Source organism: Eubalaena glacialis, chromosome 9 (assembly GCF_028564815.1).
Source record: "Eubalaena glacialis isolate mEubGla1 chromosome 9, mEubGla1.1.hap2.+ XY, whole genome shotgun sequence".
Lineage (NCBI taxonomy): Eukaryota > Metazoa > Chordata > Mammalia > Artiodactyla > Balaenidae > Eubalaena > Eubalaena glacialis.
Window position 1 is genome coordinate 103,946,056 of NC_083724.1, and position 144,179 is coordinate 104,090,234.

The following is a 144,179-nucleotide window of genomic DNA, read 5'->3' on the forward strand; positions in this document are numbered from 1 at the left end:
AGAAGCCAGCGTCCTGGGGCAGTAAGCAGGCTGGTTGTGAAACTCCTAGGGCTGTCTCCTCACAGAAGCAGCAGGGCTGGCTCTGGATCCAGTCCAGTTTCCCGGGATGTGCAGAGACGCAGCTCAGCTGGGCTGTCCCCGCGGGGCTGTGGGCGGTGGGCTGCAGCTCGAGGACACATTGGAACAAAGCGTCCCACTGCTCCAGCACCTGGACATCTGGGCCCAGCAGAAAGCCCAGGAAGATGGAGTAGGTAGTGGAGGCCGACTGCCATTTTCCGTGTCAGAGGATGGCCAGGACTAACTCTGAGTTCATGCGCTGGTAGACAGCACACACACATACACACATCTACAGACAGACACACAGAGACACATCCACAGACATACAGACACACACAGATACCTATAGACACACACAACATACATACATTAATATACATTACACAGATACATACATAGGCACACATGCACAAATATGCACGGACACACATGGACACACCCAGACACATACTTATATATACACACAGACACGCACATATACAGACATACACATAGACATATACACATAGGTAGATACACAAACACACACACAGATGCACAGACACACAGACACACACAGCAGTGGAAATTTCTCCTTTGGCTCTTCAAATACAGAAATATACCAACTATTCACTTTGGCCAAGCAAACTCCTGTGCAATGTTAGGAGCTGGTGAACGACATGGTCAGTTGGGGTTCTGCCTTTCATCCCATCCTCTTCATCCCCTGGTAGAGGCACTAATGAGCAAACCCAGCCAAGCTGTCCAGTAGGAGGGATGCGGAGCAACAAAGCGCTGGGAAAAAGTCCAGCCAGCCAGGGGTGTTGGCTGACCCGCTAGGTGCACACTCAGCACCGTCCCTGCTGCTCTGGTCCAGGCTCAGGAAGGAACAGAATGCAACTCCTGCTGCACAGGACTTACAGCCAAACGTCCATAAAACACACACCTCCAGTTGGATGGTACATCGTGTTACAGGGACTGTGAGAGCTGAGGGAATGTGAGGGAGTGGGCGCTTGGCAGTGGAAGGAAGGGAAGATTTATGGGGAAAGAGGCGTGGGCCGACTTCTCCGTCTGGAAGAGCTCAGGCCAGAGAGTGAGGCCAGGGCGGGCAGACAGGCGCCCTCGCTGGGCAGACGTGAAGGGTGGTGCCGGGCCAAGGACCCTGAAGACATATGGGGTCACATGAACAGGTTCCTGTGATGCAGGCATTCTGTGCATTTTAAATGTGCTTTCTGGATCTCTGATAGGAAACCAGTCAACTGAGGTTTCCGTAAGAATTCAACCGCGGACTGTTCTGCTGAGCGGAACGCAGCCTGTAAATCCTCATGCGAGTAGATGGTACAGGCCGTGAGGGTTATGGGGAGGCGACAGCTTGCAGCTGGGAGACGGGACGAGAGGGTCCTGATTCTAATGCACAGCAGAGTTGATCCACTCTGCTGGGTCAACAGCGTGTGGAGCTGGAAAGCTGCTGTTGGCTGAAAAGGACTGGCCCCGGGCAGGAGTGAGTCCCTCACCCAGGTGCTCACAGCTCTTGGTGGAATTTGAAGCCCACTTGCAGGGAAATGCAAAGTGTAGGGTGAGTCCGCTCAGCCCACCTTCAGAATGAAATGCAAAGTGACCTCAAGAAGGGGAAATCTTGTTTTTCTAACACAGCTGAACTTCCAGAAGGGTCACTAACCACGTGAAAGGGGGAAACCACATGTGGGGGGCAGTGGCAGCCATCAATTTTGACTTTTAAAATGCCTTTGAGCTATCCACATGCTGAAGATGGTTGCAGAAAATGACTTCCCCTGATGGTGCTTCTGTCTGTGTGGTTAGGGACTTGCCTTAGAGGATAAAGGGCCAAGCTAAGGGTTAAGGGGATGAGTGAGGGATGAGGGAATGGGTCTTATTTAATCGTTCTCTCTGTGGTTGGAAAGAGAAGGCACACAATAAAATCTCCAAGTCCAGGCATTTAAAATCAGCAACAAGTGTATATTGACAAACCCACTCCGTGAAGGCCATTCTACTCCTGTGGGAGTGGGTGATGTAGGTCAGGCAGCATCTATGCCATAGCAGCAGGCTCTGTGCTGGGCCTGAGGTCTAGAGAATCACTCTGGACCATCCAAGGGTGCCAGGCCCGAGCCTGGCCCTGGGTTATAGCAGGGACCCCCAGGCACAAGGCACCCCCCAGCCTTGGGGTCCACGTGGATGGAGAGGTCCTTGGCCTTCCATCCTGGGAAGCCTGGGCAAGTGAGGATCATGTGGCGGCTGCCCTTGCTCTTACAGGTCCACCTTTGGAACTTGGTTCCAGAGTCGCTCCTGGGGGCTGAGGACCACTTGGACTCCTTGTGCAGGGCCCAGCTCTGTAGATGCCTGGGAGGCAAAGTTTGAGGAGTCTCCACCCACTGCCATCAAAGCCTGCCCTTCCTTCTCCAGCACATTCCTCCACCTGTGCGTAAGTTCTAAGTCTAACCTCACCCTCTCATGCTGCAGAAACATGTGATAAGGCATGACGCACTGGTTGGAATAGAAAAGCTTACTTCCCAAGCTGAATCTCCCCATGCACGGACTGGAACTTTCCCTGGAGGGGCTGTGGTGAGAGGGTTGGGACTCAGCTCCCAAGCGGGTCGCTTGAAGTTTTTCACGGTGATGTGCCCAAGTGTAGGGGAAATTGGAGGACAAAACACATTTATCTGGGGTCTAAATCCCTGCCCTCTGTGTAGTGTTATCCATAGGCCAGTTGTCAGTTAACTAAAAGGAGGTAAGAGAATATGTAGAAATACATCTCTTTTCTCCAACCTAGAAGAATCACCTGTCACTCTTGACATTTCTCAAATATTTTGGGGGTGTGTCAAGGAGGTGGTTCATCCTTGGCTTCTCTCCATGTCTGGGAATCTAGAAAAGACAGCTCAGTCCTGCAATGTGACTTCCTCCACTCACTGAGGCTCTGTGACCCGGGCAGAGTGGAGAGAGCATCAGACAAGCAGTTATGAGGTCCACGGGCTCAATACACACCCATTTTGGGGGCTTAGTTGCTTTCCCTGTAAAACAGGGTGGATTAGACCTGGGATCCTTTGTGTTACCCCCTTAGAACCTACATCCAAACCATGTTGACTACGTAGTAAATCTATTGTTTTTAGATTTGTTTTAATCAAAGGCCTGGACTATTCGAACCCGAATTAAGGAACCCGAGTCTTTCTGATGTCTAGTTGGCCTTCTCCAGGAATACGTGGTATGTCCTTCAGTTCCCAAGGCCTCTAGATTGCAGATGAACAAGCCTGGATGAGGGGCCCTTCCAGCTCAAACTTTCGGCATCCCGGCTCAAAATGAGCCCACCTCGAGTTCAGGCCAGCAGGAATGAACATGCAGCAGGCAGATCTTTAACAAGAGGACATAAGAAACCTTTCCAGTTCCCTTTCAGCCCTCAATACATAACGGCAAAGATTAGAAATTGCTTCCCTGAATTGAGTAGCCAGATGCCAACCACTTACTCTGAAAATAAATCACTTACTACATCTTTTTACCTGCCGAAATGTGATTTCCAATACTGCATCCACTTGGCAAATTTCAGGCTTTTGTGAAAATAGGTGGAACCTAAATCACTGTCTCCAAGACTGGCGAGCTATTGCCCAGGTGTCATGCTGCCACCTAGTGGACGCTTGGGGAGCAGCCACATGCGGTGCCCGTCCTGCAGCAGAGGGCTCCCTTGTGTCAGCCATGCCCGTGGAAGGGGCCCAGCGAGCCTGCTGCCTTCCTGCCAAGGTCAGGCCACACTGCCTATGTTGACTCGATGGGATGGTCATCCCTCCTGTCTTTCCCTTCTTTTCCTCCCCTCCCATCTCTTAAAAGAGGTTCAACCCAATGAAATGAATCCTCCGTGGAGGCAGCTCCTGCAGCAGAGGGCCAGGTTTTTACTTGGAGAGGACCCTGCCGACTCTTAGAAATTACCCTGGGCATGGCCCTGGCACAGGTGGACTCAACCTTAGCAGGTCGGGGGCTGTTAGATTCCGGAGGACAGGGCCCCTCCCCATCAGGGCTTCAGGAATAAGTCTCACCTAGGGATCGTCATTCTGCCCTGGTCCCCCTAGTTCATTAGGTCACTATAACAGGGTGCCTAGGGGCCCAGCACGAACTGACCAAGTTGTCACTTGGTGGCTTCACAGGGGCCCACACATGTGCCAGGTTGGCGCCCCCCGAACATGAACTGCACAGAGCTGCCATCCCACACCTGGAGGGACCAGGAGCTGGTGTCTGTGGACCTTGTCAGACAGCTTGAGAAACAGGCTGACAGGCCTGTGGGCCCCAGGCGTTGTGAGCTCTGGGTGGCAGAAACCAGGGTCCCACACCTGGTTCCCCGCCTGCCCCCAGTGTCTCATCAGCTCCTCCCCAGGAAGCCCCATATGCAGGTGTGATGATCATTACCGGTTTAACAGCTAAAGCAGTGCCAGGGAGAAGGTGGTTTTCTCCAGGGCTCCCTGGGAGGGGCACTGGGAACTGGAGTCTGGTCCACCTCCACAGGCCACAAGCAGGTTATGGGGAAAATCATCCCAAGTTCCAGGCTCCTGCTTCCGCATTGGTCCTTCCCTAGGATGCTGGGATTTACTTTTACTAGAACAAAATACTACCTGGGGCGTTTCCCCAGGTATTGGCTCTGGGCCTTCTTTGGGCTATAGAAAACCTTCTGCTGGCCTTTTCATCTTCTCTCTTCTCTAGTTCTTTCTCTCTCTCTCTCTCTCTCACACACACACACACACACACACACACACACCCCTGGCTGAGTCCCAGATTTTGAAAATCCCCACATATAAACCTGTCTCTCAGCCCTCCCAGGGTTTCTCTGTCCCTCTGAGGAAGGATGACAATGGGTGGCAGGGTGACATTTGTCTTTGACCTCCAAAGCCCTTGAGCTGTTTCCTTGGGAGGGGTCTGGAGAGCAGAGGGGACTCCACCCTGGGGCCCTGCAGGGTGGGGTTAAAACTGATGACCTTGGGATGACCAAGGCCTCCTAGGGTCAGAGGGCAAAGCCAAAACACAGTGGTTGGACCGCGCACAATCCCCCCCAGATCTGGCTGGACAAATCCACACGGAGAGGCCCTGATGACAGCCAGGGAGCCATCCGTGGCTGTCCATCCTCTCATTGTTGTCTTGTCCATGTGGGCGGGAACCTCGGGAAATCTCTTCCAGTGCCTTTACCTGCCTGCTCCCCACCGGACGGCCTGTGCCCGACACTGACAGGTGAACACAGCGGCTGTTAGACATCAACCACCAATGTCTGGGCACTTTCTCCAGGTGAGCCTGGCCTCCTCCAGTGCTCCCAGAGGCTCAGTGTCTCCCTGTGGATGATGTCACACCTGTGCCTGGTCCGGTCTGTGAAAAGCCTGCAGGGCCGTGCAGGGTGGGGCGAACCCAGGGAGCAGGGAAAGGAATACTGGACTCTAGCAGATTCTAGCAGAGCCCCCTTTTGTCCAGGTGACTTCTGACATCTGCCTCCCCTCTACTGCTGCGCCCACTGTCCTGGCTGGCCAGAGTCAGGGTGACTGCTGGGTCCAGAGAAAGAACCCATGGCCATGAAGGCGGGGAGTCTCTAGGTTGTTAAACACAGCCGTTCAGAGATCAAAGTCAGGTGCCTCAGCCGGCCCCCAGTTCTCTGGCTGACCTGGAAACAGGGGCCCGGGGCTGTCTCAGAGGATGGGGGCCGGGGTGCCCTGGCAGGCTGTTGGGCTCATGGGTTAGTGAGGGCCTTCTTTACACAAATGCAATCACATCTGGTGTTGGCTGAATCACAGATTCTCCGAATGAGAGTACTCCTCTAAGGTCAGCATTTCTGAGCCTACAGGCCACCATGGGAAACAGAGGAGTGGACACACAGGCACACGGTGATCGCACCTGGTTTTTCCCGGGACGCCCCAGTGACTCCCAGGGCCCTGTGCTCTTGCTGGGATGATGTGGCCAAAGCCTGGTCCGTGCAGGTGGGGAAGCTGAGGGGACAGAGAGGAAGAGATCCTCAGGGCAGGAACAGCCAGTCCTGGCCGGGCCGCCTGCCCACAGCTGCCCCCGTTTACACAGCACTGTGTCCTCAGCCCGCACTCAGGTGAGCAGGGGACACGAGGTGAGCAGGACCCAGTGAGCATGGTGCTCCCCGCCTGCCCGTGACCCTCACCCCGACCCCTGCAGGCTTGCGGACTCTCTGGGGACAGAGTCCTTTCTTCTCCTGCCTCAGGCCTCGGGAAGCTGCCAAGTGCTGGAGGGATCAGGAGGGGATGGGCCAGGTGCCCTCACTGACAAGCAGTGGAGTCCAGGGGACAGTCTGGCCACAGCTGCCAGTATCTAAAGTGCACATGTCTACAGACTGCCAACAGACACATGAAAGAATGTTCAACATCATTAACCATTAGAGAAATGCAAATCAAAACTACAATGAGATATCATCTCACACTGGTCAGAAGGGTCATCATCAAAAAATCTACAAACAATAAATGCTGGAGAGGGTGTGGAGAAAAGGGAACCCTCTTGCACCATTGGTGGGAATGTAAATTGATACAGCCACTATAGAGAACAGTATGGGCGTTCCTTAAAAAACTAAAAATAGAACTACCATACGACCCAGCAATCCCACTACTGGGCATATACCCTGAGAAAACTATAATTCAAAAAGAGTCATGCACCAAAATGTTCATTGCAGCTCTATTTACAATAGCCAGGACATGGAAGCAACCTAAGTATCCATCAACAGATGAATGGATAAAGAAGATGTGGCACATATGTACACTGGAATATTACTTAGCCATAAAAAGGAACGAAACTGAGTTGTTTGTAGTGAGGTGGATGGACTTAGAGACTGTCATACAGAGTGAAGTAAGTCAGAAAGAGAAAAACAAATACCGTATGCTAACACATATATATGGAATCTTAAAAAAAAAAAAAAAAGATCATGAAGAACCTAGGGGCAAGATGGGCATAAAGATGCAGACCTACTAGAGAATGGACTTGAGGATACGGGGAGGGGGAAGGGTAAGCTGGGACAAAGTGAGAGAGTGGCATGGACATATATACACTACCAAACGTAAAATAGCTAGCTAGTGGGAAGCAGCCGCACAACACAGGGAGATCAGCTCAGTGCTTTGTGACCACCTAGAGGGGTGGGATAGGGAGGGTGGGAGGGAGGGAGATGCAAGAGGGAAGAGATATGGGGACATATGTATATGTATAACTGATTCACTTTGTTGTAAAGCAGAAACTAACACACCATTGTAAAGCAATTATACTCCAATAAAGATGTTAAAAAAAATAAAATAAAATAAAGTGCACATGTCGGGACTTCCCTGGTGGCATAGTGGTTAAGAATCCACCTGCTAATGCGGGAAACATAGGTTCGAGCGCTGGTCCAGGAAGATCCCACATGCCGTGGAGCAACTAAGCCTGTGCGCCACAACTACTGAGCCTGCGCTCTAGAGCCTGTGAACCGCAACTACTGAGCCCACCTGCCACAACTACTGAAGCCCGCACGCCTAGAGCCTGTGCTCTGCAACAAGAGAAGCCACCGCAATGAGAAGCCTGCACACTGCAACGAAGAGTGGCCCCGGCTCGCCGCAACTGGAGAAAGCCCGTGCGCAGCAACGAAGACCCAACACAGCCAAAAATAAATAAATAAATAAATTTATTTAAAAAAATAAATTAAAAAATAAAGTACACATGTCCTCTGGCCCCCAGCAGTCCACATTCACCACAACACAGGACACACAGGAGTGGAGTAACAAGGGCACTGGGTTCTTTGGAAAGAGCCTGAAGGCAGGTGGTCCTCTGGAAAGCTGACTCTGAGGGAGCGTTGGGGCAAGCGTTTATCAACGAGGGTGCAGGGTCCATCCATCAGCAGTGGACAAAGGAAGGGGCACAGAAGCTTTTCCATGGGGGCTCCAGGGCTCACATGACCCAACAGAGCTGTCCCAGGTGGGCCAAAACCGCCAGACCTGCACAGACCTGGACAACCCATCTGGTTGGAGACCCACCCGCAGCCTCCCTCAGGAGGCCTGCCTATGCCATGAAGCTGCGAGGCGCTTAATCTCCCCACTGGATGAAGTCAGGTCCCTGGGAACCTGAGATACTCCTTCAGGCCCTGGGTTTCCCTCTGGGACAGCTTCTGGCTCAGTCTTGGGAGCTCATCCCAGTGGCCCTAACTTATGACCAGAGGCGGGTCATGGTACAGCTGAAGATGCTCAGGATGGGACCCTCATCCTCTTCTTCCCAGGATGGGGGATGCACTTCAGTGACTTGTTCACATGACTAGATGTTCTAGTAAAAGGGAGGCATTTTGACTGCAGTGCATGAGACCATGGTCTCCCTTCTGGACCTTCCCAGTGTATTCACATTTGTCTATTCTTACAAAGGGGTCCCAGACTGGACGAGATTCAGGCTCTGGAGATGCTTCCACTCCCCCTGCCCCCCTGAACACCCAGGGAGTGTCTTCCTCCCAAAGGCTGCACATCAGACTCACCCAGGGGCCTTTAAACATTGCCAACACCCAGGCCACAGCCCAGACCCAAGGAAACCAGCATCACATTCCTCTGCAGGCAAGTCTGAAGGACAGCAAATCAAGTACCAGAACCCAGACTCCCTGTTACTCCGATGGGGCCACATCAGCCTCACCCAGGAGCTGAAAGGAATATAGGCCCCACCGTAGACCCACTGAGTCAGAATCTGCTTTTCAACCAGATCTGCAAAATCCGTGAGCACAGGAGGAAGTGAGAAGGCAACTGGGAGCCACTTGGCCCTCTCCTGGGTCTCCCTGGCACTAGCCTCCGCTGCCACTGAGAGAAGGGGCACCTGGCAGAGGAGGCAGGGCCACGGGAGCCCGGATTTCCCTGCTGACACTTGTATTCATTTCCTGCAGCTGCCGTAACAAAGCACCACAGACTGGGCGGCTTAAACAACAGAAATGTATTGCCTCACAGTCCTGGAGGCTGGAAGTCCAAGATCAAATGATTGATTGGCAGGGCTGGTTCCTTCCGAGATTGTGAGGGAAGGATCTGGTCCAGGCCTCTCTCCTGGGCCTGTAAATGACTGTCTTCAGGTTCATACGGTGGTCTCCCTCTGTACATGTCTCTCTGTCCAAATTTCCCCTTTTTATAAGGACAAAGTCATTCTGGATTAGGGCCCACCGTCGTGACCTCCTCTTACCTAAATCATGTGCAAAGACCCCGTCTCTGAGTCAGTTCACACTAGCAGGTACTCGGCTAGGACTTCAACATCATATTGGGGACACAACTCAACCACACTTTTTCCAGAGTGTCTCAGGGTGAGGCTGGCACAGCAGTCCCCTCCTGATGGGTTGGAGCTGCCCACCGTCAAGGGAAACGTAACGAGTCCCTCAGAAGGCGGCAAGCTGACTTCAGCTGCCCCTGCCATCTTCAGAAAGCATCCTCACCAACTCACAGCACGGCCTCAGGGTCCAGCTCTGAAGGAACCATCGAGTTGGTCAGCTAGAATCTCTCCGAGCTGGGAGTGAGGCTCTGGTTGGACCCCAGTGGGGACCCAGCCATTTCCAGTCTCTTGAGATGAGCCAGTGAACAGAATGACATAGAGTCCATCTGCACAGTGTTAGGGGCTGTGTCATGTGCCCCAAATTCTAAAATCCTAACGAAGGGGAAATATAGACTCAAAGACAGGCACTCACAGAAGGACGACCATGTGAGGACATGGAGAAAACAGCTGTCTGCAAGCCAAGGAGAGAGGCCTCAGGAGAAACCAGCCCTGCCCACACCTTGATCTTGAACTTCCAGCCCCCAGGATTGTGAACCGATAAATGTCTGTTGTTTAAGCCACCCTGTGTGTGGAGTTTTGTTGCAGCAGCCCTGGGACACTGCTGCACACAGGGATGTTGACCGGGGGAGGACTTGGTTCTGCTGGCCTAAGGGAAAGGTTGGTCACAGGAAAGAGCATGTAAAATGTGGTCTTGGGGGCGGGACCTGATGGCCACACCCAGCTGCAGACATACACACAGGTGTGCAGACAGGTGTGGCAGGCAGTCTGAAGAACACAATTTGGTTTTTGTTCCGTGAGACATGGGCCGGGAGCAGCCCCACTGAGCCTTGGTCTCTGCATGGACTCCAGGGCAGGCTGCCCTGAATGCCCATCAGCATCCCTGGCCAGGGATTGCAAAGTCTGTTGGGGTCACATGTGAGACCCTAGGACGCTCAGCAATAAGACGGGGTGTTCACAGATGCCGGGAGCCAGGGACATTACCATTCTCTCTATGAATCTGGCCTTAGTTTCATCCACAGGTGGTGTGAACTGGCGAAAAGGAGGATGGAGAATGTGGGGGCCAGGAGGGGCCCTTCTCAGAACCTGATGATGTCCTGATGGGGCTGAGCTCCAGGGGGCCCAGCTTGGGGGTGTAGAGGGGGTAGTAAGGATCCAGGCAGAACCCACAGTAGAGTGTGGCCCTAGCAGGTGACTTCTCTCCTCTTTTTTGGCACTACTCGTCCACCTCCTCTCACACCACCTACACCCAGTTTCTCCCCTCCCTCCCTCCCTCCCTCCTCCATTCTCTCTCTTGCTATCTCACTCTCTTGTTCTCTCTCTCCCAACACCCAACTTCTCTCTATCGCATTGGCTGTTGGCAGAGATGGAGTCACCATGCAGCTATCTATAATTTGTATAATCCTCAGGGCCTGGGGTTTGCATGGGCTCCTTCCAAGATCCTTGGAGAGGACCTAGCAAGGTAGTTATGTTTTTTAAATAAAATTTCCCCAAGTAAGAAATTTGATCTGCAGTCTCTCAAGACAGCTGTCTCTTTCCCCTCCATGTTCCTGGGTAGCACTGGAATAGCCATGGGCACTGTTAAAATTCTGGGAAAGAAAAGCCAAGTTAAGGATGCAGAGAGCCTGGGCCCCCTGCAGCAGAGTAGCTTGGTTCCCTGCGTCTTCCATGCGTACTTAGGTCACCGCCAGCCTTCCAGGCAGCCAAGGCCACCACCCATTCTACTGAGCATGTGGTTTGAGACGGGAAGGTCACAGGTGATAGGATAGTGTCCTGTTTGCTAGCACTGGATTGGGGGGGGACTTGCAGGAGGAACATGGTGGCCATGTGCAGGGCTGGAAGCGTGTCTGAGAAAGCCTCCTCATGGTGGGAGGAGGGGAGGTCCTTACTGTGAGGCGAATCCCCCTGGCAGCCACACGCCCTGCACAGCGAGACTTATACAATCATTCATATGATTGCACCGTGCTTTTGTTTTTTCTTTTTGATGGGAATTAATGGAATTTACCAGAATTCCTATTTTCTTGGATCAAACCTGTAGCCATCCTACACTCAGTATGCAGAACTGCACATTTTATATCTCCCAGCACTTTGGACCAAATCTTAGCACACCTGGACCAGAGCCGCCTCTGGTGGTTCCGATGAAATCTCTTTCTTAAAGTCATCTCCACAACCCTGCGTGTGAGCTTCAGACTCCACAAGCCTGAATCTGCCCTGGCCTCCGGGATACACATAAAAGGTATTCGGTTCCCCTGTTCCAGGGCTTCAGGGATGTGGACCTCCACCGGGATGTTTGTAAGGGAATGGCTTCAAGCTGAAATTACCGTGGATTTTGCTCATTGCTGGGCATCCTGCAAGTCATCTGGGGACACAGGTGCTGAGGCTCGTGCATTCGAGGCTGAGATCTCCCAGATTCTTCTCCTGAGCGACGCCTGACCCTCACAGGTTCCTCTGAGTCACCTTGAGCTGACAACAGCTCCTGATGCCTTCTCAGATCCCCCAAACCCCATCCCCCTATTTGTCAGACTCTGCCAGCAGAGAGAGAGTGAAGGAGGCAGCTCAGTTCCCAGGCTGTTCCCCAATTTGCTGACCAACACCGACAGGCTGTTCCCTGTTCTTCCATGAAAAGTTGGAACCCACTTCACAGAAAAGTGATGAAGTTTAACAGGGAAAACCACGAAGTCAGATTTCTACCAGCCAAGAGAATTTTAGATCTTCACTGGGCCACTTTGGGATTGCAGGGGCCTCTTAGAGGACTGTCCTGGCAGGTGTTCAGTGACCCATTGTAGAAAACATCGGTCCACGCTGTTTGGCTTCATTGGAGAAACCCAACCTACTGGAACTCAGGTGAGGCTCTGACCTTAACTTCCTGTCCCAGGACCCCAAATGGTTCCAAGTCCCCTAAGTCAGAGCCCTGATAAAGAGGAGCACCAGTGATGGGCCACACAACGGGAATGGATTGTACTTTTAAATACCGTCAATGCCTTGACCTCCCTGGTCCCCACTTCAGATGAATGCAGCCGTGCTCTGGGAACGCAGCCCGGACATGAGCCTTTTTAAGGCTCCAGCTGATTCTACTGTGCAGTCAGTCCTGGGAACCAGTGGTATTAGACAAAGACATCTGGGTTGGCCACTTTCCAGGTGCTCTTTTCTGAGTCAGGGACTTTTCATTTGTAAAATAAGGAGTTAATAATCACAGCTATCTCAAAAGTTGGTTGTTTTTATTTTTAATTTTTATATCAGTCCTTTATTAAAGAGAGTTAGAAAGAAACTAGGTCTGGCAACCAAGGAGTGAGGTACTGGCCAGAAAGGTGGGGCAGGCTCAGGCCCTGGGGATTCAAGGGCAGACTGATGGGCTGGGAGGGACCAAGGATACCAGGTGTTGGCAGCAGCTGAGGAGGTGCCCAAGGGTGAGCTTTCAGGTACTGGGGTGGGGGGGGGGTTGGGTGATCAGCTGGCTCCGCAGGGGGTCCAGGATAGACTGGGCGGGGCTGGAATCTCCCTAGATCTTCCAGTGGTCCTGATACTGCGAGGTGTCTTCCATGTCCACCTCACTGACCTCTCCATCATCGGGTGACTCATTGTAGTCATTCGTCTCATCCAGGCCCTGCACGTCCTCATCACCCTCTGAGTCCTCTTCACCATCCTCATCCTCATCTTCATCTCCCGCTTCCTCATCATCAGAGTGCCAGGCCTGATGCTGCCGTTCCTGCCGCTGCAGCCCTGTCTGCTCCACACAGGGTCGATCCAGATTAAACCACAATGTCTCAGTCACACAGAGGAAGAGTGAGGGGAACAAGGTGCGCATGGCTCCTAGACGGGGTTTGAGTCCTTACTAGCTGTTTGACCTTGGCCGAGTCACTTAACCTCTCTGAGCCTCAGTGTCCTCATTGCACCGGGAGGTGGCAGCTGGCGGCGACCCAGAAGCACTTCACTTTCAAAAGCTGGTTTTTAGACTTAAAATAGAAAATATATCTGAAAAGGCTTTGCCAGCTGTATTATGCAAATGCAACTTCTATTACAGAGGGCTCAAAAATGACACTGCACATACCTAGTCTACCAAAGCAGGCTAAACCGTTTGTGTGCCTGAGCAATGCTCTGGGCATTCACACATTGTTTGAGTTTTTTACTATAAAGACCTTTGCATGCTGGTCTGCTCAGTGGTCAGAGGTGCAACCCATGGGCTGCTGCAGGGCATCATAGAGACATTCATTTCTCTGACCCATGAGTGCTCACTGGGTGCTCTGCAAAAGTTGAGAATGGGGAGAGAGGAAGACTATGACCCCCACAGACTCTAATTCCACCCTCAAGTGATGTGGATAGTAATCTAACTTTGTTTTCTCTCCTGATGAAGCCTCCAAGGATCACCAGTGGCCTGAGGCTTCACCCGTGGCCCAGGGAGTATCCCCGCCCTGTTGGCCATGCAGGGAGTTGTCTTTGGGAAAACCTGGGCCGTGGCTGGCTTGGTTCCTCGGGGCAGGAGGACAGGGAGTTGCAGCAAAAGTCCAAGTTCCACTGAAGAAGTACCTGCGGGTCCAGAAAGGATGCCCCCTGATCTCGGTGGACCCGATTCTCGCCTGACTTGGGGCTTCCCAGCACCCACCCCACCCTCTCACCGCAGAGCAGGGGGTCAATCTCTGCGCAGTGCAGGGAAAGCAGACCTTTCCTCGTGCACTGAAATACTTGGCTCTTTCGAAGACGTCAGTAACAGTGCGTCAGGCCCCAGGTCCATGCAGGTAAGCGGGGGAAACCGGTTCTACACACTGAGAACTGAAGTGGGAAAAGCAGTTCAAGCTGGTTAATAAGAGAAAGTTATTTTCATGTTGAGCAGAGTATTAAAAGTACAGGAAGTTCTGGAAAAAAGAATAGACACAAGACACCTGTCTGACAGAGTCACACACACTCACACATACACACAAAGAATCCCTGGGGAAACATTACAAAAGAATACAGGTCCCATGAGCCAACTGTGGACCCTGTGTTTCCAAATGATAACATACAGAAGTAGGAATTAGGAATAGAACTAACTCTCTGGCACTTTAGCCAGCAAGTTCTCATCGCAGAACGTTCAGGAAAGGATGTCGTACTGACTTTAAGAGAAGAGTGTCCCAGAATGAACAAATGTCTGAAAGTTTTGATTGCAGAGTAAAGTCGATTGACGTGGCTCTCTGTTCCATGCTATGCTTTACCTGGGCAGCCCTTTTCTTTGGAGAGATCTCCTGCACTCAGTTCTGTCCATCTCAGGACAGAACTCATCTCTGAGTCAAGGAGAGTCTGCTCGGGTCCTAGTGTCCTGATACCCGCTGTGTGTTTAGGTCACTTTTTTTCTGTCTGGTTTTCCCGCCATGTTCATAATCACGTGAGGTACAAAGTGCTGGTAAGTGGGATTGGCTTCATCAAGCATCCTCTTTTCTTTCTTCTTCAGGGTTGAATGCTGACAGAAGTAAGAAGAGGTGGAGAGGGATGGGGCAGGCTGGGGGCTTATCAGGCAGCTCGTGCGCCTCAATTCTGACAGGTGCTGGGGGTGGCAGCACGCTGCAGTGTAAGGTTGCTCACCTGTGCACCCTGGCAGGCAGAAAGCTCCCTGGCATCCCTGGGAACACATCCAGTGTCCAGAGGTCCTGCTCTCCCAGGTGCCTTCAGTATGAGAGGAGACACTTCTCTGGACGTTCTCCAAGCATCTCCAGGTGCATCATGAAATCGAAAACTCGCTTCCTGCACAGCAGATGCAGATGACTGGCCTACTTCTGTGAAAATCCCTTTCTTTCTGGAACAACCCACCTGAGAAGGACTCAAATTCAACAAAATGGTTTTCTTTTTTTTTTAACATCTTTATTGGAGTATAATTGCTTTACAATGGTGTGTTAGTTTCTGCTGTATAACAATGTGAATCAGCTATACATATACATATATCCCCATATCCCTTCCCTGTTGCATCTCGCGCCCACCCTCGCTAACCCACCCCTCTAGGTGGTCACAATGCACCGAGCTGATCTCCCCATGTGATGTAGCTGCTTCCCACTAGCTATCTATTTTACATTTGGTAGTGTATATATGTCAATGCTACTTTCTCACTTTGTCCCAGCTTACACTTGCCCTTCCCCTAGACCTCAATTCCATTCTCTACGCCTTCGTCTTTACTCCTGTACTGCCCCTAGGTTCATCAGCACCACTTGTTTTTTTTTTTTTTTTTTTTTAGATTCCATATATATGAGTTAGGATACGGTATCTGTTTTTCTCTTTCTGACTTACTTCACTCTGTATGACAGACTCTAGGTGCATCCACCTCTCTACAAATAACTCAATTTTGTTTCCTTTTATGGCTGAGTAATATTCCATTGTATATATATACCACATCTTCTTTAACCATTCATCTGTCGATGGACACTTAGGTTGCTTCCATGTCCTGGCTATTGTAAATAGAGCTTCAGTGAATATTGCGGTTCATGACTCTTTTTGAATTATGGTTTTCTCAGGGTATATGCCCAGTAGTGGGATTGCTGGCTCATATGGTAGTTCTACTTTTAGTTTTTTAAGGAACCTCCATACTGTTTTCCGTAGTGGCTGTATCAATTTACATTCCCACCAACAGTGCAAGAGGGTTCCCTTTTCTCCACACCCTCTCCAGCATTTATTGTTTGTAGATTTTTTGATGATGGCCATTCTGACCAGTGTGAGGTGATACCTCATTGTAGTTTTGATTTGCATTTCTCTAATGATTAGTGATATTGAGAATCCTTTCATGTGTGTGTTGGCAATCTGTATATCTTCTTTGGAGAAATGTCTATTTAGATCTTCTGCCCATTTTTGGATTGGGTTGTTTGTTTTTTTGATATTGAGCTGCATGAGCTGCTTGTATATTTTGGAGATTAATCCTTTGTCAGTTGCTTCGTTTGCAAATATTTTCTCCCATTCTGAGGGTTGTCTTTTGTCTTGTTTATGGTTTCCTTTGCTGTGCAAAGCTCTTAGTTTTCATTAGGTCCCATTTGCTTATTTTTGTTTCTATTTCCATTTCTCTAGGAGGTGGGTCAAAAAGGATCTTGCTGTGATTTATGTCAAAGAGTGTTCTTCCTATGTTTTCCTCTATGAGTTTTATAGTGTCTGGCCTTACATTTAGGTCTTTAATCCATTTTGAGTTTGTTTTTGTTATTATGTTAGGGAGTGTTCTAATTTCATTCTTTTACATGTAGCTGTCCAGTTTTCCCAGCACCACTTATTGAAGAACCTGTCTTTTATCCATTGTATATTCTTGCCTCCTTTATCAAAGATAATGTGACCATAGGTGTGTGGGTTTATCTCTGGGCTTTCTATCCTGTTCCATTGATCTATATTTATGTTTTTGTGCCAGTACTATATTGTCTTGATTACTGTAGCTTTGTAGTATAGTCCAAAGACAGGGAACCTGATTTCTCCCACTCTGTTTTTGTTTCTCAAGATTGCTTTGGCTATAAGGGGTCTTTTGTGTTTCCATACAAATTGTGAAATTTTTTGTTCTAGTTCTGTGAAAAATGCCATTGGTAGTTTGATAGGGATTGCATTGAATCTGTAGATTGCTTTGGGTAGTATAGTCATTTTCACAATGTTGATTCTTCCAATCCAAGAACATGGTATATCTCTCCATCTGTTTGTATCATCTTTAATTTCTTTCATCAGTGTCTTATAGTTTTCTGCATACAGGTCTTTTGTCTCCTTAGGTAAGTTTATTCCTAGGTATTTTCTTTTTGCTGCAATGGTAAATGGGAGTGTTTCCTTAATTTCTCTTTCAGATTTTTCATCATTAGTGTATAGGAATGCAAGAGATTTCTGTGCATTAATTTTGTATCCTGCTACTTTACCAAATTCATTGATTAGCTCTAGTAGTTTTCTGGTAGCATCTTTAGGATTCTCTATGTATAGTATCATGTCATCTGTAACAGTGACAGCTTTACTTCTTCTTTTCAAATTTGGATTCCTTTTATTTCTTTTTCTTCTCTGATTGCTGTGGCTAAAACTTCCAAAATTATGTTGAATAATAGCGGTGAGAGTGGGAATCCTTGTCTTGTTCCTGATTTTAGAGGAAATGGTTTCAGTTTTTCACCACTGAGAATCATGTTGGCTGTGGGTTTGTCATATATGGCCTTTATTATGTTGAGGTGAGTTCCCTCTATGCCTACTTTCTGGAGGGTTTTTATCATAAATGGGTGTTGAATTTTGTCGAAAGGTTTTTCTGCACCTATTGAGATGTTCATATGGTTTTTATTCTTCAATTTGTTAGTATGGTGTATCACATTGATTGATTTGCATATATTGAAGAATCCTAGCATTCCTGAGATAAACCCCGCTTGTTCATGGTGTATGATCCTTTTAATGTGTTGTTGGATTCTGTTTGCTAGTATTTTCTTGAGGATTTTTGCATGTATGTTCATCAGTGATATTGACCTGTAGTTTTCTTTTTTTGTGACATCTTTGTCTGGTTTTGATATCACAGTGATGGTGGCCTTGTAGAATGAGTTTGGGAGTGTTCCTCCCTCTGCTCTATTTTGGAGGAGTTTGAGAAGGATTGGTGTTAGCTCTTCTCTAAATGTTTGATAGAATTCGCCTATGAAGCCATCTGGTCCTGGGCTTTTGTTTGTTGGAAAATTTTAATTACATTTTCAATTTCAGTGCTTGTGATTGGTCTGTTCATATTTTCTATTTCTTCCTAGTTCAGTCTCAGAAGGTTGTGCTTTTCTAAGAATTTGTCCATTTTTTCCAGGTTGTTCATTTTATTGGCATATAGTTGCTTGTAATAATCCCTCATGATTCTTTGTATTTCTGCAGTGTCAGTTGTTACTTCTCCTTTTTCATTTCTAATTCTATTTACTTGAGTAAAAAAAGTACTTGAGTCTTCTCCCTTTTTTTCTTGATGAGTCTGGCAGTGGTTTATTAATTTTGTTATCTTCTCAAAGAACCAGCTTTTAGTTTCATTGATCTTTGAGATCATTTCCTTCATTTCTTTCTCATTTATTTCTGATCTGATCTTTATGATTTCTTTCCTTCTGCTAAGTTTGGGTTTTTTTGTTCTTCTTTCTCTAATTGCTTTAGGTGTAAGGTTAGGTTGTTTATTTGAGATTTTTCTTCTTTCTTGAGGTAGGATTGTATTGCTGTAAACTTTACTCTTAGAACTGCTTTTGTTGTATCCCATAGGTTTTCACTCATCGTGTTTTCATTGTCATTTGTTTCTAGGTATTTTTGATTTCCTCTTTGATTTTTCAGTGATTTCTTAGTTATTTAGTAGCGTATTGTTTAGACTCCATGTGTTTGTATTTTTTACAGTTTTTTTTCCTGTTATTGATATCTAGTCTCATAGCATTGTGATCGGAAAAGATACTTGATACGATTGCAATTTTCTTAAATTTACCAAGGCTTGATTTGTGACCCAAGATATGATCTAACCTGGAGAATGTTCCATGAGCACTTGAGAAGAAAGTGTATTCTGTTGTTTTTGGATGGAATGCCCTATGAATATCAATTTCAATTAAGTCCATCTTGTTTAATGTGTCATTTAAGACTTGTGTTTCCTTATTTATTTTCATTTTGGTTGATCTGTCCATTTGTGAAAGTGGGGTGCTAAAGTCCCCTACTATGATTGCGTTACTGTCGATTTCCCCTTTTATGGCTGTTAGCATTTGCGTTATGTATCGAGTGCTCCTATGTTGGGTGCATAAATATTACAGTTGTTATATCTTCTTGGATTGATCCCTTGATCATTATGTAGTGTCCTTCTTTATCTCTTTAATAGTGTTTATTTTAACGTCTATTTTGTCTGATATGAGAATTGCTACTCCAGCTTTCTTTTGATTTCCATTTGCATGGAATATCTTTTTCCATCCCCTCACTTTCAGTTTGTATGTGTCCCTAGGTCTGAAGTGGGTCTCTTGTAGACAGCATATATACAGGTCTTGTTTTTGTATCCATTCAGCCAGTCTATGTCTTTTGGTTGGAACATTTAATCCATTTACATTTAAGGTAATTACCAATGTGTATGTTCCTATTACCCTTTTCTTAATTGTTTTGGGTTTTTTAGATCTTTTCCTTTTCTTGTGTTTCCTGCCTAGAGAAGTTCCTTTAGCATTTGTTGTAAAGCCGGTTTGATGGTGCTGAATTCTCTTAAGTTTTGCTTGTCTGTAAAGGTTTTAATTTCTCCATTGAATCTGAATGAGATCCTTGCTGGGTGAAGTAATTTTGGTTGTAGGTTTTTCATTTTAATTGCTTTAAATATGTCCTGCCACTCCTTTCTGGCTTGCAGAGTTTCTGCTGAAAGATCAACTGTTAACCTTATGCGGATTCTCTTGTATGTTATTTGTTGCTTTTCGCTTGCTGCTTTTAATATTTTTTCTTTGTATTTAATTTTTGATAGTTTGATTAATATGTGTCTTTGCATGTTTCTCCTTGGATTTATCCAGTATGGGACTCTCTGTGCTTCCTGGACTTGAGTGACTATTTCCTTTCCCATGTTAGGAAAGTTTTCAACTATAATCTCTTCAATATTTTCTCAGACCCTTTCTTTTTCTCTTCTTTTTCTGGGACCCCTATAGTTTGAATGTTGGTGTGTTTAATGTTGTCCTAGAGGTCTCTGAGACTGTCTTCAATTCTTTTCATTCTTTTTTCTTTATTCTGCTCCCTGGCAGTTATTTCCACTATTTTATCTTCCAGGTGTCTTATCCGTCCTTCTTCCTCACTTATTCTACTGTTGATTCCTTCTAGAGAATTTTTAATTTCATTTATTGTGTTGTTCATCACTGTTTGTTTGCTCTTTAGTTCTTCTAAGTCCTTGTTAAATGTTTCTTGTATTTTATCCATTCTATTTCCGAGATTTTGGATCACTTTACTATCATTACTCTGAATTCTTTTTCAGGTAGACTGCCTATTTCCTCTTCATTTCTTTGGTCTAGTGGGTTTTTACCTTGCTCCTTCATCTGCTGCATATTTCTCTGTCTTCCCATTTTGCTTAACTTACTGTGTTTAGGGTCTTATTTTCGCAGGCTGCAGGTTTGTAGTTCCCGTTGTTTTTGATGTCTGCCCGCAGTGGTTAAGGTTGGTTCATGGCTTGTGTAGTCTTCCTGGTGGAGGGGACTGGTGCCTGTGTTCTGGTGGGTGGGGCTCGATCTTGTCTTTCTGGTGGGCAGGGCTGCATCTGGTGGTGTGTTTTGCGGTGTCTGTGAACTTATTATGATTTTAGGCAGCCTCTCTGCTACTGTGTGGGGTTGTGTTCCTGTCTTGCTAGTTGTTTGGCATGGGGCATTCAACACTGGAGCTTGCTGGCCGTTGGGTGGAGCTGGGCCTTAGCATTGGGATCGAGATCTCTGGGAGAGCTGTTGCCAATTGATATTACATGGGGCTGGGAGGTCTCTGGTGTCCAGTGTCCTGAACTCGGCTCTCCCACCTCAGAAGCTTAGGCTTGATACCAGGCTGGGCCGCCAATACCCTGTCTGCCACATGGCCAGGTATGTGGGGATTTTCTTGCCTTTTGGGATGTCTGAGGTCTTCTGCCAGCATTCAGTAGGTGTTCTGTAGGAGTTGTTCCACATGTAGATGTATTTTTGATATATTTGTGGGAGGAAGGTGATCTCCACATGTTACTCCTCCACCATCTTGAAGGTCCCCCAAATGGTTTTCTTTTTTTTTTTTCCCAAATGGTTTTCTTGATTAATGATCTTTCCTACCTTTCCTTTCCTGTTCATTGCCTGTGAAGCTGAGGCATCACCTCTTCCCCCGTGTTGGGGGAGGAGGGACTCAGAGCAGCTATTCACAAGCTGTGGGTATTAACAGTGCTGTCTTCCAAAGAGCTTTGACATCCTTGGTGGTTTATAGAAATTCATGGTGTCATTTCATACACACTATGGAGAATAAACAGTACTAGACACTGGCTCTTTACTTTTATGAATGAGAAATAGTTGTTTGTGAACAACATACAATTTCCACTCACTGTTCCACAGTTGAATGGTCATCATGGAAAACTGAGTCATTTGAAGACCTCAAAGCCTGCAAAGGCATAAAGTCTCATGAATCAAGACTTGGGTAAAATAACGCCTCGCTGAGAAAATAGCTCCTGGAAATGTCCTCAGCTGAGTAACATGTGGGCTGAGAGCATCACTTGGTTAGCTAATGCCCCATAAGGGGGCAGCGCCCAGCTGGTGAGATCATGAGTTTAAACAGGCACAGGACGGGTTGAATCATCTCAGGACGTGCTGGGCGTCCAGGTGGATTCTTGCTGGATTTGGTGGTGGTGGCTCTGGAAATGTGTACTTTCTTAATGTAGGTTAATTTTGTAAAACTACAAAATAATAAATAAGTGGTCTTAAAAAGAGCTCTATGTGATGAAACATCAAGTTATGTGCCCTGGGCCCTCCTTCTGTATCAAAATGCTATCATTTTATTTCTTTTTCTTGGAAGGAAAGATTGATTATATGTGTCCCAGTGTTGTGTGTGTGTGTGTGTGTGTGAGAGAGAGAGAGAGAGAGAGAGAGAGAAGGAAAGAGAGAGAGGGAACATTATGTATAAATAACCCACATTTGAGAACAGGACAAGGCTGGTTTTTCAGCTAATAAGAACAGGGTAACTGTTTCCTTGGCTGATTTCAGGGACAGAATTACATTCACACAAGTGCACAGTATCCCACTGTAGAGACCCCTCCCTCCTGCGTGGTAAGTCTGGCATTTCCTAAAGTGTGTGAGGAACACCCGCTCGGCCTTGCTAGTAGGCATTGAGCACAATAGTGCTTCTGTGGTCAAAGAAGCCGGGAAAATGATGAGCTAGAAAAAATGTGTGAAAAGGTCTTTGTTGCACTTTATTCCTTGAACTTTGGGCTAATGGGGCACCAGAGTCCTTACGTGGGAATGCACTCAGTCGTGTTATTTGATCAGGGAACTGCTGGGTGCACAGCACAGCTCTGTCTTCCAGACTCACATTCGCGGGAAGACACCTGTGAGCTATTTCGCCAGTTTTTCTTTGGATGGACGGCAGGGAGAAGGAAAAGGTGTAGGGCCTGGGGGCCTGATTGTGCTTTGCCTCTGCTGGGCTCCCAATACCTGAGAAAGGCCATGATTCAGGAGGACTTGCTTTCCCTGAAGCAGGGACAAATTCCACCCTGAGGCCACAAGCCAGTGTCCAGAAGGAAGCAACTGCTGCATAAAGTGGGAAATGCCAGCATCGTTTGTCCGGAACTAGAATCTCTTTCTGACTCTTTCAAATAATTTTCATTTTTCTGAAAATCAGCTTTATGTTTCAGAAGCTGGGAACCACTGATAACTCTTGGCCTTAGGTGTTCTACAAATTGGTGGGCAGTTCAGGGTCACACAATGAGTTGTCACTTCCATGTATCAGGTGGTCAATGGATATGTTTCTTTATAGCAATGTCATTCATAGGACCCCCCATATGGGGGGTTAGTTTTCAGACTCCTCGGTTTGGCCTGTGTGGGTGGGATGGAAAAACACATTCTCTCCCTCCAGTCAACAACACCAGAATGGGCCAATTTCAATGAAATGGAACTCTTGAGGGGACAAGAAGTCACCCAAGCTTACAGGAAGTCAGCTGTTCTCTGCCACCCCCCTTTCCTTCGGGCCCCAGCAGCTCTCATCTTAACTGCAGCTCGGGACAGACAAGGTCTAATGGGTGCTTTTACTAAAAAGAGAAAGCGTTTATTGACTGGTTCTGAAGTCCCCTCCTCCCCTTGGAAAAACAAGGGCAGGTCTTAAAATCTCTCTCTGCCCGAGCTCACTTCGGTGACAAAGCCATCTCACATCCCTGCTTCCAAGGATCACAAACATGTGATTACCTGGGTTCTGCGCCCTCCCTGGGGATGAAGAAGTCACTTCCTGAGCTGGCACACAGTGCCACCTGCTGGCCTGCAGAATCCCCATCGACCAGGTCGCCCATTGCTCTTGGGGGCACAGGCTGTGGTGCCCGCTGGCACTTTTAGAACATGGCTCCTGGCCTCTGTGGCCGGCACTTACACGTGTCATCGTAGGTCAGTGGGTAACCCTCAGCTGCAGTTATGCACATCAGGAGGTTGAGTTTGTATGACTCGCCCAAGGTCAGTGCTGGAGACCACCTGTTGTGCCCTGCTTCCGGGGAAACCAGCCAAAGGGCTTTTTGGCAGTCATCCCCATTCTGGGGCCCTCCTGGTCTCAGGGCCCACCAATGGAGTGTGAGGCCAGCCAACCCAGGTCTCCTCCAAACCTCTGCCCGCCAGGAGCCAGAGGACCTCTAGTGGGGCTGGGAGGGAGGCTGATGGCCAGGAGAAACTCTGGTACTTGACCCAGGCCCAGAGCAGGTAGAAGAGAGATGACTAGATCCACTAGCATGTATTCTGAGGCAGGATGTCTGCCCCACAGTGGCATTGAAGTGGTCATTTGGAATAAGGTTCAGTGTGCATGTGTGCTTATTGCAGTGTGTGTATGTGCATGGTGTGTGTGTGTATGCGATGTCCATGCATGTGTGTAACCTCCTTTAAAACAGGGGATGGGGGCTCTGGATATCTTTCCTTGACACCCCCAATGTTCCCTAAGCTATCTGTACAGAGAAAGAGAAAGTTCACAAGCCACAGTGCTGCTCTGGCCTCTTTTGGGATTTCTGTCTTGTAAGCCCGCCTCCCATTAGTGAACGATGTGAGCTGTGAGGCTTTCGCTGGGCAGATCCCCTGCCCGTGAACAGAGGATCATGGCGGGCCAGGGCCCTCCTTGACAGGCCTTTTCCTTCTGAGCATGGCAGAAGCTTCCAGATCTGCTCCGACCAGCCTGCATATATCCATCTTTTTAGGATGTGGCTGGGGACTTACCATTTTTTAAAATACATGTTGCACATTTGACAATGCTGTTTGACACAGTGTATTTGACAGTATAACCTATCATACTTTAATCACATCCATGAAAATCATCATAAAGCTCATTTAAAAGTTTTATTAAAAATCACAGTTGAAAAAAAGTCCAGTGACAAAAGATTGCTCTTCTGAAATGAGTGGAGAATATGATGCCCGGATTAACAGGTCGAGTGTGCTCTTTGGGAGTCTGGGGGCCTGACAAACTGGCGGTCACCCCTGCATGTGAAAACCCAGGTGGGGTTGTAGTCATTGGGCTGGGGTAAATGTGAAGTCACCATGCAAAGGACAAAGGTAAGGCTGGTACCAGCAAGTGCAGGGGAAGGACACGCTCAAACGAAAAGCACTTGTAATTATTTTAACCACAGAATGAACTATGTTTCTGTTACAAAAACCTTTGGTCCCACTGAGGTGACAAAGTGTTTGTGGTATCAGCAGACAATTGGTACTGGCCAGGGCCGTGTGTCTGATGTGCTGTCCTTTTGTTCCTGCTAAACATGGACCAAAAGGTGAAGGCACATGGAGCGAGCCCAGACCCAGGTAAAGACGTGGTTAGACCCATCAGAAGGGCAGCATGCATGTGAAAGCCCAGCCCTGCAGTAAGCCCTAAGCTTCCAAATTTTGCTCATTTACATCATAAATCCTTCCACAAAGGTGCCTTTCCCTATGTGCCTTCCTCTGTGACCCCAGGGAAAAGAACAGTTATCCCTAACGCAGGACACGATTTTCACTAGACGAGACTTGGGCGAGCGGCCACAGTGAAAATTCTACACACAGGCCTCTTTCCACTAGGGGGAGAAGCGGAGGACAGAGCAGAGGGGAGTGCTGGCTGCCTCCTGGGCAGGGCATCTCTTGCCCACTCACATTCTAGATGTTCTTCATCCCCAGACTCCTGGGAAGGGTGTTGAGCTGCTAGACAGTGTGGAAAATCCTACTGGAAAGAAGACAAGAGCTCTACATGTTTATGACATGCATGCCCTCTACTCCTGTAAGTGTGTGGCCTTGCTACAGACACACTTTGGGGGTAGAAGAAGGACCCTGGGAGTTCAGCAGTGTGTATGGATGGTCTCTTTCTCAGATGCCATTACTGCTTTATCCAGCCCTTTCTGTGATGATTCTACAAACAACCTGACCACAGAGATTGTGTCACTCATCTTTATAATCTCAGGGACTCTAAATGTGCATTGCCATTGTTTTGAGTATCTGCTCAGCACACAGGGATCCTTTCTTTAACACTATGATTAAACCACCATGTGGCAAAAAAGCATGGGTGGCTTCTGAAAGTTTCTTAACACAAATTCTACCAGTGGACTCATGTCTTCTGCTGGCTAAGCTGGGGTGCCGACTGCTGCCTTTCTCCGTGTCTGGCTCCCCTGTCATCAGTGGGGCCTCCTCTCTGGCCATAGGCTGGATGTACACTTTAAAATGTCTTAGGTACCTCTGAAGACAAGATGGTCTGAGTTTATGTGTCTCGACTGACCTAAGAAGGATGGCTACAGCAAATCTGATATCAATGGGCTGATGATCTGCATGAGATCAAACATTAGCCAAGGATTAACTAAGACTCAGGGACTAGAAAAAATTTCTTGGGTCTTGTATCTTCAACCCAAAGTCACACTCAATGAGGTTTACTTGTGGAGAGGGTCAGGATCTATGGCTTTATTGTGAATTAATACTTGCCTTAGAAACTCCTCTTTAGATGGCCTTGACCACCAGGTTGTCCCGCACTACGAATACAGAAAAAGTCAGGGAATTCTGGCTGCAGCCCCTCTCTAGGGGAGAGCAAGCTTGGACCACACTAAGCAGACGACAGCCCGCTGTACCCTGCTGTCTGTCCTAGGTCAGACCTGAACCTGAGATGACAGACATCCTCTTCCCTACTGGGTCTCCACGAAGAACTTTATCAGTCTCCAGTCAAGTACAGTCTTCAGAGAGGCTTTTGGGGGGAAAGTAAGCCAAGCCAATTCATTCCAACAGGCTCCATTTTTCATATAGATGTGAGTCTTCTGCCTCAGAACACATAGAGCAAAAGCAGTATCCAGACTTTTTATGTTCCCTTAACTGGGCTACAGGCTTAGAAACGGCAGTGGTCCAGCCTGATTTTTTTAAGCCCCAAAGCACTTTTATCGGGGAACGTTTTTCAGTGGCAGGGCTCAATCTTGGGACCTGTAGAAGCCATGTTCTGGAGGCAGTCAAATCTCTTCTCCTCTCCCTTCCTTCCCTCCACAGCAGGCATCACAAGCGAAGGGCACCCTCTGGCCACTGAAAATGCAGCCGAAATGGGCAAGAGGATTCAGCACCGCATGGTGATGCTGGGTATTCAAGTGCAGCCCAGGAGCCCGAGAACTGAAAAGACAGAAAGAAATTTGGAAACAAATCCTGCAAATAACCTGCCACTCAGACAAGAAACACACACGAATCCATGGGACCCTTGGTCCTGGTGTCCGTCTGTCTTCCCACCGCTCCTCTGGGATGGGTTGCTTTGTGGAGGGCGTGTTCCAGGACAGACTTTGGGGAACGACAGTCACTGGAACGTTCCACCTGAGCTGGCTCTCCCGGGCGGAGGACGATGGAGACTCAAAATCAAAGCACTGGAATAGTCTCCCCTCGACTGCTCATTTGGCCAAAGGCAGCCACAGACGGGCGTGGGAGCCGTTAGTTAACGACATCGTAGTAGTAATTGCGCAGCCGCAGTTCCACTGCTACAAATCCGGGCCTGTTCTCCACGCTGCAAAGGGAAAAGAGGCATTATCGTTTGTTATCAATGCTTGTGAAAAAGTGCTGGTCATAGCAGGGGCCTTTGCAGGCCAAGTGGTAGTGGAGTGGCCGTGCCCCGCTTCCTCATGAGCCTGCGGTCACACTGCATCCCTGCTCTAAGTGTGGCTGACCAGAGCCTCTGGGGAATACAGTATTAGGCCCACCCCAGACCTAACGAACCCAGTCTGCATTCAACAAGGTCTCCAAGTGACTCCTGTCCACCTTAAAGATGGGAAAGTTTTGTTCTCAAAGTCAGGATCTTTTAACCGCAGGTTCAGAGACTGTCTCCTTATGACCTAGCAAAACAGAACGTGTCTGAAAATACTTAGTTGGTCAGTGTGCTGCAGATATATATTTAACGTTTGACTCAATCTTTTTTTAAAAAAAATGTGGACACAATTTAAACTTCCCCTCCCCACACTCCAATCAGATGGCTCTGGATTTTCTGAAAAGATGCTGCTATTGTAAACCTTAACGTGGCAAGGCCTTACTTCTGTCACTGTTGCCAGGTGAGGCGACGATGTATATAAACCATGGGTAAAAGTTTTTTTCACAACTTGCAACCTCTAAACAAACTTCTATAGACATCTCTGCTTTCTCTAACATGGGCATACTGAACAGAATCAGTTGGAAGCAAGTATTTCTTAAAATTCGGAGAGCCTATCCTTGCTCAGAAGTTAATTTTATTTTGTAAGATTTTTGGCTATATTGCAAGTGGGTAAAACTGCCCAAAAAGTGACATAGAACTTGAGGTTAAACTGCACGAACTGTCCACATTCAACCGTTTTGACCTACAACAACTGCGATTTCATATGGTTCAGTCTAGTTATAAGAGAACAGCCAGCGGCCACACATGGGAACCAAGAATCATTTACTGTTATAAGGGCAGAGTGGCTTCTACAGAACCAAAATAGGTTGTTTTGTCAAATGGCATCAAACAAATGGTTGCACCTACAGCTTTCAAGTGCAGGCAATAAAACTGCGTAAAAATATCAGCCATCTGTGGTCATGTCTATAGACCACACTCACTGTGGGAAGATGTGTCTCTGGCCACCAAATTGTGTTGCAGGAGGGGACGTGATGGCCAAGCCTGGGATGTAGGACCATGTGTGGAAACCTGTGTCCACACAGAAGGAAAGCCTCTCTCCTGCTACTAAACTTCAAGCCAAAGAAAACAACTTCAACATCTTTGCCAAACAGGGTGTTCTACTCCGACCATAGGGATCCGAATGCACAGAGTCCCTTGGAGTCTTGCTGTGAGGGTTTCATCCACCCAGCAGCCTAGTACCAAGCAAACAAACTAGTGTAGGGAAACAGGAGTACAGACTGGCCCTCAGCAAAGACACCTGGTCAGGTTTCCCAGGGAATCTCTCCTTTATACCATGGGTGAGGCTGCCTCCAGGACAACACTGAGCTTCTGCAGAGGAGGGTGGCCAAGTGTCCTGTGTGTGTGCTGGCGTCCTGCTCACTTCCAACTACCTGGGTCTGGGGTGCTTTTTCCGCTCTGACCCTCGTGCCCAGTGGGGGCATTTCCGGCACTCAAGCTCCTCAACTTGCAGTTCTCGGTTGGAATGACCCTCCCTAAAAGAGGCCAATATGGACTCTCCAATGGAAGTATGACCCTCCCCCCGAAATTCTCTACTCTCATTCAAAGCTCCCTGTAGTTTGCTCTATAGCACCCATCACAATACATAATCATGCGTTTATCTCGGGGTTAATTTGTTTCCTGTTTGCCTAGCCCAGAATTGTAACCTCCATGAGGAAAGTGGCAGGGAAATAACTGCCCTCTCCCTTGCTGACCCTGGGTCACTTCTAGATAATAATGAGATTCTTCACTTCCACTCCCAGCTACAGTTGTGGAAGATGCTTCCCGGGGCGTTGCAGAATCCCAGGTGGCATCTGAAAGCACCTGAAATATCCATCATCCTGAAGATACTCTTGCAATATCAGCTGTCATATCTGAGAATAAACCTGACCCTCGAAGTATCAAATCTATTGGCAGATATATGAGCTCCCCCAGATTACAGACCTGCATCATTGCCAAGCTGCAAGGGCGCTATATGCACACTTCAGTGTCAGAGGGACAGAGGCCATGGCTTGGGGGTTTCCCCATGATGCACGTCCAGGCTGCCAAACCCAGGCAAGGTCAAAGGCCATGTCCCTGATTCTTAGGTGCAGTGTGTTTCCCTTGCCAGCTGAGCTGCCCTGGACATCACCTGCCTACAACGTCACATGTGCTCTACCAGGCAGGCCACGTGAGGCCCCTCAGTGCAGACTCTAGGGCCACTGTTCCAAGTTCTGAGTTGCTTCTCGGGAAGTGCTACCTTGGCCAATCCATCTGTGAGCTGGCCACCATCCGTGGTCATGCCTCACTCTGAAAGGTGATCAGGAATTAGGAAGTATGACATCCCCCTGCTAAGTACCTCTGCCATCCGCTCGTGCCAAAATAGCACGTATCACCAGACCAGACCCTTAAGAATATTTTTTTACTTTGACCACCCCTCCACCCTTTGGCCAATATTATCTACTTTTAAATTTTGATATCCTGAATTAGAGTAATTGTCTATACTCTTTAGACTAAAGAATATAAGTGCGTGGTCCAGGAAGCAAGACCTCTCCCCCAATTGTTTGTTTAGAAAGGAGCCCATCCCTGATTCATGAAAAGACAGAATTCATGCTCCTTTTTAGTGGTCGGCAATTCTATCTGCCTCCAGAGCGTTGGGCTAAATGGCAGGAAGGGCTGGGTACTCACTCATAGGTCCAGCACAGGGTCATAAGCTCATACATCTCTCTCGGACACCCTGGAGGGCACCCCATCCTCTCTCCTTTCTCCAGCATAGCAGAAACTTCGCTGCCTTTCATTCCCTAAAACATGCAAAATATTCTTGAGCTTTTTAAACATAGCATGCAGCAAAACAAAACAAATACATCCTACCCCCCAAAAGAAACAAAAGAGTACATGTTGTGTGATTTCAACTATATAAAGTACAAAAAATAGGAGCACCTAATCTATTTTTTTAATATTTATTTATTTATTTGGCTGCTCTGGGTTTTAGTTGCAGCACACGGGATCTTCATTGTCACATGCAAGATCTTTAGTTGCGGCATGCGGGATCTAGTTCTCTGACCAGGGACCGAACCTGGGCCCCCTGCATTGGGAGCGTGGAGTCTTAACCACTGGACCACCAGGGAAGTACCAGGAGCACCTAATCTATGATGCTAGAAGTCAGATGGGTTACCCTTGGGGTAAGTTTTGTGTGTGCAGGGGGAAAGGGGGGCTTCTGTTCTGTTTCTTCATTTGGGGGCTGGCTTCATGGGTGTGTCCCAATTGTGAAAATCCATCAAGCTGTGTCCTAGGATTTGTGCATTTTTCAGTATATATATATATATATATATATATATATATATATATATATATATATAGATGAAAAAAATCTAAAAAAAGGTAACTGAGCTGCAAATTTGATAATGGGAATAGCCATTATTTCTATTTCAAATCTAATAAATGGTGATTTGGGTATATATTTGATGAAATAAAATTTATATTTTAAGGCAGGACAAGAAAAAATTAAACATAAAATTCTGTGTTTGTTTGGACATTCTCCCTCCCTCCCTAATGTGCAGTGTGCATCTGCATTACACATTAACCAGAGCTCCTCAAAGATGGGAGTGCCTGCTTGGCGATAAAGATCACTTTTTTTCCTTTCTCTGACACTAGCACTGTAACTTCTTTAAAAAATAGTGTTCTTTCCTAGCTCTGTAGGGCATGGTGACTTGCCGCTCCCTTTGTACATGTTTACCTGGACTATGTATCCCTAGTGACCTTTATGTAAAATATCAGTATGTCATTTTGATGTATGATCCTTTGTCTCAAAAATGTATATGACTGTGCCTTCGACTTCTAACGGTGGAACAGTTCTCAGAGCTTTCCGAGAATCTGCTTTCTGGGTTATAATCCTCAGTTTGGCTCAAATAAAATTCCCTTTTATCCTTCTTAACTTGATAGTTACTTGAATTTTCGTTGACATATTTTATGCATATTTATATGTGTAATACACAATAAAAAAAACCCACATACTGTCCAGATAGCTTCAAATATTTCTTTCAGTTTAGAATAAAGTGAGATCATATTAACCCCCCACTCTCAAAAGATAAAGACTCAGAAAGGGTGTCCAGATTTGATGCTTTTCAGGGTCCTTTAGAGATAATCTGGGGCTTATCTGTTCTGATGGTCTGTTAATTAGGAAATGAAACAAAAAGTAGCTCACCCGATACGGCTTCTGCCCGTAGGAAAATGCTTCCCACATTAACACTCCAAAGCTCCAGACGTCACTCTTGCTGGAGAACTTGTAGTAGTTGATGCATTCCGGAGCGTACCACTTCACGGGCCACTTCCCGTGGGTCTGGGCCTGAAAACCAAGCACATGGAGATGTTTCATTAAGAATAAAATGATGGACACCACGTTTGTTCATAGCAGCACTATTCACAACAGCCAAAGGTGGAAGCAACTCAAATGTCCATCGACAAATGAATGGATAAACAAAATGGGGTATATTGATACAGTGGAGTATCATTCAGCCTTAAGAAGGAAGGGAACTCTGATACACGCCACGACATGGATGCACCATGCGGTTACCTTTTATTATGCTCAGTGAAGTAGGCCAGTCAAGTCACTAAAGGACAAATATTGTATGATTCCACTCATCTGATGCCCCTGGAGCAGTCCCATTCATAGACACAGAAAGTAGAATAATGGTTGCCTGGGGCTCTGGAGAGAGGGTGGGATGGAGAGTAGCTGTTTAATGGGTACAGAGTTTTGGTTTGGGAAGATGAAAAGAATTCTAGAGATTGGTTGTGAGCAAAGTGAATGTACTGAACATTACTAAACTGTAACCTTAAAGACAGTTAAGATGGTAAAATTTATGTTATGTGCATTTACCATAATTAAAAAAAAAGAAATAAAATCGTGACTCACAAAATGCCAGTGTGTATATATCTGGTCTGAATCTTAAAAATATGTTAAATCTTAACATCTTAAATTTTTAAAATTTAAATACATATTTTTAAGGTTCAGACTGAATTTTTTGTATTTTTTAGTCTCTTTCTCTTACCTCTTTCTTTGTCTACTCACAGCTTCTTGGAGCTTGGCGTGGCAATGCAAGAGTCAGGCCTGAATATTACTTCATGGTTTTGCTCCAAGAAATACTCGGCTGTTCATAATATATTTAACTATTACTGTACATTTGTCTACAGCTTTAAACCAACACTGTTTTGGGGGAGACGGTTTGCTAGTATCATTTAAAACAAAGTTGTAAACTTTCTAATTTAAAAAAGCAAGTGCTAGTAAAGAGATCAAAATCTTGCCTAGCAAAACTCTTTCTTTGGGGCTTAGGGTTCAGCATGGTGTAGTGAAGTCTTGATACCTCCCATGGAAGTCACTCTAACCTGGGTGACATCTCTTGAAGTGGAGGGAGGGAGGTGAGTTGCCCTACGGTGGCCAGAGGAGACAACTCGGGGATATCAATCTGAGACCACAGGTGCTAGGGCACTTCTCTAAATGACACACTGCTTATACGTCTGTCTCATTCATGTTATGTATTATTTTTAGATTTTGATTTCAAAAGTTGTGAACAATCTAGTCATGTGTGTTATTTCCAGTTTATTCTGAATTTTAAACTGATCACAAGATAAACCTTTGACAAATCCTAAATATGATGAAAAGGGAATCTCTCTCCACCACAAACTCCAAATCCTCACCAAGAGAGACAGCACGTTTGATCGTTTTTCTTGAATCTTTCCAGAAAAATCTACATACAAGTATAAACTGGTAATATATGCTTTCTTGAGGGGTAATCAAGCTATAGGTATATACTTTTTGCACTTTACTTTTTAATTTTTCTACTTAACCATGTGTCATAGATATATGTCTATGTCAGCACATGCAAAGAAAGTCACTTTTAGGAGAGTTAATTGTATGCTTTGCATAAATCTTCTACAACTGATTTAACCAGCCTCCTACTGAGAGGTCATTAAGTCGTTTCCTGATTTTTGCTATTACACATCATGCTAGAATGAACATTACTGACAGTGTGTATCTGCCCGGTGTGTAGAGTACTTGTAAGGAGTTGCTGGATTAAAGGGCATTTGCATTTAGTCCTGCTGCACAAATTCACACTGTCATGCAGTTCTCCGAGCACTGAGCTAATTTGCTTTCATCACTATCATTTCTCTTTAATCTTGCTTAACACTTTAATGTTTTCCGTTTCACTTTGTTTTCTTAAAGAAATTCTCCACGTTCCCATCTTTTCATTTGTGTTCAGTCTCTTTTAGCTGCTTCTAACATGGCTTCTTTTTTTTGTACAGTATGATGATTGAGACACATATGTATTGCAAAATGTTTACAACATAAGGTTAGTTAACACATCCTTCACCTGACAAAATTGCTAATTTTTGTTGTCGCTGTTGTAATGGTGAGAACACTTAAGATCTACTTTCTCAGTAACTTCCAAGTACTATACAATGTACTACTGTTAACTCTAGGCACCGAGCTGCAGATTAGATTCCCAGAATTTATTCCTCTTATAACTAGAACTTTGTACCCTTTGACCAACATCTTCTCATTTCCCCCACCTCCCAAACCCTGGCAACCAAAATCTACTCTCTGTTTCTATGAGTTTGGCTTTTTAAAATTCCACACATAAATGAGATCATACAGTATTTGTCTTTCTCTGACTTATTTCATTTAGCATAATGCCCTCAAGGTCCATCTATGTTATTGCAAATGGCAAGATTTCCTTCTTTTTTATGTCTGAATATATCCCATATATTTGTCTACAGTTTTAAGCCAACACACACATACACACACACACATGCACACACACACACATACACGTATCATATTTTCTTTATCCATTCATCTATTGATGGATATTAGGTTGTTTCCATGTCTTGGCTATTGTAAATAATGCTGCAGTGAACATGGGGGTAAAGATATCTTTACTAGATAGTGATTTCATTACCTTTGGATATATATACAGAAGTGGGATTGCCAGATGATACGGTAGTTCTATTCTTAATTTTTGAGGAAGCTCCATACTGCTTTCCATAGTGGCTGCACCAATTTACATTCCCACCAACAGTGTACAAGGATTCCCCTTTCTCCATATCCTCAACAACACTCGTTATCTCTTATCTTTTTGGTGATCGCCATTTTAACAGGTATGAAGAGACATCTCACTGTGGTTCTGATTTGCATTTCTCTGATGCTTAGTGATGTCAAATACCCTTACATGTATTTGTTGGCCATTTGAATGTCTTCTTTTGTCATAGAAATACAGAAAAAAATAGAATATTTCTATTCAGGTCCTTTGCCCATTTAAAAATCTGATTATTTGAGGGGCTTTACTATTGAGTTGTATGAGTTACTTATATATTTTGGATAATTACCAATTATCAGATAGATGGTTTGCAAATATTTTCTCCCATTCTGTAGGTTGACCTTTCATCCTGTTGATGTTTCTTTTGTTGTACAGAAACTTTTTAGTTTGATGTAGTCCCATTTGTTGATTTCTGCTTTCGTTGTTTGTGCGTTTGGTGTCATATCCAAAAAATCATTGCCAAGACCAACACTGAGGAGCTTTTTCCATATGTTTTCTTCTAGGAGTTTTATGGTTTCAAGTCTTACAATCACATCATTAATCCATTTTGAGTTAATTTTTGTGAATGTTATAATATAGAGGTCCAATTTCATTCTTTTGCATGTGAATATCCAGTTTTTTCAACACTATTTATTGAAGAGACTATTTTTTCCCCATTGAACATTCTTGACTCTCTTGTCAAATATTAGTTGACTATATATGCATGGGTTTATTTCTAGGTTCTTGATTCTGTTCCATTGATCTATGTGTCTATTTTTATGTCAGTACCACACTGTTTTGATTACTACAGTTTTGTAGCATAGTTTGAAATCAGGAAGCATAATGCCTTCATCTTTGTTCTTTCTCAAGATTGCTTTGGCTATTCAGGGTTTTTTCGGGTTCCATATGAATTTTAGGATTATTTTTTCTATTTTTGTGAAAAATGCCACTGGAATTCTAATAGGGATTTGTATTGAATCTATAGATGGCTTTGGGTAGTGTAGTCATTTTAACAATATTAACTCTTCTGACCCATGAATGCAGGTTATCTTTCCATTTCTTCAATTTTTTTCATCAATGTCTTATTTTTGGTATGTAGATCTTTCACTTTCTTGGTTAAATTTATCCCTAAGTATTCTATTGTTTTGATGCAATTGTAAATGAGATTTTTTTCCTTTATTTCTTTTTCGGATAGTTCACTGTTAGTGTATAGAAATGCAACTGCTTTTTGTGTGTTGATTTTGTATCTTGCTATTTTACTGAATTTGTTGATCAGTTTTCACAGTTTTTTGATGGAGTCTTTAGGGTTTTCTATATACAGTTGACCCTTGAACAATGTAGGGGTTGGGGGTGCCGACACTTCACACAGTCAAAAATCCATATATAACCTTACAGTTGGCCCTCTGTATCCACGGTTCTGCATCCATGGATTCAACCAATAGTGGATTGTGTAGTACTGTAGTACATACTAGTGAAAGAAATCCATGTGTAAGTGGACCTGCACAGTTCAAATCTGTGCTGTTCAAGGTTCAACTGTATAAGATCATGTCATCTGCAAATAGAGATGAGGTAATTTTGGTTTATAAGCCTTTTATTTCTCTTTCTTTCTTTCTTTTTTTTTCCCTAATTGCTCTGGCTAAGACTTCCAGTACTGTTTAATCAGTGGTGTGAGTGGGCACCCTTGTCTTATTCCTTATCTTAGATGAAAAACTTTCAACCTTTCTCCACTGAGTCTGATGTTAGCTGTAGGCTTGCCATACATGGCCTTTATTGTGTTGAGGCATGTTCCTTCTATACTGACTTTTTTGAGACTGTTTATCATGAAATGATGTGAATTATGTCAAATGCTTTTTCTGCACCTAATAAGATGACCATATGATTTTTATCTTTCACTCTATTAATGTGGGGTATCACATTTATTGATTTGTGTATATTGAACTATCCTCGAATTCAAGAATAAATCCCACTTGACCATGGTGTATGATCTTTTTAACGTGTTGTTAAAATTTAGTTTGCTAGTATTTTGTTGAGAATTTTTGCATCTATGTTCATCAGGGATATTGGCCTATAGTTTTCTTTCCTTGTATCTGGCTTTTGTATCAGGATAATGTTGGCCTTGAAAAATGAATTTGAGAGTATTTCCTCCTCTTCCATTTTTGGGAATAGTTTGAGAAGGATTGGCGTTAATTCTTCTTGATATGTTTAATAGAATTCTCTTGTAAATTCTGTTAGGTCTATTTGGTCCAAAGCACAGGTCAAGTCCAATGTTTCCTTATTGATTTTCTGTCTCTATGACTTATCCATTGTTAAAAGTGGGGTATTGAAGACTGCTACTATTATTATATTGTTATCTATTTCTCCCTTCAGATATGTTAATATTTGATTAATATATTCAGGTTCTCCAATGTTGGGTGCATGTATATTTACAATTATTTTATCTTCTTAATGAATTGACCTCTTTACCATTATAAGATGACTGACCTCCTTTGTCTCTTGCTCCAGTTTCTGGATTAAAGTCTGTTTTGCCTGACATAAACATAGGTGTACCTGCCACTTTTTGGTTTACATTTGCATGGAATATATTTTTCTATCCCTTCACTTTGAGTTTTTCTGTGTCCTTAAAGTTGAAATGAGTCTCTTGTACGCAGCATATAGTTGACTTTTTTTTTTTTTTTGTCCATTCAGCCACTCTATGCTTTTTGATTGGAAAATTTCATCCATTTACAATTAAAGTAATTATTCATAGGTAAAGACTTACTAATACCATATTACGGTTTTCTGGATGTTTTATAGTTCTTTTGCTCCTTTCTTCCTCTCTCACTGTCTTATTTTCTGATTTGATGATTTTCCATAGTGGTATACTTTGCTTCCCTTTTCTCTATCTTGTATATATCTATGGCAAGTTTTTGCCTTGTGGTTACCCTGAGGCTTACATAAAACATCTTATAAATATAAGTCTATTTTAAGGTGATAACAGCTTAACTTCGATTGTATGCAGAAACTCTACCCTTGTACTCCTCCCGACACGTTATGTTTTTGATATCACAATTTATGTTTTTTTATATCGCGTATCCATTAACAAATTATTGTAGTTATAGCTATTTTTAATACTTCTGTCTTTTAATATCAGCATTAAGTGATTAACACAACACCATATTATAGTATTGGGGTATGCTGAATTTGACTATATACTTACCTTTATCAATACGTTTTATATTTTCATATGCTTCCATGTTATTAATTAGCTTCCTTTTATTTCAGCTTGAAGAACTCAGAATTTCTTGTAAGGAAGATCTAGTGGTGATAAACTCTCTCAGCTTTTGTTTGCCTGGGAAAGTCTTTATCTCACCTTCCTTTCTGAAGGACAGTTTTGGGACATAAAGTATTCTTGGTTGGCAATGTTTTTCTTTCAGAACTTTGTATCATTCCACTCTCTCCTGGCCTGTAGGTTTGTGCTGAGAAATCTGGTGGTAGCCTTATGGGGAGCTCCCTTGTAAGGGACAAGCTTTTTTTCCTCTTGCTGCTTTTAAGTTTCTCTCTTTGTCTGATTTTTGACAATTTTATTATTCTGTGTCTTGGAGAAGATCTATTTGAATTGAATTTATTTGGGGACCTATGAGCTTCATGAACTTGGATGTCCAAATCTCTCCTCAGATTTGGGAAGTCTCAGCCATTATTTTTAAAAATAAGTTCTCTGCCCCTTTCACCCTCTCTTCTTCTTGGACTTCAGAAATATATAACTTGTTTCTCTTAATGGTGTCCCATAAGTCCCATAGGCTTTCCTCACTTCTTTTTATTCTCTTTTCCTTTTTGCTCCTCTGACTAGCTAATTGCAAGTGATCTGTCTTTGACTTCACTGATTCTTTCTTCTGCTTGGTCCAGTTTGTGGTTGAAAGTCTCATTGAATTCTTCAGTTCAGTCTTTGTATTGTAAAACTCCAAAAGTTCTGTTTGCTTCTTTTTTATGTTCTCTATGTCTTTGTTGAACTTATTTTGTTTTTGTACTGTTTTTCTGATTTTTAGTAAATTGTTTATCTGTGTTCTTTTGTAGCTCTCTGAGCAGAAGAATTATTTTGAATTATTTGTTAGACAATCTGTGTATCGCCATTTTTTTTGGATCAGTTATTGGATGTTTACTATGTTCTTTTGGTTGTGTCACATTTCCCTGATTCTTCATGATCCTTGCAGCCTTGTGTAGGCATATGTACATTTGAAGATGCAGCCACCTCTTCCAGACTGTATGGGCTGACTTCAGTAAGGAAAGACTTTCACCTGTGGGTGGGAGCATGCTGGAGCATACTTTGACACTGGGTCTAGGGCATGGATCCCCAACCCCTGGGCCAAGGACCAGTACTGGGCTGTACAGCAGGAGGTGAGCAGCAGGCAAGCAAGCAAAGCTTCATCTGTATTTACAACTGCTCCCCATTGCTCGCATTACCGCCTGAGCTCCGCCTCCTGTCACATCAGTGGCGGCATAGATTCTCATAGGAGCACGAACCCTGCTGTGAACGGCACATGCAAGGGATCTAGGCTGCATGCTCCGCATGAGAATCTAATGCCTGATGATCTCAGGTGGAGCTGAGGTGGTGATGCTAGCTCTGGGGAGCGGCTGCAAATACAGATTATCATTAGCAGAGAGGTTTGATTGCACAGAGCCCATAATAAATCAATTGCTTGCAGACTCATATAAAAACCCTATCAGTGAGTAGCAAGTGAAAAGAAGCTCCGGGCTCCCACTGATTCTGCATTATGGTGAGTTGTATAATTATTTCATTATATATTACAACATAGTAATAATAGAAATAAAGTGCACAATACATGTAATGCGCTTGAATCATCCCCAAACCATCCCCATCCCCGGTGTGTGGAAAAACTGTCTTCCACGAAACTGGTCCCTGGTGCCAAAAAGGTTGGGGACTGCTGGTCTAGGGTACAGGATATCAAGTGCAAGGGTATGTGATGGCTCCAGGTCTGGGGGTAGGGCTTGATGTCTCACTTGCTTACATCTCTGTGGTTCACAAAACAACAACCGTGTGCTCCTTGGCAATAGCTACAGGGGATCTGCAGTGGCTGCAAGGGCTGTTGGGGTCCTCAGTGGTACCTCCAGGCCCAGCAGCTAGGGACCAGGCAGGTGTTGGCAGTGGCCAGAGCCAGTGGTGTGCATATACTCAGCTGTGGGGGCTGGCTGCAGCTGCCTCTTTAGTGACTGGGGCTGGCTGCAAAACACATAGTGGCAAGGGCTGGGCCTAGCAGCACAGGTTGAGGCCAACTGTGGGTGCACTAGCAGCTGCAGTGACCCTGGGCTACTGACATGCCCTTCTGTGGCTGCAGAGACTTGCCGTGGGTACATGCATGGCATTAAAGGTGATGGGAGTTGGGCTGACAGTGTGCAAGTGCGCAGCTGCAGGTGAGCCCAGTGGTGCAGGCCAGTGACAGGAGACGGGGCCATATCCAAGCCCACAAGATGCCATAGGGGCCTTGGCTGTCAGAGTGCACTCCTGCAGCTTCACAGGCTCATCCCAGGTACATGCACAGCAGTGGAGGCCAGTAATGGGATTTGAGCTGGCAGTGTGCAGGTGCACAGCTGCAGGAGATAGCCATGAGTGCACACATGCTGGTGGGAATCAGCCATTGGGGTCCAGGCTGCCACTTTGCATGCAAGCAGCCACAGCAGCTGGAGTGGGCTGCTGGTATGGATCCTGCTCCCCAGTGGGTGAGGTGGGGGGAGTAGGGAGGGACTCAGGTGGTTGGTGTCTGTGAATTAGAAAACCTGTAGGGCAAAAACCCTCAGCAGTGAAATCTGTGGGGAGTCCATGATGAGATCCTGTGTGATGAAAGTTGGGGGTATCTGCAGCATCTGCAAGGGCGGTTGAAGTCCTCAGTAGTGAAGGTTGCTGGGGTTCCTTTGCAGAGTGGGTCACCAGGAACCATGCTCACTCCGGCTGTGTAGCTGATAGTGGTAGCCCCCACACTTCTCCCTTCTTCCTTGTTCCTAGCTGTCTCTAGACAGCTCAGCTTTGCTGGTCTCTGGGTTGGGTGAAACTGAAGCGGGTCCTTCGTGCACTGTTCCAAAAGGCTGGGGAAGCTGGTTGCTCACCCTGCTTTCCCTTTCCTGGTGAAGAGAACTCTTTCTAGCTGGGTTCTTGCCTCCACTGAGCAGTGCTGATCTGAGGGATGGGATGATGCAGGCAAAATTAAGCTATTGTTCCTTCCCTTTTTATGTAGTTATTCTCAGGTTTTTCATTCCACTGTGTTGCTAAAGCTTCTTAAGTGGACTCCAGCATTCTCTCAGAGCTGTTTCATTCATGGATAGCTGTCTAACTGTTGATCTTTGTTGGGGGACAGAAGCTGGGGTCTCCTACTCCATCGTCTTGTTCCTGATCCTTTGCCTTTTACTTCTATACTGTCTTCTATATTTTCTTCCCCTTCTTTATTGATTTTCAGAGATTCACTGGTTTTCTTTCAATGGTATGTTGTTTAATATCTGTGGCAGTTGAAAAAATTGGCCCTCATGTTCTTTGACATTCCTCCCCACTCCCTTGAATATGGGTGGTCTGTGGCTGCTCTGACCAATAGAATAAGTGGACATGACTCTGAGCCAGTTCCTGGGCCCTGAACTTAGAAGCCTGGCAGCCTCCACTTCCTGCCTCTTGAGTAACTTGCTCTTAGGACCCAGCTGCCATGCTGTGAGGAAGCTCAGGGGCACATGGAGAGGACACATGTAGTTAAGTTATTGTTTAATGGGTACAGCCCAGTGGAGGTCCCAGACCACAGCCCATGTCAAATCAGTCATTAGCTGTGTGAGTGAGCAGAGTGGAAATAAATCCTCTGCCCCCTTGGAACCACCTCCTGAGACACTGTGTGGAGCAGAGATGCACCATTTCCACCAAGCTCTGCCTACAGTGTAGAACTGTGTGTAAATAAATGCCTGGCATTGTTTTAATGCACTAAGTTTTGGGATTATTTGTTATCTCAACGTCTTCGTCTCCTCTTTGAGTCCTTGTTTTAGTCTATATTTTCTTCTCTCTAATTATCTTGATGAAGTGCATGTTACAAAGTGCCTCCAACATAAAATCTATTTTTTTCTGGTGTGCATGTGTGGTCGTTATTCTAGGCTATTGTTCCCTTTGCTCCATCTCCCAGCAGTCCCCGCAAAGGGCTCACTTGATACTTTTCTCATGATGGCTCATTTCTGAAGCAGCTTTGCTTTGGGGCCAGCTTCTCTATGAAGAATGGAGTGAGGAGCTGTGATGGGAGCTCTGCTACTGTTGCTCGTACCTTCGTGCTGACCCTTAGCTGACCAAGACCTGCTATCTGCTGCTACCTGTCATACCCACACCTGGCTCTCAGAGAAAGGGTGGGTGGGTAGGTGTGGACACTTAGGCGTATTTCTCCAGCCACTCCAGGGTGTGGCACACAGGGCAATCCCACAGATCCCATCCTGCCATTCACTAGTTAGATCTTCAGGGTATGCTGTCTATTTCTGAGATGGCTGGACATTCCCAGGGACCTGAAGAGGTGGGAATCTGTTCTTGGTACCCTCTTCCACCACCTGGTCTCAATCCTATTACATCTTCTAATTGATCAACATAGACTCTACATACAGACTGTGATTGAATTCATATGAGGATGGGGCTTTCTTATTTTTTCCCTTCTTTTAGTTGCTATTAGTTCATTTGAGGGTTCAGAGAGGAGCTTTGAAAAGTCCTGCAAGAGTCAACTTGTTCAACGCATATTTTCCAAAACAATTTAACAAAGGAATTCTATTCTTGTTTTTTTCCAAATGAATCATCATTAATACCTTGAGTCCCTATTGTTCCAAGGAACATAGTTTGGAAGATACTATTCTGAGTAAATCCCAAGTTGTGACATATTAGAATATTTCCATTTTTTTAAACAATAGGATCAAAGCTTAAGAAGAAAATTTCTTACATAGTTATTTTTAAATAGGGAAATTGCTTCTTGAAACCCTACCATAATAAATTAAGAAAACATACATTTGCATTTCAGATTTTTACTACCTGATGCTCTGAATACTGGCTAAGTTGTTCCTACCTTGTAGTAGCTTTCATCAGCATGAAGTGCTTTGGAAAGTCCAAAATCACTGATCTTGGCATAATGTTGAGTAACCAGCAATACATTCCTTGCAGCCAGATCTCTGTGCACAAAATTGCACTCTTCCAAATATTTCATTCCCATAGACACCTGATGAACCAGCTCTATGATGTTCTTATCCTTCACATGCCTGAAAGTCACAAATGTGTTATTAGTGATAGTGAACAAGAGTCCATTTTAGAACAACCAACCATGCACACAGAATATTAACCCACTCACTTCCTATTCTTCTTAAGCAGGAGTCACAAATGGTGGTGATTGGTGTTCAGCTGGTAGAATTTTCAAGGTATGCTTTGAATTGCATGAAAAGCAGTATAATGGGGTGGTCAGACCTGGCTCACCAAGAGCCAGGCTTCAGTTGGAATCCCCCTTCCAATATTGGACAGCTAGCAAAACCAACCCTGAGTCTCAGTTAAGTATAACCATAATGTAGCAAATGGGATAAAGTAATCAGTGGCTATTATTATGACTTATTCCACGTGAGTTCCTCCATCTCAACCATGGCTGGAGATGAGCACAGCATGATTACTCCATAGATGGTTGTAATCAATTAATAGCAACGGATGTTTTCAGAAGTAATTACTCAAGGGAATGTAGAGGTCAGCCAGACAGGTAAAATATCACTGTTTTCTTTTATAAAATGTTTATCTGAATATTTCTTTTAAGAGAGCATGTTTGTTCTGCTTGGTGAGGGGAGACTGCTTGCCAGGATAGTCTAAGGCTGATTCTATCACCAGGACAGTACAGAGTGAGCAAAGGAGACCAAATTGTTGGATTAGAGTTCTTCTTTACACATTAAGAACTAAAGAGCACTTGATCCAAAGACTACGGCTCTCTTGTCTCCCTGAGTGTGGACCAACCCTGGGAAGGTGTGGGAGGAGACAAAGCTTCCTGTAGAAATCAGGCTATGATGTGCATTGGGCAGGTGGGCCCTGCCCCTCACAGTATGAGCTTCTGGGGTACCTAAGGATACCTGTTCTGCTGTAAATATTTGTTGAGTGGACCAAGTTCCGCCATCTCCATAACCAGCATCCAGGACTCGGCTTCGCATATCCCAATCATGCGCACAATGTAAGGGTTGTCGAGTTGCTGCATGACGTTTGCTTCTGCTAATAACTCATCTTTAAGAGCGGGGTCATTGGCCTCGTTTTTCAGGATTTTCACAGCCACTGTTTTCACAACTCTGCAAAAGAAATCACAACACATAAGAAACTTTTCAAAGTGGCTCACATGTCGGTAACTATCTTTCATGAAGCATAATTCCTATGCTAGAAATGATGTTATAGAAATATCTGCCACAGAATGGAAATGCGTCTTAAGAAGTCATGTTATACATGACTAATTTTCCAATCATGTTCTCTCATTTTATAGACAAGGAGAGTAACACCCAATTGGTTAAAAATAATGGGAGAGTGCTGAAGTATGCCCCAACCAAGCAGAAAGCCAACACATTGTAGAATATTTAAATAACTTTCTAACAAACTTTACAAACTATGACATACATGAATTCCAGTAACATCTTGAGATTTATCATCTCAGATTATGTGTAATGTATGTAAATACAACATGCCTTTAATGTATGTTACAATGAATTTCTAGCTGCAGAATTAAAAAACGTATACTGTTAAAGCTCATAATTTACGAAACACTTTTAAAAACTGAGCTTTGCTAATTTTAAGCACACTTCAACAAGTTTTCAAAAAACTAATTACTTTTCATTTTCTAATAAAAACATCACCTGGGTCATGTTTCAACTCTTGAAAATATTCTGATATAGTGGGGCTTAAATAAATGAATGGAACTTAACTACATATGATTTGAGAAACTGCATCTCTCCATGATACAGTTCCCACAAATACAAGAAATATATCTCTTTTGTTGAACTCTGAAATGGGAGAATAAAAACAGAACTATCCCAAAAAATAGGTAAAATAACGGAGTAACAGACTAAGTCTGACATACATTCAGAAAAGAACATACAGCTTCAGTGCAGAACTCAGAAGAGTATTTACACATTGGACACATGCTATAGCTCCTACACAGATAGAGATACACAGCATCGCCAGCACCCTAGGAGCCCCCTGCATCCTCTTCCTGAGACCAAGGAAATATTATCCTATACTATCTCTAGACACTTTATTGTTTTACCTTTCACATTTCAGTCTGCCATCCACCTGGAACTGGTTTCATGTATGGTGTGAGGTAGGGGTCAAAATTCACAAGCAAAAACCTCTTGATTCTTCCCAATGTTTAAGGAAGAGAGAACACTCACAAACTCTTCCAGAAACAAAAAGAGGAAGGGAACTTCTCAACTCATTTTATGAGGATGACATTAACCTCTTAAAAAAAAAAAAGGAAATTACAAGAAAATAATTTACTGATATCCCTCATGAATGTAGATATAAAAATTCAAAGGGAAATATTAATAAATTAAATTCAGTGATTTATGAAAAAGATATGATGAATATATAATTCATGAACAAGATGGGTTTATTCTAGGAATGCAAGGTGGGTTGAACATCTGAAAGTCAATCAGTATAATTCACCACATGAACACAATAAAGGAGAAAAAGCCTGTGGTCCTAGCAGCAGAGGAGAAAAAGTACACAAAAAATGTAATACACATTTAGGATTAAAAACAAATCCCTCAGAAAAGTAGAAATAGAAGGAAACTTTCATAATCTGATAAACAGTAGCTATAAACCTAATGGTGAAATGTGGAAAGTTTTTCCCCTGAAATCAGGAAGGAGGAATGAGGTTACTGCCACTTTTATTCAACACTGAACCACAGTTCCTAGTTAGTACAATAAGGCAAGGAAAAAATATAAAAATATAAGGATTGGACAGGATGAAATAAAACTGTTGTTATTTATAGATGATATATTTCTGGGTCAAAGCATACATAGATAAACTACTGGAAATAATAAGTGAGAAATAATAGGGGACTTTAGGCAAAGTTGCTGGGCATCAGGCCAACAGACTAAACCAGTCATATTCCTGCATTCAAGCAATGCCAAGGAATAACAAGTAAAAATCTTAAAATTATACCACATATATTAACATCAAAAATACTAAATACCTATGAATGAATCCAACAAAGAAGTTGTACAAGACCTCTACACAAAAAAGCTAAACAACTCTGCTCAGAGAAATAAAAGACCCACATAAATGGAAGGATGGGTCACTGTTATTGATTGGAAGACTCAGTATTGTAAAGACATCATCTTGCCCCAAATTCGCCTATATGGCCTCTCCTCTCCCCAAATCTCTAGCTGAAATTATGTATCTATAGTTATGTCTATGTTAATTTATATATTTAATTAAGCAAGGAATTTGAGTATCACAAACTAGTTGAGAAAATCTATACCTTAATACAGGATAATTTATATTCATTTTACAAAATAACTGTGATATATATATGTATACACATATATTTAAAAATAAGCATAGCAGTCACATATATATATATATATATATACATATACACATACATATATATATATACATGTATCCACACACACATACGGTGGAAGGGGCAGGATTAAAAGCATAAGTTTCTGTGCATACTTTTGTCTATATTTTTGACCCTTGAATCATTTACATGACTCAAGGGTCAAGAAAAAAAATTACACAAATTCCTTAAATTTAAAATAGCATCAACCAACCAAACCCAATTATATTCCTATCAAACAGATTTTCAGAGAAGATTTGTTTCAAAGGACTTTAGAAACCAGTATTTTTCAAAGTACTTAGGAACCAGTACTTTTACTGAACATTCCATGTTGGATGCCTTCTAAAGACCAAATGAAGTACAAAGAGATTTTTAGTAATTTAGCAATTCTAACTGTTATGTAATATATACTATTATTTGAAATTACAGGATAAAGCAAATAATTATGCTAAGGATATTTGTAATCAAGAATTTTCTGGTTAAGGGAAATGAGACACAATTTTTAAAAATCAAAGAAAATAAGTGAAAACACTGGGTTATCATTGAATGACTGCATTTTAATTAATTAGTACATATGTGCACGTGTGTACATATAAAGATCCAAAAAAATGTAGACACGTTTGTTAACAGTAGTGGTGTTTGAGTGGTAAAATAGGATGTTTTTATTTTCTTATATTTGGCTTGTTTCTATTTTCTAATTCTCTGGAAGGACACATAATACATCTAAACTAATATGTATATAATTATTACATACACAGTTAATATATATAATGGATGCTTTCACTTCAGTTGTACCAGAAATGAACAAAAACTACACTGTTGATAACAAAGGATTTAGCCATGCCAGGTTAAATTTTGCATTTGAGAGTAAATAAACACAATACATGTATATGTGGTAGTTTCTAGAATGTAAGCTCACATGAGAATGAGTGTGTTGTGACGGGACGCAGCGTTGACTTACTTCTTCATCTGGTAGTAGCCCTTCTTCACCGTCCCAAAGTTCCCAGAGCCCAGTTCCTTGTCCTCCAGGGTCAGCAGCTTCCGGTCTAGGTAGACCTCTTTGGGCCTGATCTCCTCGGGGTCTGCATAGGGGCTTTCATAGACCTCGGTATCCATGGGCAAGGCTTCTCTCTGGGCTTCTGCAACGCAGTCAAGAAATGCACAACCTTGGGGCTGGATCCCCCATGAAATTGCCATCGTCCCCCCCACCCCTTCCTCCTGGGCTCACAGCTTGCCTTTTAAGACCTTGGCTCAAGGCGCTCAAGGCAGCTGGTAGCGGGGTAGGAAAAAGCCCTTCATCCCTGTTGTATGCGACCCCTGTTCTTGCACTAATGAACATAGAGAAAGGGTCTTCCTGCCAGAGGCAAAGACAGATGGGGCCCTCCTAATGGGCCGTGGTGGCTTTAAACTATGTCTGAAAATTGTGACCCTCCTTCATTGAGAGGTGGAATCTATGTCACCTCACCTCAGTGGCTTTTGTAATCATGTCAACCAATAGAGTATATCAGAAGTGATGTCTGTGATATACTCAGGCAAGGTCCTAAAAGGCCATGCACCTTCTGCCTGGGTTGCTGGAAATCTGCCCCTTGAAGCTTCAGATGCTATGCAATTGTCCAACTGCCCCGACCCCTTCTATGCTGTGAGAATGTTCCAGCCAGCCCAGGCGGAGAGACCAGACTGAGAGCCTCCGAGGCTCTGTGGAGACAGGGAGATGCTGGCCGGCTGCCAGAGCCCCGGCCCCAGTCTCACCACGGCCTCCACCCCTGCTGGCCCAGGTCCACCTCCAATCTCCCTGCAAGAGGCCCTGAGCCACCACGGACCAGCTCAGCCTTGTCCAGATTCATGATCTGCATGAGATAATTAAATGATTGTTGTTGATTTAAGCTACTAAGTTTGGGGGTGCTTTTTTTTGTAGCATTAAACAGACCAAGTTCACAAATTAAAAAAAACCTGGGGCCACCTAGAAAACCTAAGAAGGTCACCCAGAGGCCCATTTCTGATCAGTCTAGTAGAGGCCTATTGAGTTTGAGGGGGTGCCTCCCTGAATCCTATCCTCTCCTGGCCTCACAGAATCACTACAATTCCCTGAACATGTGTTGAATTCCAACAACTCAGACATTCCTTCAGTTTTTACCAGTCACCCATTTATTTCTGCACCTCCTGCTGAATTGTATTCCTGAACACAGACATTTTTCCAAGAACAGGATCTTAGAAATGGAAACTTTGAGTAGTATCAGCTATTGTTGCAAGAGGTGAGAAATCCTGAAGCAGCAGGATTGAAGGATATTTTCAACGTGGCCAATCTATTGTGAGGGAGGCTGTACAGACCATTTCATCCAACAGACAGCACTGCTCATAGACACGTGGCATCTGTCCCCTGCCACCAGATGACAGGACCACTTGCTGCTAACCAGTGCTATGTTACAGCTGCTGACAGTGGGGTGAGCCCACCCTGCAATCGGCAAGGGACTGTGGGAGACAGCTCTGTGCTGTGAACACCCCGGGACTAAAAGTGCATCTCTCACCTCTTTCGTTGGCCCAGGGCCCTCGGTCTGGCTCATAAGGGTTGAACGTCACCGAACTTTCTGGCTTTTGGGATGAGGAGCCCTGAGGCACACAAATGATAACAGCTCACTTTTCTTCAGGGATAACACTGTTGAGTTGATCTGCATAATTATTTTTATTTCCAAATAATCACATTTTAACTTAAGCAGGGAAGACAAAGGAAGGAACTAGGAAAAGAGACAGGAAAACAACAACGACATGGCTTATCTCATTCTTCGGGCAACTGATGGGATGCTGTGAGGGTTAAATAAAGCTCTTGCTCCCACAAAGAAAGGGGCCCGCAGGGGTCCCGTTGTGAGAGAATTAATCATAACTGTTTGGGTGGTATTCCTTCCTACTTACATGCCCTTTCAAATCCTACTTCCACTTGTTAAAAGATGCTGAAGGTTCTCATTATCCCTTTGGATTTGTTTTCCTCCATTACTTCTTTCTCTTTAATTTTATATTGTAGGGAAGTTATTTAAAAAGGAACATTAGGTATCCACCAGCTGCTCCCACCCACTCCCCAACTCCAAATATCTATGCCTTCCTAGTACCCTCTTATATCTTTATCATCCATGGAGATGTAGCAACTTTTGGGTAGATGCCAGAGGGTAGCGCTGGTCAGTAAGCTAGAGGTCCCAAGAGGAAGCGGCTGCCAGCAGCCCAGGGTCCACTGCCCCTGCTGTTGATCGTCATCATTGTCGTAATCATCATCATCATCACGGACCCTGTGAGATGGGGAAGCCTCTTTTTGCTAGCCAGAAGGAAAGTAATTCTTCCTTGTACCCAGAGCAGGTAACTGAAGCATATGGAAACAAAGCCTTGCTGGCCATTATTAATGGCGACCTTCCCTATTATTTATTCAATTTGCATCAGTTTGCAGCATGAAATAATGGGGGGAAAATCCACTGTTATATTCCTATATCCTTTCCCTTCCGTAAGTCTCTATCTCAAAGTCTGTCTGATCCACCTTTACCCCAACTTAAAACAAGGGTATTGCTACTAAATTTGGTTCCTGGGAAAACCACGATTCAAACTATTTTTTTGGCATGAGTGAGTGGAAATTTTATATATCTGTTTACCTTAGCAGTGCCCAAACACTGGCCACGAAGGAATGAGATACTGCCAGATTTTGGAGAAATTTAAGGAAACAGAGACAGTAAGCTTAATTTTACACAGTCACTTATCTCCCGGCACACGCTGAATCTTCTCCTGCCTTCCTGATGTCCCAAGCCCGGGAACCAAAAGTACAGTAACAAAGTCACAATGCATCACTGTTGTCACTTGTCCACTTGTCTCCAAACCTTCTTCCTGCTGCCTACCGAGCTCTACAGAGCCACTGCTCACTGGGCAAAGGCCCTTCTGACAGCCTACAGGACATCCGCTCTTATGTGTCAATGGGATGTCATTGGATCCATTTTCTGACGACTATCTCAGCATTCTCATCAAACTGTTTAACAGAAGTAGCTATGATATGTCAAGAATGAAAACAGAATATAAGTTACAGGGGGCATAGTCATTTATTCACTGCATTTAGAGCTTTTCTACTAAATTTGGTTCACTCAACCCACCACTGATGCTAAACAAAAATGGGTTCGACAAACACATGATGAATGAATGAATGAATGGAGATACCCTTCAAACTGGGAGATGTGAAGTGTAAACTAATGTGATTTAAAAGTGAATTCTCTCTCAAGTTCTTATATTAACAAAGAATAGGTGTGGATAATTCCAAATGACAATATACCGCTTTAAAAAATTTACATATAATTACGAGATTATCGTGAGCTGTGAGCTCACTTCTCATTTATAAAATAATTATCCTGTCTCAGCAGAACTGTCCTAGGAGAAACTAGGTAATTCCCAAGGCTTGCCATCCTCCTGCTCTGCTCAGTTCCCTCTGGCAATCAAACTCCAAGATGGGAATAGTTTTCAAAATTTAAAGAAAGGTCTCTTTCAGGTTCACATTGACTATCATTTCAATTTCTCTGATTTTCCTTCGAGGCAGGGAGCTTCTGAATCCAAAGAGACAAAACTTCAAGACACCAGGACCAACCATCATGGACAAAGAGAGGGCACCAGCACCCCTTCTCTTGACTGGAAGACCTCCCACCCTTTGTTCACTTAGAGATGTATCCTGGGGCTGCAGCCTCTCCACCCTGTTGGAATGTTCTCCAGAGCAGGAGAACTTCATAAACGCTGTTACAATTAACTCAAAATGCAATTACCTGCCATATGAATCCTGTGGGGGAGAATTTAAAAACAGAGGTAGGGGTGTAAAAAGTACTGAAAAGGATACTAGGGCACGAGGAGTAAGAATCAGTAGGGACGGACACAGTTTGCCTAAAGCCCTGGACAGAGTAATGTATACTCTGATTAGCTGTGTGGTTCTCACCCCTCATCTGTCTTGGTTATGGATAAGGAAACGGGTTGGGGGTCTTCTTTGAAAGGTTGGGTCCCATCTTTTAAGCTGAGGTGGTTCAGGACTTCATTTCAACGCTGCCCACACGGACCACCACTTGACTATGAGCCTTTGCAGCCTGAGCCTTGAGTTTCCCTCAATAACCACACTAGCTCCCTGTGCGGACCCCTTGGCCCTCCCTGCCCTGACTGGGACAGAGGATGGAACTACACTCGAGAGACTGTTCTTTGGAAGAAATGGGAGGTTTTCTGCTGTGTCTGTTAAAAGGGTAGTATTGACTTTAAATGAAGATGAAGATACAAAATACAAGTTTCATCTTTCCCAGAGTACTCGGTGAATATGCCATTAGTAAAACAATGACAAAAGCCCTCTGGAATCAAATGCTTAGCTGAAAAGAAGAATTTGAGGACTTTGTAAAGAATGAGCTCTAAGGCAAAATGATAAATTATCAAAGTATTGTTAATACTTAGAATTTAAAGAAAATTTAATTTAATGAAAAACATATTGCTGGTCCAGTTTGCTGGTCCAGTCTATCATTTGTCATTATTCTTTCTTCTTTGTATTTGATAACTTATTCTTCCCTAATCAATAGCATCCCCTTTTCTACACAGAGAACAAGGTATAAATGAAATGTTGACTGTTGCTTTTTTTCCCCATTTTTGCTGGTATTCGAAACAGAAGTCAAAGCTGCAGGACACCACTAGATGGCACTAGCTACCTTAGCTTTCCACCTTCCGAAGAGCAATTTGCGATTTTTCTTTAAGTTTTGTAAATTCAGGTAAAAACAGACATTCCACAACAATAAAAAGAATATTTGTTTAGGTTATAAATTATGATCTGTGATCTCTGACTGGCCAGGCTTAAATGCAAGTAGAATATATATTTGACAAATATTCTTTCCGTGCCAGTTTCTAAGAAGTGCACATTTAGAAGTGAACAAAAGAAAGAAAAAAATATTGCTGTTATGGAGCTGGTAGGCTAATTCAGAGTTTCCTGATTGGGGAGTATTGCTAGGTGCTCTGATGGCCATTTATAGACTTTAATTTTTAGACTTCTTAAAAGACATTTTCAAATCAGGCAACAGCAGTAATAAAGATGACAACATATTTGTCACAACTGAAGTGACAAAAAGAGCCAGTAGGCTTCAGAAATATTGGCTGCCCAAACCAGACATGGTTCTGGTCTCTGGTGGAATGACCGTGGTCCCAATGGAGACTAAGGTTCCACAGGTGAAGGCAGACTCTTCTTGGCCAGGGTATGAGATAATCTTAGGTTTGCTTCAGATCCATGAAAATAAACACTTCACTTTCATAGTTAATCTTCCCTCACCTTAGAAGCAAAGATCTAAAATCTGGCCCTTTATAATCATGTGGAAATATTTTCTCAGGGGTCTGGTCCACTGCTCCCACATTACCAAGTAAATGGGTATGACTTAAGAACTTCTTCTTTCTCTCTCCCAGCTGAACACTAGTGAATCATGTATGAAAATGTCTTAAAATATTCCAACCAGCAATGTATGTATTGGAATAAAACATGTAAAATGGGTTTTAACTTGAAATTCTGGAACACTTTTCCACAACTAAGATAAATGTGAATGCTATGTCTCATCTTAGAGACTGTGCCTTTGAACTGTGAAACAGAAGCACAGTCTTTAAGGCTGCTGTTGTTCCAACTCTGCCAATCATCCTTAATAGAAGGATAGGTTTATGCACTTAAAGTAGCAAAGAAAAATATTCCAAGGCTAATAACAGGAGAAATTTTATTCCTGTAAGGACTACAAGTCCTTAGAGTAAGTGATGGCAGGGGGTAAGGAGAGGGTGAATTATACTTTTATTTTTCAGTTAAATCCATTTATATTTTTAAGTGTTAAAACGTACTAATCTCTAAAGAGAAGAAAAATACATCTGCCCTAAAGTTTTTATTATGGAATTTCAAATTATCTGATTAATAATATTCTGCAAATCAAAAAACACTTGTCATTAACTACCTACATGCTAGAGTTAATTCAAGTTCTAACATGTCCGTTTTGTGCCTGAATTATTAAAAACAACTATTTATATTGATCAAATTAACAAATTCAAGAAAATTAGTTACACCTTAGCTTAACAAGTGGGATATTTGACAAAATTCCCACAAGTCTTTTCTCATGACTGGTTAAATAATGGAAAATTCCCCTTCTATTTGTGAAAACATAAGTATTAGTTCTCCTAAAATATTTCTGGTGAGCAATTAAAATATTTTTAATCCATTGCTTAAATCACACAATCCTTCCTTTATCAATTAACTATTGATATTTTTGTTATTTATGAAAATTCAATGCCTACTTCGAAGTTGTTATAAATTTACATAGGGACTTCCCTGGTGGTCCAGTGTTAAAGAATCCACCTTACAGTGCAGGGGACGCAGGTTCAATCCTGGTCAGGGAACTAAGATCCCACATGCCTTGGGACAACTAAGCCCGTGCACCACAACTACTGAGCTCACACGCCTCAACTAGAGAGCCCGTGTGCCACAAGCTACAGAGCCCACGCGCTCTGGAGCTTGTGCGCCACAACTAGAGAAGAGAAAACCCCCATGCCACAACTAGAGAGAAGCTCATGCACCACAACGAGAGCCTGCGCACCACAACGAAATATCCTGCATGCCTCAATAAAGAGCTCACGTGCCGCAACTAAGACCCGAGGCAGCCAAAAAATAAAAATACATAAATAATAAATTACAAAAAAAAAAACCAGCAACAGCATGCTTTAAAAATAAATAGACAACAGCCCTCTTTTAGCCAGAAAAGTATTTCCACAGTATTAATCAGATTAGTTTCTAATATTTAATTATCCTTTAAAATTGATTAAATAATTTAGGAGGGGCAAATTTTAAAAGGCACAACAGGGTTTACAATGAAAAGTGGGTCTGCTTGACACCCCATTTCCTACTCCCAAGGCAACTAGTGTTATCAGTATTTTCTGTATTCTTCTGGAACATTCTACACTATATCAGCACATATATATGTGCATGACTTTGTTGTCTTCAATTAACATTGTATTTTGGAAACAATTCTAGATCTCAGCTACCCATCATAGTATGAATTTTATTGTAGCTGATTTCATTTATTTCTCATTGATTGACTTTTAAATTATTTCCAGATTTTGTCAATGATACAATGTTAGAATAAACATTTTCATATATACATGATTACACATAAATGCAAGAATATCTGTATGATAAATACCTAGAAATAAAATTGCAGTTAAGAGGTTACATGTACTCTCAATTTTGGTGGATGTTGTGAAATTGCCTTTCTTAGAGATTGTACCATTTCACACTTCTCCAATAAATTACAGCTGTGCTTACTCACCACACCCTTGTTGTGTGGTGTCACCAAGCTTGTTTATTTGGATCAGTTTCACAGGCGGACATAAGGGAGCCCCACAGTTTTAACTTGCATTTCTCTTACATGAAATGGAACAGCTTTTCCTATGTTTAAGAGCTATTTATGTTTGCTTTACTATAAACTATTGCCCATTAATCTGTTAGACAGTTAAAACTTTTATTGATTTATAGAAACTCCTTACATATTAAAGATATTAACCTTATATACGTATCATCATTACTAATACTTATTCCAAGTTTATTATGTTTCTTTTGATGATGTTATGGTTCTTATCCACACATATTTTATTTTTAGGCAGTCTTACTGATATTTTCTTCAACTTTCCTTAGACATGTTCTTCTTTAATTTAAAGATCTACTAAAACTTATTTTCTGGATATTTCTTTAGTCACTGTGGGTGACCTGAGCTGGCTTCAGCCTGCTTAGGACAAGGACAGGGGTGGGAGTGGGGCTTGTCTCCTCACAGTGCTGGGTTACTGTTTCCTGGGGTGATGGCATTTTGATGTGTCAACCTTGCTAGCCTGAATGATATTCCTGTGTTAACAAATCAAACTGTGATCTTGGTACTGCTGTGGAGGGATTTTGCAGAGGTAATTAAAATCCTTAATTTGCTGATTTAATTTAAGGAGATTATCCTGGATGGGCCTGGCTTAATCGGTCAAGAGTCCTTAGGAGAGATTGAGGCTTTCCTAAGAGAGAAAGGGCACCAAGGGGAGAGGGGTGACTGACCCTTGGCTGGCTGTGAATGATAGCTTTGGCTCTTCCCTGAGTGGTTCCACCCTGCTCATCCTCCCTTCCTGATGATCTGCTCTATGGACATTGAACTTGCCCCTACAGTTGCGTAAGGCAAGTCCCAGTGATAAGTCTGTATATCTGTGTGTGTGTACATGTATATAGATGTGTGTACGTATAAATATGTACGTGTGTGTGTTATGTATGTACCTATGTGTGTGCATGTGTGTGAGTGTGCTGTGTGCCTTTCACGCATAAATCTCTGACTGGTCATGCTTCCCTGGTTGAAATCTGAATGATGCCATTGGAAACCACAGAATTAAGGTAAATGTGGATTGCTGTGTCTACTCTGTCTGCAGTGAAACTGCTCATTTCTGGGACTGCGCATGGTGAAGGGCTATGTGTTGGCACACCAGCTGTGGGCCATCATAAAGAGAACAATGAAAAAACAAGCGGTGGGAGCCAGGGGCGTGACCCACACCCACGGGGGCTCCTCCACGGCTGCCAGTTAGACCTGGTGCGTGGAGGGGCCAAGCAAGCCAGGCGAGCAAAAGTTTCTGGGCCTGCTGATGGGGGACCATGCATGGGCAACTCAGTGTCCCTCCCTGAGTTGTGCTATGAAGCTTCGTCAATGCAGCATTTGACCAGGACTCCTGAAAAGATGACTCATGATTGGAAAGCACCCTGAACCAGAACACATTTTGAATCACCTCAGTTGATGGGGTACCATTTGACCTATTTCCCCCAGACAATGGTCCTGTGAGATGCCATCCTGGCAACCAGGTGAGCCCTGTCCAAGGAGAAGGGGCGAATGCCAACAGGGGTCGAGGGCCAGGTGGCCCAGGAGGTGGCCACCGTGGAAACTCTCCACAAGTTTCGCCTTTGATCATGGGGAATGCTGACCTCTTCAAGGTCAAAGCCTCAATCACCTACTGGACCTGGTGGCCTGAAACAAACACCAAGTCATGGGGCAAAAGGAACACCAACAGAGAGCGTGTATTGCCTTGACAACCTGGTCCCCAACTCCTAACATGTCACCCTGGCATGGGTGGCCCTCACTGTCACCCCCCCCAAAAGGGATGCCCCCTCACGGCTGATGTTTCCCACGAGCTGATCCACACTGACTGGGAGCATGATATCAAAACAGACAGTTATTCCATTCAGGTTTATCACATAACTTTTCCCCTCAAACACCGCACTAAACTCACTTCTCTGTTCTGTGGTCAACAAGATTGAGAACATCTAGAATATGACTGCCACTTGGAAAGAAAATCTCAGGACTTTTATGCTTTTTATTTCCGTTGTTTCTAATAAGTACTTTAGGCAATCTGCTTCATGAACTGACACTCAATTATATGCTGAAATGTTTGGAAAAATACCAACCGATACGAAAATGGAAAGAGTTATTAATAAAATAATCAATTTTAACCCCAATGATAAAACTAAAAATTAAAAAAAAAAAAGCAATCCATATACAAGTTATAAGTACATTTTTTGAGGGAGGTGATTCATTATAAATAAAAATCTTTAAAAAAGAACTTCTTTTTATTTCCTTCATAATTCAATCATATAGCAAACTATGAAAATGCATTATATGTCAACTTTACTGTCTCATAAATAAAAACGGCGTTTCTAATCCTCAAATTCCACCTTGTCTTTATACATGTTATATTTAAAGTTCTGTGTTGGAACTCTACAGCCACAATGAAGTTACTGTGGCACTTGATATTTATAAAACCAATGGCCTTGTGTAGTCCCTGGGCAGGATCCACACAACCTTGGCTGTTCCTTCCACCAACATGTAATTTATCTAGTCAATTACCATAACGCTGCAGCATGTGATTCTGGCTTGCTTTGAAGAGACTTTCCCGTATGAGGATTCCCTCCCACCTATTACATGGACTGAAATGACTTCTAAGAGCACATTATAGCAGAGAGAGCACGCTCACGGTGATGGACTTTGCAGGAAAGGGACTCGGACCACACAGAAAGCAGGGCGTGGGCTGCCCAAGAGGGCTACATATGGCAGGGACATGCAACCAGAGTAGCAGGAGGGTCGGCAGCAGGGCACATGGAGGGGGCAGCCACAGGGCAGAGCGTGGGTGCTGAGTGCGGGTCTGTCCTACCACTTAGTCAGGGACAGCAAGCAGGGGACGTTTTAGCACCTTTCTGTGGCCAGGCTTTGGGAAGGAGTATGATTTGATTCTTGAGATTATTCCACCCGCTGACCAAGTCTAGAAACCATAACGGCAAAGAGGAACAATAAATGATTCAGAAAACAAATACAGGCTACCTTACATGACATGCTATTTTAACCTGTTCTATAATTACACTAACCCCCTCCAGATTCTGTTGATGAGATGCACTAGGGGCAACACATGATCATTAGAAAGGCTTCAGGAAAAGCCAACCACTTGAGCAGAAGCATCTGGAAAAATACTTTGGCAATATTTTCCATAGAAGGCTATAAAATTTGAGCTTTTACATTAGATAGCCGACTTTTCATACAGAATTATTAAGTCACAAACTCAAGACAAATCATCCTAAAGAAACTAATTTTGCATGCCCAATTTTGTTACTTCTTGTGGGTGCTGGTTCCATGATGTTTGTGGAAATTCACTGAGTTGGGCCCTTAGGGAACATGCATTTTTTTTCCTATATGTTTTTCACTAGTCAATAAAAAGTTTTTCCAAAATGTCCAACTCCTTGAAGCCATTAGGTGATGCAAGGTTAAATAGAGGGCTTGATATTCTTTTAAGAGTACTCAGCCCTAAGCCCTCATGCCTCTTAGAGGAAAATGGACCTGTCTCATGACGGGTACAACCTTAAAGTTGACTCGCCAGGCCCATGAGCTGTATAAAGGGTAAAATAAAATGATGACTCCATTAAAGTACTATATTTTAGAGGTTGATCCCAAAGTTCATCGGTATTTTAGCAAGCTCTAGTTCCCCTAGTCTGGGGACAGGGGCTGTGTCCGGAGAGCCTGCCTGGGTCAGCATAGCTGCAGCTTCTGAGCAAGTCAACAGCCCCCTCCAAGGGCAGAGTGGGCATTCCGCCTTTTGCAGATTTTAAGGGTTAACAGGCAGAAAGTGAGGTGTAGGGTGCACAGCTCACGATGGGGGAATTTTCATTCCTCACAGATGGCATTAAAGGGCATCAAATGTCCACAGTGAGGTCCCCCTTAAAGTAGCAGGACATCATTCCTGCTTGGAGTATAAATCCGTGTGTCAACTCATAACAGTCCGGAGGGAGGAGAGAGCTGGAATTCTCTCTTTTTGGAAGTATCAGGCATGTGTTGGGCAAACCCACGTGGAGAAGTGTGGACAAACCACATTCTCACCTCCTATTGACAAGGAGGGAGAGGCGGGTTCTGGCCAAGCCCCTGACTCCATCCTTCTCTAGGGGCTTCTCTCATGTGATGGCACAGAGCATCCCCATCCCAAGCCTTCTTCCACCAAGCTATGGCCAAAGCAGCTCTCCTGGAAAGGGTGATTTTTCTGATAACAATGTATTGGTTGATTTAACCAAAAGAGTCGGGCAGTCAACCTCAGTGAGATGTCTTACACACCTGGCTCACCACACCATCATGCACGTGGTCACATGGATCGTGCACACGCCTCCACATGGATGGATCGGGACTGAGCCTGAACAATACGCTACCATTTCCCAAATATGCCAGGAGGCGTATTTCTGATTTAACATTGGGTTGCATGGTCATTTTGTATACTTTTAGAAAATGGAGGGATTTTAACCTACCTAAGAAGTTAACTTGGCTAGCTCGGATCTGAAAATAGGCTGATTCTAGCTGACACCAGCAATCCCAGTTTATCAAGTGTGATGAAAACAATTACCATGACTCCTGTTATCTAAACGTGCTTTTCATCATGCTAATATACAACTGTTTCACTTTTAACAGCATGGCTAAGTAACACTTACCACAGGATGGGAACTTGGAAGTTGTGGACGGAAATTAATATTTCCTGGTTAGAAAGAATATGGACAGTTACTGCCAAGTTAGTGAAAACCAACTATTTATCCCCTCCCCCACTGCCGATCAATCAATGTGACTGTAAAATATTACTGCTTGAGGAGTAGATACATTTTCTGCATACATTTCTTGATATCCTCTTTCACCTTTCTCACATAAGCAATTAAAATGAATTTGTTTTTTAAAGTTAAAGTTATCAGCTATTTTTTGATGAACAATATCTATAAAACTGGAGCAATCTGACATCATTTTAATCAATCAGTAAAAACAAAGCCTCATCCCATCTTGTTTGAATTTGCAACAGACCAAATCTAAAACGAGGCTGATTATTATCAACATCTGAAAGCGTGAGACTCCAATGTCTTGGCTACTCACCCGTTTGCCCATCAAATTTTTGACATGGAACCGTAAGAACTCTTAACAAACCATCTGACTTATAAGAATAATGCTCGACGAGCTGAAAAAGAAGAAAGTAAGAAAGTATAATAAATAATGGAGGCAGGCAATGGAGAAATCCTGACCTGGAGCAGCTGACTCCCCTTTTGGACTTTAAAAGTGATCCAAGGACAGCCCTTAACAACAGAAGGTGCTTCCTTGGTGGTCTTCCTGATCCCTCCCCATGCCTCTCTCCTGCCACCCTCAGACTTCTGGACAGAAGTTCACATGCCACCTTCCCTTTTGGACTCTGCTCTTGGCTCACCCTCTTTCTTCTCCTTCTTCTTTTTTTTTTTTGGGGTAGCAAGTTGCATTTATTTGTTTATATTCTCCCATATCTGTGTGATATTATAACAATGAATTCTACATGCTAATGTTCATTCATGTATTCAGTCATTAAACAAACATTCTGCTGTGTGCTAGGTCCTGAGATAGGACAAAAGGTAAACTATGGTGAATGAGACACATTTCCTACTGTTGAGGTACTTTCTTGGTGGAGAGAGATATAAATGAACAATGTAAAGTGATTAATGGTGTAATAGTGCTGTGGGCAAAGGCTTTGGAGGGACCAAACAATTCAGCCCAAAAGTTTCAGAGAGAAGACATCACAGCACAGGTGATGTGAGAGCTGGGACATGGGGAAAGCTGACCCTTTGGCAAATGGCCTTATGTTGACGGGATATGGACAGCCTTGGCTAATGGCTCCCAGAAAACTATGAATCATGATGCCTGATTGCTACATTAAAAAATAAATGAATGGCAAATAGATTTATTTATATCCAATCAAAATTATGCAATAGGAAGACAGTCTTAGTTTTCACATTTACTTTTCTCATACAGACATTTCCTCTTCAGACAAGCTAAAATCTTCCTATCTGATATTTCTTCCTTATCTGTTTATTGGTACCTTTTCCAGTTAAGGACTCGTTGCTTCTGAATTTCTTTCCTCTCAAAACTTACCTATTTGGGTGAATGTTTGTTGAATGAATATATTTTATCCTTCCAGGGAGCATTCTTTTTTTTAAATTTTATTTTATTGTGGAAAGAACACAACATGAGATCTACCTTCTTAATAAATGTTTCAATCTGACCAGCCCTAACATGCTACTGAAATGGACATCAAAGCTCTCTCTATTCTGTTAAATGCAATAGTGTGTTCTAAGGCTAATAGTATTGAGGTCCCTACAACAGCTGAACTATCACACATCTCTCCAACGTCATTCAAATATCTCCTTACAAGCTTATGTTTTCAGATAATCTACGCCACAAGGGTGTCTGGGAGGTGGGCATACATGTAAGGATTTCCCTCTTGGGCAGGGGTCTGCAAACTTTTTCTGTAAAGGGCCAGATAGTGATATTTTAGGCTTTTTCACTCCACATGGCATCTCTGTCACACAGTCCTTTATTTATTTTTTTTAAAAACCACCCTTTAACGTATAAAAACCATTGTCTTCAAGTACTACACTAAAGCAGACCAGGGGCAGATCTGGTCCATGGATGTGTTGACTCTAGCTCTAAAGAAAGGAATACTAGAGTAGTGTAGCAGTTACCAACTCTCAGAAAAATAACACCAGACTCCTGGGTGGGGGAAGGGCACAGAGGTACCTTACGTTGGTGTCAAGGAAAACCAATGAAATCACACTTTTAAAAATGGAAGGTACTGCTGGCATTTTTATGCTCTTTCTTAAACATATATACAAGGGGAAAGATTTAATTAAGGCTGAATACTGTGAGATGCTGGAGGAATCAGTAAATATGGGAAAGAGTCTTGGGAAGAAACTTTCCAACAATTAAAGATGTTTAACATTATAGTCAGCATGCAGACTTGGAAACTGTGAGTGGGCTCACACAGGGAAAATGGTCATTCAGGAGAAGTGTAATAGCTGTGTACCAGTGATGGAGCCCAGGACCCTCAAGCATTGGGCTGACAGATGGACTCCAGTGCCTTTAAATGCACACCATCAACAATTCTTGTAGGAAGTGAGAGGCTCTGGTGGGAAATTAATACCAGAAGGTAACATTCCCTACTCATCTCTCTGATTTGCATTGGGCATTAGTACCTAATAGGTTAAATACTCTTTCAAAGCGATACCATTAAAACAAAGCAAAGTCTGTGGTTGATAATAAGCTACATGCTAATGATCTACAAACCAAAAGACAATGTCAGCATTATGATTAATATGAATAAATATTAAAATACCCAGCATTCAAAGAAGATTTTGTCCCCAACTACAGCATTAGGAACCAAAATAAACCACGTGTGGTGGTTATTCTAAGTGCTTTAAAGGTAATGGGGATGCCTGATCACAGTTTTTAAAAAGGCAAGATTTTGAGTTGGGTCCTTTCCTGCTGTAATCACACATGAGGTTCCTGGAGGGGCCTGGTGTGGACATTTGAACCCATCCCCGATGACGTCCCGCACCTACAAAAGCTCAACGTAGCTGTCGCTCTTGGGATGGCAGAGTCCCTTGGTTTTCTCTGTCTCTGGACCCACTACAGTTTATAGGATGCTTTGCCATTTCCTCATGGAGCTGTGATTTAGAATGAAGCCAAGTCGTTCGTGCCCAATGGAAAGCAGGGATGAACACCGGATTAGGGCTCATTAGTGCCTAAGAAACTCCCAAATTATGCTCTGTTTTTGGTTTTACTATCAGGGGGGTCAAGAAGAACCCCTTTTTAGACCAGGGCTGAACAATCCTATACAAGTGGCGGCCTGAAGCACAGGAAACGCCGACTGCTAGGTTGCCCTAATTTTGCAGCAAGATTCATTTTGCAGTGAGAATGGCACCTGACATTTTATATTAAATTTGGCCTCTCACAACTCAAAGAACAGTCTGATTAGCCACTTCTAGGCCTCCCTTCCCAGCCATCCACACCTTTCTACTGTGTGTATTTGTCTGAAAGGCTGTTCTGGGTTCCAGGCAGAACGTCTTAGAAAGAAAATGCCTCTAGTGCCCCAAGGCAGGGTCTCCTGTTAAACTAAGCACAGTCCTGAGTGGGTACCACTTTCTAGTGCCAAGAGCTGAGGGGTCCTGGATAAGCTATGGGAGCCTCTGTCACCTGACATGATGACCCTAGACCAGTCATCCAGGAACCTGAAGGCTGAAGAGCAGACTCTGATTGGGCAGGTCTTGGCAAGGACCCAGGTGGCATATTCTAACAAGGTCCAGGGGCCGGTTCCTCTCTTTTCTGAGGATGATGTATACCTGCCAGAGTGTGTCAAAATTCTTCCCGCCAGGGATGGAGAGCTTCCCCGTTTTGTCCTTATCGATGCGGTAGTGCAGCACCTTCCCCTCATGCAGCAGGCACAGGGCGTAAGACCCGTTGTCCCTGGACCTGATCCTGGAAGAGAGGAGACAGCGCATCACCATCACTCCTACCGCCTGGAAGGGAGGAGCGCCCTGGGGAGGCAGCCTGCAACAGCATCCGAACCTCGGGGACAAGGGGTCAAGGACTTTGTACCCAGGGAGGCCCAGCCCACAGCTCAGTGACACCGCAAGCTCCAGACAAGGAAATGCTATGGTCGGGGACAGGCCACAGCCAAGCCCAGCAGGCTGGGGAGCGTTGCGTGGGCATCAGGAGAGGCCTGGGCTCTGGGGGGCAAGTCCTCTGTTTGCCTGGAGCAGCAACGCTGCTCAGGGTACCAGTAAGTGGGACCCGCAGCATTCCGCAGCTGGGGAGTCTGTAGAGCCCTCTTCACTCACCTCCTCTCTTCAGTGAGGTCTGCTCTGCATTTGGATCAGATTCCAGGCAGTGCAGCTCCCCTGTCTAGCCAAGGGTGGGAGTGGAGGGGGGTGTTTGGTGGGCATTTTAACTAGGAACCTTCTGGACCCCAGATGGGGGGGTGCTGAAAGCCCTCTTCACTCCCTCAAGCTCGCTCTCCCCTTTGCAGGGAGGAGAGGGCGGGACCAGGACCGGGATTTAAAATGTTCCATGTGATGCGGTCAGATGACGTTGCCAGGAGAAGAAAATGTCCTCCAGCGTGGGGTGGGGAGAAGCAAGCAGAGCCAGGGCTGCGTTGGCTGTGCTGGGCGCCCAGGCTCTGTCTCCTGGTCCCAGTGGGTGCTCCTGGGCACCACCCCCTTCCCTTATCCAGGAAATGAGACTTGTGAGTCCGATACCGAGCAGAGAGACACCCGCTGTGATGTAGGGGGGCCTGCCGCCCACAGGGAGGGCCTGTGGAACTTGGGGAGGGCGCAGGCCTGGTGGGGCTGCAAAGGCACGGAATGGAGGTGAAGCCCCTCCCCAGCTGAATTCCTTAGTCATCACCATCCTCAGCCCATCTTCCCCTCTCAGCAACTCAAGCCCTTGGGATCACAAGATCTGCGAGAGGGTGAGTCACCGAGGTCCCAGAAAGCCTCTCCGGCCTTGGCATTTTCTAAAATGAGGAAACTGAGACCCCCAAATGTTAAGCAATGTGCCCAATGCACTGTATTTTGGGAAGAGTTCACATATGCCAAGCTGCCGTCGGATTTCCATGTTGAGGGGAAATTTCTGATGCCTCCTTTTGGTTGTACGAGGCCACATCCACAAGACGCACTTTGGAAGCTGACGTGGTCACCCTTGGCCTTGTAGGTTCACCTCAAAAAGCTAGCCCAGGACTTGAGATATAAGCTGTGTTGTGTGGGGTTGGAACCTTGTTTTAAAAATAAGTTTAAGTCGTGCTTGGCTGTGCGTGATGAACGGGTTCCCTCCATGCCCCAGTGCTCAGGGCAGCTGGTGTGGGTGGCGGGAAATGCCCAGACCCGCCTCGGCCTCGGTAGGGGCCGCTTCTGAAACCTTCTGCTCTGTGAAAACATCCCTTCCTCCCAACCCAACCAGGTCACCGGCACCCCAAAGCGTAAGCTCCCTTTCACGGTTACACGGCCCATTAAGGCCAGTTGGTTGCTGTCAAACCGAAAAACCACCACACAGAAAAGGAAAAACATATTTTTATATGAGGGATAACTGAGTCTATCTTGTAGGGAAGCTATTTTATAATGTGGGGCTACTCACACCTGCTTTGTTTATTTTATAAGGCATCCGTGGCAAACAAATAGGATAGTTTGGAGGTACAAAGAACTATACAAATTCTTAATATGAAGCAATATCAATTTACGTATATGTATATAAAAGGTGACCTTGGGATAATGATGCCCATAGGCCATTCCAAAATACCACTCTCTTTGATTTAAAGTCCTTTGCATCTTGGACCTCAGGGTCCTGGAATCAATTAACTGGATCTGAACTCCGGTTTTCCAGATCCATGTCCAATGCCCAACCATTCCACCTTGCCTTATGCCCTGATTGACCTTTTGTTGTTAAAACTGAGATGGAGGATCACAGAATGCCTGGGGAGATGGTTCAATCACCTCATTAGAAATTGGGAAATGCAAATTAAGACCACAATGGAAATACCATTACACGCCCTTCAGACTGGCAAAAATTTAAAAGACCAAAAATGCTAAATATTTCTGAGAATGAGGGCAATAGGCACCCTCGTATACCGCCTGTGGGAGCATGAATCAGTTCAATCATTTTGGAAAACAGTTTGGAATTCTCTACTGAAATTGAACCTATTTATCCCCTCTGAGTCAGCAAAACACTCCAAGATATACAAAACGTGTGCATTCTGCACCTATAAAGTATGTGGGGATGCTTATAACAGCTTTATCTGCGATTATCGAAAACCGTAAGCAGCCTAAGTGTTCACTAAGTGCAGAGTGTTGTGGGGTAGTCATACCACAGAATGTCATAGAATAAAACAAACAAATGGCAGGGATACAAAGCACAGATGACTCTCACAAGTATAAAACGTATACTGTGATTCCACATGCATGAAGTTCCCAAACAGGCAAATGCGAACAGTTTTGATGTACGCCTAGGTCCTAGGTGGTGACGAGAAAGAAAAAAGCCAGGGCATGCTGGACACAAGGGTGCAGGAAGTGGCATCCTGTAACGGGTGGGTGTGAGTGAGGGGCCTTCTGCGATGCTGCTTGTGTTTTAGTTCTTGACTCCAGTGGTGTTTGCTTTAGAATTATCCATTAAGCTGCACTTACAGAGTGACGCACTCTTCTGTGTGCTTAGTATTTCATAAGAAAAACAGCATTAAAAGAGAGCTGGTGCAAGGCAGAAATAGAGCATCTCTTGCTTTGGGGCAGTGATTTCTGCAAAGGCACACGCTTCCTTGAGGCTCCTCCCAAGAACAGGTCCCAGAGGAGTTTCTCTCCCAGAGCTCCAGCCAGGCAACCTGTTTCAGCTCCCGGGATGCCAGCGGCGACAGCTACCCGGTGATTACAATCTAAGGACCAGGAGGCACAGGGACAGGCTGTGGACATGCAGCCTGAGCAGGCCCCGAGGCAGCTGGCAGGAAACGAAGGCAGAGAAGGGAAACCCACAGGCCCAACATCTGTAGGTGGCAAAGACCAGAGGCTTGGTGACACTAACGGCCAGTAACTGTGAGGTGTCTGCTGGCTGCAGGCGGATCCTGGGCTGGGCTATTTTTAATCTAACATACGGAAAATACTGGTTTGGAAGCTGAAGTAGCTCCTCCTCCTGGCCCGCTCCTGTTCCTCAGAAAGCCCCCCTCTGCCCTGGGACACCCGCCAGGTTTGTCACGTGGACGCCCAAAGGGGAAAGAGCAAAGACTAGTCTTGCACCTTCTCTTGGGGTTGCTGGCCTCCACCCTCCAGGTCAACTATCTTCAGGCATATTTCCAGAAGCCCTAGAATACTGTATTTTTTCCCAGTGAGTCTCTTGGAAAAAGCAGGCTCACGACAGATTTGTGTTTTGCTACGACAGGGTGTGGGACTTCAGCGCTTTTGAACTGCGAAGTTGTCCTAACTGGCCTTGAGACCGTCTTGAGGTCCTTGGTGAGAGGGCAGGAGAGCCACCTTGCCTCTGCGGGTGGATGGTCTCAGGCTCTGTGATGAGCAGGGCTTGCACCTCACAGACACCAAGCACTTGGCAAAGCTGAGGTGGGAGATTGTTCGTTCTGCCAGGCACAGCCTGGGGGGGCTGAAGCCCTTTTCCACCCTCCTACGATCTCCTGGATCAGAGAAAACATGTGGTAATGATGCCTAGACACTGACGGGGAAGTGAGGACCGGGAGGTGGTGGGACCCTCAAGATGACCCCCACCCAGCAAGGTCTGGGGACAGTGCATTGTGTCTGCTGCAGACAGAACAGAACAGCTGGGGCACATCCTAGCCCACCAGGCATTCTCACTGTCCTGTGCATTTGTTTTCCCATGGGCAGAGAAGAGCGTGGCTGGCTGGAGGGGAAAAGGGGTGTCTGGGATAAGCTGTGTGCCTATGGCCGGGATGGGCTGTACAAAGAGACAGGGAGGGGCTCACTTCCAGGGCTGACGCTGTATTGGGTGGTCAGATACTGCAGCATGGGGCCCAACAGTGGCTTCTCGAGACAGCAGCTGAGGAGTAAGGAAGGAGAGGATATGGGAGTGGCATGCCCAGGAGTATGCTTGCCAGTATAACGCTGAGAGCACCCCCAGACTCAGGAGAGGTACCAGCCCTAATGATCCACAGAAGACAAAAGGAAATGCAACTTCTGGGTGCTTTTGCCTTGCACTATAGCAAAATTTAGGCACGTGAGCATTCCATACATGCAATGAAAGCAGGATCAGTACAGAACACAGGTCTAAATATGGGGTCATAACAAGTTATTCTTTCACACGTCTGTCTTTTAAAAAGTTTTATCAATTCCCCTCTCTCTCCCTCTGCTCTAGTTTATGAGGTGAAACTAGGTCATGCTGCTTCTCCTCCAGCTTCATGGGGACCTTGATCAGACCAATGAAGTGATTCTGACGTTAGTCCACAACCCCCTTTAAACTTTTCACTTCAGACAGGCCATGACACTTTATGCTGACCTGCGGCTGCAGAACCACACGTGTCGAATAAAATGGCACACTTTGATCCATGATGGCAGCACCTAAGAGCGCTCACAGAACTCAGCTTTTATTGTGGCATATGAGGGTCACGCAGTCTCACTCATCAATGAATAAGAGTAAGGTTTTCTCTAAACCCAGAGATCACTTTTGAAATTTAAATATATAACAAAAAGTGAGTTATAACTTAAGCAGGGAAAAGTGAGTGGCAAATAAGAGCAAAAAAAAAAAAAAAATGTGAGTTTTGCCTAAGGACAAATACCAATATCAGTGCTGCAGTGGACGGCGGGGAGAACATCCCAGGCCAGCAGCAAGGTGGGCACCTGAACCTGAGATTCCCCCATTAAAGCAAGGACGGTGAAGAAGAAAACCTCTTCAACTCCGGAGAACAGTGTTCCCAGCATAGAACACTCAGGAGTCCCACAGATGAATATCAATCAAATACGAGCTCAAAAAGATCACCCAAAACATAAGGCACAGGAGTTATAAGAAAGAGGTCAGGGAGGGAAAAAGAGCAGGAGAGACAGAGATTTATACACCTAAGGACTTTCTGTATTGGAGTCATCAGATACAGAATATAAGCTAACTATACATGAAATATTCAAAGAAACAAAAGATGGAATCACAAAAACTAGCAAGCAATAAGATACTCTCAAAAATGTATAGGACTGGGTTTCCCTGGTGGTGCAGTGGTTGAGAATCTGCCTGCCAATGCAGGGGACACAGGTTTGAGCCCTGGTCTGGGAAGATCCCACATGCCGTGGAGCAGCTGGGCCCGTGAGCCACAATTACTGAGCCTGTGTGTCTGGAGCCTGTGCTCCGCAACAATAGAGGCCGCGATAGTGAGAGGCCCACGCACCACGATGAAGAGTGGCCCCCGCTTGCCACAACTAGAGAAAGCCCTCACACAGAAATGAAGACCCAACACAACCATAAATTAAAAAAAAAAAAAAAAATGTATAGGACTATTTGAGAAACAACAAAAACAAATGGAATTTCTAGAAAGTTTTAAAAAATGTAACTTATGAAAAAAAAAACAGTGGATGAGTTTAAAGTAGATTAGATACAGATGAGGTGAAAATTAATGAACTGGAAGACAAATCCAAGAACATTACATAGTTCAGTGCACAGAGAAAAGGCAATAGAAACTAAGAAAGAATAGAGGATGAATTAAGAAGGTCTAAAATACGTTTAATAGGAGCCTCTGAAGGAAGAAATGATAAGAAAGAAGGATGATAATACTTGAAAAAAATAGATGAGTATTTTCCAGAACTGATGAAAGAATCCATGGTTGTAGGAAGCACAGATACAGGACAACCACTGGCTTAGCTTTAAACATATTACATTGTTCATCTCTGTAACAACTCAGGTAACACAGTAGTTTCCCCTTTTTATCATTCAGTAAGCTGAGGTCAGAGAGGTGAATTAAGCTGTCTAAATCACAGAGCTATTAAGTGGCTGCGCTTGCCTGAACTTAAGTTTCTACAAATACAAACAGTTTCAAGGTTAACTCTGTCTCAACCAGTCAAATAATACAGGAACATTCCCTACTGCACATATGGCTACAGACCCTCCAATGAACTTGGAAAATCTCAAATGATCACTATTCTTAACGTAGCTTAGGTAGGCATCCAGCATCTTGAGCAGGCTCAAATGTGGTCCTCAGACCAGCATCACTTGAGAACTTGTTAGAAATCCAAACTCCTGAGATATAACTCAGGCCTAGTGAGCTAAAAACTGGGGGGGTGGGGGGGTGTGGTTTGACCCAGAAATCTGTGCTTTAACCAGCATCCAGGTGGTTTGCACACAAACAGAAGGTTGAGAATCACTGCTTACATCATCTGCTCTGGACTTTGTATCCATCCTGTGGAACCCCACTGAAGGTACTGTTTTCATTCTTCATCCTTTCTCCTAGTTTACATGTGTTCCTTGCTCATGGGGAATACAAGTGTATATTCTTACAAGCTATCTCAATGTCTCTGAAAAAATGTAGCATATTCTGAATACATTTTATCCTGGTTACCTTATACTGAGTTGTACTTGCACTGAAAAAGATTACTAATAGCTATTTCCAAAGAGAGGCATCCACCTGCCATCCAGTACACCTGATGGGGAAGGGGGAGAGGGAGGGGGAGGGCATTGGTGAAAGGTATTGTTCTAATATTCAAGGGTGGCCGGTATGTCACCCAGTGTCCCCAAGCCAGGTCCAACCTGGACAAGGACCACATGGTTTAGCACATTCCTGATTCTGGGTGGACACAACCCTTTTCCTTAGAAAGCCACTGTCACCAAATCTTCTAGTACCCAGTTGTGTACAGAATGGTGTATGCCCTCATTGGACCATCTGTGCATGTTGCCCATTGTTTTACCTGTAGGTTCTCCTGGAAGGCCTCCTACAGGGCCCCGAACATTAGAGACATGAATAAGTGAATGTGTGTGTGTGTGTGTGTGTGTGTGTGTGTGTGTGTGGACGCGTACATGTGTGTAAAGGAGGAGAGGGTATGAGGGGCATTGGGCTATAATGGAGAAGGATATGGTGGGGAAGGGAGGGAAGAGAAGGGAGGAAGGGAGAAAGCAATGAGAATGTCATACTCCACCTAGAAAATGGCTAAAGAAGAAGGGATGACTCAAAAATTAAAGTGTTTATTTCTCCTTGAAAGGGACAGGGGAAGGTCTGGGGTACCTGGATTTCAGATGCAGAGCACATAAGAGCACATCACACAGGGGGCTCAATTGTTCTGCAGGGCTGGAAAGGTGGTTGACTGTGGAGGGCATGTGAAGGATAAACGGCACCACTACTTGGTAACTGCTCAGAGGCCTCTGCACTGTCTTGTTTCTCTGCATACAGGGCCCCAGGCTACCTGGGATGACTGTAACATATTAAAGAGCTGTCATGAGAAAAGCACGGTTCAAGGAGTCCCACCCATCATGTACAACAACCACAGGCCAGCGCAGGGTGCTGAGGCCCACCCCCAACTGCAGGGGATGTAACGCTCTACGGCCTCAGGACCCGCGAAGCCCACAGGCCACAGCTCGTACACTCCCCAGCATGTGTGCCTCTCAGACCCTCGGACTCCAACTCTCCTGGGCTTCCTCTCGGCCTTTGTTCTCACCTTCCTTTCCTGCCCACACTACTCAGCTATGGCATGGGCAACACTCGCTCTTGACTTCTGCAAACTACTGTCCTGGTCTAAGACCTGACTCTCTGCCATCTCTCCCCCTGCAGAACCCTCATTCCCCTCTCCACAATCCAGGGGGCCATCTCAGAGGTCAGGGTCTTCCTCAGGACCTCACAAGTCTCCCAGACCTGACTGCACCACTGGTTTGGCCCAGGAGACTCGACCTGGCAGCACCTCGTCCCCACCTGCTCTCTTGGGATCTCCTTCAATCCCCTCCACCTCTTAGTCCCATGGCAACACTGACCTGGCGTTCCCCAAGCATTTCCAAAATAAGACCTGCAGTCAGCACCTCTTGCCTTCCACCATTCTCACCCAGCGGCTCTGGGCACAGCTGCCCCAGCACTCATCCTGCTGTGGCTCTTCCTCCCTCCTGAGGGAGTCCGGAACTGCCTTACTACCATCTCAACCTCAGCTAAATCTAATCGGCCAGTTTAAGGATCATTTGGCAAATACCACAGTTGGTGTATAAATAGGATGACCATCTGGCCTGAAACAGCCCTGTTGACCCCTGCTGTACCCCCTCCCATCATGTTATCGGCCCCCTTTCACCCTCCCTGAGTGGACAATCCATTCCCCGGTCCACCCCTTAGGGTCAGGAGGGACTTCCTGTCTGGTTGGACTGCCTTTCCTTCACACAGCTTGTCACTCCTGCCCCGCTCCTGGGCCAGGCCACGCTCAGGTGGCAGTGTTGACCCCTAAGACTCTGCACTGACACTTCCTCCTGCCCAGGACCACTTTCTTTTCTTTCTCTACTGATTCTCTTCTCCTCACTGCTCAGAACACAGCTGAAATGTCCCTTTCCCCTACCACTGAGACCTGTTCTGAGCATTGGGGCTCCACCCGTGAAGATGGAGGCCGGTCCCTGCACTTGGGCATGCAGAACAAGTGGTACTGATGGACAACAAACAAGTGAACAGAAATAAAGATACCAACAGTGTCATTAGATGGGACGACCGTGATGGATGGAGTGGGGCATGTAGTCACACGTCACACACTTTGCAGTATGTCTTTCTGAATTTAACATCTTCCCCTAGGCTGCAAGCACGGTGCAGGCAGGGACTAAAGTCTATCTTGTTTGTCACAGTCCTATCACAATGCCTGGCACACATCTGGTGGAATGCATTATTTTGTGGAATGAAAGGCTATTTTTGCAGCTTTTTAAATTTTTAACAGCATACTTCTAAAGTCAGAAAATAAGAACTACAGTGAAAATGGCATTGGCGACTTACTGGTTTGATGACTCCTTTGACAAATCTGAGATACTATCTTTTCTGTGCCATGTTAATTCAGCCGTTTGGAGAGCTGCCATCTGTGTATTTTAAAGGTCATCTAGGACTCACTCTTGACTCTTGCAAGGACTTTTAGCCAAAAACAATAAAATGTTTACCTGGGTACTAAACACAAAGCAAGTGACAATTCCATTGTTTTTCGTTTGCAGAACATGGAAATTTTAGAGCGTTTTCGTTCTGAGATCCCTTACATGATGACACGAAGGGACCAGCACATTACATTTCAGCAGATGTGATGTGCTCTTGGAGCAGCACTTGCAAATGTGAGCTCTGAGCTGTCCTGCATGAACCACATAGTGAGATATTTCTGAACTGGACAGTCAGAGAACCATTGACCACAGTCCGTCCCCACGGCCTCGTTCGGCCCAAGCAGGGCCCAGCAGTGTGACCACATGGCCTTAAGAGTTTTGTATGACTTGTAAAAGATATTTAATCACAGCCAGAGAAGACCACTCTTTCTTCCACTCCAACTTCCTTTCCCAGGGTTGACAATGATCCTAAAAATGGACATGCATTACACAGAATGAGTTGTGAACCTAGAGGAAGGACTGAGTTTTCTTTTTTCAAAAAGAAGAAAATACTACCAAATTATTGTCAAATGAAGAGGCAAACACTATGCAGTCAAAAGATGTAGAAAATAAAAGGTACTATAGACATTGTCAGGAACGTAAGTAAAAAAAATATGTATTACTTTTTCTAAATTTTGTATGTTTAAGGTATTTATTAGTTTTTTTAAAATTGTAAATCATTGTGATTTTTTTCTCTCTCTAAAGTATACTGTATTTTGTACCTAATTTTGTGTTCTTTCTTAAAGAGGGTCTCCAAATTATATATGCTTTGGACCCCACCAATTCTGGATCCTTCCTTTGGGGGAGAGGATACAACATTTTCGGAAAGTAAGCTTTGTTTCTCTTTCCTAACAAATCCATTTTGTAGTCACGCCTGAGCTGTGACTAATTTCTCAAAATGGCAAACTGTGCTGTCATATGAGGCCTCAGAGAGCTGAGGGGACTCATCCCCAACACAGCCTGTCCACTCTGCCTGTGTCCCTGATGTCACGAACGAGGCAGAGCTCCGGCCCCGACCCACAGGACCTGGGCTGAGGGTCCCTGTCTGGTGTTCCCATCCGGCCAGCCAGACCCCAGACACAGGCAGGTGCCTTAGTCAGAATACCACAGCCTGAGGGGCTTAAACAACAGACGTTTCTTTCTCTCAGTTCTGGAGGCTGGAAGTCTCGGATCACGATGCTGGTGAAAGCCTGTTTCCTGGCTTGTAGACGGCCGCCATCTGGCTGTATGCTCACACACGTGGCCTTGCCTCTCTGGTGCAGGCAGAGTCCAGCCTCCTCCTTTCCATAGATAATCCTATCATGGGGCCCTATCTTCATGGCTTCATCTAAACCTAATCACCGCTCAAAGGCCCCACCTCCAAATCTGTTACACTGGGGGCTGGGGTTTCAACATACGAATCTGTGGGGACACAAACATTCAGCCCATCATAGAGGTGATGAAAAGCCACCTCTAGAAATGCCACAGATGACTGCAAGGGAGGGTCTACAGACCACACTGCCCATCTCCTCTGTAAAGAGCCTTTATTCTCCAAGGACAGTACAAAGTCCCTGACAGCCACTCTTCACAAAGCCACTCCTGAACAGTCCCAGCCGAGCTGTGTGGACAGGAGACAAGAGGCGGGAGCGGGCATTCTGAGTGACGTGCCCTGGCACCACGCCTTGCATGGGGAGAGTGGTGGAGACAGAGACAGTGGACGCCCTGGACGTGGCTTTTGCTGCTGCTTCCTCTCAGCCCAAACATGCCAGGGACGCCGCATTCCAGCTCTCATCTCCTACTTGCCTGACAGCCTTGGGCAAGCTCCTCTGTGCCTAAGTCCTTGTCTGAAAATCAAGGGATTTAGCCCATTAGCAGTGAGGTCCCTTCTGGCTCAGGGGTTCTGCTACCGCAAAGGGATTTCATACCATAGTTCAAGAGGAGAGAAAACATGCACAGTGGGGCCGGTGAGCGTGCTCACTTCTGCACCTCTGCACTGGCTCTTTTCTACGCGCAGCCAGACGGGTCCCATTGAACTTCAGTTGGATCCGCCCTAACACCTTCCTGAAGCTGGACAGACTGGTTTGCCCAAAGCAGAGTCCTCCCGATGCCCAGGAGCCCTCAGTAACCTGGCCCCCATCCTCCGTTTCTCCCCCTCTCACTCTGCACCAGCCACAGTGGCCTCATGGTGGCCTGGCCCTCCTAGCGCACTCCTGGCCTCTGGGCACCCACACATGCTGTTCCCTCATCAGGATGGCTCCCAGCTGCTTTCAGGCCTCTGCTCAAATGTCTCCTTCACAGTCGGCCCTTCCTTGCCATCCAGCATAAAACAGAACCCCCAACCACAGCATGCTCTAGTCCCTTCCTAAAATGCTCCGATGCGCTGTGCAGCTCTTGTTCAATCATTCGGTGTCTATTTCCGCCAGTGAGATGTGGGCTCCACGAGGCAGACGCCTCTGTCTCCAATGCCCAGGACGGAGCTGGTGTCCAGTGCCTCACGCAACCGTGGACACCAATAAGTGCTGGTCCACAGATGGACGAGTCGGTTTAAATGATGGGAAAGTAGGCCGGAGACACATTCTTTAGGGAAACCTGGATGAGGCCGGAGAAGAGCCAGTCGGAAGGACCCCACAACTGTGGGGCTGTCCCAGGGTGGGTGCTCCCTGCAACATCCCCTTGTCTAAGTGGGGAGCAGGCGGTCTCCCTGAGCGCAGGCTTCTGAACCAGTGAGAAGGCAAGGCCTTGCTGTTTGGATAACCCAACTTGGGGCTGACTTAACGTACTAAGATGCCATGTATGCAGTCCCATGACAGGTGTGTTGGAATTATTCCTAAGAAGGTGGTAAAAGTTCAAACCTCAGGGGAAAATGAGCTGATAGGTGCCACACTGAGGGGAAAAAATATCCCTCTGTCCCATGATTTCTGCCAGTGGCCATTACTGCATCCACTAAGCCATCACCCCAGTCACGCTGTGTGCCAGCCTGGGCTGCTCTGGACTTGTTTTTAGGATCATTTTTTTTTAATAAAAGAGTATTGTGTTTAAGATCATTTCTTAAATAATAGGGATTATGGTAAAGTCTGAGGAAAATTCTTTAAATAGGTGGATACTCAGAGAAAACACTTCAATTCTAGGAAAAGTTTACAGTGCCAGCTGGGTGTGACTCCACATCCTTGGTCATGGGGCTACACTGCTGTGTAAGTGTCCGAGGCCAGATTGGGGCACCCAGTCAGCATGTCCGGGGCAGGGGTCACTGAGCAGTGACAAACACAGGTGAGCATGCCTCGGCCGGCAGCCCCCCTGCATCCCACCAGCCACAGCACCTCGGGGGAATGAGGTCGACACCTGTCCGAGATAGCTCCTTGCCCTCTCTGGACCACCGACCGTGCCCCGAGGCAGCCTGCACCTCCAGCACCTCCAGGATTGAGCTGCACTGACCACTGAGGATAAGAGTGAGCAGGCCTTGAGACACACACCTCATTTCTGAGATTATGAGGCCAGAGTGCGCACACCTGCTTGTGATCAAGTTCCTGCACTAGCCTTTCATATGAGCGACTCCCAACAAATTTTCTTTACTATCCATCCTATTGGTACTTCTCCCCAAGTAAAAAGAGAAGAAAAGTCTGAGATCTTGGGGCAAATGTGAGCAAACACACTGCAGTATCTTTAGCTTGCATGGAAAGCCACAGATTGTGTTATGCATCCCATGTTTGGCATTAAAAGCAGAATATGTGGCTGAATAGATATTCTTCAATGATGTCCCTCAGTGCCCAAGAAAAGTGTTCACTTTGGGGCCATACTGGGCAAAACAAATGCTGAATTCCATGAGATGGCTTCAATGTGAGATGTCTGTGCAGCCAACCAACACACGTGTTTTGATGATAGCACATGATCCCTTCCCCAGGGTCACCAGGACTCCACGGATGGGGAGGCTGAGCTACCCCTAACTGTCCAAGCAGGCCTGGAGCTACTGGGTGAAGGGAAAAGACACAATACTTACAAAAACTTTCCATTTGTCTTTGATCCTATCAGGACAATCTGCTCAGATTCATCCCGAGAGATTTTTCCGTGGAACCAGGGCATTTTTTCATGGGCTGTTGTGGCGATCAGCTTCTCCAGCTGAGGTTTCTGGCTGATAATGGCCTGCTCGAGAGCTTGACCCTGCCACGAGAAGAAGAGAGTGAAGCCATACCAAGTGAAAGTGACGAGAAAGACGCAGAAAGCATTTCCAATCTATCCTAAGTCCTGACATGGTAAAATGCAATCACATTTATTTATGTGTTTGTATGTTCATTCAATAAATAAAGCCAATAGATCTTATATATTATTTAAGTGCCTTCAAGTATATAACTAACAAAATAGATTTTTAGAATACAGAGGTGGGCATTTTAAAAGCCACATTGGGCTTTAGAAACCATCTGGTATAATCTATGAGGTCTACAGAATGGTCTTCCTGCCCTCTTCCAATCAGTCGCCTCCTAGAACTGATTGTTCTGTGTTAGACCCTGATCACATAATAACAATCAGGAAGACGTAAGACATGCTTTTCCCTGTCTGCCTCTACAAGGCTTCACTCTGCGCACTTACACATGTTGCTGCCTGTAACTGCAAGAGATGTGATCACAGAAAAAGGAGATAAACCTTGACAACATGGAAAACAAAAATGAGAAAAAGGCCGACAGCTGGGTGAATTCGCTTCTTCAACTGTTCTTAGTGGGAGAGAAATAGATATCTTTCACAGTAGTAAATAAACAACCTGAGCTGATTATTCCAAGTTATAAGAAGAATCAGAAGTGAAAATAAAAACAAAACCAACCCACACGAGGAGATGGAAGTGGGGAGGGGAGGCAGAAGGGAAGGTGAATTTGAAAATTTTGTCATGCTTCACAGATGGAATGAAATACAAAAGCAGTAATAGTTACGTACCAGAGAGGCATCCGATTCAAAGTGAGCAGAGGGCAAAAGCAAAAGGGTGTGGAATACTACTCGGCCATGATAAAGAATGGACCCCTGACACACAGCTGACTCATGAATGCATTATGCGGAGTGTAAGAAGCTGGTCTGGAAAGGCTACATGCTGTGTGAGTCCATTTATATGCATTCTGGACAAGGCAAAACTATAGCGACAGAAATCAGATGAGGAGTTGCCAGGGGCTGGGGTTGGGGGTGAACATGAGGATGCTTGATGGGTGATGGAACTGTTGCATGTCTTGACTGGGGTGGGGGGCTACATGATGCCATGTGATTGTCAAAAAATCATAGAACCATATATCTAAAAAGGATGAATTTCACGGTGTGTAAATTACACCTCAATAAATCTGATTTATCTGCTTTAAAAAAAGAGTAAAAAGATGGTCTAAGACTTATGTAATGAATACTAATGAAAAATACTGAATACATAGTATCTGTTTGCAAGACTGAATTCAGTGCAGAACATATTAAAGGGGTAAAGAAGTCGGTGTATAGAATCCTCAGAAAGCCTGTACTGTCATACATCCACATGGATATATAGAAAACATACATCCAGGAAACACAAGGAAATGGTTGAACACGTGGGTCTGAGCAGGAGACCATCAGCCAGCCTGGTGGCTCCTGATATCAAGTGCTGTTGAGAGTGTGGCAGGAATGTAAGTTGTCACAACCTCTGGGACCTTTCTGGATGACAACCTGTCAATATGTCCAAATCCTTCACTGTGGCAAATCCAACCTGTTCAGGGTTATCCTGCTGATGCTGCGTAAAGCGTTAGGAGAATGTTACTAGCAGCATTATTTATAAACAATGAAGGTGTCCATCAATAGGTACTAGTAAAATAAATCATGGTGCACGGGAGGGACCATCAGGCAGCCAGTAACAGGCTGATGCAGCCGTGTGTCTGTCGACATGGAAAGTTCTGCAAGAGATATTATGAAGGGGTGAAATCAAGTGCCAATCAGTGTGTTCCGTATGACCCTCTTGGGTAATTAAAAACCAGTATATGCCTGTGATGCCTCTCTGAAAGGGCCCAGCACAAATTGGGTAACAGTGGTCTCCTGCAGTGGAGAAACCCACATGGCTGGCACAGTAGGGGCCCACTCTCTCAAGTGTGACCGCAAAAGAGGAAAGGCTGTCTTCTTGGAGTGAGGCATTTGGGGGCCCACGCTGATGACTAGGGAATAGGTTGCTTATCTGAGGCACCACTGCATGGCTCTCATGCAACTGGGTGCCTGTGTGGAATTCCAGGGCCCGCGAGCCCACGAGACCGTGCCCCGCCGCCGCCAGGGGACCGGCTGCCACCCACCTGTAGGTTCCATGTCTGTTTCACATACTCCCGGATGAGGTTCTCCTTCAGGTCCTCAAAGGGGCCGGTTTTGGGCTGCACCCCGGGCGGCCGGTTGAAGGGCTTCTTGAGGAGGCAGATGAGGCCGTCCAGCTCCTGGGAGTGGTAGTGGCAAAGCTCGGCGGGGCTGCTGTGGGCCCTGCCGCCCGAGATGGCGTAGGTCCCGTTTAGCTCCCGCTCAATTGTGTAGTGATGTGCCTTCTGGTCGTGCGCCACCGACAGGGCGAAGCCGCCCAGGTAGTTGCGGCTCTGGCGCAGCAGGTAGAGCCCGTCGCTCATGCCCCCCTGGACCAGGTAGTCTTCTGCCTCCTCCCGGGTGATGTTGCCGAAGAAGAAGGGCAGGTGGTTAGCGCTGTCGCCCATCCCTGCGCCTTCCCCACAGGTGTCCACCTGGCAAAACAAAGACAGGGCAGTGGTCAGGACCTGAGCGGCACGACGCTGTTAGAGCACCGACCCTCCAGATAAGGAGGCAAGTCCTCCCGCCAGGCGGAAGCTCTTCCCTCTGGGACTTGGGTCTAGAGCCTGAACTAACTGTGCCCTCGTCCTTTCTGCCCACGTAACCATTACATTTCCAAACACACCCTCTCAATATTGAACCAAGAAACAGAGCAATGGACCAATGCAGTCAAATTAATCTTTTGTGTGTGTGTGTGTGTGTGGACAGAGAATTCTAAGAGACAAACTAAAAAGAGAAGTCCCCTTGCAAAATAGGGCTTAGGAGCTCTCTGACAGTCAGTGGGGCACAGGGGCAGAACCCAGACGAGCCCCTCGTTCTCTGGAGATGCAGACAGTTGTCAAGAACACTCATGCTGGTCAGAGTTATGTGCAGTGAAGATGTCACTGGACTCCTTCTACGTGAACACTGAGGGTCTACTGTGTCACACGCTATAGCTGGACACCAGAGAGCTGAGCGCTGGCCACGTTTATATATGTCAAACCTCTGGCCAGGAGGTAGGACGGACAAGTGAGGCATGAAAGTGTCATCCTCCTAGAGCCCCAGGCCTCGGACACACACTGTCCCCTTCCCACCTTCCTCCACACCACTTCCTGGCACCCATCTTGTACCATCCACCGGGACAGTATTGAAGAAATAGTGCAGGTTCCACATTTGATGAGGACATCTGTCACCAAAAACAGATACTTCTCGCACTAAACAGACACACACTTCAGAGGGGAAGTGTGAAGGCAGTGAATGCAATTTGACAGGAAGACTGTTGGATCATCTGTGGTTGTAGATGAGAAGGATCTATATTGCCAGTCCAAAAAGCATCCAAAATAGTGTATATTTTAACCAAAAGGGGCTTGTCATCAATGGAAAAGTATCTAGATGACTGCATCTGTGCATCTAGGGAGCAAAGCACATACCCCTTCATGTTACACACACAGACATACACACAGACACACAAAGAAACACACACAGACCCACACACCTCACACAGAGACACAGATACACACACACACGATTATGTGAAACAGCCTCTTCTCAACAGGACTTACCTTACAAAAGACAGTAGAACATAGTGCCTGTCTGGTAGAGGTAACAGAATTTTCTACAGGCAATATTGTCAAATCAGTATTCCCGAGTGAGCCCCCCAAAAGACATGGGCTTTATTATAATTTGATTGTACAAATAATTTTCTCATTTGCTTCTCTTAATATTTGACTATCAATCATTAATTTTTCGTTGTCAAAGTTTCTAAACATTCATCTTCCAGCAAGGTTTTGTTTTCTCTTAAAAGTACCATCCATATTTGCTCTTAAAGCAAAGACATCTGCTATTAACCAAAAGACATCCCTGGAAAGACGGTGAGTAGATGTGTCTTTGGGGAGCAGTAGTTCCCTTCTGCTTCTTTCTTCTTCTCAGGCTAATCCCTCTATGCCATTTGTGTTATAGTTTCAGCCCCTGCCCCCCCATCCCCCAAAGAGTGAGGGCTCTGGCCTCCTTTCTCATGCTCCGCTCTGTTTCTGCAGTGGGTCTTCCAGGGCCTCACCTATCTGTCATGCACTGTGAGCCCACCTGCACTTCCAACTCCTGTCCCCTGCAGCCCAGCACTTTTCCAACCTCCACGTGCCTACACATCACCTGAACTCTGTTAAGTGCAGGGGCCAGATGAGCTGCAGTGCCAACAATCTGGGTGATGCTGACGCTGGGCCCCTGACCGTATCTGAGGCTGAGATCTCCATGTACTACCCGCCTGCATCCCCCAGCCCAGGCCCTCCCCCAGCCAGGAACCCAGAGTCCTTCAAGAGTCCTTGCTTTCTCTCAGGCTGGTTTTCCAAATGGCTGTGGTGTGTGTTCCGTTCCCTCTGTATCTCTTACCACTGCCATTTCTAATGCATCACTCCCAGCTGCACTGATGTCCTGCCGCCCTGCCATCCCCTCCCCTCCTATTCCTGCTTCATCTGCCCCGTAGGCCCACAGTTCCCTGCAGCTTGCCCCATCCCTCTCTGCCTATCAGCCTCATTCCTAGCAGGCTCGGTCCACAGGCCACGGCTGTTGCCTTCTATCTCCTTGCTCACATACTCCCTCTGCTTGAGGGACACACCATCTTGCACACCTGCCCCAGATGCACCCACGATCTCAGCTGTCCCTAGCGCTTGGGACTTCTCACAGAGCTGCCACCCACCATTGGCCTCAACTAAAACAGTAAGTCTTCAAAAACAATATTGTAAGTGTTTACAAATATTTTTTAATTTACATAAACCTTAACAACTATCATTTTTAAAATTCATCAGTTTGCCACTAAGATTTACATCGGTGCTGGCCCTCTGCTGTGAATCCCACGTTGAAGCAAACCAACATGACAAGACAGAAGACAGGCGGAAAGGCAGCCTGCCAGGCCCATCTTCCAGGCCCGTGCGGGATGCTCCTGAATGGCTCTGATGGTGCATGTCAGACTCCCCCCTAAGCAGGTGGTACCTCTCCGGCTTCCCTGGGAGGGGAAAACCCTGGCTGCCCTCAGTGTCAGCAGTGCCTGGCCAAGCAGCCCTTTTATAATGGTGTGATTTCCTGTGCTGGAGGTGACACTGGGCGAGGGCCTGAGAAAATGCACTGGGCCGTGGCCGTTGGTGGTAGTTTTGACAGTAGAGATGGTTTATTGCAAGGACAGCTTAGGGCACATTCTTGGGCTATTTAATTTGGGGGATGAACAACATCTGCGACGCCCTGCTTATGCCTTCTCAGGACTGGGTCCCACCAGTGCCCACCCGGGGCCTTCTCCACAACACAGGCCACGGGGACAGGAGACGGTCACCTTCATTGCAGCCGCTGTCCACAGAAGCTGCGTCACCGCACTGCCGCTCTCAGCCCTGCTCCTCAGACAGTAGCTCTCGCTCACTATGGTAAATAAGTACAGACAGCAGCTTCCCCGATGTGCTGTGTACTCCCCTCCACACGCCCGTTGACTTGGCCCCCTCTCCGTCCACACTTGCTCACAGGCACTGCTTAAATCTTCCTTTTCTTTGGACCCCAGGGAAAGTCTGTAGCTCAAACTCTGTTTAACACACACAGGGATAATACTCTCCTCAACAGTGCCTAGAACTTGCTACCTATATTTTTGGCTATTTCAACATTCCCAGTTATTTTTCGCCATGTGTGAAATCACTTTATTGTGATAAATCAGCTTTATTCTAAAGCTCAAAACTGAGAAACCAAAGAGGCCGTTGGTCCCCATGGACCAGGCCCCCCAACTCCTCCCCAGACGCCCCCAGCACCTCGGCTGGTGCACAGGTAGCTCTTGAGTAAGGTGAGGCTTCATCCTATTGCCAGGTGAGTGCCTCAAAACACTACAGCATTGGGGAGGGTTGGATTGGGAGTTTGGGATTAGCAGATGTAAGCTATTACATATAGAATGGATAAACAACAAGGGTCTATTGTGTAGCACAGGGGACTATATTTGATGTCCTGTAATAAACCATAATGGAAAAGAATATGAAAAGGAATATATATGTACAACTGAATCACTTTGCTGTATACCTGAAACTAATACAATACTGTAAATCGACTATACTTCAATTAAAAAAAAAAAATAACACTACAGCATCATTTGCTTTTTGGGGCCTTTTTATAACACAGGTTCAAGGTGGATTTCACACTAGAAAAATGTTTTATAACATGAAATAATGTTTTGTGATGCCTGGGCAGCCTATCCCTCTTCCAGGCTTAGTTTTTCTCCAGAGCACACCTCCGTGGGTAACAACCCTTTAACACACTGTAACTTGCTGTTGAATTGGATTCTTGTCTCGGTCCCCGCACCAGAGTGCCAGCTCTGAGAGGTGAGAAGAGGATGCCTTTATTCACTGCCCTGTCTCGGCACACAGCAGGTGGTCAAAAATATTTGTTGATTAATATGTATTGTAATAGGGAAGAACAAATCTGACTCCATATTGGATGTGTTTCTCTTACTTTAGCCTTTGTATTCTATTGCTTTTGCTACAAGTTAATCACTAAAGGGATGTTGCCCATAGCTTAGAGAACACATAATGGCCCATCTCTGGGAACCCTGCCTCCCATGCCTGAGTGTTAAGCTAAAATACCTTCGTTTAGCTCACAGGAAATATTCTGACAAGGCCCACCTGTGAATGGCCGCAGGAAAAGAAGAAATCAACACATTGACTGCAGAGTCTGGCCAGAACCAGGAAATATTTGCAACAACTTAGTGTCACCTTTTTTACTTTACCTCCTCACCTCCCCCTCTTTGCTCTAGAAAAGAAACTAGCATCCAAACCCCAGTAAGATGGTTCTTTGGGACAGTAGTCCACCAACTTGTCGGTCTGAATAAAGTTGCTATTTCTTGTCCCAATACCTCATCTCTCAATGTATTGGCCTGTTGTACGTCGATCTTGGACTTGGTAACAGTATGATTAAGTGAAAGCAGCTTTCAAAATAATGTGTCCAGAGCAATCTAGTTTTGTTTTTAAAAGGTTATATGTACCCAAGTATGTAATAACATACACCTAGAGAGTGAGAAAAGAGACAGAAAGTCTGAGAGGACAGTGGGTATGGAGGAAGGATCCTGGCTGGTTTTACTGGCCTCTTTTGTATTTTCTGTCAAAGCCTCTGCACTGCCCCATCCTCTTCTGCCTACTGTCCTCTGCCTGGCCTTTACTCTGCACTCCATGAATCTGCTCTTGCCAATGCCACCAACCTCTAAGTGGCCACACGCAAGGTCACTCCTCTGGCCCTATCTTGCTTGACCTCCCAGCAGTGCTGGATGCCACCCAGCACTCCCACTTCAGTGGGTCAGTCCCTCTTCTTGGCCGACCCCTCTCCAGTCCACGGCTCCTTCCTTCACTTACTCTGCAACCCAGTGTTGGGTCTTCAGCTGCATCTTCTCCCGGCACATGGCCCCACTGCCAACGACGTGCCCGTGGATCCCACATCCATCTCTCCAGGCTGAGCTCCTGACCTAAACGCTGCTTACCTGACGTTTCCACCTGAACATCTAAAGGGCAACTCAACCTTCAGGTGCCTAAAATGGGACTTTCAATTGCTCACGCTTGGTCCTCTCTGAGCCCCTCCTAATTGAGGAAATGACACCAACTCTAACCAGTTGCTCAGGACGAGACCCTAGAGACTTTCAGGATCCCTCCTTTTCATTCATCGTGCACGTCTAATCCACTAGCTCAGAAAAGAACATGTTTTCTTTCAGATGTGTCCAGGCCACCCTGGAACATGTCCCTTTGAGAAGCAGTGAGCTCCATTCAGAGACCAATGGGCTCCATCACAGGCTGGGGAATCTCAAAGGAGGTTGGACCAGCTGGTCTCCAGGGATCTCTTATCAGTTTTCCTCTAAAACATATCCCAAAGCCATGGCTTCTCTCTTTTTCCCCTGACATTCTCTGGGTAGAAGGTCCATCACCTCTTACTCACGTGGATGGAAGTCTTACCCGTTAGTTCTCCCTTCCGCCCAGCCCTCCTCGTGGACCATTCCCCACACAGCAGGCAGAGTGACGCTAGCAAGCCATCTCCCTCTCCCAGACACATCCCAAACCCTCTTCCTCCAGCCTTCAAGCCCTACTTGGTTTGGCCTGAGCCCCCTCCTCACCTTGCCCACTTGCCCATCTCACCCGTGCTCACCACGTCCAGCCACACCACCCTTCTTCCTGTCCCAGCCGCTGTACTTTCCCCCGTGGCTGGTTTCCTCCTTCTCAGGCCTGTGGTCTCAGCTCATGTCACCTCCTCAGAGGGGTGCATGCTGATGGCCGAGTCTAAGGTGGCTTCATGCCCCGGTTCATCTTTATCTCCTGAAAAGGTTTATTTCCTGCATCACATTCACCACAAGCCTGCCCTTGTACAATGTAAGGTCCAAGGTCAGGAAGTATCGACCTGCATCCCCAACACTTAGGGGCTTCTCAGGGGCTCACAAAATACCTATTAAATGGAAACGTGCTGTTCTCTCCTTTTAAGAGTTTCTACAGTGAATAGTGCCATTGCTTTACTAATATAAACTGTCACTGTGCAGCTGCTGCTTCGCCCAGGTGGAGAGCATGGTTGCAGAGTCAGAGAACTTTGGAGAACATGCGTCCAACCTCCTTCGAGACCCACACAATTCCAATTTGCCCAAGACCCTCTTAAAGTTGTAGTTGGCTTCAATGCCACCACTGTCGAGATCTAAACACACAAGTGCCCACAAATGCGGCCATGGGTGGCCTCAGCTCCCAGTACCCACATTGTGTTTCTGGCAAATGAAAAGCTGCCCTTTTCACATGCGGTCAAAGCACGTCCCCCACCCTTGATTTACACCCTAAGACCGCTGCATTTGCACCCTCTCACACTCATTTTGTTGGTCTCACCCATTTCCATCTGTCACCTTTCATGACATCAGCACCGGGCTTCTCAACCTCGGCACTCTTGACATCTGGGCTGGATCATTCTCTGCTCTGGGGGCTGTCTTGTCCACTATAGGCTGGGTAGCAGCAATCCTGGCCTCCGGCCACTAATGCCAGCAGCTTCCCCCCATTCCCCAATCATGGCAACCATCTCCAGACATTGCCAAATGTTTCCTGGGGGCAGTATCCCCAAATGTCCCTTGACTGGAAGCCACTGTGTTAGCGGTTTGGTCTGCCCACAAATCTGATGTGTTCCTTCCATTGCTTTAGCAACTTCACCAATAAATTAGATAAATGAATATCCCTCTATCTAATTTATTACCACTATCACTCTGAGCACAGGACAGGGAGGGGTGGAAAGGATCAGAGCCCCGTGGAGGTAAATGTGCGCCGACCCTGGAGGAGAGCTAGGGGTGCAGAGCAGAGCCTGGGAGCCCGACAGGCTGGTGTTCCATCCCAGCCTGTGTGACCCGGGCCCATTAGCATCACAGTTCTGCACCTGTGAGAGCGATGACGGTGGCACCAAAGTCGCCGTAACTCACTGCAGTCATGATGCAGAGTGTGGAGGGGTGCCCATGACAACTGGTACCTCATGAGTGGGGGTTCCGAATAAAAGAGAGAAGAAGTGATTCATGGTGGAATGGTGAAGGGGAGGTATGGGCAGCCCACACTTGAAAGGAGAGTGTGTGTGTGTGCACGCATCCCCAGTAGACACCTTCACAAAGGCAAGATGGAGGCTTGAATGGAACCACAGACAATGTTTTCTTACTTTAAAATCCTGCCTAGTCAGGTAAGGCTTCATCCTCCATTCAATGCACTCCGAGGAGTTACATCTAGAATAGAGCCTATATCATCCCTGGGCTTTGATTCTGGCTGCCCACCGCCCCACCCCACCTAGGAACCCCACCAGCAGCCCTCCCAGAGCCTGCAGAAACGAATTCCTGTGACCGACGATGAGCCCCTTGAATGCAACTAGCACTCTCATGTCTTCCTCGTTTGATTTAAGCAGTACTGTATCCTTTTGCACTTCCTGACATGTTACAATCTCCCCTGCCAACTAGACTCTCACAGCCCATTTCCCCGGTCCCAGAACCAAGGCTGCCTGCATGACCTTTGCCCTTTAAAATGCATTTAGCTTGGAAAATATCACTAAGTTCTAGCTTATCAGACAGCAGTTTCATAGATTAAGAGGAATAGCCCAGGCTTGCCATCATAAACAAAATGTTTCAGGTAAGATTTGAGCTATTTTTTTCTAAAAAGTCACGTTTCTAGGGGCAGCCTGAGTGGAAGATTAGGTACAGCTGCTCACATCTAGGCTAGTAGCTGAAAAAGCTGTCTGGAACCCACAACTCAGGTGGAAGGAAACTTCGTCCCCAGCAGAGGACAACCAGAGTGAAGTCAACGTGATGAAGGGGGGCTGGGCTCAGCATGCCCACCCACCTCAGCTTTATAACCTCCTATTTTTTCCTTGTCTGCATCCTGAAAGCCGTTAGAATAGATACTCCGTAAGGATCAGTATGTTTACTGTCTTGTTCCCTACTGCCTAGAACAGAGGCTACCCTAAGAAGGGGCCTCCACCCTGCAAAGCTCGGTATAGAATTACTATAGAATGTATACATGGCAGGCAGCCTCCTAGATGATGCCATCGATCCTCATCTCTTGGTTCCAGGCCTTCATGTGGTCCCTCCCACACTGACTGAGGGCTGGCTGCACAGTGAGAGTGTGGGATGCCTGAGCCTAGCCTGCAAAGGCCTTTACAGTTTTCCCCTGGTCTCTGGGTCTCTCACCCTCGGAGAAGCCAGATGCCAAGTCGTGAGGATGCTCAAGCAGCTCTTTGGGGAACTGAGGCCTGCAGACAACAGCCAGCACGGACTTGCCACCCATAGGAGGGAGTCACCTCATAAGAGGGTCCTCTAGGCCCAACGAGCCTTCAGACTATGCAGCACATGTGACTGCAGCCTCATAGGAGACCCTGAGCCAGGCCAACCCATCTCAAATTCGTGACCCACAGACACTGTGAGGGATGCTAAATGATTATTGCTGTTTCAAGCCACTAAGTTTAGGGTAATCTGTTATGTAGCAATGCATAACTAATACAGCATGTGGAATAGGGTCACATGAGAGAAACAAAGGTGCTTCATAAATATCTGAATGATTTGTTGACAAACAAGGCCCCCAAATCTGGGGAGTGAGTGAGGGAAGTAATTAGAGGCTGGGTTCTAGCAGAGTCCGAATACAACTTTCTGGTACTGAGGAGGGAGGAGGAGGAGGAGATAAACCCCTAAGGTCAGGAGGGAGGGAAATGAAGTACATGCGCCCAGCGAGTGTCCCTAGGAGCTGCCATCTCAGTCTGCCTTCCTTCATTCCCTACTTCTACCCGCCGAAGACTGTCAGAGGCACTGACCCCAAGCCCTGCAAGGTCCTCAGTATCCAAGCTTGGGAACCAGGATCAGAGGCAGATCCCAAAGTTCAGATTAATTTACTATCTCTGACAACTGTAACTCACACACCTACACAGCATCCTTTCCTTCCCTTCTTCCTCCTCCTTCCATTATGTCAATATTGCTACCCTTGCCTCTATCCTCTTTTCTTCTAATGCATAAAACAAAGCATAGTCAGCTCTCATTTTTGGCGGTGGTAGTTAGGCTCTACAAAGGCACTGTGAACAATGAATTTTCAAATGCTGAACTGCTGCTCCTGGGGAAAGACTGGGTTAGGTTCTTGCGAGCCTCTGGTCCACGACATTTTTGTCAACAGATCAATATATAACCTTGTTTCATGTGTGTTCTTGTTTAAAGAAACTTATTTCATATATATTGTTGACTTATTAACATTGCATTCACGGCCAACCATAACTCACACCTGAAGGAAGCTTATCTAACACGTGTTTTCTCCATAAGGCATATCACAACCTTCTTGCCCTTAGGAACACCAGACAGCACTTCAGCACTATGCTTGGGGTTCTTCTAAATAAGAAAAGCACAGAAATATACAACACACTTGGCACTAAACAGACCACGGAAAGGACCCTTGTCTTCAGTATGAGCTGAGACAAGAGGGCAGAGTGTCTCCTCATTCAACCTCAGCGGGCAACGTACGTCTTGGGCGACTCAAGTTTTTCACTGCCCTGTGCGTGTCCACCAATAACCACAGAATTGTGGTGAGTATTGATGTGGGTGTTGCAAATCTATTTTAGCGAGATGGTGGATTCATAAATATGGAATCCGTGAATAATGAGGATCAACTATAAGTGACTTTCCTCCACTCTCCCCCACCTGCCCCGAAAAGCCCCCACCTCGTGGGTAGATACACGATGATACCTTAATATAAGACCGTGTTCTTAAATGTATTATTCTTATTCTCTAAATCTGTGTTCATTTCAGTGCTTTTAAACTTGGCATGGAACCAGAAGAGGTAGCCTATGTCTCTGTACTTTTTTTTTTTTTAATTTTTCTTAATTTTTTTAATTTTTATTTAAAAAATTTTTTAAGAGTGTAGAATATTTTTATTGAATAATAATGTATACCTTAATCATAGATTCCATAAAAATCCCAACACTTGAATGCTAAAATTTCAGCTACAAAACGATCATCTGCTTACTTATATACATTTTTTTCCTCCATATTTTTTAATAAATTTTTATTTTATATTGGAGTATAGTTGATTAACAATGTTGCATTAGTTTCAGGTGTGTGGCAAAGTGATTCAGTTATACATACACATGTGTCTATTCTTTTTCAAGTGCTTTTTTAAAACCCTATCTGCCCTGGTTATCACTGGCCCAGACCTGCGCTTCAAGGCTTCTGCTTTTCTTAAGACCCATCAAACCATGGCTCCTGCAGGTGCTGCCGTCTCGACTACAGGGTTCAGCCCTTTCTACTTCCTGTGGAGAACATTTCAGCAGCGCTTAGCACGTTAAAGGTGGCTGATTTCTCATCCCTGGGCCACAGTTTCCCCACATAATGTGGAATGAGGTGACAGTGGCAAGAAGTAAATGGTACCCTGGGGAAACAACATCTGGGGACAATTTCTGCCATTGCCCTACCATATAGGGGAACAAAATCAGGAAGATGCAAAAAGATATCTTGGCTCAAAGCCACACAGCCACCTCAATGCAAAGCAGCCCTGATAAAATTTGCCTGGGAATTTCCTTTGCAGCTCGAAGCTGAGAAAATTAAGTACCAGGACTTTGGTAAAAGGAAAAACTTCATCTGTGGGTTTGACTGATTTTCATGAGAAAGAGGAAAGAGCCCGGCCCAGAGGGAGAAGGGTTCTTCCTGGGTCAGTCAGGGACTGGCTGATTAGTTACAAGAAATGACCAGGCAAAGGGAGATGCAGATGGTACAGATCCACCCCAAACAGCACCTGCAGACAACTGCCCTCCATCAGTCTGCAAAGGGCCCTGGGCGCTGCCTTCTGCGGCAGGGTTCTGCTGCAAAAAAGAAAACTCATGAACACATCTGCAGCCGCCACACGGAAAAGCAGAACCCAAGGACCCAGCCTGAGTTGGCCCCATGTCCACCCGGCTTCCTGAGTGACACCAGCTGGCCTCCTGCAGGGCTGTCCCCAGGCCCCCTGAGGCCTGCTGGGCCGGTCACACTGCTGCAGACCTGGTCTTCCAAGGCAGAAACATACTTCGCGACTTCTGCGGAGTGGCCCCTGTTTTGCATTTGTGGTACGGCACAGTTTCTTAGATACAGACACACACATTTCAGAAACAGAAAGTAAGTCTAAGGCTGGCAAGAACATGATGTTTCACTAATATTTAGAAACATAGGGGTTGTTCCAATAACTTGAAAACGTTATCCAAACCTTCAAAACCAAGTTTTTTTGCTTTGCCTTCAAAAACCCTGAAGGTCCTGAAAACGCATCAAGGAAAGACTGATATATCTCAACCAACAACATCTGGATTTTCAGACTCCACAAGAGACGTTCAAGAACCTCTTTACTATGCCCACCTAATATTGCTCCCTCGACCTAATTAGCACAACTCACTGATACTATGCCTACATAAACGTTAACTCTTAACATAAACATTCACTCTCAACATACTTGGTTACAGATAAGCCACCAGCCCACCATAGTGAATTTAACTTTAAAATATGAATCGTTTATTCATTCAGGATGTTTGTTGGGCATCTACTAGGTGCAAATCATTTTGTTGGGTGCCCTGTGGAATAGAAAGGGGACCTCCTGCCTCCAGACAGTGAGTAGGCATAAGAGGCTCATGGGTGGCGGGATCTGTTCCAGGGGCCCTGCTTCCATCCCCAGGACTGAGGATCCAGGGTCTCTACTGTCTACACCTCTTCTCGCCTCCCAGTGTGACTGGCCGGGGCCACTGCAGACGCAGCTTCTTGGCGGGAACTCACCATGCCGTGCACTTCAGGTTCAGCCCTGGAAATGGGGGTCCCGACCCAGCTCAGGCCCGCAGGGAGAGAAGGCAAGTCTGGATTTTAAACGACTTCCTGATTTTCAAGCACTCTCCTGTTTGAGAACCTCTGCCGTAATCCAATGTTTCACTCCCCAAGTGGGGCTGGCAGAGAGAAAAGGGAGTTGAGTATGTCTCCCTCCAGGATGTAGGGAGGAAGGGAATCAGGAGATGGGCCAAAACTGGACTGCCGGCTGCCACGGCAGCGAAGGGAACCAGGGAAGAAAATTAAAGTCCCCCACACTGTGCCTGCTGAGCCCGGGGCAGGAAAACTCGGCTCCAACTCCACCAGGGAGGGAAGGTTACCCCTGCACTACTCTACCAGGGCACCAAGTCACAGGCATGCTCGTCATGAGGCCGGATTTATGCACAAGGATGCGGTGATTAAAAATGAGCTAGACTTAGTGAAGAATCAATGAGCACTGAACCCTATCCAAGTTATCACTGGGTGATGCCCTCTCATGCTCTCCTGAGCAGAAGAGGAGAAGTGTGGTTGCTGTCAGTGGGCTGAGGCCCAGGTCGCCCCGGAGTGGGTCCCAGGACATCCCCCCACCCCTCTGTGAACTTTACTCAGCCACTGTGTCTTGAAAGCCACCTTGTCACCCACTCTGCTTTGGGGAAAGATAAAAACAACACACAAAGTCATAGACAAGAGAACTCACATTGAAAGTGGCTGAGAGCCCTCACTGGCATTCTCTTCCTATGGGCAAACCACACAGGGAATCTGAACAGGCAGCAAAATTACTGAGTTTCCCCTGGTCCTGATTCAGATGACTTTCCAAGACGCTTTCCCACTCAGAGAACAGAGCTCCTGGCAAGGCCGTGGTCACCTCGTAGTGACTTGGCCTCTCCTGTCCCCTGTGGCAGTGCCTTGAGAAGGTTTTTAGCTTCAGGGCACTATTTTACTTTCCTGTCCCCCCACCTCATTCATACAGTATTTACAGGGACCCTGCAGCTGCTAGAGAAACCATACCACCTGATTTAAATGAAAGCACGCATTTAAATCCTTTAAATGAAAGGATTACATCATCTACAGAAAGTTTTACTTTCTGTAGATAATTTTTACATTAAAAATAGCCATCACTTTTTTTCTAGTCAGTGAAAGAATAATGTGAGTGACTCATGATGGCAAAATATTATAGAAGCTTATGATCGTATTCTTAGATTTCATAAACCTGAGACATATATATACCCAGTGCTTAAACAAGTGGCAAAAGGTTCTATGAAGGAGAGAGAGATGGTCTGACCATACAATAACTGCAGGCAAGGAGTAGGATGGCAAAGACCTGAGCCCCGGCTCTTCTGGGCATGCGTTCAGTGGGAGAAGGCTGGCTGTACAGGGAAGAGTACACGCAACACACGAGCACAGACATGAACTCGCTGAAGCACGAGTGTGGTACCCTTCCTGTGGGCAGCCACAGAGGGTAGAACTCTGAGGTCACCCTTCTGGATTTACTTGATTCCGACACATCTGACCCACCTTCCTTTTCTGGATTCAAGCGTAGGTCTGCATTCAGAAGCCCAGGACAGCATGGAGTGTGGGATGGGAAAAAGCCCAAGGTGGAGAGATGTATTTAAAGGGAGAACAGCAGAAATGGAGAGAAAGCAGAAGACAAGCCTTACCAGCTAGAGCACTTCCTGTCCGCACTGTGTCTGCAATTAGGGAAGCGGGCCTTCTCCTCCCAAATCGGCAAACCAACCAGAAAGCAGAAGTGCAGTTCCCCACGCATCCAGCCTCCTTCACTTGCGGGTACAAAAGAACACCCCAGGGACATGGAACCCAACAGAACAGATTGCACCAATGGCTGATCTTGTTACGCTGAGCCAGCCAGGAAATGCACTCTCCCAACAGTTCTTGCTAAGCAAACTTTGTCCTGAAGTGCTAGGTGGGGTATACCAAAATCATCTTGGTTATTTTATATTTTAAAAAGCCCTAGGACATTATAAGTATCAAATTCCACCTGAATGCATTCTTTTGATTAGTGTTAGCATGGACTATCTTCCTCCATCCCTTTACTTTTACTTTATATGGGTTTTAACATTTAAAGTGGGTTTCTTGTAGACAGTATTCAGTTGGGTCTTGGTTTTTGATCCACTCTGACAATCTCTGTGCTTTAATTTGTGTGCTTAGGCCATTTGCATTTAAAGTGATTACTGACTTAGTTGGATTAATATCTACAATGTTTGTATCTGTTTGTTTTTTTTAATTCACTGCATTTGTTCTTTTTTCTCCTCTGTTTCTGCTTTCTCTGGTTTTAATCAAGCATTTTTGTATGATTCCATTTTATATCTTCCCAGCATATCTTTTAAAAATTTTTAGTGGTTGTCCTGTAGTTTATAATATATCAATACATTTTAAAATTTAAATTCCATTTTCAAATAATACTATACTGCTTCACATATACAGGTACCTTGTAACACAGTATTCCCAATTCCTCCATCCTGTCTTTAAGACAATACTGTCATTCATTTCATGTATCCATATGCTATAATCATCCAATACGCGGTTACTTCTATTGCTTTAAACAGTTACCTTTTCGACCAATTAAGATTATGAAAAACAAAATATCTTATTTTACCTTTATTTTTCTCTTCTTTATAATGCTCTTCCTTTATTCAGATAGATCCAAGTTTCAGACCTATATCACTTTCCTTCCACTAAAGAACTTCCTTTAGTATTTTTTGTAGGGCCAGTCAGCTAGTGGTGAATTTTCTGTTTTTGTTTGAGAAAGTCTTTATTTCTCCTTCACTTTTGAAGGGTAAATTTATCTGGATATAAGATTCTAGGTTGTTGCTTTTATTTTTTTCCTTTCAACACTTCATATCTTTTACTACTCCAATTCTTGTTTGCATTGTTTTTGATGAGAAGTCTGCTATAATTCTTATCCTTATTCCTCTGTAGGTAAGAGTTTTGTTTTTGTTTTTTTCATCTGGGCTCTCCTACAAGTGTGTCTTTTGTATTTGAAACAACCAATCCCCCACCAACCTCATTTACATGCCAAGCCACTATTCCCCTGCCCCAATCATCCCAAGGTCAGATACCAGGCAACTAGGGACAGCCCCTATGCACCATAGCCCACTGAAATCATTCAAACTAGCCAATCCCAAGCCTGCTTACCCTGCCTCACCTGTTCTTTCCCACAGAAACCACAACAAAGGCTCTTGTCCACATTTTCCCCTCTCCCTGTGCCTCCTGACCAAACCTGGTGCTTCTCCATGTAACCCTGCATGGTATGCTGTGCCTGCAATTTCTAGGGATATGTGAATATAAAAACTTCTATCTTCATGACAGTTATTTCTGTGTCTTTGTGTCTTACCATACCTCAGTAGAACATAACCCAGGTACCCTTAAAACAAGGTTTCTAGAGGTAAAGCCCAAGATAGTGGAGACGCTTCTGAGACTGTGACCTATTGGAGTTTCTCTCTCTCAAACTAGTCCATACTTGGCCTCACCAAAGTGACCATTTAAGAGTTCCTGTCTGGTTAGGGCTCCAGCAGCATCACGCCAGGTAAGCAGGTTTTGGTGTTTCTAAATACACCTGTCTCTTCCAGATTTCTAGGTAACAATCTGCCCTAAGACTTCAGTTCTCTGATAGTCTAAGAAGAGTCACTGAATCACAATTAGTCCAGCTTTTTCTTATTCTAAGAATAAAAGTGAGAACACCTATTTTAAGTTCTTTATTTGTTGAAGCTGAAACTGGAAGATGGTGTCTCTTTTCTTTCATCCTTACCTGGTATTTATCCTATTAGAGATGGCCCACAAACATTTGTCAGATGAATGAATAAATGAGTGAGTAATTAGATGTGATTACTCTATAACAGACAGTCCATAAGCATTTGTCAGATGAAAGAATGAATGAATGATCCAGATGTGATTACTCCATAATAGATGGTCCATAACCACGTCATACCTATGAATTTATGAATGAATGAAAGAATGACTCAGACGTGATTATCTGGTCCATAAGCATTTGTCAAATGAATAATGAATGAGTGAGTGAGTGAGATGTGATTGCAGTTTAATCCAGACAGGTGTCCCAACTGCTCATCTCAAATCTAAGGCAGCCCACAGGTGCTCCGGGGTCCTGAGTCCACTCCACACTATTTCACTCCAAATCACTAGAGAGCCCAACATCCTCTGACACACAGTGCACACCCTTTCCATATTTTCTCCCCAGGAGCTCTGAGACAGTCCTAAACTACTTCTGCCTCAAATGATTAGGTCTCTGCTTTTTCATGCAGGTCTGGAATGCAGAAGGAAAAAAAATATTTGTTTTTCACACTCCCCCAAATACAATATATTTAGAAAACCTTGATATGTACCATTTAGATATTGACCAGTGTTATTTTCTACCTGGCTAATTAATAAACCATAATCTTGTCCCAAATTACAGAGAAGCTGTGGGCCTTATTGTCTTAATTCCCTTCTTTTTCCCTCTGCACAACCTTTAACAACATTTGAGGTCTACAACAAGAAAACTACAATAACTCTGCAAAATTAAGGGCCTTGTGTTTTGACAGCAATGTTCACTTTTCTCTTTCACCTCAAGAGCAAGGTCAAGCAGCATTTTCTGTGCCTTATTTTAGGCAGAACCCTCTTGTAGAGTCACAGAAAGCCTTGCATACACGGGGTGGAGAGGTGGTCTGTGACAGGCTCATGAGTCCCAGCTTAAGACAGAGTCCCTGGGTCCAAACACTGGATCTGTTGCTTTTAAGCCACGCAGCTGAGCCTCAGCTTCCCTCATTTGCAAGACAAGAATCTTGGTGAAACCCACCTCCAAGAGCAGTGTGGGGATTCCATTGCCAATCTGTGTGAAGTGCTCACAGCATGTAGCCTGGCACCTGGTATAGGCCCTGGGTTGGCCATGAGGATAAGTGTCCTAGTGGCAGGCAGGGTGACGACTAAGTGCACACCCTCACTATTGGAAATGACCTCCTTACATAGATTTTCTTATCCAATCACTCCCAGGATGGTGTGTTCACACGTTCCTCTTCACCTGTCTCTGTGGTTCTGCAGCTAGGGTGATGCCATAATTACAAATGTCACCTAATGCTAATTGTGTTAGGGGGGATATCATGCCTTTTTTCAGAAAGGAACATTCAAGTGTTTAGGGGTGAAACTTTATAATATCTGTAGTTTACTTGGAATGCACTTCAGAAAAAACATATGGAAAAATATTACCACAACTAAGTCATGAGTATACACATGATCATTACACTCTTTTCTCCATGTGTCTGCATATGAGAAAATATTCATGATAAAAATGTAAGTTTTTTTTCATGCAAAAATATTAAAAAATGAGCATAAAACTTACGTTCCATAATATGGGCTTTAAAGACAAATTTGAAGCCTGTCCCCATCAGCCACCACTCTGACTACACGAGGGCCCATGATTATATTCAGGCACATCAACTGCAGCCCGGGGCAACAATGATCAGTAAAGATGCTCTGTATTTTATGGATCTTACTGGAAAAAGTGGGGATGACCACAACACCCTAGACACAAACACGCTCCTAGCACATAAAGTGATAGAGAGGATCAAGAATAAGGTGCAAGAAACTTTGAAAACATAGAGCCTTAAACAAAAAAAATTCTCTATTATGACGTCATCGAAAGTATTTTGTTCACAGAAACCTCCAACTGCTAAAATGACCAACATTTTACCCTCCAAGGAACATATGACCTTTATCACAAGAATTGCTTGGGTTCAACATTTCCCACCTAAAGAACAGGCTCTGCCCCACCAGAGGATGCCCTTCTCCCATTGGCTATGTGGTGCTCACCTATTTAGGCAACACCACTTTTGCTCATGCTAATTAGCATTTTATTTTATAAATTGCATCTGGACTGAAGGAACTATAAATATCTAATAAAAACCAAAGCTTTGGCCTGTTTCCAGTGGGACCTTTAAGCTGTCTTGAGTGTTGTTCAAAGAGATAGCTGGCTTCCTGGGCATGCTCCGGGTGTGGACCTGTCTCTTTACACCTGAGCTGTATGATGCAGTAAAGACCCCACTGGAGGGAAATGCCTGCCGTCGCTCTGCTGCGCAGAGCAGTTTCTCCCTGACAGCCTTCTGAGTCAGCCTGTGCCAATATGACCTGTGATGACCTAGGGGTCTGAATACTGTGAGCCACGAGGACTTTCTGGTGGGTGTGTATTACAGTGTTTCATCACGAGCCTCCAACTGTGCAGCTGGGAGGGAACTTGCCATAAAATCAGTCCCTGGTTATGAGAAAGATATTTACTTAAAAAAATACTGCTATGAAAAACTATTCTTTCATAAGAAAACACTCGTGTGAGAATCAGACTCTTGTTTTGAGAACTCACTAGGGTTGCTACCAAATTTAAACAACAATCATGTTGATGAAGTGTCAGGACTTTTAATCCTGATGATTGTGATCTGCCCTCTGGACCTGTTCACCGATGTCCTCCTGGTACCAGCACAGTGCCAGGCACACAGCAGAAGCTCAAGAAGAACCTGCTAATTTAATTAACTAATACAAAATGCAAGGCAAAGAGATTTTCACTGGATTTAAAATAGTTCTTTCCTTTCAAAGATATGTCTCATAAAAACAGTCACATCTAACTGGGTTTTAAAAATCATTTCCCGGATTTGTACAAAAAAAGAAATAAAATACAGTCATTTCTCGTTATTTGTGATAATTATGTTTTATAACATTGCCACGAACACTGAATTAGCAAATATTGAACCCTTGCTCCTAAGGGAAATACACGGCTAGGTTCCAAAGAGCCTCAGGTCACATTTTCATCAACCAATCAATACATAACCTTGTTTTATGTGTGCTTCTGTTTAAAGATACCTTATTTAATATATACTGTTGATTCATTAACATTGAACTCATAGCAAAAGCTCCATAATTCATGCCTAAATGAAGCTTATCTAACACACGTATTTTACCCATAAGGTACAACACAGCCTTCCTGTGCTTAGGACACCAGACAGCACTTCAGCACTGTGCCATTTTAAACAGCAAAATCACCAACAAAAAGCACAAAAATAAAAATGTACCACTCAACTGACCCCAAAAAAGACACTGTTTATAGGATGAGCTGAGGCTAGAAGGCAGAGCTTCACCTTATTCAGCCTCAGCTAGGAACACGCATGTCAGGTGACTCAAGTATTTTGCTGCTCTGCACATGTCCACAAAGGACTACAGAAGCACCATGGGTATTGATTTGGGGGTTACAAATAAATTTTGGTGAGTAGGTGGATTTGCAAATATGGAACCTGCAGAATGCTAAATATAAGTCTTAGATTCATTCTTTATCCATGTTGAGTGACTTCTAGAATATTCACAAGGGGTCTCAATGGTCACAAACTAGATGATAAAAGTATGGGTTACTGTAAAAATCAATACAAGGGTAAAGAGATACTAACATTTGGAAAATGCACATCTCAATTCATCTCAGCTTCTGATAACCACCTTTCCCTTTATTTGCTTGGCTCTCTAACAAGATGTTTCCTGGCACTCTCAAAAATGTAGGCTGTATTTACATTTACTAAAAATCAGTCCATTGCATAAGAAAAATCCATCTGGTTTACTATCGCAGGTGTTGATATTTGCTGTAGATGAGCCACACAGCTAACATGGCACAATCAATGCCTTGTATACAAGGCAATGCAGCAAAGTAAATAAAAGAATAAACAGACTTTGTACCTAGAGGGGCCTATTGATCACCAGCTCTCCAGCCTTGAGCAAGTTACTCTCCACAAAAAGGGCTCAACTTCTACTTTATTTGGGATGTTCTTTCTTTAGAAGAAATAAAGGCAAAAATGGTAAACTGGCAGTGTTTTTTAATTATGAGTGTTATGGCAATTTTCTGAATTTTTTAAATGGTTATTGTGAAGAATAAATGAGGTTACATCTGATTAAGGCCTGGTGCTGGGCCTGCTCTTTCTTTCAACTTGACTGTAAACAACTTGAGTGCAGAGAAGGATATTGGCTACTGCTATAGCCTCAACACCTACCACCATCCCTGGCTGGTGGAACGTGGCCAATGAATCAACGTAATGAACAGATCAAGAAACCAGCCAATAAAACGGCCCCAGTTGGCCAGGTAGATCAGAGAGGCTGGCAGAAGCAAAGAGTGCCACATGAACTTTTGTGGTCATTCTGAAGTTTTCTGTTTATTTGTTTGTTCTTAACTGTTCCTGTAGAAACTTAGTTGTTTGACAAAAATGCCAAACACACTAAAGTTGTCCTGTATGATAAATATCAAAATATCAGATAGCCTGGATGTTGACAGAGTAAAGATGTCACGACCCCCTTCTCTCTAAAATCACCCCCCAAAAAGAACAAGAAAGAGAAATGTCATGGAAGTAGTAGACCACTCTCACCCGTAGCAACAACCCAAGGGGAGCAGCAAAATGCAGCAAAGGCTTGTCCTGGGAGCATGAAGACTTTTAGGGAAGACGGTCAAGGAAGCGGAGGCACTGCTGCAGACCTCAAAGCCTGCAGATGTGCAGCTTCTATAGAGCAGGAGGAAGCCAGCCGCCTCCCAAGGGTGGAGAGGAGATTCTGAATGGCTAGCAGCCTCCATGGGAAGAAGTAAAGGTTTAAGCAATTCTTCCTTCCTTCCTTCCTTTTCTCCTTTTCTTTCTTTTCTTTCTTTCTTTCTTTTTCTTTCTTCTCTTTCTTTCTTTCTTTTCTTTCTTCCTTCCTTCCTTTCTTTCTCTTTTCTTCCTTTCTTTTCTTTCTTTCTCTCTTTCTTTTTATTTCTTTTTCTCCCCCGCCCCCTCTCTCACACACACATACACACACACACATACAGCATTACTTAAAATGAGGAAGATATTCTGTTAGGCTAGAACACATGCTGGGCCGCTCCCTGACATGATTCATTTCCAAGATGAGGAACCTACCCTGGGTCTGTACAATTACACTAAAAGAATAAAAGAAGAGAAGCAACAAGAGAAACAAATAGCACACAAAGAACATTGGCCAGAAAAATCTTCCCAAGGGGCAGATGAAATCACAACCACACATATAGCCATGGAATCAAAGGACTTCACAGAAGAGTCACTGTTAAAAACAGTAGCTCTACATGGGGACATGAAAGGCAGGGGATGAGATGGGAAGGCAAGAAAAGTCATGGGAAATAAGCTGGAGATCAGGGGAAAATGCAGGAAAGAAACGATGGCTATTATTTCAAACAGCAAAAAGAGAGCAGACATTAACATTGTGAAGAAGGTGGTGGGCAGGATGGAGTAGCCTGAGAAACATGAAATGGAGATGAACAAAGAGTGCAAGAATTCAACAGAAAAGGGCTAGAAGGACAAAGGAGACCTAAGATATGCAAGATGGACGTTCCTGAAGTACAGAATGTAAATAAAGGAGTGGAGGAGATGTTTAGAGTTATAAAGTAAATTTCCAGAAATAAAAGAGGACTTTTCTCCTGGATTCTCTTATCCAGGATCCTATAAAGGGAAGGAAAGTACTGGGCTTCAGACTTCTCCTGGGCCCTGCTCCCAGCCAGCATAGAGAGGGCTGAGCTCCCCAGAGGAGGCAAGAGTGTCCAGCCCAGAGATGAAAGGTCCAGCTGGGCTAAGGGCTGGCTACAAGCAGCACAATTTCAGGACGTGGTCTAAGAGGACCGTGAACAGTAGGAAGGCTTTAACACTTCTGCCAAGAGTCCAAAGGCCAAGCAGGCCCATTACACCTCCAAGACTGCTTCAAAATCACTCCAGATGCTTCTTATCTGTGCAGACTCGGGGCCCACAGCAGCCTAGGGTGTCTAAGTCTGAGGGCCTGGGCTGCTGCCCCAGGTGTTGGGTATGCACATAAAATCACAGAAGAGCGCTTTCAACAGCAAATTCAATAGCAAAGCTCTAGGCCAGAACAGTGATTCTCCACCCTGGCTGCAGGTGACAATCACCAGGGTACTTTAAGTACTGGTGAGAGGGTCCTAGCCCAAACTAACTCAGAACCTCCAGGGCTGGGGTCCCGACAGCACTAATTTTTTTTTTTTTTTTTTTTTTAAGTTTTCCGGGTGATTCTCATGAGCAACCAGGACTGAGAATCACTGTTCTAGAATTATTGCCTCTGTATGGAAGGTTCCAAACTGATCCAAACAGAGCTGACCACTGAAGTGAGCAGCGGCACGGGTTACGGAACGGAGGAAGATGGGCAGAGTAAAAAATTCAAAGTTTTACATAGAATTCTAAAGGAGAAACAGGAAAGGCAGCATTCAGGAAACCACTTTCAGTTCAATAAAACCTCCTCACACACACTGATTTTGAGACGTACTTATTTTGCTAACACAGTAATTCAGGTAAAAGAATCTTGCCCGTGTTCGCCTTGTCCATCACACATGCGTATTGGCCGGGGGCGTGAAGTCAGCTTGGGAATAGCGTACGTGCTGCTCCGCTTCCTGATGTCGGGCTGAATCATGAAAGGAAGTTCTATAATTCGCAAACCCTTCCAACTGCTCCTCTTGTGGTATTTTATCTCTCCTGAAATTGAGCAGCACAGGAATTCCAGAGACAGGCAAATGGCACATCTCTCCCCCGCCGCCCAGGATGAGAATGAGGCAGAGATGGAGCCTAGTGGACGGGGCAGGCGCCCAGCTGGAGTGGGTCGCCCTGCCTGCGCTGGGCCCCTCCACCTGTCCCCTCCCCATCACAGGCTCCTCGGGTGCTGCCTCTCACAGGATGACCTGCCTCTCAGCCCACCTCACCCCTTCCACTGCCCTCGGAGTTCTCAAATGCACATGGTGCACGTTCCAGAAATGAGTCTTGTTTTCTTGCATTTGCAAGAACAGAACACGGTCACGTGGTAAGCACTGCATTTTCCTCATTTTGCCTTGACGAGGAGCACACTTCCTCTTCAAATCTTCCTTTTAAAGTGGACAGAACCTTGGATTCCAAATATTTTGAGAAAATGACATTGGATTTTTTTTTCTTTTTTACTGCAGAGAAATTAGTCAGTACTAAAGTTTTTTCCATTACCTCTAAATCCTCTTGAACAAAAAACTAGTTTATTCTTTCAGAAACTATACTGAACCAAAGGGTGCTTAACCCCACCATACATTACCTAGTATCCTCCAAGGCTGGGTTCCCATTAGACCGCTCCAAGAAAACAACTGGGAACCATTTCCCTTCCTATGTTACTCATTAGTAACCTCTCACTTACCCAGACTGCCATGGTTTGTTTGCATGTGCGTGTGCACACGCATGTAGGTGTGTGCTGTGTATCTGTGTTGGCAGAAGCTGTTGTGGTGAGTAGGAGACTGTCGCTGTGTTGAGGATGAAAGGGCCAGGCCAGATCCTGTGGACAAGACTTGGGGTCTCATCTGAAGGATGTGGGCATTCTGATGCCACCACCACTTTCCAGGGTCAGAGCCTCTTAAGGAAACGGGAGACAACCGGGGTCCACACATGGAAAAGTGTAATGATGCATTGTCCACACGCAGTGGTACCAAGGGCTAGGAAAGGTGGGAGGGGGTAGAAGCTTGTGTCTCCTGACTCCCCAGGAAGAATCGCGTGGGGCTCAGGTGTAACACAGAGTGGTTAATCTGTCCCAAAAACCGTACTGCAATGATGGAGATGTTTGTTCTACTCTGTCCCACACAGAGCCACGAGCCACATGTGGCTAGTGGCCCCTGAAATGTGGCCACTGTGACTGACAACTGATTTTTACATTCTATTTCAGTTTAAGGATTTGAAATGTAAATGGCCACATGTGGCTGGTGGCAATGTTCTGAACAGCACAGCTCTAGATCCTTGCCAGGGAAGCTGGGGAGAGGCCATCTTTCCTCACCTGGGCTAGGTGTCCGAGGTAGAGCAGCAGGCAGCACCTCCCTGGGACCAACGTGATGGGACTGCAGGTCGACAAAGTGAATATTATAAATTCACCCCGAGGGACAAGCTGTATGGTCCAGACACTTCTCCCTTCCAGGTGCTTCTCCTACTTGGGCCAAGCTTGGGGCTCTAGGTTTTCTTTCTATTAACGAGAGACACATTTTACTCCAAATATCTAGCTTACTGTACCCAAATCCTATGTGACATATTGAAATGTAAGGAGGGGACTTTAAGAGCACCTACACATGCACAGAGGGCCCCATGCTGGGAGCACGGAGCTCACAAAAATGTCCACAGCATAGTCTCCAAACTGATGTTGTAAAAATACATGACAAGGGCCAAAATAATGTTACACAGCGTTTTAGCACTTCAGGTGAGAGCGCTGCCAGGACCCCCTGAGCAAGGTATCCTTGTCCAATCACTGGGGACAGGAGAGCACGCTCCCTAAGGGCTGCCTGTTAAAACCCAGGAGGGTTCCCAGGTGTACCGCCAGGGAATAGACACTCATTTGCTTCAGAGTCAAATGACACTTGGGCCAGAGCCACTCTTTCTGTGACCTTCCCATAAAGTCTTCTAATATCATTTTGTCCCCAGAAGACCCCCTTTTCAATCCCCAGGTAACCAGAGGCTACGTAGCCCCTTGACTTCCTGTACCCAAATACGACTGCTCTGCAGGGCACCTCTTTGCAAGCCAGTCTGATGGGCACTCTGCACAGTGGGTCTCTGGGTGCCACAACCACCCAGGGGCAGGTCTTTCTGGCCTCGTTTTGGAGATGAGGCGGCCAGGGCTGAAGGAGTTTCAAGGAATGATGAATTGAGACAGGCTGGGACCCGGGACCTGGGACCCTTTGCTGCAATGTTCACACCTGGACAAACGTCTCCTCCAGGAACAAAATACAAAGAAACTATAAGAGACTAAAAATAACCGTGTGCATGCGCAGTTGGGGCAAATTATGGACAAGAAGATACAAAAATGACCAAAAAAGCCCCAACTGCCACTTCTGAAGAACCAGGAGCAAAAGCAGGGTACTGCACATGCCCCCTGCACTCAGCACCACCAAAGGGGTGGGCAAACCACCTAAGCCACCCCTCTGGCCCGACCCCCGGGACCTACCCCTACCCTCACCCCATATAAGGAACCAGCTCGCCCCCTCACCTCAGGGAGCAAGCAAGGGAACCTGTTACTTGTTCCCACTCCCCCTTGCTGCAGCAGGGGCCCCAATAAAGCGTTGCCTGAATTTCTTGTCTGGCCTCTGATCAATTTCTTTTGCTTAAGGAGGCCAAGAATCCTGGTCAGTAACAGAATCAGAGGTGTGTGCCTGGTCTGCTTCCGCCACCCACACTGCCCCCCAGAGGGGCTTTCAGAACCGGACGTTTCTGGGTTACAGTCGTGGTCCTAGAAGTTTTATTACGAAATATAAATGTGGGTGCACTTGGTGAGCCCCAGGGGCTCCGCACGTGAGTGCTGCACGGTGCTCCCACGTGTGTGCTTGGACGGACAGGGTCAACACCGGGAGGCCCCGCCACAGACTGTCCCCAAATGGCCCATAGCGGGAGCGGCCCCTCTGTCTCCATCTGCTGCAGGCTTCGAGGCCCAGAAGCCACAGACACCAAGAAACCCAGGCCCTGGCTCTCCACCCACAGCAAGACTGTTCATTCACGTCCTCCTCATGAGAAGAACCGTCTCACATGAAACAGGCAGATGGCAGAAAATAAGTACAGTGGACTTGGAATCACAGTAAGAACTAATCTGAGAGATGGAAATCATTCACATTATCTCGGGTAGAAAATGTTACTGGTGGTTTTTCTATCAGACCAGCGCGCACGTTCTTCCTCTGAGAATTGTTTCAACGTGCGCTCACCTCCCACAAGTCTCACAGCAGTGTGCCAAGAACACTCTGACATCCTCCCTCAAATGCCTGCCTCTGTAACTGCCACAGGCCTCCAGACTTGATGAATCCAAGTTCCCAAAGAATGGAGTGTTTGCAGCATAGAAACATGTGAGTTCTCTCTCTCTCAATCACTCTCCTTCTCTCAATCAATCTCTCTCCCTCTCTCTCTCTCTCTCACACACACACACACACACACACACACACATACACACAAAGTGGGGAGGCACCAGCTAATATGCCCAAAGTCTCTACAGTCAAAGGCACACACAGCTGCCACTATACCCAGTGTACCAATACATTCAAATTTGGTGGAAATTGTGTTAGGCTTGAAAGATGTGCCTGTGTGCTATGCAATCCCATTAACTCATTCTAAACCAGTGGTTCTCAACCTTGGCTGCTGTACTTGGTGGGGGAGGGGTGGGGAGGCCTTAATAATGAATTTCCAAAGGCAGGTCACACATTAGACCACATCAGAAACTTTGGAGGCAGCCCGGGCATCAGTGGGCCAGACAAGCTCGGGTGACGGCTGTGCACAGGCACACTTGAGAACCTCGACTGTATAGCTCCAGGCAAACGACCCAACCTCTCCAAGCCTAATGCCTTGTTTGGAGACAGAATGGTCCCAACAGCCATGACTGGTGCTTTGTTTCTGAATTAGTTCTTTTCCTGGTCTCATCCTACTTAGCCCCCAGACCCCCAAGCAAACCTCATTTTATCACGATCACTGCAAACATCTGTATGCAGAGTAAAAATGTACATTTCACTTTTTTTCTCAAAACCAATTCCCTTACTGCCCTCCGCAGACAACTGCTACTCACAGTTTGGTACCTTTGCTTTTGGATCTCTCTGCATGTTTACACACACACATCGGTATAGGCAGACTTGCATCTATATGTAGTAAATAACATTCCAATAGAGCCTACATTGCTATGTGCATGTATGTGTTTTTAAAAATATAGCGATATATTACATTTTGCTGTTTCACTGAATATAACTTGGACATCTTTATTTTTTGGTCTACAAGATTCCACATGTTTAAAAAGGCCACATATGATTCCAGTGCATGGATATACCATAGTTTATTTAACCAGGCATGATACATATTTCCCTTCCTTCCTTCCTTTTCTTTCATTCTTTCTTTCTTTCTTCCTTCCTTTCTTTTGCTTTCTTTCTTTCTTTCCTTCTTTCTTTCTTTCTTTTTCTTTCTTTCTTTCTCTCTCTTTCTCTCTCTCTCTCTTTCTCTCTTTCTTTCTTTCTTTTTCTTTCTCTCTCTCTCTCTCTCCCCCTCTCTCTGTCTCTCTCTCTCCCTCCCTCCCTCCCTTCCTTCCTTCCTTCTTTACTTCCTTCTTTCTTTGCTATTACAAAATAAAATGTTGCAATGAATTACTGTATGCACATATATTTTCCCACTTTTGTCAATTTATGTGTGTAATAAGTTCCTAAAAGTGAAATTGTTGAATCAAAACACATGTGCGTTTTACATTTTGGAAGACATTACCCAACCGCCCTGCTGGTGCTGACCTGTGGGAGTGTCTCTTTTCCCCACACCTCACCACACAGCAAACCCTTAAATCAATGCAAGATTACACAGAGGCAAAGCATATTTGTGTGCTTTCGGTTCATTTACATTTTGAGTTGCCTGTTCACATCCTTGACTGATCTTTCTATTGGAGTGTGTTTATTTTTCTCATTGATTTGAAAGAACTCACTGCATATGAAGGCTACTGGTCCTTTACCACAGACCTTGAAAATAAATATATCTTATAGGTTTTTTCCCTCACTTATTTATATATATTTTTCATTTGTATAGGGACTTGCTTACAATTTTAGAAAACCATACTTATCAACTGTTTTCTATTATGTCTCCATATTTCCTACCATATTTATAAAGGCCTTCACTCCACAATTATTTTAAAACTCACCTGTTTTCTTCTAGCACTTTTATGATTTCACTGTTATATATTTATTCTTTGTTAAATCCGGAACTTATTTTGGTATACAGAGCAAAGCTTTATTTTTCCCAAATTATCAGCTGGTTTTCCCAAGACCATTAATTGATAACCCATGCTCCCTTTCTTGACTGATGGGAAAGGCCACCCTTGCTTTGCACTAATTTCCACGTGGAATTTGGGTCCGTTGCCCCACTTTCCATTGCAGTTTTGCCTTAAGATCTTATAGAATTTGTCTCTCCTCATCATTCTTATGTTTCATTTTTTTTCTCTGGGTCTCATAAGTTTCTTTTCTTAAAAAAAATGCTAATCTAAGGAGGAAGGACAATTGTTTCTTGAGCATTTTAATTTGCTTAGTTTTGTGTGTGGTGTCCACGTACATCATGTTCCATAACTATCTGTGCATGAAGCTCACTTCAGCTGGCTTAGAAATCTCTCCATCATGATACTGGAGAGCTCCCTCGTGCTCTCAGTGGCAGCACAGCAAGGCCACTTGGGAGGAGAGACCAGGCTCCACTTAACCACCTGCTGTGGGAGGAACTGTTTCCCCTCCCAAATTCATATGTTGAAGTCCAGACCCCCAGCACCTCAGAATGGGACTTTTCTTGGAAATAGGGTCTTTACAGGGGTGAGTAAGTTAAAATGAGGTCATTAGGGTAGGCCCTAATCCCCTATGATTGATGTCCTTATAAAAAGGGTAAATTAGGACACAGACACATGCAATAGAGGGAAGAAGATGTGAAGATACAGAGAGAAGATGATGTCCACAAGCCAAAGAGAGAGCCCTCAGGAGAAACCAACCCTGCCCACCTTGATCTCAGACTTCCAGCCTCCAGGACTGTGACATGATAAATGTCTGTGGTACTTTGTTCCAGCGACCCTAGCAAACTAATACATCATTCCTCTATTAATGGATACTGACAGTTCCCAGAGTTTTCTTAGAAGGGATAATCTAGAAAGAATATCATGCACACATCTTTGCAGGTATTGGCTCCTTCGGGGAAATCATACATGACTTTTCTATCTTCATTCTAGAAGGCATCTTTTCTTTGCAGTTGTCACGCTGCCTTTCTTTCACTGAACCACTGAAATCCCACCTGCATCACAAGTGTTTCCACCATGGAATAGAACTACTTTTGAAATTTTCCTTTATCTCCTTCTCCATTGCCACCTTCAGGACCCCATGTATGCCCCTCCCCAACTCTAGGGACAGTAATGTGTGCAGAGAGTAGCAATTCTGTCCTGTGTGGGGACAGCCACAGAGATGCAGGCCTGATGGGCAGACAAAGGCTTGGTGCGTCCTTTTAAACCAGCTTCTCACATTACTTTAGTGCACTTTGGGTGGTAAATTTGAAAGTCAGCTCAATCTGTGTTGGAAGGAGACGTATGCAAAAGCATCAGACAGATCAGCTCTGTGCTTTGTGACCACCTAGAGGGGTGGGATAGGGAAGGTGGGAGGGACAGAGACGCAAGAGGGAAGAGATATGGGAACATATGTATAACTGATTCACTTTGTTATAAAGCAGAAACTAACACACCATTGTAAAGCAATTATACTCCAATAAAGATGTTAAAAAAAAAAATAAGTGTACCTGTGGGATAGTGAATAAATAAGCTTGGTTGAGAAAAAAAAAAAAAAGCATCAGACATTCTCATATTAACCTCTCATTGATTCAGGATTTTTTGGTCCAATTCCTACTGAATTTGCTTTATTTCTCAACACAAAGCTATAAAGATAATAATAAGTTTTCTAAAACTCCTGGTAAAAGAGTGAAATCGACATGTCAAACTGGGCTTATGCCCTCCGGCTGCCTTCTCAGGCTCCTGTCTCCACTGATAGGACTTGAAATCTTCTCACCACCAGGCATGATGGCAGGTCCCTTTTTGCTCCTCAATGGAGTAGTGGATAGGAATTCTGGTTCTGGATTAGAAACACCTGGGTTTTCGGCTTCGAATCACAGCAGCATCACTTAGTGGCTGGATAAGTGAAAGTCACTTTACCTTTCTGGGCCTCACTGCTTACCAGCAGGTTGAATTAGACATTCTCCAAGATCCTTTCTCCCTCTAATATCTCTGGCATCCTTAAACATGTTTCTAAGAAACTTATGATTTGGGACTAGCAATTTCCTAATCATCAGTACAGACCTGACCGCTGCAGCCCTCTCCTTGGACATACTTCCTGCCTAAGCTACAGGATGGCTGGCCCAGCTCCCAGGGCAACAGTGAAGACCAAAGAAGCCCCAAGCCTGCCATTCATGCCTGCTCTAGAGAGCTCCTCTCCTTCCTCCTCCCTGTCACTTCCTTCACAGCTATGACCATCAGCTGATTGGTGTTGCTAAAAAAAAAAGAAAGAAAAAAAGGAAGTGGTGGACTTCCCCTTCAAGTAAATGCAGCAGCTATAAATGCAGAGAAAGAAAAGAAACAGCATTGAAAACAATAACGTAGAATATAAATCCATAACCACGCTGGGGAGCAAAGGAGGCATATTACTAGTGGGCTGGAAACTACTGCTATCGTTGAAGGAAGCAAAGCAAGATGGGCTCAAACTGAAGAGGGAAACCACAGACTAAGTGTAGGCAGCTGGAGATGGCTGCGAAGAACCAAGCGTGTGGTGCCTTGGAAATGACAAAGCCTGGGTGGGATGGGGTGAGGGAGAAGCAGAGAGGGAAGCAGGCAGGCAGCCAAGCCCTCTCCAACTTCTCAGCTGCTGGCACTCCTAAGGGCAACAGGAGTCCCTCTGTAGGAAAGACGTGCGTTTGGAGAGGCAGGGTATGGCCACATCCATGAAGAACAGAGAGCACCTGCACCCCCCCGCACTGGTTACTGGCTCATCCCGCCCTGCTCACATCTCACCTTCCTCACATCTCATAGGGGACAGGTTACAAGAGGGCCATGCAACACACACAGCATTAAAAGACTAACTCCTAGGGCACCTCAAAAACAAGACGAGCATACATCCTAGAAGTACCAAGCACATCAGAAAAGCTAACCGCACAAAGGAAGGCACCCAATGGGCAAACAGATGAGTAGGTGTACAAAGGAAGGCACCCAATGGGCAAACAGATGAGTAGGTGCCAAAGAAGACAGAGGTCATGGAGCAAGAAGAGAACATCTACGCTGGAACCAGTAATAAAAACAAATATTAGGCAAGAGCCTAATGTATCACTTAAAAAATAAACAATTAACTACCTTCTGTGCTTGCTTGCCCACCTGCTTGCTAAAATATAAATGACTCAATAGATGGCCTGAATAACAGGATGGACAGGGCTGAAGATCTTTCTTGAGAAAGTGATTAACCTGTCAGTTCCATGAAATGCAATGAAAAGGGTAAAACAGAGGGAAAGAATGAAAGAAAAAGTGCATTCCCTGCAGCTTTGTTTACAGTATCAAAAATTAGAAAAAAATCCTAAATGTCTATTAATAAACAATCATATTTTTCACCCTGGAATAAAACACGATGATCACTGATAGGAAGGGCTCCCCCAACCCTGCTGATTCAAAAAAGAAAGTTGCAGGATGATATTGGTATTAAGAAGGCACACACACACACCACCAACACTACATCTTCTAAAAATACACACATATATACACATGCATGAATGCACAGGATGAAAGATTAGAAGAATATGCACCAAGTTGCCCTCCCCCAGTGGGGATGGGCTGGGGCTGAGGGTGGTGGTTAAGGAGGGTTTCAATGTCGCCTGTTATATCTGAATTCTTCACCAATGGATATGTACTTAGACATCAGTTATGCAATTTAACACTTTTCAAAAAGAAAATGATAGAAAGTTCTCCCATCTTGGAGGTCAGAGAAACTAACTTCAGAGACAGTACTTACTCATCTGTGACCGATTTGGGACTGCTCTTATTAGCCTCCAGCCAAGACTACAGGGGCAGACTCCCAGAGCCACCCACCTGGGAGAGACTGTGACAGTTATGCCAGTTCTAACCACAGGCCAGGTATGGGCACTGCATGCGTGATCTCCACCGTACATCACAGTGAAATCCCCTGTAATGCTTCCATCTACAAAAACTAAAAACAGTAGCTTGAAAACACAGTGGGATTTGAACCCAGTGGGACCTCAGCCCCCCTACTCTCAACCACTGTTGATAAAAATATTCAGTGACTGTGACTTTGAAGCATTAGGGCAATCAAGTGATTCAAATACTCCTAGCATTTTGGGACTTCCCTGGTGGCACAGCGGTTAAGAATCCACCTGCCAAGGCAGGGACCACGCGTTCGAGCCCTGGTCCGGGAAGATCCCACATGCCGCGGAGCAACTAAGCCCGCGAGCCACAACTACTGAGCCCACGTGCCACAACTACCGAGGCCCACGCACCTGGAACCCATGCTCCGTAACAAGAGAAGCCACCGCAATGAGAAGCCCGCACACGCAACAAAGGGTAGCCCCCCCTCGCTGCAACTAGAGAAAGCCCGCACGCAGCAACGAAGACCCAACACAGCCAAAATATAAATTAATTAATTTAAAAAAATACTCTTAGTATTTAAGAGGCATTCTGCCTCCACCTAAGCAAAGCCTGAGGATCTTGTGAAGGGGCAGCAAGTTACCCAGTGTTTCCCAAAGTGGACTTCGGAAGTCCTGGTCCCCACAGTGCTCCAAGAACCAATGCATCCTATGACTACAGGGGTGTAAGAGTTCAGTGACATATGTCCTGACCATGCACAACACCTGCACAACGGCTCTGAACAAGCCCATGACAGTTACCCTGCTTACTCAACTTTATTCTGTCTCTCATTTCACTCACTTGAACAAGGAAAGCTTCCTCGGGAATACCATTTAAAATTGCACAGCACCCACTTCAGAAATCCAGGGAATCGAGGCTGGCCATCTGATTAAAGCCCTGTGGATTCCCCAGTCCCAGGAAAATACATATTCCCATCAATCAGATAATAAACCATCAGGGTCAGAGCAAATACAGAGGTGACACTGAAACTGATTTAAAACGCAGCTGCTAACCGTTAAATTGGAGCTAAAAGTAATCTTTCACAAAGCATGATTCAGAATATGGCCTGACGGGAGAAATTATAAAAGTTCCAAAAGCTACAAAAAGTAATAAGTTATATAAATAAGCAAATAACCATAGAAATCAAAAGTTTGGGGAAAATGTTTTCAACAATTATGACAATGGATTTACAATGGATTTGAAAGCTACATGAATGTTGATAAGAGTTATGTTAAGACTCCAAAAAGTATACAGGGCAGCAACTTGCAGGAAATATATTTAGCTAACCAACTCCCCAAAATATGCTTCAGTTATTAATATGTGTGTAGCAAGACCGAAAAGAAACCATCAGACTGGCATAAGGAGGCAGAGGGTTCCAGAAAAAGAGAGAAATGGAACTGATAGGTTGCTTGGTATATTTGACTCAGTGGGAAACTGAGTCAAGTGGGGGGGTGTTTAGCTTTGTGTCAGAGAGTTGGGGAGAGAATTGTAACAGGCACAGGACCAACTGAGAAAACACAAAAATGAAACAAGAGTTTACACCAGGAAAAACAACATGGAGTAGATGAAAGAAAATGGAACTATATTATATACTGTGCTCTAGCAGTAAATATAACCTCAACAAGGTAAACAAACACCAAATAACATCTTAATCCTAAATTATAGAAAGATTATCCTGGGTAATAAGAGTCTAGGACTGCCATGTACTTATTTCTCAGAGTAGAAAGTCAGGAGACATTGTCTAAAACTGATACATTAAAAAAAAAAAAAAAAAAAAAGCAAGTGAACATCAGGAAGTAAGAAGGAAAATTCTAGAAGAAATAGCTAAAAAGATTAAAAGATTGCTTTTGGGGAGCAGTACTAGAGCATTGGAAGGTATTGTTATAAATTGAAATTAAATAAAAAGAAAGATTAACTCTGGTCGAACCAAAAGATTTCCATGACAACTGAACGGAAACGGATAGATTTAATAACTTGTTGGACTGACCAAGACAGCATGAAGATTTAGCAATTAAGACAAAGAGATGGAGTGGGAATGTAGGAGGTTAATTGTTGGACATTCAAATGCTCTTTGTAGCCATTCTGAGTATAACTAAACAAACCAATATTTAAATTGTGACTTTTCCTAACACTTGGCCCTTGGCCCTCTTCCTTCCTTCCACACTCCCCCCCATTGACTGTATCCAGGCCTGAGCCTCACTGACTCTGACATCAGCCCTACACTCTCCTGTCAATCCTGCTGCCTGCCCAGCCTCTGCTCAGATCAAAGATGTGACACTTAGCATGCCAATCTGGAAGCGCAGTGTCCTCCCACATCTGTACTCCCCTCCAGGGCTCCAGCACAGCACTGAGGGGTACTGCCTTCTCCAGTTTCAGGAGCCAGAACTCCAGGGTCAGAGCCAGGTACCCCCAGGACAGAGGATGCTGCTTACCAGATACTGTCCATCATAAAAGCTTTCAGTACATCCCCTTTAGTAATGGAGGTGTTAACAATATTCTAAATCATCCTCACCTTCCTCTTCCCATCATCAGCCTCTGGCAGCCACCAAAACAAATACACAGTTTCCCAGAAATAAAAGAATCAAGAGAGAGTCATTTTTGATTTGTTAAACCTACTGTAATAGAAACTAAATATTCTTCCTTCTACTGGTATTTTTGGCAGTGGCTAAATTTGACTATACTTAAGATTCCAATTCACCCACCTTTCAGGATTCATAGGGCAAAACTTACATAATTATTAAAGGCAAAAAAAAATTCAAACCGACGCAGGCTAACATTTTGCCAGACAAAATTATAAGCTAGTAGAAAATGTTCCTGCTAATATAAAGTCAAAATGAATGAATAAACTTTTCCTTTAAAATCCAATCAGCCAAGTTTTTTTAATCTTCCTACAATTCCTCAGTTTAAAAAAACTCTCTTTTTCTGAGTGGAAGAAAAAGAAAACCCAACTTGTTCAATTCCAAGGTAGAAGAGTAAGATGGTAAGATATAATTAAGTCAGGCAATTTAATTCCAATCTCTCTTTAAGACTCTGCCTTTTGATTTCAATTGCTGTAAAAGGAAAGCAATGTTCAGTGTGCAGACATTTTTTAAAAATTCTTACCCAAAGACCTAAGTTCCTAATTTTCTCTCCACTCATTTGCAGCTAAATCAATCCAGAAGTGGAAGAAAGTGTTGGGGGGCAGGGTGGTGGTGAGTTAGGGGATCGTTGGAAAAAAAATCTATTTGGTGAAAAGCTGAGAAAGCAAAAATTAGCTCAGATTGTACAAAGTACCCGGCCATTCCTTAGGTACAGATAACAGACAGAGATAGAACGAGCTGCAAAGTGAACAGGAAACAGTATTTCTTCCAAGGCCATGCTGTAGCTGTGAAGGGTGGTAATAGCCCTCCTTTAAGTAACTACGGCCTTCTTTCTCTAGAATCAGGCTGTCAGAAACTTTGCTGTTGGAAAGTCTCTCAGTAAGGATGAAACATCCTATTCTCACTTGGAGGATCTGTATTTTGATTGGTATCACTGAAAATTCAGGGAAGTCTTGCTATTTCAGGCTTCCTGGAAAGGGGGGAATTACCCATCTAATTACTGGAAAGTGTGAGTTGTTGGGCAGTAGAAATGTAATTTGCTTTCAAAAGCAAACAGTAGCTTGACAGAATCTAATACAGAATCAGTCCCATAGCCCTAACTCCAAAAACTGCTGAAAAACAAGGTTTTTTGGTGAGTTTTATAGGAAACCTCATTTAGTGACATTGACACACAGCTATTTGTAGCCTCTCTTTATTCCACTTAGTGAGACTTTTCACACTGTTTGTGCAGAAATATTAACGTGTGGGATTATAGGATGCTGCCCAGGCTGTGTTGGAGTGGTGTGTAACATATGGCATCAGTATGTATGCAGACCTTTCTAAATTCTGAGAAATGTCTTTCTCAAGGCTGAAATTCAGATTCTAAATTTGAATTCTAAATTCTCAAAAATCCTGAATTCCAAAACATATCTTGGCACAAGGGTTTTGGATAATGATTATGGATATGCTATGTGCTAAGTGATGTCCTACTAAGAAGTCTTTGGTTTAATAACAGAGAAATCAGACCTGCACTTAGAATACTAAATATGAACCTAAAGAAGGCTAAGGTAAGTTATTTCTGAAATGCAACTCCAGCGATAAAATGATCTTTCTGACAATTTCATCCCTCAGGAAAGGTAAAGAGCTAAAATATACACCTCACTTTTATCCTTGGCTTAAAACATTAAAAACATTCTGGTTATTAAGATGATTTACAAAATCCTACATATTGAAGCACTCCAAATACAAAGAAAATAAATGTTTCTATTTTACTGCAAAATTTCCCTAAACAGATCAAAAGTTCGATGTAGACAGAACAAAATAATTTGATAAAATATTTTTAGTAGACAAGATTTCTCACTTAAAATACCTAATACTTTACAAGTATTTAAACCTTCTACCTCAAAGACAAACATATCCATGCACTGTTTGGCCTTTTTTTTTTTTTTTTTTTTTTTGCAGGGAGAGGGAGGCGTGGTATGCACATCAGTGAATTAAATTGCATTTAAGTAAAATGCCACCTGTGTAATAGCAATGAATTTGTTCTTACTAAAACAAAGAAAACAAATACTAGAATCTATTCCATTTCTTTCAGGAATTCTCCATCATCCCATGATTTTTCTTTTTTAACGTGAAGATTCAGATGAGACAATTTGTATCTCCAAGTCTTTTAACTACATCTCCAAGTCTTTTAATTACACACTGAAATGCCTCCAGGGTTTAAGAAAATGAACAACTCCAGTCAACTGTTTTACTTGGGTTAAACGGGAATCTTTGGCAAGTCAGGCAAACTCATTAAAATAACCTGCAATCCTGTTTCCAAAGGCCACCTGGCAGGATGGCATGGGCCTTTTGATCACCAGTCGGGAACGTCTTGGGTTAATGACTGGGAAGACGCTGCACCGTGAATGAGATTCTCTTTCCCAAGCAACTGCACCTCAAACAGCCAAAAGATTGAAACTCTAACTTCTCCAGTGATTGTCTTGCTAGTTCTTGATATTCAAACAAACCAAAAAAAAAAAAAAAAAAAAATCGCCTTTGTATCGTTATTTAGGTGGTTTTAAGGTTTTGAAGCCATACGGCCAAAAATATCTTTAACTCAAATTCACATTTTACTACACAAAACTTCCCTGCTCTTCCAAGTCATTTACTGGCTGATGAAGTTATTTTACCATGAAAATGTGAAAAAAAAAAGGCAATCATGCTACATTTTCGTAGTGGTTCAGAAAGTTTCATGTTTTTATGCAACTGCTCTTTCTTTCTGTAGTAAAAGTATGAATAAAACCTTTGCAGGCAGATGAACATCCCTACATTGAGTCACTTCGATAAATACAGTGGAATTTTCCAGTGGATTCTGTAAATGGCCAAACGAAAATGTGTCCTTTCCGAGACCCGACACGGAGTTTCTTGTGCCTGCGGACTCCAGCTAGTCTCCCAGGACCCAGCCGCTTCCGCACTTCCTGCGCTCGCGGCAGCACCTGAAGTTTTGCCGTCTCGGCACAGGCCCCCACCCACGGGCCCGGCTCCCCGTACAAAAGCTGTACCCCAAGAGGCACTAACTAGTTTTAGGAGAAAAGCTGGCACAACTGACTAGTTTTCAATCGAAAAATTTTATCAAATGTTCCCTCCGATTTTCAGAGCAGGAAGGCCCTGAGCGTACCCGTCTGGGTTTGCATAGGCGCACAGACCTTGTGCTGGCCAAGGAGGAAGGGCTGCATCCTCCCCTCTCTCGGCGCCTTCTCCCCTTCCACGCCGCCTTCCCAAGCCTATAGGAGCGTCCCGACGGCCCCAGCGGAGAGAGCGCGCGGCCACACCTACCTGTGTCAGGTGAGGCTAGGGCGGGGCGCGGGTCTCCGGGGACCGGACTGGCGCGATCGAGGGGGCAGCTCTGGGCGCAGCGCCGAGCAGCCCCCTCCTCCTCGCTGCTCCCGCCGCCGGAGTCACCTCAGTCGCCCAGTGCACGGCGCTTCCTCATTTTGGGCAACTTCCTTAACGCTCCCGGGCAGGCCCCGCACTTCCTCCCGGCCGCCGCGCTCCACCGCCCCGGGACCGCCCCGCCGCCCTTGCGCCGCGAGCGCCCAGTGTGCCGCATGCGCCCCCAGCGCCCAGGGCAGGGCAGCGGCGGCCGGAGCGCTCGGGAACCCAGCCCGCGGGGTTGGCCTACGAGGCGGGAGGCCGGAGGGGAGAAGAAAGAGGAGCCGGGTGGGCGCTCCTTGCCAATTCCCGGGCGCAAAAGGCCCGGACAAGGGGGCTTCATACCAAAAAAGGGCGCGCGGCCAACAACAGGAGCCTCTTGCCACCTGGCCTGCCTGCTGCCTCATCCTTCCAAGGACCGACAGGCACTCAGGGGCACGCTCATTTGCGGTGCAATTGTTTGGGAAGAGAATCTTGTTCACTGTGCGGGTATTCCCAGTCACCAACCCAAGACGCTTCTGCTGACTGGTGATCAGAAGGCCTCTGTCATCCCGCCAGGTGGCTTCTGCCTTAGGTGAACATCAGATTTTAGAGCGCACCTTTGGGTGAGACCAGCCTGTCCAACAAGGCAGTTTTCTGAGGGCTTTAATTATTACAAGGTTCTTGACAGTGAGTTAAACTTGCTTCCTTCTTACCCACGAACGGTTCTGTTTCATCCTAATTAAAGTTTCATCCTTCTCCGTAGTCTTTAAAATAGTTTAAAAACACCTACGTGGTTCCCCTCCCCCCTTTTTTCTGTTAACCCTCTTTAAAATTTTCCCATAAAACAGTTTCAAGCCCCTCACATTCTTGGTAACGGTGGCTAACAGTGCCTGTTTTAAAAAGCTGTACCTGAACCGAAATACAATCCATAAAATAAAATATATAGTGTGTTAGATTATAATTGCCATGGAGAAAAAAAAGGTGATAGGAAGCGTTTACACTCGGTTGGAGCCCCTCAGCATTTTCCACTGGGACATTCTCTTCCATTTATTTTTGCCACTAAATTTTTATTCCAAGTGAAAGATTTTTATTATGGTTATATTTGTTAACCACTGGACTTAATTTTACTGCAGATAACCAACGAAATATCCATTGTTGTCTAAACAGAGGCTGCAGATCCTCTGGCAATATTGTTGGAAATGGGCAGGAGGGTGATCTGTCTTGCTTTTACTAAGAGTACAACGTTTCCTTAGGGAATGCTAGTGGGAGGCGAGATGAAGTTTTGGATCCATCTCTAAGCCACCCTTTAGCATTGCTGCGGTCCTTCCCACCTTTGAGTCATCTTGAAAGTTAATTAGTATGCTTTTAATGATTTTTTTAAATGTTAAAATCATTACACAAATGCCTAGAAAACGAATCCTCCTAAAAGTCAACACATTTCTCCCAGCCTTTCTTCCTTCACCCCATGTGCCATTTCCTTTTGCTGACTTTGCTTTTTATCTTTCATTGAAATAAATCTTAGCTGTGATTATATGCCGAGTCCTGGAAGCCTTCCTAACAAAGCCCTGCACCCAGAGGGTCTCAGGGAGTCCTGACACCTTTACTTTTTAAAGTCTCCTGTTACCTGGAGGTCCTTTATTTTTATATTTCTTTGAAAATAGTAAATATATTTTTATATGTGGTTTTGCTGTGTTAATTTCACCTTATGAAGTCTTTAATGTATACTTATGTTGTCTAAATGTTACCATTGGTTCTTGCTCATGGTGCCTGGCTTCCTTGTGTATTTGGTTACGTTGGATGTGAGCCACCCATTGTCCTTGAAAAATTATTTGTGGAGATTAATTGAGGACTAGGGAGAAGGTACTTTCTTTCAGAGAGAATTTGCCTTTGCTTCTGTCAGAAGCCTAGGGTGCAACTGGTGTTTGGACAATTTAAGGTAAATTCTCAGCTTATGTGTTTTGGGACCACCTAGGTGATATGAATCTGGGCTGGAAATTTGGGCACAATTTTGGTCAGCTGGTGGTTACTGTTTCTCAAGGATTCATTTCTTATGCTCTGTGCTCTGCTCTGTGCTTCCATTCACATTTCTTTTAATCTTTGAGTCCGTGTTTTTTGTATTCCATGCTTTCTCTCCCTTAGTTCACTCCATCATTTTGGTGGAACACAATCTTCAAGAGTTTCCTGAGAAGCAGAAGTAGGTATTTTTTTACTGTACACAGATATTTATTTTTTTAAAAACGTATTAACAAGTAGATACGTTACAGTTCATATGACTCCACAAGGTGAAGCATGTCTTTAAAATACTTTAGGCAATATATATTTCTAATGGCCCTAATACCCCCAATGAGAGTCCATATTTAACATCCCTATGTTAATTATCAATACCTGGGGTGGGTATGTTGCCACTGATAAGAGAAGCCATGTAGTGGTGGCCTCCAATGTGGTTAGAATTCTAGCTGACCACTAACTGGGATGTGAATCCCAGATAAGGGAAGTGGAAGTAGGTATTTTAAAGACCTTCCATATCCCAAAAGTTTCTACCTTCAAGTTTGATTGATGGTTTAGATTGTAATTACACCTTTTTCTTCTCTCAAGATTTAAGAGAGAATTGTCAGGATTTTGTAGACTCACAAGATGTAGTTTTTGGGAGGTGGGGACATGACCTCATTGTGATACTCTCAAACTTCTGTTTTGTAGATGAGCCAGCACTTTTCTAAATTCATCCAGTGAAGCGCTTCTCCTTTTCTTGTTTGGTTACTATTGGTAACTTACATTTTTATTTCTCCCCCTTCCTTTTTTTACTGAGGAGGGGTAGAAGGGAGGTGTGGGTGAAAGAGGAGGAAGGGTTCTTTATTTTTTTCTAGATAGTGGATATTCTTTGGCTCTTATGAATAATCCTGCCATGAACATCTGTATACAAGTTTTCGTGTGGATATATGTTTTATTTTTTTCTTGGATATAAAACTAGGAGTGGAATTGCTGGGTTATATGGTAACTCTATGTTTAACACTTTGAAGAACTGCCAGACTGTTTTCCAAAGTGGCTTTACCACATAAAGATGGCCAATAGACACATGAAAAGATGTTCAGCATCACTAATTATTAGAGAAATGCAAATCAATACTACAATAAGGTACCACCTCACACTGGTCAGAATGGCTATCATCAAAAAGTCTAGAAATAACAAATGCTAGAGAGGGGGCAGAAAAAAAGGGAACCCTCCTACACTGTTGGTGGGAATGTAAATTGGTACACCCACTATGGAAAACAGTATGGAGGCTCCTTAAAAACTAAAAATAGAGTTGCCATATGATCCAGCAATTCCACTCCTGAGCATATACCTGGAGAAAACTATAATTTGAAAAGATACATGCACCCCAATGTTCATGGCAGCACTATTCACAGTAGTAAAGACATGGTGGCAACTAAATGTACATCAACAGATGAATGGATAAAGAAGATGTGGTATATATACACAATGGAATACTGCTCAGCCATAGAAAAGAAGGAAATAATGCCATTTGCAGCAATATGGATGGACCTAGAGATTATCATACTAAGTAAAGTAAGTCAGACAGAAAAAGACAAATACCACAGGATATCACTTATAGGTGGAATCTAAAATATGACACAAGTGAACTTACTTATGAAACAGAAACAGACTCACAGACATAGAAAGCAAACTTATGGTTACCAAAGGGGAAAGGGGGTGGGGGAGGGACAAATTAGGAGTATGGGATTAGCAGATACAAACTACTATATATAAAATAAATAAACAACAAGGTCCTACTGTATAGCACAGGGAACTATATTCAATATCCTGTAGTAAATCATAATGGAAAAGAATATGAAAATCAATATTTATATGTATAACTGAATCACTTTGCTGTACACCAGAAACCAATACAACATTGTAAATCAATTATACTTCAATTAGAAAAAACCCAACAAAGTAGCTTTACCATTTTTAGATTTCCACCAGCAATGTGGGAGGGTTCCAATTCCTCTCCATCCTTATCAGCTCATGTTATTGTCATTTTGATTATAACCACCCTAGTGCATGTGAAGTGGTATCTTACTGTGACTTTGATTTGCATTCCTTTATGTCATAATGCTAAGAATCTTTTGATATGCTTCATAGCCATTTGTATATCTTCTTTGGAGAAACGTTTATTCACATCCTTTGCCCACTTTTCAGTTGATTCATTTTTATTATTGAGTTGTAAGAGTTCTTTACATATTTTGGATACAAGTCCCTTATTTGATATAAGATTTGCAAATATTTTATCCCACTTTGAGGGTTATCTTTTCCCTTTTTTGATAGTATCATATACCAAACAAAAGTCTTTAATTTTGATGAAGTTCTATTTTCCCAGTTTTTCTTTTTTTGCTTGTAGTTTTGTATTATATATAAGAAGCCATTGTCTAACCCAAGATCTTGAAGATTTACTCCTATGTTTTTCTCTTGGATTTTTACAGTTGTAGCTCATACCCTTACGTCTCAGATCCATTTTGAGTTAATTTTTATATATAGTTTGGGGCAAAGGTCCAATTTCAGCTTTTTTTCAGGCACATATCCAGTTTTCCCAACAGTAGGTGTTGAAACAACTATTCTGTCCACAATTATCTCGACACCCTGTTGAAGATCAACATAAAGGTTTATTTCTGGACTCTCCATTCCATCTCATTGATCTATGTATCTGTCCTTACACCAGAACTACAGAATCTTAATTACTGTAGTTTTGTAGTGAATTTGGAAATTGGGAAGTTTGAGTCATTGAGCTTTGTTCTTTTTCAAGATTGTTTTGGCTGTTATGGTTCCTTTGCATTTTTTATATGAATTTTAGGATCAACTTGTCAATTTATGCAAAAACAGAAGCTGGGGTTTGATAGGGATTGTGTCGACTCTGTAGATCAATTTGGGAGCATTTCCATCTTAACAACATTAAATATTCTTATCCATGAACATGGTCCATTTTTTTAGGTCTTCTTCAATTTCTTTTTCTTTCTTTCTTTTTTATGGTTCCTCTACTTCTTTGAACATATTTATAATAACTCCTCTGAAGTCTTTGTCCACTAGGCCCACCATCTGGGCCTACAAAGGCTGTTTCTGTTGCCTGCTTTCTATTCCTGTGTATAAGTGATGATTCCCTGATTCTACGCATGTCTCATTTTCTTTTTTGGTTGAAAACTGAACACTTCAGGTTATATATGGCAAATTTGGAGACTGATCTCCTCTCCACCAGAGCTTATTGATGTTTGCCTGTTTGCTGGTACATTTGTCTGGTATTGGCTGGACTATTTTTCTGGCTGTGGGAAGCCTGTGATGTCACTCCTCTGAGGGCACAGCCTTGGGTGTGGGACAATATCTCTGACCATGGGGAGTGACTGTGGTCTTAATGGGGTCTCTCTGACTTTGTCTTTCCCTGATCTCCCTGACGAGCTTCTGACTGGTTTGCTGTTAGTGTCACACCAAATTTTAACCTCTTTTAATTGCCTGCTGATTTCTTTGTTGTTTTCAACAATGCCCTGGGTATAAATTGCTCAACTGTCTGATCCAATTGAAGTCAATTCTCTTTGCAGGGACAGATGTTACCAGGCTTTGAGGCTTGCTCCTACCCAGGAAGGCTCTTTTTAGCTACCTCTTGTTCTGGTTCTGTTAATCTTCCAGCTGGTCTGTTTTGCTTATTGCTACTAGTATTAAGTTACCATCTTCCTTTTAATTGCTCACCTCCAGAACCTCTATTGTTTTTAACAACACTTTTAGATGTGAACTTCCTTATGTTTTTTTCCCATTAACTAACATTAGTCCTTATGGACCTACTCATCCCTGACCCAAACAAATAATTGTTGCACCGTCCTTGGCATGCGTGCTAGAGATTGTACATGCCTATCTCAGACAGTAGAAAATTAAACTTATAAAAGTGACACTTTGTAAAAAAAATGACTGATATTTTTCTTTTAGTTCAGTAGTACTCAAATGAATTTTGTTTCTTTAAGTCTATATGTGGTCTTAGGGAGATGGTGAATGATTTGTGGAGGAAATTAAGTTAACTATAAAGTAAATAACTTGATGAGAAAATATTATTTTAAGAAAGTCTTCTAATGTAAAACATTAAGCGTATTGGTATGAAATTCTATTAAATATTAGTACCCTGGGAATCATAATCTATTTCAAGTGTACCTAGAAAAAATATGCCTAGAAACAAAGAAACATATTCTGATGCAAAATATGTTGCAGTTCCATGAATGGGCATTTCCTGCTTGCATTTCCTGTATATCTCTTCCCTTAATAATGTTTGAAAAATTTGACTGATTTGAATATTCAGGTTTGATCTGGGGTTGCAGTTGCCACCTTGAAACTCAATTAAGAATGAAAACTTGTCGTTCTTTTCATTCATACAAATGGCCAACAGGTACATGAAAAGATGTTCTACATCACTAATCATCAGGGAAATGCAAATCAAAACCACAGTGAGATACCACCCCACACCTGTTAGAATAGCTATCATCAAAAAGACTAGAAATAACAAATGTTGGTGAGAATGTAGAGAAAAGGGATCCCTTGTTCTGTTAGTGGGGATGTAAATTGGTGCAACCACTATGGGAAACAGTAGGGAGGTTCCTCCAAACATTGAAAATAGAGGTACCATATCATCCAGGAATTCCACTTCTTGGTATTTGTCTGAAGAAAATAAAAGCATGAACTCGAAAAAATACCTGCACCCCCATGTTCATTGCAGCATTATTTACAATAGCTAAGATATAGAAACAACCTAAGTGTCCATTGGTGGATGAATGGATAAAGAAAATGTGGTGTATAGACACAGTGGAATATTATTAGGCCATAAAAAAGAATGAAATTGTGCCGTTTGTGAAAACATGGATGGACCTCGAGGGCATAATGCTAAGAGAAATAAGTCAGACAAAGACAAATACCATGTGACCTCACTTAAACATGGACTCTAATATATATATATAGAAGCCCATAGGTACAGAGAACAGACTGGTGGTTGCCAGAGGAGGTGGGGGATAGAAGAAATGGGTGAACTGTTTTTGTCTTTTTTTGTTTAAAAAAATTGTATTTATTTTTGAAATTAAAAAAGAAAAGCTTTCATATTAATGTATCTTTTATAATTATTTTCAAATTAATGTATCTTTTATAATTATTAACACAGTTTGTTATGAAATTTGTTGCCATATAGAAATTGAAGAAAGGAGTGACTGACTGAAGTTATCTGTCAATACATACTTTGACTTTTAAGTCTGTGGACCTCAAGTCTCCCTCCTCTCCAAATGGGGGCTCTTTGATTTGAGTCAAAGACAAATAGATGGCAAGGAATGTCAGGGGGCTACTAGACAGGTGGGGTTAAATGAAGACAGAATTTATATACAGAAATGACTCAAGAAAGAACTCTGGCTCTCCAAAGAAAATATATATCTAATAAAAGGGGTAAAATATAAAAGTCATCACAAGTCACAACCCTAGAGACAACTACTCAAACTTTTCTTGATGTAGTTTTAGTCATTTCTCTGCATACAGAGACATATAAATGTGTGATTATATATGTTGTTTTATCACTCAGTTATAGGATTAGATAGCATGTTATGGAAATACATATTTTTAACATCTTTATTGGAGTATAATTGCTTTACAATGGTGTGTTAGTTTCTGCTTTATAACAAAGTGAATCAGTTATACATATACATATGTCCCCATATCTCTTCCCTCTTGTGTCTCCCTCCCTCCCACCCTCCCTATCCCACCACTCTAGGTGGTCACAAAGCACCGAGCTGATCTCCCTGTTCGTACTAGCTATCTATTTTATGATTGGTAGTGTATATATGTCCATGACACTCTCTCACTTTGTCACAGCTTACCCTTCCCCCTCCCCATATCCTCAAGTCTATTCTCTAATAGGTCTGTGTCTTTATTCCTGTCTTGCCCCTAAGTTCTTCATGACCATTTCTCTCTCTTTTTTTTTTTTTTTTTTTAGATTCCATATATATGTGTTAGCATATGGTATTTGTTTTTCTCTTTCTGACTTACTTCACTCTGTATGAGAGACTCTAGGTCCATCCACCTCACTACAAATAACTCAATTTCGTTTCTTTTTATGGCTGAGTAATATTCCATTGTATATATGTGCCACATCTTCTTTATCCATTCATCTGTTGATGGACACTTAGGTTGCTTCCATGTCCTGGCTATTGTAAATAGAGCTGCAATGAACATTTTGGTACATGACTCTTTTTGAATTATGGTTTTCTCAGCGTATATGCCCAGTAGTGGGACTGCTGGGTCATATGGTAGTTCTATTTTTAGTTTTTTAAGGAACCTCCTTACTGTTCTCCATAGTGGCTGTATCAATTTACATTCCCACCAACAGTGCAAGAGGGTTCCCTTTTATCCACACCCTCTCCAGCATTTATTGTTTGTAGATTTTTTGATAATGGCCATTCTGACCGGTATGAGATGATATCTCATTGTAATTTTTATTTGCATTTCTCTAATGATTAATGATGTTGAGCATTCTTTCATGTGTCTGTTGGCAATTTGTAGATCTTGGGAGAAATGTCTATTTAGGTCTTCTGCCCATTTTGGATTCGGTTGTTTGTTTCTTTGATATTGAGCTTCATGAGCTGCTTGTAAATTTTGGAGATTAATCCTTTGTCAGTTGCTTCATTTGCAAATATTTCCTCCCATTCTGAGGGTTGTCTTTTTGTCTTGTTTATGGTTTCCTTTGCTGTGCAAAAGCTTTTAAGTTTCATTAGGTCCCATGTATTTATTTTTGTTTTTATTTCCATTTCTCTAGGATGTGGGCCAAAAAGGATCTTGCTGTGATTTATGTCATAGAGTGCTCTGCCTATGTTTTCCTCTAAGAGTTTGATAGTGTCTGGCCTTACATTTAGGTCTTTAATCCATTTTGAGTTTATTTTTGTGTATGGTGGTAGGGAGTGTTCTAATTTCATTCTTTTACATGTAGCTGTCCAGTTTTCCCAGCACCACTTATTGAAGAGGCTGTCTTTTCTCCACTGTATATTCTTGCCCCTTTATCAAAGATAAGGTGACCATATGTGAGTGGGTTTATCTCTGGGCTTTCTATCCTGTTCCATTGATCTATATTTCTGTTTTTGTGCCAGTACCATACTGTCTTGATTACTGTAGCTTTGTAGTATAGTCGGAAGTCAGGGAGCCTGATTCCTCCAGCTCCATTTTTCTTTCTCAAGATTGCTTTGGCTATTCAGGGTCTTCTGTGTTTCTATACAAATTGTGAAGTTTTCTGTTCTAGTACTGTGAAAAATGCCAGTGGTAGTTTGATAGGGATTGCATTGAATCTGTAGATTGCTTTACATAGTAGGGTCATTTTCACAATGTTGATTCTTCCAATCCAAGAATGTGGTATATCTCTCCATCTATTTGTATCATCTTTAATTTCTTTCATCAGTGTCTTATAATTTTCTGCATACAGGTCTTTTGTCTCCTTAGGTAGTTTTATATCTAGATATTTTATTCTTTTTGTTGCAGTGGTAAACGGGAGTGTTTTCTTAATTTCACTTTCAGATTTTTCATCATTAGTGTATAGGAATGCAAGAGATTTCTGTGCATTAATTTTGTATCCTGCTACTTTACCAAATTCATTGATTAGTTCTAGTAGTTTTCTGGGAGCATCTTTAGGATTCTCTATGTATAGTATCATGTCATCTGTGAACAGTGACAGCTTTACTTCTTCTTTTCCAATTTAGATTCCTTTTATTTCTTTTTCTTCGCTGATTGCTGTGGCTAAAACTTCCAAAACTATGTTGAATAATGGTGGTGAGAGTGGACATCCTTGTCTTGTTCCTGATCTTAGTGGAAATGGTTTCAGTTCTTCACCATTGAGGATGATGTTGGCTGTGGGTTTGTCATATATGGCCTTTATTATGTTGAGGAAAGTTCCCTCTATGCCTACGTTCTGGAGGGATTTTATCATAAATTGGTGTTGAATTTTGTTGAAAGCTTTCTCTGCATCTATTGAGATGATCATATGGTTTTTCTCCTTCAATCTCTTAATATGGTGTATCACATTGATTGATTTGCGTATATTGAAAAATCCTTGCATTCCTGAGATAAACCCCACTTTATCATGGTGTATGAACCTTTAATGTGCTGTTGGATTCTGTTTGCTAGTATTTTGTTGAGGATTTTTGCATCTATTTTCATCAGTGATATTGGCCTGTAGTTTTCTTTCTTTGTGACATCTTTGTCTGGTTTTGGTATCAGAATGATGGTGTCCTCGTAGAATGAGTTTGGGAGTGTTCCCTCCTCTGCAATTTTTTGGAAGAGTTTGAGAAGGATAGGTGTTAGTTCTTCTCTAAATGTTTGATAGAATTCGCCTGTGAAGCCATCTGGTCCTGGGCTTCTGTTTGTTGGAAGATTTTTAATCACAGTTTCAATTTCAGTGCTTGTGATTGGTGTGTTCATATTTTCTATTTCTTCCTGGTTCAGTCTCAGAAGATGGTGCATTTCTAAGAATCTGTCCATTTCTTCCAGGTTGTCCATTTTATTGGCATAGAGTTGCTTGTAGTAATCTCTCATGATCCTTTGTATTTCTGCAGTGTCAGTTGTTACTTCTCCTTTTTCATTTCTAATTCTATTGATTTGAGTCTTCTCCCTTTTTCTCTTGATGAGTCTGGCTAATGGTTTATCAATTTTGTTTATCTTCTCAAAAAACCAGCTTTTAGTTTTATTGATGTTTGCTATCGTTTCCTTCATTTCTTTTTCATTTATTTCTGCTCTGATCTTTATGATTTCTTTCCTTCTGCTAACTTTGGGGTTTCTTGTTCTTCTTTCCCTAATTGCTTTAGGTGTAAGGTTAGGTTGTTTGTTTGAGATGTTTCTTGTTTCTTAAGGTAGGATTGTATTGCTATAAACTTCCCTCTTAGAACTGCTTTTGCTGCATCCCATAGGTTTTGGGTCGTTGTGTTTTCATTGTCATTTGTTTCTAGGTATTTTTTGATTTCCTCTGATTTCCTCAGTGATATCTTGGTTATTAAGTAGTGTATTGTTTACCCTCCAAGGGTTTGTATTTTTTACAGATTTTTTCCTGTAATTGATATCCAGTCTCATAGCATCGTGGTCAGAAAAGATACTTGATACGATTTCAATTTTCTTAAATTTACCAAGACTTGATTTGTGACCCAAGATATGATGTATCCTGGAGACTGTTCCATGAGCACTTGAGAAAAATGTGTGTTCTGTTGCTTTTGGATGGAATGTCCTATAAATATCAATTAAGTCCATCTTGTTTAATGTATCACTTAAAGCTTGTGTTTCCTCATTTATTATCATTTTGGATGATCTGTCCATTGGTGAAAGTGGGGTGTTAAAGTCCCCTACTATGATTGTGTTACTGTCGATTTCCCCTTTTATGGCTGTTAGTATTTGCCTTATGTATTGAGGTGCTCCTAGGTTGGGTGCATAAATATTTACAATTGTTATATCTTCTTCATAGATTGAGCCCTTGATCATTATGTAGTGTCCTTCTTTGTCTCTTGTACTAGTCTTTGTTTTAAAATCTATTTTGTCTGATATGAGAATTGCTATTCCAGCTTTCTTTTCATTTCCATTTTCATGGAATATCTTTTCCCATCCCCTCACTTTCAGTCTGTATGTGTCCCTAGGTCTGAAGTGGGTCTCTTGTAGACAGCATATATGTGGGTCTTGTTTTTGTATCCATTCAGCCAGTCTATGTCTTTTGGTTGGAGCATTTAATCTATTTACATTTAAGGTAATTATCGATATGTATGTTCCTATTACCATTTTCTTAATTGTTTTGGGTTTGTTACTGTAGGTCTTTTCCTTCTCTCGTGTTTCCTGCCAAGAGAAGTTCCTTTAGCATTTGTTGTAAAGCTGGTTTGGTGGTGCTGAATTCTGTTAGCTTTTGCTTGTCTGTAAAGGTTTTCATTTCTCCGTCAAATCTGAATGAGATCCTTGCTGGGTAGAGTAATCTTGGTTGTAGGTTTTTCTCCTTCATCACTTTAAATATGTCCTGCCACTCCCTTCTGGCTTGCAGAGTTTCTGTGAAAGATCAACTGTTAACCTTATGGGGATTCCCTTGTGTGTTATTTGTTGTTTTTCCCATGCTGCTTTTAATATTTTTTCTTTGTATTTAATTTTTGATAGTTTGATTAGTATGTGTCTTGGCATGTTTCTCCTTGGAGTTATCCTGTATGGGACTATCTGTGCTTCCTGGACTTGATTAACTATTTCCTTTCTCATGTTAGGGAAGTTTTCAAGTATAATCTCTTCAAATATTTTCTCAGTCCCTTTCTTTTTCTCTTCTTCTTCTGGGACCCGTATAATTGGAATGTTGTTGCCTTTAATGTCGTCCCAGAGGTCTCTGAGACTGTCCTCAATTGTTTTCATTATTTTTTCTTTATTCTGCTCTGCAGTAGTTATTTCCACTATTTTATCTTCCAGGTCACTTATCCGTTCTTCTGCCTCAGTTATTCTGCTATTGATCCCTTCTAGAGAATTTTTAATTTCGTTTATTGTGTTGTTCATCACTGTTTGTTTGCTTTTTAGTTCTTCTAGGTACTTTTTAAACGTTTCTTTTATTTTCTCCATTCTATTTCCAAGATTTTGGATCATCTTTACTATCATTATTCTGAATTCTTTTTCAGGTAGACTGTCTACTTCCTCTTCATTTGTTAGGTCTGGAGGGTTTTTGCCTTGCTCCTTCAACTGCTGTGTGTTTCTCTGTCTTCTCATTTTGCTTAACTTACTGTGTTTGGGGTCTCCTTTTTGCAGGCTGCAGGTTCATAGTTCCCATTGTTTTTAGTGTCTGTCCCCAGTGGCTAAGGTTGGTTCAGTGTGTTGTGTAGGCTTCCTGGTGGAGGGGACTAGGTCCTGTGTTCTGGTTGACGAGGCTGGATCTTGCCTTCCTGGTGGGCAGGTCCACAACTGGTGGTGTGTTTTGGGGTGTCTGTGGCCTTATTATGATTTTAGGCAGCCTCTGTGCTAATGGATGGGGTTGTGTTCCTGTCTTGCTAGTTGTTTGGCATAGGGTGTCCAGCACTGTAGCTTGCTGGTCGTTGAGTGGAGCTGGGTCTTGGTGTTGAGATGGAGATCTCTGGGAGATTTTTGCCATTTGGTATTACGTGGAGCTGGGAGGTCTCTTGTGGACCAGTGTCCTGAAGTTGGCTCTCCCACCTCAGAGGCACAGCCCTGATGCGTGGCTGGAGCACCAAGAGCCTGTCATCCACACGGCTCAGAATAAAAGGGAGAAAAAAAAGAAAGAAAGAAAGAAGAAGATAAAATAAAATAAAGTAAAATAAAATAAAGTTATGAAAGTAAAAAATAAAAAATTATTAAGAAAAAATGTTTAAAAAAAAAAAAACCAAAACGGACAGGGAGAACCCTAGGACAAATGGCAAAAGCAAAGCTATACAGAAAAAACCACACACAGAAGAATACACATACACACTCACAAAAAGAGAAAAAGGGGGAAAAATATATATATTGTTGCTCCCAAAATCCACCTCCTCAATTTCGGATGATTCGTTGTCTATTCAGGTATTCCAGAGATGCAGGGTACATCAAGTTGATTGTGGATATTTAATCCGCTGCTCCTGAGGCTGCTGGGAGAGATTTCCCTTTCTCTTTTTTGTTCACACAGCTCCTGGGATTCAGCTTTGGATTTGGCCCTGCCTTTGCATGTAGGTCACCTGAGGGCATCTGTTCTTCGCTCAGACAGGATGGGGTTAAAGGAGCAGCTGCTTCGGGGGCTCTGGCTCACTCAGGCCGGGGGGAGGGATGGGTACGGAGTGCGGGGCGAGCCTGCGGCGGCAGAGGCCGGCATGACATTGCACCAGCCTGAGGCATGCCATGTGTTCTCCTGGTGAAGTTGTCCCTGGATCACGGGAGCCTGGCAGTGGCGGGCTGCACAGGCTCCCAGGAGGGGAGGTGTGGATAGTGACCTGTGCTTGCACACAGGCTTCTTGGTAGTGGCAGCAGCAGCCTTAGCATCTCATGCCCGTCTCTGGGGTCCGCGCTGATAGCCGCGGCTTGCGCCCATCTCTGGAGCTCCTTTAAGCGGCACTCTGAATCCCCTCTCCTCACGCACCAGGAAACAGAGGCAAGAAAAGGTCTCTTGTCTCTTCGGCAGCTCCAGACTTTTCCCAGACTCCGTCCCGGCTAGCTGTGGTGCGCTAACCCCTTCAGGCTGTGTTCACGCTGCCAACCCCAGTCCTCTCCCTGGGATCTGACCTCCGAAGCCCGAGCCTCAGCTCCCAGCCTCCGCCCACCCTGGCGGGTGAGCAGAGAAGCCTCTCGGGCTGGTGAGTGCTGGTCGGTGCCGATCCTCTGTGCGGGAATCTCTCCGCTTTACCCTCCGCACCCCTGTGGCTGCGTTCTCCTCCGTGGCTCTGAAGCTTCCGCCCTCCCCCACCCGCAGTCTCCGCCCGCGAAGGGTCTTCCTAGTGTGTGGAAACCTTTCCTCCTTCACAGCTCCCTCCCACTGGTGCAGGTCCCATCCTTATTCTTTTGTCTCTGTTATTTCTTTTTTCTTTTGCCCTACCCAGGTACGTGGGGAGTTTCTTGCCTTTTGGGAGGTCTGAGGTCTTCTGCCAGCGTTCAGTAGGTGTTCTGTAGGAGTTGTTCCACATGTAGATGTATTTCTGATGTATTTGTGGGGAGGAAGGTGATCTCCGCGTCTTACTCTTCAGCCATCTTGAAGCTCCTCTTGGAAATACTTTTATATTATCTTCTTATTGGCTACATTTTGGCTCTGGAATGCATGAACCATGATTGATAACCAATCCCTGACTGATATACCATTAATTGTTTCCAGGTTTTTGCTATTATGAACAGCCTTACCACAAACATCCCTGTTTATACATCTTTGTTCCTTGATGGATCTTTTTGGGATAAATGCCTACTAGCTGACTTAGAAGGTCAGAGGAGGGGCAGTTTTATTTGTTTTTTTTTTTTTTTAACATCTTTATTGGAGTATAATTGCTTTACAATGGTGTGTTAGTTTCTGCTTTATAACAAAGTGAATCAGTTATATATATACATATGTTCCCATATCTCTTCCCTCTTGTGTCTCCCTCCCTCCCACCCTCCCTATCCCACTACTCTAGGTGGTCACAAACCACCGAGGTGATCTCCCTGTGCTATGCAGCTGCATCCCACTAGCTATCTATTTTACATTTGGTAGTGTATATATGTCCATGCCACTCTCTCACTTTGTCACAGCTTACCCTTCCCCCTCCCCTTATCCTCAAGTCCATTCTCTAGTGGGTCTGTGTCTTTATTCCCATCTTGCCCCTAGGTTCTTCATGACCTTTTTTTTTTCTTTCTTAGATTCCATATATATGTGTTAGCATACAGTATTTGTTTTTCTCTTTCTGACTTACTTCACTCTGTATGAGAGACTCTAGGTCCATCCACCTCACTACAAATAACTCAATTTCGTTTCTTTTTATGGCTGAGTAATATTCCATTGTATATATGTGCCACATCTTCTTTATCCATTCATCTGTTGATGGACACTTAGGTTGCTTCCATGTCCTGGCTATTGTAAATAGAGCTGCAATGAACATTTTGGTACATGACTCTTTTTGAATTATGGTTTTCTCAGCGTATATGCCCAGTAGTGGGACTGCTGGGTCATATGGTAGTTCTATTTTTAGTTTTTTAAGGAACCTCCTTACTGTTCTCCATAGTGGCTGTATCAATTTACATTCCCACCAACAGTGCAAGAGGGTTCCCTTTCCTCCACACCCTCTCCAGCATTTATTGTTTGTAGATATTTTGATGATGGCCATTCTGACCAGTGTGAGATGATATCTCATTGTAGTTTTGATTTGCATTTCTCTAATGATTAATGATGTTGAGCATTCTTTCATGTGTTTGTTGGCAATCTGTATATCTTCTTTGGAGAAATGTCTATTTAGGTCTTCTGCCCATTTTTGGATGGAGTTGTTTGTTTTTTTGATATTGAGCTGCATGAGCTGCTTGTAAATTTTGGAGATTAATCCTTTGTCAGTTGCTTCATTTGCAAATATTTTCTCCCATTCTGAGGGTTGTCTTTTGGTCTTGTTTATGGTTTCCTTTGCTGTGCAAAAGCTTTTAAGTTTCATTAGGTCCCATGTATTTATTTTTGTTTTTATTTCCATTTCTCTAGGAGGTGGGTCAAAAAGGATCTTGCTGTGATTTATGTCATAGAGCGTTCTGCTTATGTTTTCCTCTAAGAGTTTGATAGTGTCTGGCCTTACATTTAGGTCTTTAATCCATTTTGAGTTTATTTTTGTGTATGGTGTCAGGGAGTGTTCTAATTTCATACTTTTACATGTAGCTGTCCAGTTTTCCCAGCACCACTTATTGAAGAGGCTGTCTTTTCTCCACTGTATATTCTTGCCTCCTTTATCAAAGATAAGGTGACCATATGTGCGTGGGTTTATCTCTGGGCTTTCTATCCTGTTCCATTGATCTATATTTCTGTTTTTGTGCCAGTACCATACTGTCTTGATTACTGTAGCTTTGTAGTATAGTCGGAAGTCAGGGAGCCTGATTCCTCCAGCTCCATTTTTCGTTCTCAAGATTGCTTTGGCTATTCGGGGTCTTTCATGTTTCCATACAAATTGTGAAATTTTTTGTTCTAGTTCTGTAAAAAATGCCAGTGGTAGTTTGATAGGGATTGCATTGAATCTGTAGATTGCTTTACGTAGTAGGGTCATTTTCACAATGTTGATTCTTCCAATCCAAGAACGTGGTATATCTCTCCATCTATTTGTATCATCTTTAATTTCTTTCATCAGTATCTTATAATTTTCTGCATACAGGTCTTTTGTCTCCTTAGGTAGGTTTATACCTAGATATTTTATTATTTTTGTTGCAATGGTATATGGGTGTGTTTTCTTAATTTCACTTTCAGATTTTTCATCATTAGTGTATAGGAATGCAAGAGATTTCTGTGCATTAATTTTATATCCTGCTACTTTACCAAATTCATTGACTAGTTCTAGTAGTTTTCTGGTAACATCTTTAGGATTCTCTATGTATAGTATCATGTCATCTGCAAACAATGACAGCTTTACTTCTTCTTTTCCGATTTGGATTCCTTTTATTTCTTTTTCTTCTCTGATTGCTGTGGCTAAAACTTCCAAAACTATGTTGAATAATGGTGGTGAGAGTGGACATCCTTGTCTTGTTCCTGATCTTAGTGGAAATGGTTTCAGTTATTCACCATTGAGGATGATGTTGGCTGTGGGTTTGTCATATATGGCCTTTATTATGTTGAGGAAAGTTCCCTCTATGCCTACTTTCTGTAGGGTTTTTATCATAAATGGGTGTTGAATTTTGTTGAAAGCGTGCAGTTTTATTTGTGATGCTTTTTGCTGAATTGCATTCTGGAAAGATGTGAGTCTGATTTATACTTCCACCTTGCACAGGTGGTGCTCAGCACAGGATCAGGGGGGCTGAAGTCTAACCCTTACTCTGCTTGACCAGCATCTGCTCAGAGGAAGAGTGCTGATTCTTCATGTTACACAGGTGCCATTGGGGCAAGCAAAGCCCTTGGGCCAGCCAGCAGTTTGAGAGTTTGCTACCTGTTGTAATTAATTCCAAGCACCATTGATGCCTTTATGCCATGTAGTGTGAGAGGTGAAAGATATCTCATTTTTATTTCCAATTTGTATCATTTTAACTAAAGAGATTGAATACCATTTTATAGGTTCATTGATTATTAATATTTACTTCTTTTGTGAAATGCCTATTCATTACATTTCCCAGTATTTTCACCCGATGCTAATTTTTCTGTATTGATTTATAAAAAGATTTTGTGGATTAGAAACCTTATTTCTGTCTATGTTCACCAGTTATGTTGTAAATATTTCCTCCCATTTGTTCTTGTCTTTCAGCTTCCTTTATTTCATTTGTTTATGTATTTATGCCAAAAATAATATTTCAATTTTTTATATAAAAAATTACCTATCATTTCTAGCTTTAATGCCTTTGTTATCTTCAAATATATAAAAATACTCACACCTTTTTACATTTAAATGTTTATAATCCCTTTGGCATTTATTTGGCCATAAGGAGTGAAATAGATATTCAGACTCTTTCCCCAAATGGTTAGTCAGTTCATTCAACAGTCCATCTTTTCACGGATTGATAATTATGTTTTATCAAATACTGAATTGCTAAACACTTGGGTCTATTTCTGGCCTTTCTGTTCTGTTTCATTTATCTGTCTAATATGCTAGGACATTACTGCTTTAATTGCTATAGCTCCATAATTTTGCTTCATTATAATTCTTTCTCAGGATTTGAAAAAGTCTTCTTTGATAGCAAAAGCTCCTCCCCCAACATGATAGGATGTTTAGTTTTATCATTAGTAGACTGAGAAAATGTGTATGCATGTGGATTCTTAGATCGCAGACTCTCTGATTCAGTTCTGAGGAGATAAAGGAGGAAAACAACGGGACATTTTTCTCCAGTTCATGGTTATCAAGTGGAAAAGTGAGTTTGGTATAGTGATATCCCACAATTCTCTTACAGTGATCTACATTGAATGTTAAATTTTTCTGATATTTCTGGTGACCTGCAGCAGAGTGATCTGCTAAAATACAAGTGTGGATCACTCTACACTTCGTTGTCTTTTCACAAATGCTGTTGGACATATTTGTATTTAATATAAATTTGTTAAACTATAATTTATGCTATAGAATGTGTTTATGTTAGTTCAAATTCAGAGGCTGTGGTTGTTGTCAACAGTTTTTTTTTGAATAACTGATGTAACTAGATTTTCCACTTTCAGTATATGTTTGATATTATGAAGAGACTCCTTAATAGGAAGTATACATTGGAGTAACCTTTCTGTTAAATACAGACACACAAACTACATAGAACCTAAGTACTTAAAGACTTCTGCTATTTATTTCTCCTACAGTTAAGAAGACTATATCTTGCAAGGCAATATATAGACACGTTCCCTACTCTAACCTTCTGTATTAGAGAAGGTAAATGTTAGAACATGGCTGGGACCCCTGAGGATTTAGAAGGAACAGTGTCTGTGGTCACACTCAGAGGATGGACAGCTTGAAGCAGCAGGAAGCAGGGGACCTGTCAGTGTCCTACATTCCTGCCACATGATGGGAAGGGAGCTCCTGCGTGGAGCTCTCAGCCATGGAGGGCATCAACCTTGGTAACATGGAAGGTGTGGCTTGCAGTGATCCAAAATAGGTCCCGCATTCTGCATCCTTCCTCCTTGTCAGAGGCTGCACTGAGAGCCGAAAACACCTTGAGCAACCAGAGCATTAGAATAACTCATGATGGATGAGAAGCCAATGATGGCTCCATCAGGACTGGACCATCCTCTGCTGTCCACCTGGTCTCAGTGTCCTTGTAGTCCAGGGGCATCTCAGAGGAGAAGCAGGACTACAGCTTCCTGGATGTGCTGTCTGAGCAGGCTGGGGAGGGGAGTGGGCATGAAATGCAGGGGAGGGGAAGCGGGGAATGCAGCTGGCTACTGAGCTCAGGTGAGTGGGCATCAGGTGAGCAGGTATCAGGCAGACTCATAGCCACACCCGAGATTGGAGGCTGCCGGCTGGTCCTCTGGGCTCCTGGGACCAGACCCTCAGATCCTGGAGAGCCCTCAGGATCCTCTGCGCCCTGCACCCAGGAGGAAGTCCTTGACCAGAGTTAGTGTGAGCCTCTGGCTACTGGCACACTCCCCCCGCAAATCCACAGCCCTCCTGACTGGAACCTGCAGAGGCGGATGTCTGAGCAAACCATGACCTGGGAAATGGCCCTGTTAATCTAGGAAGATTTTGTCATCTTAGGGAAAGGTTTTTAACAGGACTTTTCATTCTTTTTTTCCTTTGAGACATTTTATTAAAAGTAAAAATTAAAGAAGTTGTCAGCAGCGATCAGGCATTGGCAAACTACAACGGCTGGCCAAATTTGGCCAGTGGCCTCTTTTCTATGCCCTCCCAAGCCAAGGATGGTTTTTATATTTTTAAAGGGCTGTTTAAAAACGCACACAAAAACTAAACGCTATTGACTCTGCTCCAGCGATTCCACGTGGCCCACAAAACCTAACATTTTTACTATCTGGCTCCCGGAACAGGTGTGCGGACCTCTGACATAAATCATCTAGATTATTCAAGGTTTATCTAGAGAGTATTATGGTCCTTCTGTACAGTGCATGGATTCCTTGCCCAAAGTCAGAGACAGGTGGCATAGTGCAGCGTTGGAGATAACACATTAAATAAGTTTAAGAGACAGAAACTATTTAACCGGAAGTTAGGTTCTACTTTGAAAAGCACATTCAAGTCACTTGGGACTGAATAACTATTCTGAGCTGGGTTACCCTGGTCATAGTCAGGAAAAAGAAAAAAGGGTCTCATTACCCTCAGAGCCCACTGAGGCTGTCTCTGGTCACAAGCTTTCCGACTCCTGCCTCATTCTATGTGACCTTTGCAGGGACCGGATCACCCCCAACACCACCCCACCTACCCGCCACCCTCCAGAAGCCAGAGGTTATGTCTTGGCTTACACTAAATCTTATATTAAATATGAAATATTTGTCATAAGCTTTCTCACTCTTGCTCTTTTATATATAATAATGAAAGGAAGAAAATACAAAAATATAAAAGGAAAAAAAGTTCTGTTTTCTTTCATTGAAGGTATTACTACTATGCAAACTTTTTAAGAGAACGATTCTGTTCAAAAAATTATGGTGCATGCTGATTTTCCTAGGAGTATCAGGGTCAAACTTTTTTTGTATCCATGTGTGGTGCTCACTCTAAATTCTTTTTAACATTTATAAAGGTTTTAACTGTTCGGAAAATTTTCATTTTATCTCATGAATGACAATGAGAAGGCAGTGTTGATTTGTTTAACCTTTGGGGATCTTGAATAGAGATCCTGATTTAAACACACGTTAAAGGATTAAAAAATGTATTATTACTCAATACAGAAAACAAATTTGACTCAGAAATATATTAATAAATGGAAATCTGTCTTCCATTTTTTTAAAAAAAACTTTTAATTTTGGAATAATTTTAGATTTACAGAAAAATGCTATTGGAAAAATGCTATAGAGAGCAGTCAGGTACCCTTCTCCCAAATTCCCTGACGTTAACATCTTATATAACCATGGAACATTCATCAAAACTGAATAATTACCATTGGCACAATACTGTTAGCTAAACTGCAGACTTTATTCTGACTTCATCAGCTTTTCTACCAATGTCCTTTTCCTGTTTTAGGATCCAGTTCAGGATTCCAAGCTGCATTCAGTGCCCTTTCTTGTTTAAACTTCACTACCGACAATAAGACAAAATCACATTCACACTTACATTTTTAACAAGAAGACTGGACCTCCTACATTTGAAGGTTCCTTTGAGATCTGATTTTCTTTGATTCTATAATGTAAAAACCAATGAGAGAAAGAAATAAAAAATTCCCCTGACTTTGTTTAAGTGCTTTTAAATAACCAAAGATCTTTGGATAGATGCCCAGTCCATAATGACAGAAAGAAACCCTTAGTAATTTTTCTTAGAAACTCAAAACTCTCATAATTAGAAAGTTCTTCCTAAATTACAAATTAAATTCTTTCTGTGGCAATCGAATTCAGCAGAAACAACAAAGAGTTTATGAATGTAATAATTAAAAATAGAATCAATGGTTGTTTGGTTTAACTCATCCTGAGAATCAAGGTTCTGGTGGGGAGTTTGGTGGCCGTCAGAGAAAAGGCAAAGTCAAGAACCATAGGCGAACATTTTCCGGACTGTGACAGGAGAGACAGGAGAGCACCCTCGGGCAGGGCTGCTGGCTTTGTCAAGACACCCCTTCTTTTCACCAGGTGAGTGTGGGGTGAGACCCTGGAGGCTGGTGGCCCCCCAGGTTCGATGAGCCTCTTGTCATAGCTGTCAGCATTTCTACTTCAGAACAGTCTCCGGTGGGTGCATAGTTTTATCAGGGTTTGTTTAGTTGCAGATGACTGGAAAACAAAGTCTGGAGCAAAACACCTAAAAACTTGCCAAAAAACCCCCAAAACACCTCTGAGAAAAAGTGGCAGTTATACCACAGGGAGCGTATCAGCTTCCTCCTGCCAGCTGAGCCTTCACATTGAGCATGTGCTTCTGTATTTAAAATTGTTTCCCTTTATCTTGCTTTAAAGAAACCACATGTTCTCATGTTTCCAGAGAACATTCTATCAATGACCTTGGGGAGAGGCAGTTGAATTCACTCACACTCCGTCAGGATGTTGGTTCTGCTTCCGGGAAAATGGCCAGCGTGCCAGGTCAGGAGAGGGAAAGGCAGCCCCGTCTCTGCCTCCACACGGTTCTCCCAGAGCCAGCCTTGGCTTAGCTGGAGACATCCCTTCCCTGGGGGATTCAGACAGCCCAGCCCACCAAGAGCAGGCTTGTGTTGGGGGATTTGTGCTTCTACTTAGGAAAGGATCCCCTCTGAGCTCCTTCCAGTGGCAGGAACTCTGCGTATGAGCATGTGTGCCCACACTGGTGCATGTGGGACCCCCTTGGAAACTCGGCTCTGTTCTGGGGCCTGTTTGATGCATCCATAAAGGCATAGGTGCCTCTAGCCATTTTGTTCCCAGGGTCTGCGTGTAGGATCAGAACAGTCCTAGAATCTCTGTTCCATTTTTGGAGAACCCAATTTTTATAAAGTTCTTTCTCATATTGATCAACACTTTTACATCCTAAGACATCTCTCCTTTGGTGTTAAGGCTACTTTCTGGAGCTAAGACTTAATCCTCTATTGTCACAGCAGTCTAGTTTAGAGACAGCTGTCACAAATATAGCAGTATATTCAAGAGCATAGACTGGGTTTCCCTAACTAGAACTTCCAGTACTGTGTTGAATAGAAATAATGAGAGTGTCTTCCTGGTATTTAACCTGCAGGGGAAAAATTGTTGTTTTTACTGTTGATTATTATGTTGGCTGTGGGCTTTTCATACATGGCCTTTGTTGAGATAACTTCCTTCTGTTTGTAGTTTATTTTGATCATGAAAGGATGTTAAATCTTGTCAGATGCTTTTTCTGCATTTGTTAAGATTATTATGTGATTTTTTTTTTTATTCTTCAGTTTGGTAATGTGGTGTATCACATCTATTGATTTGCCTATGTTGAACCATCCTTGTATCCCAGAGATAAATCTCACTTGATCATGGTGTATGATCCTTCTTACGTGCTGTTGAATTCAGTCTGCCAGTATTTTATTGAGGATTTTTGCATCTAGAGTCATCAGGGATACTGGTCTGTCATTTTCTTTGCTTGTAGTGCATTTTTCTAGTTTTGGTATCAGGGTAATGAAGGCCTTGTAAAATGAGTTAGGAAGTGTTTTTCCTCTTCAATTTTTTGGAAGAGTTTGAGAAGGAATGGCGTTAATTCTTCTTTGAAAGTTTGGTAAAATTCACCAGTGAAGGTATCTCTTCCTGGACTTTTCTTTGCTGGGAGGTTTTTTATTACTGATTCGATCTTTTTACTCATTGGTCTGTTCAGATTTTTTATTTCTTCATGATTCAATTTGGGTAAGTTGTATGTTTCTAGGAATTTATCCACTTCTAAGTTATCCAATTTGTTGGCATATAATTGTTTATAGTAGTCTCTTATAATTCTTTTTTTATTTCGTGGCATCAGTTGTAATTTCTGATTTTATTTATATGAGTCTTTTTTCTCTTTTCTTCTTGTAGCTAAAGGTTTGTCAACGTAGCTGATTTAAAAAAAAAAAAAAACTAGCCCTTAGTATTGTTCATTTTTTTCTATTCTCCATTTCGTTTGTTTCTGCTCTTAATTTTATTATTCCCTCCCTCCTCCTAACTCTGGGCTTAGTTTGTTCTTTTTTTTCTAGAGCCATTCGGGGTACCCCATGCCTGTAAGCCTAGTGACTGGACAAATGGTGGGCATGTAACTCAATTAAGGCCCACCTAGACTGCTTCCTTGAGATTTGACATAGGAATCATGGATAAGGATGGGTTTGTCCTTCTGTTGGATTGCGTACTGCAAGGATATGTCCCTGGAGCTTCCAGAGTCATAATTTCTTGGCTCACTGAGACAGCCTCTCTGAAGTAGGAGGGAATGTGGCCAGCAAATAAGAAGAAAGAGAGAACAATGTAGCTGGGAGAATGGAGCAAGAAAGAGAGAGAAAACCATTCACACATCATTTAACCTGCAGGTCTTCTAGCTATATCAAATCTCCTCCTTGATGTTCCAGTTGTGGAAGTCAACACATCCTCCCCCTCTCTCTCTCTCTCACTTTCTCACTTTCTCAGTTTCTTCCTCCCTTGCTCTTTCTCCTTTTTGTCTTAAGCCATTTTGAATTAGGTTTACATCTCTAGCAATTGAAAGTCTTACTATATTTTGTTGTTGTGAAGTCTAAAAGCAATAACTTGTGTAAGATCCCTGACATCAATGAATATTATTTATTATTATTAACATGTATTTATTATTTATAACTCCTTAGATTCCAGTTCTTTTTTTCTAGTACAGATAGCAACATCTACAGCTTTTTTACTCAAGATAGGGCAATTCCTTTTTTTCATTGCACTCAGAAGACCTTCCCTAGCCCTTTGCTTATAAATTATACTAAATACATATTTATAAAAGCTCCAGGCACTTTGCTAAAATCTTTCCCTGTATCTATTTTTTTCCTTCAACATAGCCTGTGAAGTAGGGACCATTATTATTTCCATTTTACAGATGGAGACACTGAGGAAAAGGAGGTGAAGTAATGTGCCCAAGGTCACATAGGCAGGAAGTTTTAAAACCAGGATTTGAACCCAGATCTCTTTGCTCCTGGAACCCAATTTTGTCTTTAATGTTCCAGGGACCAGAGAACAGATTTCTGGAGTAAGGGTGCAATTATTTCAGAACCTCTGTAATGCATTTTCACAGTTCAAAACACAGACTAACAACTTTGTATTAGTCCACCAAATAATAAGGATGTTATTGGAATCCCAGCAAAATGAGAAAAGACAAATGTCACCAATGGTGACACCTTGAGTCCTCCATGTGATCATTTATGCAGGCTGCCACCCTCCTTGGGAGAGACACACTGGTCCAGAGCACACCAGGCATCAAGGATTGTGACCTTCCTTCACCAGGATGTAAGAACTAGAAATGGCCCTTGAGGTCCAGGGTGCATACTGGGGTCATATAAGAGAAGTTGGGGGAAGAGAGGTTATTATCATTCTTGTTGTGGGATCAAAGAAACATCCAAATTAGAATGATAGTCACATTTACATATCACATTCCACAGCCATTTTCACATAGCTATTCAGAGATGTGCCTGGGAACTAAATTTTATATATTTGTCAGGACTTGGGAGGATTATTGAAAGCATGCTATTTCTTTGTAAAATCCAGTAACTTTGGCCTTGGAAACGTCCTGGGTATTGCTGAAAAAGGAATGTTATTATTAACGTATAGTTGATCAGACTGCTACTGATTGAATTCATACATCTAGCCAGCAAGCCAAATTACATGATTTTCAGTATCTTTACAATTTACTGACTTTCCTAGATGAATTCTTACAAAAGTATTTACTTATTCATTCCTTCCTCCCTCCCTTCCTCTCTTTTTTCCTCCTTTATTTCTTTTAAAATTGAGGTTTAATTGATTTTGCCCTTCTTTATCTATTTATTTAAAATTGAGGTATAAATGAGGTATAAAATTGAGGTATAAATGAAACAATTATTTTTATTTTTCAAGAAAAATGACCCAAGCCAGATACCTCTTTGCTGATAAATATTTTTATTTCCAGTTGAGGTCAAGAGCAGCTAAAATTTCATGTGAACTTGGCACATTTCTTTATCCAAAACGTATTCTACAGCACATTTCTGTGGACATAAAAAGTAGAAGTCCCACATGGAGAAATAGAGGGCTTCCTGCAGAGATTTATATGTGGAGTTTTACAAGATCTCAGCTTTCTAGTGGAAACAAGCACCTTATAAGCACAAACCAATGAGAATTTGTCTTACATGGCTCTGCCCACTCTTCTTAGTCAACATGTATGTATGTAACATCTACTATGCACCAGGCAGTTCTAAGCCCTGAGATATAAGATGGGCAAGGTCTCCATCTCCAGAAGCTGACAATCCAGTGGGCAGATATGTGATCAATAAGCAAACTGATACATATGCAGTTTAATTTTGGGTAAAATTAGCGCTATGAAGAATTACAGCCAATGGGAAGGAAGAGATAGAGTGTCAAGGAAGATATCTCTGAAACAAAGATATCTGGGGTGTGAGTAAATGAAGAGGTTCATGAATTAATGCTCCGTGAGAAGATGTGGAATAAGAGTGTTCTAAAGAGAGGGCAAGGGAAGTGCAAAGGACCTGGACTGTTCAAGCCAGGGTGTTTGAGATGAAGTGACCATTAGAGTGAGTGATAGCTGAGTGTGGAGAGGAAAGAGGCTAGATCAGGTCCCCCTTGTAAATCACAGTAAGTACCTTGATTTTTTTAAAAAACCAAAGAAGCAATAGGAAGATTTTGATGACAGGATGGACTTCATCGGATTATTATTTTTTTAATTATTTGACATAGGAAACTACTGCATTGTAAAATTTTAATTTCACTGGGTTGACCCTGATCTATTTGTAAAATTAAGGCATCATTCACATACAGTAAATACACAAACCTCATGTGCATGTTTTGATTAGTTTTGACAAATTTATACGAATGTAGATACTTAGGTAACCACCACCACAATGAAGACAGACAATTTCCGTCCTCAAGAAACTGCCCCATTGCAGCAAGTCTCTGCTCTCCCAGAGTTAATAATTCTCATTTGTATCACCTTAGATTAGTTTACCCTGTTCTTGAACTTTATTTAAAAGAAATCATACACTTAATATATTCTTGTGTCTCTGGCTTCATTTCCTCATCATCATTTTCTTAAGATTCATCCATGTTATTTGTTTATTTATTTTTATTGGATGTATATTCATTTGTGCATTTTCCTGTTAGTGGATATTTGAGCTGCTTCCAGTTTTTGGCTGTTCTAAATAAAGCTGCTATGAACATTTTTGTGTGAGTCTTTTTTTGTAGATTTATGTTTTTATTCTTCTTGGGAAAATTCAGAGGATCTAGAATGGAATTGCTGAATCATGGATTTTGTTTAACTTTAAGGGAAACTGCCAAATACTTCCAGAGTGATTGTAACATTTTATGTAAAAGATTTGTGCAAAGAGTTCCAGTTGCTTTGCATCTTTGCCAACACTTGATGTTACTTGACTATCCTTTAACTATTCTTGTGGGGGTGTAGTGATATCTCACTGTGATTTTAGTTACTCTGACAACCAATGGTTGTTGAACATATTTTATGTGCTTAATGACACTTCCATTATTATTTTTGAAATTAATATATAATTTATAATAATCTATAATTTTACATTAGTTTCAGGTGTACAACATAGTGATTCAATATTTTATAGATTAAATTCCATTTAAAGTTATTATAAAATATTGGCTACATTCCTGTGATGTACATTACATCCTTGTATCTTATTTATTTTATGCACAGTGGTTTGTACCTCTTAATCTGCTATCTGTGTCTTGCCCGTCCTCCCACCCCTCTCTCCACTGGTAACCACTAATTTGTTCTCTATATTTAGGAGTCTCTTTCTGTTTTGTTATATACACTCATTTGTTTTATTTTTTAGATTCCACATATAAGTGAAAACATACAGTATTTGTCTTTCTGTGTCTGACATTTCACTAAGCATAATACCCTCCAGGTCCATCCATGTTGTTGCAAATGGCAAAATTTCATTCTTCTTATGGCTGAGTAATATTCCATTATATATATATGCCAAATCTTCTTTATCCATTCATCTATGATGGACACTTAGGTTGCTTCCATATCTTGGCAATTGTAAATAATGCTGCTAGGAACATTAGGGTGCATGTATCTTTTTGAATTAGTGTTTTCTTTTTTTTTTCAGATATATACCCTGGAGTGGAATTGCTGAGTCATACGGTAGTTCTACTTTTCGTTTTTTGAAAAACCTCCGTACTGTTTTCCACAGTGACTGCACCCATTTACATTCTCACCAACAGTGAATGAAGGTTCCTTTTTCTCCACACCCTCTCCAGCATTTGTTATTTGAGTTCTTTTTGATAACAGCCATTCTGACAGGTGTGAGGTAATATCTCATTTTTTTTTAAATTTGCATTTCTCTAATGATTAGCAATGTTGAGCATCTCTTCATGTCCCTGTTGGCCACCTGAATATCCTCTTTGGAAAAATGTCTATTCAGATTTTCTGTCCATTTTTTAATTAGGTTGTTTGCTTTTTTGATATTTTGAATATTAACCCCTTATTGGTCACATCATTTGCAAATATTTTCTTCCATTCAGTAGGTTGTCTTTTCATTTTGTTGATGGTTTCCTTTGCTGTCCAAAAGCTTTTATGTCCCATTTGGTTATTTTTGCTTTTGTTTCCTTTGCCTGAGGAGACATCTAAAAAATATACTGCTACAAATTATGTCAAGTAGTGTTCTGCCTAAATTTTCCTCCAACAGTTTTATGGTTCCTGGTCTA

At 43.7% G+C, this 144,179-nt stretch overlaps 2 protein-coding genes across 4 annotated transcripts; both read right to left on the reverse strand.

Moving 5' to 3' along the window:
- Nucleotides 1-12,769: 12,769 nt before the first annotated feature.
- Nucleotides 12,770-13,093, reverse strand: LOC133097491 (anaphase-promoting complex subunit 15-like). Its single transcript, XM_061199378.1, has one exon. It carries the CDS (start codon nt 13,073-13,075, stop codon nt 12,770-12,772), a length of 306 nt encoding a protein of 101 aa, XP_061055361.1. The 5' UTR covers nt 13,076-13,093.
- Nucleotides 13,094-25,748: 12,655 nt separating this feature from the next.
- On the reverse strand, nt 25,749-115,682 carry SYK (spleen associated tyrosine kinase). Of its 3 annotated transcripts, none has more exons than XM_061200637.1 (14): nt 115,547-115,682; nt 77,743-78,171; nt 75,465-75,625; nt 62,281-62,416; nt 59,015-59,096; nt 58,588-58,631; nt 56,817-56,885; nt 48,089-48,170; nt 46,525-46,702; nt 43,086-43,295; nt 42,053-42,242; nt 31,130-31,270; nt 29,614-29,726; nt 25,749-26,832 (listed from the first exon to the last, which is right to left on the reverse strand). In XM_061200637.1, exons 2-14 carry the CDS (start codon nt 78,142-78,144, stop codon nt 26,760-26,762), a joined length of 1,881 nt encoding a protein of 626 aa, XP_061056620.1. In that variant the 5' UTR covers nt 78,145-78,171; nt 115,547-115,682; the 3' UTR covers nt 25,749-26,759. The 3 variants fall into 3 exon arrangements, with proteins under 3 accessions (XP_061056620.1, XP_061056623.1, XP_061056622.1); XM_061200640.1 differs by lacking the exon at nt 115,547-115,682 and adding an exon at nt 115,389-115,507; XM_061200639.1 differs by lacking the exon at nt 56,817-56,885.
- Between the last annotated feature and the right edge of the window lie 28,497 nt (nt 115,683-144,179).

Coding starts and splice junctions, on each gene's coding strand:
- SYK (XM_061200637.1), bottom strand. CDS start 78,144: ATGGGCGACAGCGCTAACCACCTGCCCTTCTTCTTCGGCAACATCACC. Junction 59,097..62,280: donor ATTTTGACACACTCTGGCAG/GTATACATCATC, acceptor CTTCTTTTTCAG/CTCGTCGAGCATTATTCTTA. Junction 43,296..46,524: donor GGCTACTACCAGATGAAGAA/GTAAGTCAACGC, acceptor TTTCTTTTGCAG/AGTTGTGAAAACAGTGGCTG.
- LOC133097491 (XM_061199378.1), bottom strand. CDS start 13,075: ATGCGCACCTTGTTCCCCTCACTCTTCCTCTGTGTGACTGAGACATTG.